Genomic DNA, 142,779 nt, shown 5'->3' on the forward strand with positions numbered 1-142,779 from the left:
AAGTCTATTACACAGAAAAATGTTTTCCACCCAGCAAGAAGGATATTTTCCTGAAGACCAAACAAAATAAATAACATGGGAGGAGGTGACCTCCCTTCCCTACTGCAGCAACCTCAGGTTGCCTGTATCAGACATCACCCATCTCCCTCCCTCCTTGGCTTGCCAAGGGCCCCCTGCCTGCCATTCTCCAACATCCCTGTTGAACCTGCACAGGGTCACAGAAAGATCTGCTGTTCTAAGGCAGGCACTCAGCAATCCCAATGCACTTTGCTGCTTAATGTCCTGAGGGCCATGGTGTCCTTCAGATGGTCAAAATTAGAGAAAACCTCCTCTCTGATATCAGGATGCCTGTTCACCCAACTTGCAGCCCAAAACTTTTCTAAACAGAGTTAAATAATCATTGCTATACAACTCAAAAAGCAGAACCTCCTTCCAGGAGGAGACCATGGCCAGAAGCTATCATGGCCAAGAATCCTCCTTCTCCAGGGATGTATAACACACAGGGCAAATACCTGGCACTAAGCTGCTTCCCACTTTGTTAAACTGGAAAGATTTGCCAGATGGCTAAAAAAGAGAATAAAATTAGTAGGCAAAGAGACACACAGATGCTCTTGCCCTTTGGAAGAAGCAATCTGGCACCAGCGGCTTCACATCAGCAGGGGCACCCAACGCAGTAGGTGGTGAGTGACTCTGAGGAAATGTTTGTTTAGATAAATAACCTTGCTTAGAGATGACAATGTTTGATGGTCTCTAATCCCCTTCAAAGATAAAGAGCAAAACAATGAATGGCCTTAAATCCTCTGATATCTCTCACTAACTGCAGGCCTAAAATCATGCTCCCAAACAAGGAGAAAAGGAGTGGGGACAGTTTCAGTTTAGGTCATACAAAATATAAAAAATACCTCCTACATGAAGGAAAAATATGTCTTTCTAAAATGTATGTCTTTCAAAACCTATTAAAAAGACCTCCTAATTATATCTCCTCAAACCAGCATTCAAAACTCCACTGCTGAGATAAAAGACCCTGCAGACGCCTCTCACACATGGTGTTTCAGCCGTCTCCAAGAGTTAGCTGGTTTGCTTCCACCTCACTGCTCTGTCAGCCCAACCTGTGCAATTTGGCCACCACAACGTATGTTTAACGAGCTGGAAAGCCTGCTCTGCATTTTAAAGACTTTATCATGTGGCCAGGTGATGATCAGGAACCCAAAACAGAGTGAGAAAAGATCCCAATGATTTTACCACTGACCAAGATCTAGAATGCACCTGGGGTTTAATCATTTTTCCCTGTACAAATTTCCTCTTAAATCAAGATGATGAAACCAAACTAAAAAAAAATAATTATTTTTCCAGGGGCAGGAGACCTTAAAGACCACCCAGTTCCAAACCCCTACCATGGGCAGGGACACCTTCTATTAGACCAGGTCACTCCAAGCCCCATCCAACCTGGCCTTGAGCTCTTCCAGGGATGGGGCACCCACAGGTCATCCAGGAAACCTGGGCCAGTGTCTCACCAGCCTCACAGGGTAGAATGTGTTCCTAATACCTCATTTAAATCTCATCCCTTCCAATTTAAAGCCATTACCGGAGAAAACAAAACAAAAAAGACACAACAGTTCTAGAGGAAACAAACAACAACAAAAATGAGGGGGTGCTCCCACCTTACTGCTGAAGAAGGCCTTGGCATGGAGGCAGCCGGCGCTGAGGCGCAGGACCCACAGCCCGGCCACCACCTCCCAGGGGAGGAGCAGGAGCCCTGACAGCCGCTCCAGCTCCCGGTTCAGCCGCTCCCGGTGTTGCTTGGAGGGGTTGGAGCTGCCGCCTTTCGCCGGCACTGGCTGCACCCTGACGGGCAGAGCCACGTTACTGGGGTCTGGTCTGACTGATTTGAGCTTTCCCCCACCCCTTTTTAAATATGTTCTGACCACCATCACTGTTGGGCCAGCCTCAGTGGGTCCACCTCCTTCAGCCAAAGTGCCGAGCAACCAAGCTCAGGGCTTTGGCACAAGAAGCTTTTTCAAATATTTGTTCAGTCAAGAGGGAAACGGAGTGATGCTGTTTCAGGTCAAAACAAACCAGCAGCACTATACAAAGGAAACTGGCTTTTAATATGTAACCAAATGCAGGGAATGAATTTCAGGAGATCATCTTTTCTCCTTGGCATCATCCGTTTGCCAACTGCAATACAATGAAATCACATAGCGGAAAATGAGACACTGCCACAAAAATAGACATTTTATGCACATACATAGTGTAATAAAGGGGTAAGACAAAAGTAACTGAACACCAGGGGTCTGTCAGTAGAGCCTGGTGGTGGTCAGGGCCCTTTCCAAAGCCCACCTCTTGCAGGACCAGAAGCCCCAGCAGTTTCCAGCTGGGGCTATGCACTGTTTTGCAGTCTTATAGGTGCCAAAAAGCTTGTGAATTGAGTCCATATTGCTAATTTTTCAATCCACTGATTTGTCAGGCTCCATATTGTGGTAAGTCAGCTCCTTGCCCCAATCCTAGGTGCTTCTCCAGGTCACTTCAGAGGGGTCTGGTGCATTTCAATCATCGCTCTGCTTCCTGCAGCCAGGAGCTCAAGCCTTTCCAAGCCCCATCTTCCCCTGAGAGCAGCTCTGGGGGTCCTGGCATAGCAGGAAGCCAGGCACAAAGGAAAAGACCCCAGGACATGAGGCCACCCTAGGACACATGCAGGCTCACCACTGGACTAGCCCTACACTAATTAATTACTTGATTTTACTCCCTTGACAAACAGCTCATGCCTAATACTGGTACAGAGGCAAAACGGATGCTCAGGGCAACAGTGGCAAGGGGGGCAAAATGTGGAGATCCCCAACCACTCTCTGGCCAGGCTGGCTTGCCACATCTGGTCTTAAATCAAAACCCTTCCTTCCCTCCTACCTTTTTCTGTGGGTTTTCCTTGATGGATCTGGGAGAATTTGCCCTGTGGTGGGAAAAAAAAAAACATTACTTCACATCTTAAGTTATAAAAAATACAAAAGGGAATTCAACAAAGCAATTGTGCTGGTCTCCAGCACAAAAATTCAAAGGTCACAAAGTTGATCCAAAGCAGAAAATCAGGCAGCAGTCTCTGCATACCTTCCTGCCTTTCCTTCTGCTTTGGGAAAACCACACCATCCTGAGCAGCTCTGAGTAAGCAGAAGAGTGAAAGTAATGACAAGATAGTGACAAACCCAAGCAGAGTTCGTCTGGCCCTTCCCCTCCTGTTTTAAGGAAAAGTCACAGCCCTGTACCCACTTCTCCCAAACTCCACAAGAAAGCTCCTGACGGGCTCAAAATCCCAAGCTACCTCTGGTCTCACCAACTCCACAGCCCACAGAGGCCCTTTATATGCTGCCAAGCTTCTCAAAGTGAATCCTTTTTTCTAAAGGAATTGGATTACCATGGGCTTGGGAGGAGAGGAGAGCACAGAGGGGCTCAGGCAGGCTGGGATGATGGAGGGGACTGAACAGTGACCTGACAAGGGTGGTCCACACAGACAGGTAATGAGAAGCCCACACTGTGTGTGAAACAGCAATTCAGTGCTGTGGCATGCCTAATGCCAGAGGGTCCATCTACCAGAGGGCATGGGCCAGCAAGCAGTGTCATTTCTTGGACCCCAAGACTCTGATGAACCTCCCCACTGGCCTTGCTGCATCTTCCTGAAAGACCACATGGAAAAAAAAAATAAATTAAAAATCACTGAACTCTTCATCCCAGGCTGACAGAAAGCTTTGCTAGGGTACCTCATTTCAAGCACTGGAAGACAAAATCCTAAGTAACTGGGAAGTGTGGGGCACCATTCACAGGTATGGGTGGGCCAGAGGGCTCAAAATTGCTGGTGACTTTTCAACATGACTTCTAGTTCACAGTGAGGCTTCAAGCCAGGCTGCCCACAACCAACCCTGTGCCTGCATCCCCACAGCACCCTCCTTGTTCCATCCCTGCAAACTGGATGACCCCACAGGTCCTGCAAGCCTTGAGCTTGACCTCACAGGAACAGAGCAGCCCATGAAGGATGCTGGTGGGATGCCAGGGCCCTGGACAGAGAAGGATGATACTCCTGCACTCACTTTCTCAGGGAGAACTGCTTAGCACCTCAAAATAGAGCCTGGTGAGGAATGTGATGCTCCAGGGTGGCTGTCACTGGGGCAAGGCAAAGCACCCAGCTGCTGGGGAAGGGATAGTTCAGAGGCATCCCTAAGAAAGATGCTCTCATGTCCAAAAAGGTTATTTCTGTATTGACACTCAGGCAGCAACAAGTGATCCACCTGCTGGGTACTGGGATCCATGTCAGACCCCAAGAGGAATCTGCTGTGGTGCACCAGACCTGCCCCACCACATCTCCAAGGAGTTGCCCCAGTCTGCAGGAACCACTTGTCCTGTTCCCCATCCCAGGATAAACTGGGTTTTAGGGGAAGTACTGGGGGCTGTTGAGGGAAGTCACCACCCCCTGGCAGCTGGCTGGCTCCTAGGAGTGCTGATGCCTTTGTGGGGAGAGAGGTGTTCTCATTGTGGAGGCCCCCAATTCTGGAGAACAAGGACTCATACAAGCCCTGTGAGGGGCAAGGAGCAGGTTGGGAGGGCAGTAACCACAGCCCAGGCCCTGAGGGGCTCTCAGGGCTGTCTGCCAGCAGACTTTGTGACTCCAGGTGTGCTCCTGCATCTTCCAGCTGTTTTGGAGCTGTGGCCATCCAAGCTTCCAATGGACAACCTCCAGAAGCATTCTGAGCTAAAGCATCATCTGGGTTTGCCTGGACTGGGACGATGTGCCATTGAGTCACCAGTGTGTTTGATGGTAACTCAAGTGGGCTGCTTGAACCCACCAGCTCACAACCAGGTTGGTCATGAGGAACAGCATTACCTACAGGAACAGAGGTAGGTGGTTCTGTTGGAACCACTTCGTCCAGGTTTGCCAGCTGAAGTGCTACAGAGGGCTTGTTCCTGGAGCCAGGGACATCCAGAGTGCTCCCTGTCACCAGCCTGACTGGGTTAAATGGGGCCTGCTGTTCTGGTTGAGCAGAATTGACCTCAGATGTAACAGACACCAGAGACACCGTAGCATCCTGGCCTTGTGCACCAGGTGCCTGGGGCTCTGGTGGGGCTTGAAACACTGAGTTAGTTGCCCAGCAGTGCTGGAAATGAGCCACAGCACTGTTGTACTCGTTGCAGGGTGACACACTGCAGTGCAGGAAGGCCATGCTCTTCCCAAAATCCTCCCTGAGGAGCACTTGCTCCATAGAGGAGGTCACCTCAGTGCCAGCCTCCTGAGCTGGAAGCTCCTCCTCTGCACTCAAGCTGAGCAGAGCCTTTTCCCATTGCTGCAGCTCTGCATTGTTCACATTGAGGCTCTGGAGGGTCTGGCAGATGCTTCCACTCAATTTGCTCTTCTCAAAGAGGGTTTCCACAACAACCAGGAGGGATTCAGTGTCCTCGTTTGCATCCCTGACTTCCTCTTTCTGGCTCCATTTTTCAGGCTCAGTGATGAGATCTGGCAAGTAGAACTGAGGCACATTGTCAGCATGGGAGATGTATATGGATGCATCCTGCTTCTTCATGGCCCCAAGAAGAGAATTGGGATCTACTGAGTGCTGCTTCCAGTGGGAGTTTGCTTGTGTCTGCAACTCCTTAGCCTGGAAGGATTCTAGGAACTCAGGAACTTCATTTCCATACAGAACTGCTTCCCCTGTGGCTAAGCTAAATGGCAACTGCAGCCTTCTCTTCTGTAGATGTTCCTCCCCTTCTTCATTCCTTCAGGGGAAAAATGAAACAAAACACAAACAAACAAACAAACAAAACAACAAAAAAACAAACAAAAAAGAACAAAACAAACAAACAAACAAAAAGATGGAAACAGTATGAGCACCTTCTCCAAAGTAGGCCAATCCACTCTCGCAAAAGGCAGATGGGAGCTCACAGCCCCTCCCTGGCTTTTCTAAAGGAATATGTGCTGGATGGGGCTGGCTCTGATGCTGCTGGTGGGAGATGGGGGCTCTGGGGAGCCTGTGGGAGAAGGAGGCACTTTCTCAGAGCCATTTTGCTCACATCCCCTACCACAGGAGGGCAACACGGTGCCAGCCATGCCACCCACCCTCTCTTTCCCCCGCACCCCCAGCAGGTGACAGCAGCCCGAGAGGCGGCGATACTCACGACAGGGCTCGCTGCTGGGCAATGATGCAGTCGGGCTCCCCCCCTCGGTAGACCAGCCGGGCCCTGGCCTGCACCCACACCCAGCTGCCCTGCTTGGTCAGCAGCCGGAACACTGTCAGTCCGCTCTCCCCAGTCTTCATCACTAGGGCAAGAGGGGGGAAGAAAGGACATGGTTACCCCACGGTGAGCAGACAAACTGCACTTGCAAGGTGTCACGACATTGAGCAACCCCTTGTGCCCACGCTGCGGGCCAGCAGGCAATGCCATGTATGGGGGCTGTCTCCATACCACCTCCCTGAGCACGGGATCACCCAGGAGGAGAGAGCATTTATCACAGCCACTCCAAACCCTGGGACATTTGGCCCACCCAGGAGCACTGCCAGAACTGAACTGGTGCTGGGGAGCTGCAAGGGTCCCCACAAATGCACCCACCCCCATGTCCCCCCGAGTGCTCACTTCTCACGTGGTTCTCTGCACAGTGCATCATGTCAGCTGCATGCACAAACTGGTACCCAGAGCCTCTCCTGCACAGCTCTGTCTCTGTGTAGCCCAGGACAACCTTCCCCCTGGAAACATCAGAGAAAACAGTGACAGGGAGGCAGGGAGGGAGGAAGGGAGGAAGGGAGGGAGGGAGTGCCCCAGTTGCACCTCACTGGCCAGACATAGAACCCTAGTCGCAGACTGGTTTGGATTAAAAAGGACCTTAAAGATCTAATTCCAACCCGCCTGCATGGGTAGGGACACCTCCCACTTGAATAGAGTGCTCCAAGCCCCATTCAACCTGCCCTTCAACATAATCTTCTCTACAGTACCCAGAGCCTCCCACTTTGGCTGGTGCAACTCTATCCTGGGCCAAGCTGCATCCCCTCTTCCAGACTTCCCATCAGCCAGCATTAGTCAGATATGTAGGATAGTCTGTGTGCTGCCCCTGCCAGACCACTGCTCCCCCTTTCAGGATGGTGGACACATGACATGGGAAGGCTCTTACAACAAATGCCCCAATGTCCAACTATCCTCACAGTTCAAGATGTTCAAAACCAAAGAGGTAGGAATCAAGACCTACCTCCTTCTCCAGCTGTATGGGAGCCAGCAGTTTCATAGAATACAATCATGGAACTGCTTTAGTTGGAAAAAACCTTTAACATCATCAGGTTCAACAATTAACCCATCATTGACAAGGCCACCACTAAGCCATGTCCCTCAGCATCACATCTACATGGCTTTTAAACCCTTCCAGGGATAGTAACTCCAACCACTGCCCTGGGCAGCCTGTGCCAGGGCCTGACAACCCTTTCATAAAGAAATTGTTCCTAATATCCAATCCAAACCTCCCCTGGCACAACTTGAGGCTGTTTCCTCTTGTTCTATCAGTGTTCAGCAGTGGATGAACAAGAGCATCATATAACTTGCCACAGGAGTTGGGTTAGAAATGTCCTGCTCCCATGGCCTCTAGCTTTCTGTCCAGCACCTGAAACCGTGGATTTTGCCTTGGAGAAGGGTGAGAGATGCGAGATGCCCTACCAGGAATCACAGGCTGTAGGAGTGAAGTCCAGCTTGTGCTTTGTCTGGAACATTAACGTCTTGGTCCGAAGCTCCAGGATGGAGAGTGGTTGGATGGGGGTTGCAATAGCGAAAAGAGCAAGCGGGGACCTGTCTGATGCCTTCTGCTGCTGCCCATGAAGGAATTTCAAGCGCCCACGGAAATTCAAGGCCTTGGAAGGGATTAGAAAATGTGACTGTGAAGCAAGGAGTGTGGTGGGAAACAGCTGTGCTCCCCCATCCCTATGAGACATAAGTGGTCCCTAAGGAAGATGCTGGGGGCAGAGGAGTGTCCCAGGGCAGGGCTGTATTACCAGAAATCCTGAGGAGGTGTCCAGCAAGCAGCGGAAGCGGCAGGTGAAGCTCCTCTCCATGAAGGAGACCTCCTCAGGGAGAAGGTACTCATGGCTGGGCACGGCACTGCATCCTGGCTGCTCACCAGGAAGGTCTGGGAAACCAATAGGAAAAACAAAGTGTTCCAAGCTGCACACTACAAACTCACGGCCTTGCAGACCAGTTCCTGATGCAGACTTTGCTGCTGAAGTGGACCCATGATCTTTACAAGCTGGGTAAGACCTTGCCATGGGAGATTACCAGTTCACAATAGTTCCTGGTCATCGCTTGCCTCCCGGATGGAAGCAAGGCACCAAGTCACTTGCATTGAAATAAAAAGGATTTCCAACAGTGAAAAGCAAAAAGGCTTGTGAAGAAATGTCCCCATCCCTCCAACACACCATTGCTGTTGGCTGCTGTGACACTTGGCTATGCCAAGCCCTGGGATGGCTGTGGGTCCCAGGGAGAGTCTGCAGGATGCTCCTCAGCATGGGAGAGTGCCTGGTGGCTATAAATGGCTATAAATGCTATAAAGGCTATAAAGGCCTGGTGGCTATAAATGGAGAGTTTTCCAGCATGGGATGGCCACGCAGGGGTGGCTGGCTGCTCCCTGAGGATGGATGCTGGGGACTCACCCTTGGCAGAGTGTTGAGTGCCACCCAACACCGGGACCCCACGCAGCTGGTGGCAGAAGGCAGCTCTGTCATCTGCGTGGATCAGCTCATACACGTTCTGGTGAATGAGATCCGACTGGAATGACACAAGGGGAGGAGACCGTCTGCTCCTGCTCAGCCTGACACAGGTGTCCAGAGGACATAGCTTTCTTTCATGGGCACTAGGAGTGCCAAGACTGAGTAAAGAAACAGGGAAACACAACCAACTTTGGATGCAGCATGGAGAGCAAGGATCAGGGACTTCCTGCATTTAGGGGAGGCAGCTCAGGAAAGAGGCAAAGGGGGCAGAGAGCTCTCCTGCCTGGGGAAAGCCTCAAAATGGCTCTGAGGTATCTGGGAGCCATAGAAATTACTGTGTCCAACTAACCTTGGCCACTCAGGACTGTCAATCCCACTCATTTCTCCAATGTGCCCAGGCCATAGCTAAGCAAAGCCTTCCACCCCATTCCTCACATTGTCAATGCTGAGGATTCTCCTGGTGTCACCCAGCACTTTTACAGATGTTTCACACTGGCTCTGCTTCCTGATCCTTAATGCAGTTCCAGTAGAACTCAATAACTGTCTCCCAGTACTTTAACAGACTACAGGAAAGCCCCTGGGGTGAGATATTGGGAAGAAATTGAGCACAGAAATTTGCTGCCTGAGGCCAGACACTGGCCCAGGTTGCCCAGAGAAGCTGCGGCTTCCTCATCCTTGGAAGTTTCAAGGCCAAGTTGGATGGGGCTTGGAGCAACCTGGTCTGGTGACAGGTGTCCCTGCCCATGCAGGGGGGTTGCAACTGGATGATCTTTGAAGTCCCTCCCAATCCAAACCAGTGTGGGATTCCATTAATGGGAATTAATGGGAAATGCTGAAACTCCACGGCCCTCTCTCTCCACGGCAGACCCTGCTCTTTGGGAAGCTTTGCCCCCAGTCTCCTGGGGTGAGGGATGCAGCATGTGACTGGCATGTCATAACTTCTAATATCTTCTCAGGACCAGAAAGGCCAGTGGTTGTCAGAGGAGAATTTGTCTGTAAGGAACAAACTGCTGACCTGCAACACCACAGAAGATCTCTCTTGTGCTGCCATCGCCAGCCCTCTGCACAGAAACAGATTTGTTTCTTCCACATGTTCAATGTAAAAAAATTCAGGTTGATCAAAGCATTTCCAACAAATGTTTTCCCCAGACTTATGCAGGGTGCTTTGTTGTTTAAAAAAAAGGTTTTGTAGGTTTTTGGGTTTTGTTTTTTTTATATTCCAAAACCTTGGGAATCTATATCCCAGTGCAAAACACCTTCTTCCATGGGCCACCAGGAAAGACAGACATGCTGATGCTGGGCTGTAAGGATGTCCACATAGCAGAAACAATAATAAGCCCTGCCACCACCTCTCCCTTAACACAGTCCCCTTCTTCTAGAGCCATGTCTCAGACCAGCCTTGCCCATCCTGGTCCTCTCTGCTGGGATGTGACCTTGCCAAGCTCATGGGCAGCTCAAGCCACTGACTGCCATGTCCTTGCTCACAGAAATATGTCAGAGCTGAGTCTCCTGCTTAACCAGACATACAGGTACTTTGAGAAGATCACTCCCTGCTTCTGACAGCTCTTTTGACTTGGGCCATCAGCCCATGAGGATCTTTCTACAGTGAGCTGGGAAAGGGTGCAAAGAGAGGATCAAGACAATGACATGGCAGTCTCTGCAGGCACACCAGGAACCCACACAACAAAACGGGTTTGGCAGCCTCACAGCCCTCCTGTTGACTTAACCCTTGGGCCAAAGGAGCTGGGCAACAGGGGAATTGGAGGTAACAGGGTGGATGTGGGGAAGAGACCTGCTTTTCCTTGGCATCTCATGTAACCCACAGTACTTCAGGGCACTGACATTGGTTGCCAGTGAGATACCCTCAGCCTGCATGAAAAACCTCACACCCCTCCTACACACCAAGACAAGAGGATGCAGAGCCTGCCATTGCTCAGCTTGCATCTGATCCTACTGGAGTCACAGCAAGCTCATTGGCTTGCCCAGCCCCCAAGAACATGATTCATTTCAAAACACAAATCCATCACAAACGACCCAAGAGAGCTGGGAAGGGAGAAGAAATGAAAGCAGCATGGCTGCCAGCACCTCCTTCCCAGGCCTGGACTGCACCCATCTGCTCACAGCCAGGAAAAAAGTGGTACCCACCTGATGAAAGCCCAGGTAGTCCTGCACAGTTGGGGAGATGTAGAAGATGAAGCCATCTCCAGTCACGGTGATGACAAATCCATTGAGTGCCTGAAAGCATAAATTGAACCCAGTTACTCTCCTTATTTTTAATCCAGCTGGTGGAAGATGAACATCTCCAGGTTTTCATTCAGCATTCAGGGATGGGAAGGGACCTTTTTGTGGGTTCTTCCTTGACAAAGAAGACCACAAGAGGCTTTTAATCCTAGCTAGGTGGGAGGGGTTCCTCACTGTCAGCATGACCAATGATTCAAGGGAGTCACTGCAGGGCATCTTCTGCATAAGGAGGGACAAGCCAAGGAGAGGTTTCTGTAGTACCTGGAGTTAGTTGCCTCCTCTCCAGCTGAGCTGAGCTGAGCTGAGCTTAGCTAGGCTCTTCTGGGACTCTTCTGCTGGCAGACCTGATTTCTTCTAACAAACCTACCTACAACTTCAACAAAAAAGCAGGAACAGGCAGGGAGGAGGGAAGAAGTGCCTTGAGACATACAGGAGCCTAGTGACTCTAGGGGGAGCCTGGCTTCAGTTCAAGCATAAGGAAGCCTTCAGAGAGGGTAACCAAACTGCAGGCAGTCAGTGACCTGACATGTGTTCACTCTTTCATTTTAAGGATGACCTCCAAAGACACTTTAGGCCCTGCTCTTCACACTGGGTTTTACAGTTAGGGGGTTACACAAGCTTATATCTGCATTTCTGTATGTCTTTTCCTCAGAATTTCTTCAATCACCTCCCAAAACCTGCCTTTTGATACTTTGCACCTGGGGGTACAGGGACACAACAGAGCTCCAAAGGTGCATGAACAATGCATCACAAAGAACACAAAATAACACCAAATTCAGCCACAGCTATCACACACAGGTGGGAATGCAGCTAAAACCCAACACCCACCTTGGAAGCAAAAGAGGTGGAAAAATCTGGAAACCAAGATCCCAGATTTTTGAAGGTTCCAACATTCCACACAGGTAGGGCACCCCCTGGTTCTTATAGTTGTGCAAACTGTTTGACACATCTTCAAGGAGGTGACAACATCCTGTTCCCATCTGTCTCTCATCACACAACCTCTTCTCATCTAATTTTGCTCTTTTCCCTGGCAAACATCTCAAGAGACCCCATTGCTCTTGAGATGTTTGTCAGGAGCAAATACCGTTGCCTGTCAAATCTATACTGACACTGAACTATGACACTACACTGGGAAAACCAGTCTCCTCTTGGTGATGTTGTAGATGGCAGAAGATAAGGCTTTAAACACAAAACCCCCAAATCTCTTTGAAAATAAATAAATAAATAAAAGTATCTTTGTAATCTGCTGCTTGGCACTGGGACAAGTCCAGTCCCAGCAGCAGAACCCATTCCCTTTCCTTTGTGCCACTTGAGAAGCCCTGAGTCAGAACCTTCTACAAATTACAGTAACTGACAAAGAAAACCCATCAGGCAGCTCAGTTGGGGGATTTCTGTCACATTAACACCTCATAAGCTCTCCAGATGCCTTCAGTCACTCCAGGCTGGCAGTGCTCCATGGCTCAACAAATTGTTATCATAGGGCACAGTTCATCCCCCTGGAGAGTGCTTGGAGCAGGCTCATCAGGGGACAGGGGCAATCACAGATTCCCTCCTGGCTATTGTTTAATTCCATCTCTTTCTCTGTGATTATCACACTTGCAGAGACCCGAGACCACTCTTGGGAGCAAAACCCACACAGGGACACCTTATATAGCCCAGAGCTCCCAGGAGTCAGGACCTCATCAAATTCCTCTTTGTTCACACCCTCCTGCCTGGCCCTAACAGGAGGCATGGGTATAAGGCTGTGCAGCAGCAGGGATGAAGGCACCAAAGTCAGACTTCTAGAAGCATTCTATAAGCCAAGCATTCATTTGCAAGTGTTTGGAGAGGTGGAGAAAGAGAAGAGGACTGAAGGCCCAGGAAGCACAGACACATGCAGTGTGCTACAAATTGAACCTGGACTTCTCCTGTCCCAGGCAGGCTGTGAATTCATCTCAAGGCATTGCTGCAATGCCCCAGGAAGAGCAAATTGTTCTTGATGTTTTATCCTGCAGCTACCACCACTGTCCTCTTGGCACACACTAGAATGCATGAACTAGACAAGAAATAGAGCTCACCACCTCAGAGACTGATCAGAGATCAGACCCTACACTGCTATACAAAAAGGGCCTCAAGTTGTACCAGGGGAGGTCCCACAGATAGGACCCCAAACCTGCTGTATGGTTCAGCAGACAGGGCCCAGATGTCATGTCCAGTGGATGGTGGGAGCCAAGGGAAGACCTCAAAGGACTGAGCTGAGCACAATACCTGGAGCAGAAGTTCCCCCTCAGGAAACAGCTCCTTGTCAACCTTCAGGTCCATCTGTCCCTCCCCTCCTGGGGCTCTGGGCTGATCCACCACACCATCACCAATATCTCTTGCTGCAGCTGCAAGGGAGAGGACGAGAAATCAGCATGGCAGGGGCAAGCCAGGAGCATCTCCCTTCTCCTCCCCACCTCAGTGCTACCTGATGCACACAGACCCAGATCAGATGAAGATAAGACCAGTGGGGTCTGGAGCAAAGACCCTTTACAGAGCCATCCCTAACTTGCCAAATGCTTCCTCCATGCCCCTGCTTGTTCCCACTTCTGGGAAATCTTGCTTCTGCCAGGGTCTGGGTTAGACATGTAAAGGACAGAGTGAAGGTGAGTATTTTTGGGCTTCCCAGGCTAGAAAACATCACTCAACACAACGAGAAGTCTCCATGTTACAGCCTGGTAGAGCTGGAGTTGGCTTTAAGCCACCCCAGGACCACAACAGACAGGGGCAAACCTTCCCAACCTATCTGAGATGCCACCAAAGCAGCCTTTGGTTGCTCAGAAGCAGATCAGAGGGCTGGTGGCCACAGTGCTCCTGGTGAGGCACCTGAGCAGCTCTCTGCTCCCAGGACTTGCTGCTGTGACCTCCCAAGGCTGATTCATGTGCTTCCTCACCAGATGCCTGCCAGGCAACACCCATGGGTGCAGCAGATGTGAAACATCCTGTCCTGGTTATCAGACATGAAGCATCATGGGACACACAGAAAACCAGGTGTTCAGCAAACAAGGACAGAAGTTGCCAGGGACATCCCCAGAATGGTAATTCATCTGCTGGGGAATAATCCTGGAAAAACTCAGTCCAAGCTCAACTTCAAACTAAAGGACAATTTTTAAGGGAGCTTTTTTGCCAATTTAACTTGGGTCACAAAAATCTCATGCAATGCCTCAGGTGTGGGGCCAAGTAGCTGGAAAGTACCCCATGAAAAAGGACTTGGGGGTGCTAGCTAAGAGCAGCTGGATACGAGCCAGCATGTACTCAGGTGGCCAAGATGGCCAACAGCATCCTGGCTTGTATCAGCACTGGTGTGGCCAGCAGGACCAGGGCAGGGATTGTCAACCTGTGCTCAGCACTGGTGAAGCTGAACCATGAATCCTGGGGTCAGTTTTGGGACCCTCATGACAAAAAGGACATTGAGGGGATGGAGCTTGTCCAGAGAAGGGAAATAGGGCTGGGTCTCGAGCAGAAGTCTTGTGAGGAGTGGCTGAGGGAACTGGGGATGTTCAGCCCAGAGAAAAGGAGGCTGAGGGGAGACTTATCCTTCTCTACAACTCCCTGGAAAGGAGTTAGAAGCAATTGGGGGTGTGTCACTCTCTTCTCCCAAGTAATTGGCAATAGGACAAGAGGAAATGGCCTCAAGGAGGTTTAGATTGGATATTAAGAAAAAGGGAAGTGGCACAGGCTGCCCAGGGCAGTGATGAAGTCACCATCCCTGGAGGGATTGAAATTGTAGATGTGGTGCTGAGGGACATGGCTTGGTGGTGGCCTTGGCAGTGCAGGGTCAACAGTTGGATTTGATGATCTGAAAGGTCTTTTCCAACCAAAAATAATTATTTTATGAGATGCTCAGGCAGCAGTCGCATGTTCTGCCCTTTCCATCCCATGCCCTCACTCACTGGAGGAAAGCCCAGCTTGTGGGCAGCTTCCACAGGACATGCTTTCCCCTCCCTGACATTTCTGTGGGTCAGTTTAGCCCACACCATAAATCAGCATTGCCTCCTCCTCCCTTCCCTCTCCCCCCCCCCCCCCCCCCATATAAACTCACACCCCCATTTCTGCTGGGGATAGCCAGGAAATCAGTTGCTGTGCTCAATTTGCTCATCAATCAAGGAAAAACACATCCCCAGGAGTTTCCAATAGAAAGTGTGAGCCTGTCACCACGCAAAAAGCTTCTTTGCATGTTTGCCAAGCCACCCCAAGGAAAAACACCCTAAGATCATCTGGACCAGGGGCATGGCTTCAATTTACACGTGATGGAGCAAATAGTTTCAAAATGAAATATCAATTCTTCTTTAAATTTTTCTTTTCAAGGGCTGACTCCTAATCAAAACACTGAAATGAGGCAAGCTGGCAGGGAAACAGAAAAATCAAGTTCTTCCAAAACAAAGCTCCAAAAGGGCAGAGTCTTCTGAGAGGATGCACACCCCAAGAACACATGGTTTCCAGCTCTTTTCCAGTGTCCACCAGCACTGTCTGCAGGGAGAGCTGCTGCTGTGGGCTGAATCCAACACAAAACACCTATTTGCTCATTTTGTACTTTCCAGCAGAATTCTTTTTTCCACATCTCCCACTGATCATAGCAAAGGGTTTTTCATTTCCACAAAGATGCTCACTTGCCCTACTCTCAAACAGTGAGTTTTCCACAAACCTGAGGTAGCAAATCCCACAGAATCCATCTCCTACAGGCTACACTAGGATGACCTGGCTCGGTGAGAAGGCCTGGAGCACAGAAAGAGGGTAAGAACCCCAAGGAGGTAGAGTCTGCACATGCTTTGCCACCACTGGGCCCACTCCAGAAGAAAACAGGAGACCCTTCAAAAGGAAGCTAGGAGAGATGTCAAAAAAGATCAGTAACATTTTCATCATTCACGAATGAGGGTGTGTCCTGTACAGCCCCAAGAGCATCCCCTCTGTGTTGGTTTCATTGCCTCTACAAGGAGGTGTCTAAGCCTTGCAACATGGAGGAAGAACCTCAAGGATGAAAATGGGAAAAAAAAAAAAAAAAAAAGAAGGAAAAAAAAAAAAGGAGCAAAAGCAATCTAATGTCCTCACCTTTTGCTCATCACACTCACAAATTAAAACACAGCGACACAGCCACAGAGGCTGACATGTCCCTTGCCTCTGGCATAGTTTTGTCACTGAAAAAAAGTTATTGGTAAAGAATCCTGGTGTCAGCTCTGTTGTCATGGACTGAGTGACACTGGTGGGAGAAAACAGACTTCAACCACAGCAAGTATTTCTCTTTGAACACACTCCCGAGAAGCCTGACCTCAAGAAACCAAGACCTTCCAGCCCTTCTAGCAACACCTCAGCTCTTTAACAAAGGCATCGTGCCAAGCAGAGCAGGTTCATGCTAGCCAAGCAAAATATGTCAAAGCCACAGATTATAAATCTACTAGAAAAACTAGGAGGAGCACAGAAATGCCCAGGGGAGTGTTGGCAGCTCCAAAGTGCACCCCAACCTCTCCAATCTCCTACAAACACTCCTACATGATCCTGCAGGATCTTGCCCAGGGAGGGATTTTAGCTTGACTCCTTTCACTGCCTCAGTTAATTCAGGTCCAGACCCCTGTAGCCCGGGCCCATGGGAGCAGCAAACAAGGAAATAAACAAAAAAAGCTAAATTAATGCTGTCTGCTGTGGTGAAAGTCTGGTGAAAACTGGTGCCAGCTGACCTGCACCAAAGCATTGCAAAGTTGCATGGTAGCAGAGGAGGGAAGTGACCCAGTGAGAACCAGACCAATCCTCTGCTCGATCCACGTCAGCCCAAGCAGGTTTCCCAGGCACAGATGGCAGATAAGGATCTTGGATATAAGCTTCCTAACTGCACCAGTGCAGGGACAGCCTTCTGAGGCTGCTGGTGGGAGGCACAGACCTGGGAGGATTTATCCTGTACTCCTCCATGGGGAGGGGAATAGAGACCCACCAGGACTCAGCTCCCATGGTGGCAGGACCATGCCACCCAGCACATTCCCATGGGATCCATCTGGTCAAACACTTGCCTGCAAATGGCAGGAATGGGCTCTGCTGGGGAGCTAACAGGATGTCATGGTGGCTGAAAGGTGGCACAGCAGTCAGGAGCACTGGGACCTGGCACAGATGAGCTCTTGCTCAACACAGGCCAAGCAGAAGATCCCCTCATGCTGCCTGGAAAGTCCTGGGTGCGCAGGGGAAAGTCTGCATCATGCAAGACCTTTTGCACTTGATGATCCTAAATGTCTTTTCCTACCAAAACCATTCTGTGCTGGTCAGACAATGCCACGCTCTCCTGCTGGAGGAGACAAGTCTGCACGAAGCAGAAAGCAGATGGCAACAAAACTGAACCAGAAAGCAGGTCACAAGGCTTTCACCACCTCCACCCTGAAACACCTGATGTGATACACCATGAGTGGGCTGCTGTCACTTGCAGGTGACATGAGTCCTCATCAGACTCGACCTCTGAGCCCTGCCTGATGAATTGGTAGGATGATGTGAAGTCAAATAATATGAACTTCAGAGCATGCATGGGCAAAGCAAGGGGATAGGGGGGAGGAGGGGTGGACATCTCAGGTGCAGTGGCCAAATGGGAGTAATTGGCCTGGCAGAACAGGTCTTCAAGGGGGGACAAAGCTGCCACAAAACATGAACCCATTCAATGAGAATTGCTTTTCCAAAGCAGCTCTCACCTTGGGAAACACATGCTGAGAGCATCCATTGGGAACAACTCCTGCTTGGAGGCAGGGGTCTCAGATGGAGAGTTTGGCACAGAGGTTCATCCCCAGCTGGAGAAAGCCCTGGAAGGACCCCAAGGGACTGGGCACAGGGAAAAAGCTAAGGCAGCCAAGTTTATTCATTCTGGAAGGGGAGAAGACACAAGAGAAGCCTCTAAGTATAGAAAGATGCTGATGGCTTCCTGCCCTCCACACGCTCTGGCTCTGCCTTCACCAGGGCCCATCACCCATTCCCTCAAGCCTAAGGCACTGGAGATGAAACTTGTCTCTGTTTGTATGCCTTGACCACTAAGAAGTCCCCGTGTGCATTGACACCAAAGACCCTGACACCAAGAGTAGAAGCAAAAAAGCATCAATGACAGCCATGGTCATCCTCCTACTGCAGCTGCTGCCCTGTACCAGGGTTTGCACAGCAGCAGGGATGCAGAGAGGCAAATGCAAGGAGATTGGATTTCCCAGTATATCAGCTCAACCCTCCATCCAGTAAAAAATTAACTGGGGTCTCTGGGTGTGAGGCATCACCCTTAATCTTGTAGGAACACTCATTAGAGAGTCTAATAGACTCACCACAGCTGTGCCTGGCAGGGCTGGGGTGGCAAGAGCAGCAGTAAACCACCCTCTCCCCTCCTTCCCTTGCAAGGATGAAAGCAGAGAAAAATGAGCTGATGAGATGCCAAAGCAAACAAGGGCCTCAGGAGCAGCCTCATCTAAACCATCAGAGCAGCCGTGAGCAGCACCTCCTACCCCTGCCTTCCCTGGAGACACAAGGCAGCCCCCAAATCCTGGGGGTCGCCAGTTGAAATTAATTACAAAATTAGGTGCTATTAGATGAGGGAAACATGGCAGTTCAGCAGACACATGATGTTCTACCTATTGAGTGAGACATAGGAAGGGGTTTGGGTATATAGGAGTGGTGGGATCGCTGCTGATGAAAGGTAGAGAGAGGAGCTTTGCAGGAGGTCTCAGGTGTTGGACAGGCACCCAAGTGGCTCCTGGGCACCCACAGTGCCATTTCTAGGTCAGACAGCCCCTCAGAAAGCCATGGGCCAAGGTCCTCTACCCTCCACCCCAGCATCATCTGAATCCCTCTCTTGCTTGGTCTCCACATCCATGACTCAGTTTCCATGACCAAACAGGGAAAGTGAGACCAACTAAAGATTTTGCTTTTCCAAGACACCCAGCACCCATAACTGACTGAGGAGGGATAGATTTGGGTGTGCAACATTCAAGAATGAAGGGGGATTCCTTTCCAGAGGGAACATGGATAAAATATATGTCATGATAGCAAAAGCCCCAAGGGGTAGGTGTCCCACCTGCGTAGCCCCTCTCAACAACCATTGCAAGCTTCTCCACATTTCTGGAGCCTTTCCTCCCTGGTTTTCCAGGGCATTTTCAGGCCAGTATCTCAGCTAAAGATCCAACACTGACACATCGACAAACAAGGGTCTGATAGCACCATTCATCATCATCTTAGGAGACACAACTCTCTATCCCAAGGAAAGGGGTGGATGTGAGGCATACAGTGGGGATTAACCACAGGAATTTCTCACTTTTTGCAACACACTCACCCATCAGGTAGCTTTTCACCTTCAGGTAACCAACAGCCAGCCGAAGGATGGAGAGTTTGTCCAGCCTGGTGCACACATCTTCAGGGAAGGGCAGCAAGGCAGTCAGCTTGCTCAGCTCCTGGTTGAGCCTGTCTCTATGCCTCTTGGAGGGGTTGGACTTCACACCCTCAGGGGGTGGTGGTTTGGGGCTGGAAGAAGCAAGTAAGAGTTTTATCAAACTGTGCCTGTCCAACAGACTCTTTCTTAACCCAGTGTTGGCTTTACTGCAGCCACAACAATGAAACATCAGGTGGGCAAGGTAAGGTCACACAGCAGCAAAGGCAAGCTCCAAAAAGAACTTCCACTAGTTTGTTTCCTTCCAATCTTCTGACCCTTTCAGATGGGCATTTCCAACCTAAACCAACATCTAACGCCAAACCTGAGCTCTAAGACCAACCTTCAGTGTGCAGAAGTAGGTTAGAGCAGAAGAGCAGCTCTTGGCTTCCTTTTATCAATGGAACTTGTCTCCATCAGCTATGGTTACTTCACAAGCCACAGCTGAAGTCTCAACCACAGCAGTAAGAGGTTAGTGACTTGAATGAGTCTTAGCTGTCACCTTGTCTCCTTTGGTTTTTAATGCTGATTTAAATGTTCTAGGTTGAAGAAAAACCCTTCAGGGCCTCCCCTCTTTATCTGGTTCAATTGCATTCCCTAACATGCCACCCATATTGTTTTGATGTAATTTATCTAAACACAAACTGTCTCTCTGCAGGCATCCTTGTTCCATAAAGCAGCTTTGGATAACAGGATCTGCCAGTATTTAGCAGCAATTTAAGCTCTCCCCTCTACTATTGCTCTCAAATCTATCTGGCAGAACTACTTCTGTGTGTGACAAGAAAGGAAATGGGTATTAAATGAGATACAGTGAGGTGCCTGGGGAATTTTCGTAGCAGAGGGCTCCAAAGAGTCTTCTAAGCATTGATGGAAGAGGGTAGCATTTCTCCAGAAAAGTTCAACCATGCTGTTTTATAATATAAGCATAAAGAAGGGATATACCCTGCTTCTCAGAGAGGGTGGGTACAACTCATCACCAAACTTGTCCAAGCAAGCTGAGCAAAGCACACTGTGCTTTTCTATATTCCATTAGCCAGTGGCCTAACAAACACTTTGAAATCAGTCACTCATCAGGGCTGAAACAGATGAAAAGGTTTCCAGAGACAGAGTCAAGGGGAAAAAAAATTTTAAAAGTAACAAAATTAATCTGAATTTCTTCAGATACCCTTTAAAGAAAAATCCTTTGGCCACTCACCATCCAAATTCATCCCAGAGAGAAAAGGAAATTGGAAATGAGAAAAAAGAGCTGCCCTTCATGGGAGAGGCAAAATACAGAGGTGTAACAGGGTCTCCTGGATAACTTGGCCGAGCATTGAAAAAGTTCTGGCTGAGACACAAGGGGTGACAGAGCCAGCAGCAAAGTAGCACAGGGGTAATGGAGGTAACCCAAACATCTGTTCCTGCATGGTCCCCACCCACAGGACATGCAGGGTGCTTTAGAAGAGGGACAATGGAAGGATGGCAAAGAGTTAAACTGCTCCAGTGGTGCTGAGCATCTCTTTTGGCAGTCCCTTCCCATGGGCAGATGCTGCTCCTGCCAGGCACTTACAAAGTCTGCATCCCCACCTTAGGGCAGAGCTCTGGCAGCCTCCACCATCCAGGGGCACCCTGCAAGGCTGTCCCAGAGAGCTGCTGCCCAAGCACAACCCTGGAGGTCAGCAAAGCTGCTCAACACCTACAGAAACAAGCAAAGAGAAGGCATCTTTAAAGAGGTCTGAGCCCCCAAGTCTATTTGCAAGAGCCCTCACGTGGCCAAGTCTTATGGCTCTGGTAGGATGCAAAGTTCAGCTCAGCCATGCTGTGGAGCTGATGGTGAAGCTGCCAGCAGAAAGCTCCTGCCCCCCGAGCAGACAGTCCAGAGCAGGGTAATATCAAGAGCTCTGCCCCCCAGTTTGCAGCGCAAAGGCTGAGCTGCTGCTGCAGGGTTGGTTTTCCCCAGCTGCCTTTTGAACAGAGGAACCCGCAGGAACATTTTAATTTCTGTCAAGTATCAACAGTTGCTTTTACCAAACTCCCTAACCCCATGCTTACACCCCCTCGGCCTGCTTACACATCCTGCTTCCCCACAGCCCTGCTCTGCCTGGCCTCTCCCAGCAGGACCCTGCTCCAAGATCTGTCCAGCCACAGAGTGGAACATCTCCCTTATGAGGAAAGGCTGAGGGAGCTGGGTCTCTTTAGTTTGGAGAAAAGGAGACTGAGGGGTGACCTCATCAATGTTTTCAAATATGTAAGGAGCGAGTGTCAGGGAGATGGAGTTAGGCTTTTCTCAGTGATTACCAGTGATAGGACAAGGGGTAATGGGTGTAAATTGGAGCATAGGAGGTTCAAGTTGAATATTCGAAAAAATTTTTTTACTGTAAGGGTGACAGAGCCCTGGAACAGGCTGCCCAGGGAGGTTGTGGAGTCTCCTTCACTGGAGACATTCAAAACCCGCTTGGACACGTTCCTGCGCGATGTACTCTAGGTGGCCCTGCTCTGGCAGGGGGGGTTGGACTAGATGATCTTTCGAGGTCCCTTCCAACCCCTAGGATTCTATGATTCTATGATTCCTGAGGTTGGCCCTCCAGTACCAGAGATGCAGGTCCCCTGTGCTCCAAGGAAACTCCTTCTCCAGCACCCTGAGCCACAGGAATCCAACCCAAAGCCTCAGTGTGGCCACACCAGCCCCATCATGGAGCTAGAATTGCCACTCCAAGGTGAGCGGAAAAAAGGTATGAGGAAAAGCAGATGTGCTTCACATCTTCACACTTTAAGACTCCCTAATAAACACCCAAGAGAGGCTCTGGTTCACCTTCTCACAATACATTTATGATGTTGATGTTCCCTCCTCCATCCCACATTTGGGCTCAGCTCATCTGCCTCCCCCCAGTGGCTCCCCAAAATAGATATACCTTTATTTCCTCTCCCCCTGGTAACCTGAGGTCAATGTGCTGATGTGACTTCAGAGTAGGTAGTGAGGAATGGGGAAATACCAGCAGCACATCAGGAGCAACATTATGCAACAACTATTAAGCAGCATGCTAATGAATTGACAAGGAAAGGGCTCTCTTGGTGAACAGTAATTGCTGTATGTTGATTTAAGCAGGCACTGGAAAATGAGCCAGCCTGCAACTCAAACCAGAGCACAGCTGATCATCCCAAAGCCCCCAACAAACTTCCTCACAGGAACACTGGGAAGCAGGACAATCACCACTGGGATTTTTATTTTTTCCTCCAGCATGCCAGAGCCTACAAAGCACTAGCTCCAATCAGCCCTAATTAAAATACGGAACAGCCCAAGCGTGCTGCCTCCCTATCTCTTCTGCTTCTTCAATGCCTGCACCAGATTAGCTTAACACAGTTCCCAGCAACAAGTTTGCCTCTTGTGTATCTGTTTTCTGCCACCCACCCTGTCCCACACACCCACCCCACCTACTGCCCTCTTCCTAGAGGCTACCAAAGGAGCAGAGGGTTAAAGAAAGACACCCCAACTGTTCCTGCATGGTCCCCATCTATGGCACATAGAATCGTTTTGGTTGGAAACAACCCTTTAATATCACCAGGTCCAACAGTTAATCCAGCAGTGCCAAGTCCCCCACTGAACCGTGTCCCTCAGCATCATGTGCAGGGTGCTTCACAGGGTGAAGCACTTTAGAAGAGGGGTGATGGAGGGATGACAAAGAGTTAAAGTGCTCTGGTGATGCCGGGCAGCTCCATCCTCAATGGGCAGACGCTGCACCCAGGAACTCCCAGGGCCAGAGGCTTCCCAGTTCTCCCTCCTGCCAGATGCCACAGCAAAACAGGTTCCAGGTGCTCATGGCTGACACATCCTCTCGCTCTCTGCCAGGCAGTTCAGAAGCTCCCTTGAGCCCTGGGCAAGCCAAGAGGCAGGGCCAGGAAAACCACCAGCCTCTGGCACATCCACTGACCAAGGGAAAGGCATTGCACTTAGCACAGCCGCATCACTAGCCACCAGAGAATCCGCACGGGTGGGCGCTGTAGGGAACAACCTTTCCCCACTCACAGAGAAAGTGAAGTTGGGTCTCGATGTTTAAAATGTTTCGGCTCCCTGCCTGAGGACTCTCTCCATCCCCACCGCAGGGCAGAGCTCTGGCAGCCTCCACCAGCCAGGGGCACCCCGCAAGGCTGCCCCAGAGAGCTGATACCGGGGGTGACCCCCTCTTAGCAGCACACGCCACCAACCCCTCCTCCCCGGCACCCACCTCTTCGGCACCGGCTTTTTCCTCTTCCTCCCCGCGTACATCCCGGCACAGACCCCAGCAGAGATCCCGACCCGGCCCTGCCGAGCACCGTGCGGCCGCGCCCGGGGGCGGGGATGAGGGCGGACGGCGGAAAGGCGGCTCCGGACCCTTCTCCGCCCCTCGGACCGGCCCCTGCCAGGCATCGGCCGAGGGTTGGCGGTGTCACATCTGAAGCCCTCCTGCAGGGAGGAGAGGAGAAGACTGGGAGGGTGACCCGAACCGACCCAACACAATATTCCATCCCATACGTGTCACGTTCAGTATAAAGCTGAAGGATAGCAAGGGCCGAGCTCTCTTCATCCATGGATGGGGTCCTGGGAGGATTCTCTTCAGTCTTCTACCTTTGATCCCAATCAAGTCGTGGGATCCACCATGTCTGTGGATCACCTCTTTTTTTCTGCAAAAGATGATGGCGTTCAGACCAATTTCCATGCTCCTTTCCTACTGCAATGCCTTCAGATTAAACTTCACTGGCAGGCTCATGGTGATGGTCTCCATGCATCCTGCTTGGTAGCCACATTACCCCTCCCGTGGCACTCTCTGCAGCCTCTCCCTGAGCAGCCAGGCCAGTGTTGCTCAGAAGATGCAGTCCTGCCTTAGAGTTGCAGCCAGAGAGCCAACAGAGAACTGGAGGCACCTGGATTACTGCTCATCATCATCATCAAGATGTTTTGTCATGCAGTCACCAGTGAAAAACAAAAAAAATGAGCAGCAAAGTGAGATGAAATCCTTCATTGTCCCACCCCATAGACTCAACTTCCCCCTTTTCATAACCCTGCAGGCACCCCTGCATGCCATGACTCCAGAGCTTTGCCAGAGAAGTCTCCCCACCTTCCAGAGCCTGATGTCCCTGCTGGTCCCCATCCAGGAGCAGACAGGTTGTTGCCTTTCGCATTGCGTTATCTGTGTTAATGGTGCCCAAAACTTTTGCTCTTCCACCCAGTGGCCAATTTCAGCTGCTTTTGTGAAAACAAGGATGGCAGAGGCAGGCAACCATGAACACAATGCACAGAGTGTTCAGAGACAGAAAAGTTACATCCATCCAGCTATGGTCTGGTTTTTTGTTGTTGTTTTGTTTTGTTTTGTTTTACCATAAATCATTTGTCTTAAAAATCAAGCCTGTTTACATCCTAATGGGAGGAAACCACAATCAACAACCATGTGCTTCCCTGGCTGTACAGTATTTTGGTGCCAAACAGCAGTTTCCAGTACCCATCGGGCAGTTTGATGTCTTGGTGCTGTAGGAACAGATCATTCCCCTGTGTGTATAGAGGAACATGGAGCAATGGTCCTCAAGAGCCAGCCCATCCCCTTCCCTGGTCACCCTATCAGCATCCTGACAGCCAGACAGCCTCCACTGCCAAGGGGCAAAGCAGGAGCAGCTAATGGTGTTAAAAATGTCCCAGGTCAGCAGAGCTGATGTCAGTTTGATGGGAAGAATGTTAATACACTTCTTGGTGACCTTCCTAGACCATACATAGAGACCTGGCAATTTAGCCCTTCTTTTTAGTAAGAAAGGCAAAGATCCAACTCAGTCTGGTGTTCCCATCAAGTTCCCATCCTTTTCTGAAGGAGGTTCTTTTCCTGCAAACAGAAGAACCCCCAGACAAGGAAGTGTGGTCCTGCATACAGAGATGACACCTGGTATGGGGTACAGCCAGCCCTTCCCACCCTGACCTCTCCTTGAGCCTTTGTCTTCCTTCCCATTTGTTTCAGTGAGGCAGTTCCAAGATTTCAGAGCTCAGTCAAGAGTGTTAGAAAGCCAGAGTTTTGGGTTCACTGGGAGGTTTCTCTGCCGGTTTCCACTCCTTCACCAGCAATGTAGTTCAGCCATGTCCCTGCTGAAGGAGGCCCAGGGAGCTCTGCCACAAGCAGAGAAGCAACAGGCAGATGCCCATCTCTTTGAAGGACTGGACTCCTCATGTGGTGGAGCAGCCTCAGGCTGGGAGCTGCTGCTGGCATCACAGAAAGTGATAAATGCACAGGGGGATGGGTGGACCTTCACATCCTCGTCTTTGAGAACAAAGAGAATCCAGACAGGGATGGTATCACTCAAAGGTGTCAGTATGGAAGATATCACACTGTCCTCAGCTAGCAATGGCGAGCAAACACATCCCAGATCAAAGGCCCAAAGCTTAGGATAGGAAGTGCTGCTGGAACTGGAAACTGCTCATAAAAAAAAAAAAAGGGTATAGAGTACAAGCCTCGCAAGGAGGGGCTGAGGGAACTGGGGGTGTTCTGCCTGGAGAAAAGGAGGAGGCTGTGGGGAGACTTTCTCACTGTGCACAACTACCTGAATGGAGGCTGGCCCAAGGGGAGGTCAGCCTCATCTCCCATGTGAAGAAGTGACAGGGCAAGAGGAAATGGCCTCAAGCTGTGCTGGGGGAGGTTTAGATTGGGCATGAGGAACAATTGCTTCCCTGAAGGACGGTCAAGCATTGACAGAGGCTATTCAGGGCAGTGGTGGAGTCACCACCCCTGGAGAGACTTAAAAGCTGTGAAAATGTGGTGCTGAGGGACATGGTGTAGCGGTGGCCTTGGCAGCGTTGAGTTAATGGTGGGACTTAAAGGTCTGAAAGGTCTTTTCCAACCAAAACTATTCCATGATTCTCGTCTACAATGCTATGAAATCACTGGCTGTCATACAGCTGGAGAAGGAAATAGTTTCCCAGCTCTTTGGCTTTGCACATCTTGGATGGCGTGGACATCAGGACTTTTATTGGAAGAGCCTGCCCATGGCAGGTACCCAGCTTGGAAGGGGAACTGGCAGTGGTCTGGCAGATCCAGAGCCAGCATAGGGGCTGCATCCGTCCCGCCAGGTTACGAGGTGGCTGATGGAAAGCGACCCGATGGACACAACCCAGCCCGTGCCTGGTCACATCCTGCCGCAGGAGCCGAACCGGGGCTCAGCAGTCCATCCGCAGAGCTGCGCCTTGATTCCGCACAGCTCAGCAGGGGGACATCCCGCTCCTCCCGACTCCTGAGGGAGCCCCAGCGGCTGTCGCGGAGGAGGAGCCACGGGGGAGGGACATCGCCGCAGCCGGGCCATTGTCCCACCCACCCCCGCCTCATCCTCCTCCCAGTTCCTGAGGGAACACCTGCCATGGCAGGGACTTTGAACCCGAGTCCGACGGGTTCGGAAGCTCCAGGGCCGCCATTCCGCAACCCCCTCTTCCTGCCCCCTGCCCGCGGGACACACGAGAGGCAGAGGGGGCGTGGCCAATGCCGTGGGCGTGACCAAGGCCACGTCCAGGCGGTCATGGGCGAGACCAAGGGCTCGGTCAGGCTGCCGTGGGCGTGGCCATGGGCACGGCCACGGCCAAGGGCGTGGGGCGGGGCTCCCCCCGCTCCCTTCTCTCCCCACCCCTCTCCCCGCGCCTCCCTGACGTCATCTCTACGCGCCCATCGTTCCGTCGCGGCGGGGCGGGCCGCGTCTCCTCGGCGCCGCCATGTCCTTGTGTCTGGCCAAGCTGGGCCGGGCCGCGGCCGCCGCTCGGGGCCGCCTGGGGGGAGCCGTCCTGCCGGCGGTGAGAAGCGGGGCCGGGGAAGGCGCGGGGACATCCCTGCGCACAGGCGGGGTTCGCTTGGCTGCAGCGGCCGCCCCTCAGCGCGGTCGGGCGGGCTCACCTTGAGGTGCCCGGAGCGCTGCGGCCTCCCCGCGGGGCTGGTGGGGGGGTGGGAGCTCCTGCGGGGTGTGGTGGCGGCGCCGCCTCTGTTAGAAGTCGGGTTGGGGTCCTGAGGCGGCCTCTGCTCGCTTCTAGCGATGTTGCTGTGTGTGCCCGGCGGAGCCGTGTTTCTGGAAGTGTTGAAGGGGAAAAGCTGGGCTAGGGGGCTCATTAGAAGGGGACAGTCCCAGTGGGCGAATGTAAGGGTCTGGGGGGGAGTGGGGAGCCGAGACTTAAGGGTGAGGCACAGGTAACTATTTGAGACCAGGCTGCAGTGACCCAATGACCTTTGCCTTGTGAATGAGATCTCTGGTGGTGCAAGAAGAAAAACAGGGATCAAAAATAAAATTTCGGGTGTGTAAGCAAGGTCACTGCATCCCTCCAGACAAGGCCTTCTGAGTTTTTACCGAGGTGGCTTTGCTGACCAGGACTCGGTAAGATACTGCCCTCAGCTTTACAGACCAGATGTGCATTTCTTCCCACCTTGGTCCAGGAACTATTGTGCAGAAAAGAAGCTGTGATTCTCCTGAGAGACTGGGAGAAGGTTTAATGTTAATACCTGCCCAACAGCAGACAAAGAGAAATCCAAACAAAAGTCTACTCCTGGGTTTCCCTTGGGAGCACACGGCAGGTGGTGTGTCTGTGGCTTTCAGGGAGTCTGGGAAATTGGGGTCATTGTGTAGGTTCAGGGCAGAGTTCTAGCAGAGTAGTTCTGTTTCAAGCTTTGTTACGCTGAAAATTGTGTCATGGCTCTTTGTTCTTGGTCTTGCATTTCATAAGCAGCTTCTTAGCCTCCAGTACTGCTTTTTATGCTGAGCTGAGATGGCAGTGCCAGCTGTGCTGTGTGACAGTTCTTTGTGTTAGATGTGCTGGTGTGTGTCCTGCAGGTGTGGAAGGTCTCAAAACACTTGAGCATGCCTAGTTCAGCTAAGAAAACTAAAACCTACTGATTTTGTTGTTGTGTTTTCTTCCAGGCAAGAATTCATCTCAGCTCCAAGCAGAATTTGGAGTATGGCTGGCTGGCTTATATTCTGGGAGACCGAGCTTCCAAAAGGTTCACTGAGTACAGCAAAGTCTTTACAGTGGAGGGAAACTTATCCTCTGGGAAGGGCAAACTTGCACAGCAGCTAGCAGAAAAACTAGGTACATGTGATTCTCCCTAATTCTGCAATTGCTACTGGAATTTAAGAGTGTGGTTGTTGTTCTTGTGTAAAGAAAGTTCACCTAAACAGCAGGTCTTGACAAAAAAAATACTAGTTAGGCAATATTGCAGTTAATGTGAAGGATGTATAGAATCATTTAGGTTGGAAAAGACCCTTAAGATTGAGTCCAACCATAAACCATAGTAACATACATGATAAACTAGAATTTAAACCTCTTACTTCCTATAGACCAAACAGCTCTATAGATAAGGGGAGAATAAAATGTTGGTAAGGTTTGAGATGATGATGGGATGCTTGTCAGATCTGCAGGAACCTTCTGCAGGTGTGGTTTCTGTGGAATGAAATCTCACTTCCAATCAAGTTGGTTTGTGCACTGAGCTTCCAGCTCTGGTGGAGGAGTTGCTGAGCACCTTGAGAGGAAAGATTTCCTGCAGAGCAATATTTATATTGATATTGATATTGATATTTATATTTATATTTATATATATAAAGTGCCTATCACCATATTGATAAGCATTCTTTGGAACCACTCTGACAGCAGAGGTAAGAACAGGAGTCAGCCTGTTAATACCTCAGCACTTCTGTTTCCAGTCAATTTAAAAAAAAAATAAAAAGCCACAAGACTTTGCTGCCAGTCTGCTTGTCTGGTGTTTAATGCTGCTACTCCATCAGGGTTGGGTGACTGGAGTGATTAGAGGACTAGGGGCAAGAGGGTTCTGCTTAAAATGATAGGCCAGCTCTTGTGGAGGTGGCAATGCTTCAAATTGGGTTTTAAAATAGTTCCATATTTAAATGAGCTGTATAGATATTTACTGGAATAAACAAAATTCACTTTGTTGATTGATGTTCTGTTGTGGGGTTTTTTTTTTTGTTAGGAATGAAGTATTTCCCAGAAGCAGACATCCATTACCTGGATAGAATCACGGGAGATGGGACGCTGCTGCCTGAGAAATTTAATGGTTTCTGTAACCTGGAGAGGTTTTACAACGACCCCAAGTGCCCTGATGGACATTCCTATCGACTGCAGGCTTGGCTCTTTGGGAACCGTGTTTTACAGTATGCTGATGCCTTGGAACACCTGCTGGCCACAGGTTTGATTTCACAGTATAACAACATACTTCTAAATTAATTTGAGTTTTAAGTTGTGAGTCAGCTGCTCTGAAGTACTTTGGTAGTGTCTGTACTTGGAATGAAAGGCTCTTATGTTGTTTTTTTTATATTTCCCACTCTAGTGAGTACAGGTCAGTAATTCATTCAGTAAAACACTGGATATTTTGTGTTAGAGCACATCTTAAGAGCAAGTACATGCCAGTTACCCCTTTCACTATGTTCCATTTGGCACTTCCTGGTGTTTGTTTTCAGAAAGACATTTTAAACACACTAAGCTGTGAGCTGTGCAGCCTTTTTAAAGCTCTCCCTAGATTTAGTTCCTGGTGGTATCTTTTGTTCAGTCTTTTTTATGTCATTAAATACTGGTTTGTGGTGGTATTGTTATAAAAAAAAAAGCAAAATGTGAATGCCAGGAGGTCACAAATATAAGTGTACTCCTTAAATTTAGTAGTACTTGCTGCTCTGGTGATTTGGGTCAGACAGGCATTGGTATCCAGTACGTTGGTGCAAGCTAAAAGTTTTCTCTTCTGTTTTATTTACAATTTCTCCAAAAGCAATCAGGAAAGTGATTGTAAGGGCAGTGTTGTTAATTTAAAGTGCTGCTGGCAGGAGAAAGAGTCTGCTGAGCCTTGCTGACAGGGACCAACTTTGCATTGCAGGCCAAGGTGTGGTGATCGAGCGCTCTCCCTACAGCGACTTCGTGTTCCTGGAGGCAATGTTCAAACAAGGCTACATCCACAAACGGTGTAAGTTACCTGCATGCAGAGGGAGGTTATTTTGCCTTCATCCCAGCCAGAAGTGTGGCAGTTCAGTTTTTAAAAGAGGAACAAAAAAGCCTGGTTGGAAGATGGGCTTTTTTCAGGGTTGTTCGTGCTTTTCTGTTCTGTGCCACAAGGACCAACCTCAAAGCCATGAGACTTCCAGTTTTATTTCAAGACTTTGGTTTTGCTTATATGTGTGTGTATTCTGTGTTGCTTGCTTGTGTCCCATCAGCCAGAGACTCTTGGAGTTCTCTGGAAATGCGGATGAACTCTGAACTTCCTACAGGCAGACCTTGATCTTACAGCATTAGGTGCAAAATAAATAACGAGTCAGCAGAGTTTGGTCTGCTTGCCTTAAATGGCCAATTCCCTTTGAATCCCCAAAACCACAAATGTTGCTGTTATCTTAATGTTGCTGTTATTAGCCCAGGAAGCTACAGGTCACTCAACCTTAGCTGGGTGGAGTGTGATGGATCAGATCCTCATGAAAGCCATTTCCAAACATACGAGAATGTGAAGGTGATTGAGAATGGTCATCATAGTTCTATGGAAAGATATGGTGGTTGGCTCCTTACAGGAGGAGAGCAGTGGATATTATTAAACCAGGCCTTCGCTCCTGTCTCTCAGACCCTACTCACTGACAAACTGATGGAGTGTGATTTATATTTGGCAGTCACCAAATCCACAGCGTTGTGCTCAGCTCTGGTCTACCAGAGCTCTGAACTTCCTAATCAGAATATAGCAAAGGGTCGAGAAGGTCACTGAGAAACTAGAGGTTTCTCAGTGGTGAAACTAGAGGTTTCCCCCCATGGTGAGAAACAGTGTTTCTTGCCAAACCTTAGTGAAGCACATGACTTTTGTTCCATTTTGACCTTTGCTGCATTATCATCCAAGGACAGGGCTCTTTGTTTTATGTAGGAGGCTGTGGCTGAGCAGACAGCTGGGGCAATGGGCACCTTGGGTGACCTGAGAGCTGCAGTCCCTCCCTGATGTTTTGAGGGACTTTCTTTAAATGGTCAAGGAACACCCTCCAGATTACTGTAAAAGTTTGAAATAAATCCCCTGTTGATTCAACTGATGTAAGATTCTGATACCTCAGTGTATATAGCAGCTGAGATAATTGTGTCTTACGTTGTTTTCCTGGAAGATTGTTTATCCAAAAAACTTCCTGAATCCTATTTGAGGGAAAACCTACCCTAAGCTTTCTCTACCAGCCAAAAAGAGACTACAAATGCAAAAGTGAGGGATGATAGAATGTGTTTAGCAAACACAGGAAAAACCCCACAAATGGTTGTAGGCTCATGGCCTGATAAGTTATAATTTTAATGAACTTGTCCTCATTTGGGATGTGTATGTGTTCAGCTGAGCTGCCTTTAGCTCTTCTGTGGTTTTGTTTTTATACAGGTGTTGATCACTACAAAGAGATCAAAGAGATCAGCATTTCTGAATTCCTGCCACCTCACTTGGTCATTTACATAGATGTACCTGTTGCAGATGTGCAGAGGAGGATTCAGGAGAAAGGCAAGGTAATTTTATCTCTTGTTGCTGTTACTGCCCATTAACATCTGTTGTAACCATGCCCTTTCATGTGATTCCTGTCTATGATTTGATGCCAAATTCTGTTTCAGGCAGCTTCTTGTCTTCCTAAGTGTAAGAAGTGTGTTGGTGATGGCTGTGTGAAAAAAACAAAAAAAACTTTTTCTGACTGCATCAGCATGTTTTATTTCTGTAATGAAATTATTTTTATCAAGTTCATCTGCTTTTAAAAGTCAGCTTTTGCAGCTGCCATTTCAGGAGTCTTGGCCAGGTAACAAGCTTCTTGTAGTGTGCACTAAGATGATCTGTGCTTCCCAAGTGCCAGAAGCCCCAGCTGCTTGTCACCATCTCCAGCTTCCACAGCAGACATCTTCAGACTGGTGTTGATGTTAGTGTGGGTCACTTGTGATTAGCAAACTCATTTAATTTTTTGAAGTGAAGGAAAGCACTGCTTGGTACATTGGTGTTAACACAGAAACCACCAATTTTAAACTTCAAGCTAATTTTGTATAGGTGTTTCATGACAAAAGAATCCAGAGAGCTTTCTGGCTAATGTGATACAAAGTTGATAAGAATGTTTCACTACTATGACTTCAGTCAAGCCTGAGGTCATGATATGCAACTTGGTCTTTGATAGTTGTGGAACATCCTCCCTTTTGCTCCCCAAATCCTTTGAGTGTGGCATAATTTCTCTCCAAGATGTCTTTTTTCTTTAAGTCATGGTGTTGAATGAAGACTACTGGTAAAAGAAAATTAACTTCTGTTCTGTATGTCTTAAAATGACCCCACTTATTATATTGGATTCCTGGGTTATTGAAAGAGTCTTGAATCAGAAATACTGTGGAGTGCTTTTGTGTCATTTAAAAAACTGTTCCTGGTTTGGTATGTGTTGTTTCCATCCTCTTGTAATATTTGGATATGTGCTTATGGCTGTTCTTAGGTATTTTATGAGGATTAAATTATGTTTGCTTTGTACTTTGTTCAAAGGTTACAGGAATTTGTAGCTAAATGAACTATTTTGGGAGGAATATAAGACTGTTGTCTGAGAATGCAGAGAGGCAACAAGAAAATGCAAGGAAAAACATGGGATGCACCCATGGGTGCTGAGGGAACTGGTGGATGTCATTGCTAGGCTGCTCTGCATCATCTTTGGTAAGTTGTGTGGAGCAGGAGAGGTGCCTGAGGACTGGAGGGAAGCAAATGTCTTCAAGAAAGGCAAGAAAGAGGATCTGGATAACTACAGACCTGTCAGCCTCACCTCCATCCCTGGAAAGGTGATGGAACAACTCATTCTTGATGATGTTTCCAGGCACATCAAGGAGAAGAGGCTTCTCAGGAGCAGTCAACATGGCTTGACTAAGGGGAAGTCATGTCTGACCAACCTGAGAGCCTTCTGTGAGGATGTAACCAGGTGGATGGATGATGGCAGGGCAGTAGACAGAGTTTATCCTGATTCCAGGAAGGCATTTGACACCATCTCCCACAGCATCCTTGGAGCTAAACTGAAGAAGTGTGGCCTGGCTGATCAGGTAGTGAGGTGGATCAGGAGCTGGTTGAAAGGTAGAAGCCAGAGAGTTGTAATCAGTGAGATGAAGTCCAGTTGGAAGTCTGTTTCAGGTGAAGTCCCTCAATGGTCAGTACTGGGGCCAGTACTATTCAATATATTTATTGATGACCTGGATAGGGGAACAGAGTGCACTGTCAGTAAGTTTGATGATACAAAACTGGGAGGAGTGGCTGACACCCCAGAAGGGTGTGCTGCCATTCAGAGGGACTCAGACAGACTGGAGAGTTGGGCAGGGAGAAATCTAAGGTATTACAACAAGGGCAAGTGCAAAGTCTTTCATCTGGGAAAGAACAACCCCAGGTACCAGTATAGGTTGGAGACTGAGCTGCTGGAGAGCAGCACAGAGGACCTGGGGGTGCTGGTTGATGGAAGGATGCCCATGAGCCACCAATGAGCCCTTGTGGCCAAGAAGGCCAATGGCATCCTGGGGTGCATTAGAAGGGGGGTGGCTAGTAGGTCAAGAGAGGTTCTCTTCCCCCTCTGCTCTGCCCTGCTGAGGCCACATCTGGAATATTGTGTCCAGTTCTGGGGCCCTCAGTTCCAGATGGACAGGGAACTGCTTGAGAGGGTCCAGCACAGAGATGATTAAGGAAGTGGAACATCTCCTTTATGAGGAGAGGCTGAGGGAGCTGGGGTTCTCCAGCTTGGAGAAGAGGAGAATGAGGGGTGACCTCATCAATGTTTATAAATATGTAAAGGGTGAATGCCAGGAGGATGGAGCCAGGCTTTTCTCAGGGGTCACTAACAACAGGACAAGGGGCACTGGTTATAAACTGGAGCATAGGTGGTTCTGTATAAATATAAGGAAGAATTTTTTCACTGTGAGGGTGGCAGAGCACTGGCACAGGCTGCCCAGAGAGGTTGTGGAATCTCCTTCCCTGAAGACATTCAAACCCACCTGGATGTGTTCCTGTGTGACCTGTAGGGGACCCTGCTCTGGCAGGGGGGTTGGACTTGATGATCTTTAGAGGTCCCTTCTAACCTCAAACTTTCTGTGATTCTGATTTAACTGTGGAAAGCCAGATAGCTTATAAAAAAAGCTTTGATTTATTAGAAAAAAATAATCTCAGGTCTCTTAAATATGGTGTTACCCATTTCTCTCCAAGCCTGTCTGTTATAGTCTGCCAGGGTGAGCTCCTGGCATTTTGTTTTGCTGTTTCCTGCTCATCTAAGAGGGAGGCTGATGATTGCAAAGGGAAGTGACTTTGAAGCTGCAAATGGAAGGCAGCCCTTGCTGCTCTGGGAGCTGCCTGGCTTGAATTGCTCAGTCTCTGGTCTACTGACTCTCTCCTGCCCTCCAGCACTTTGGGCTGTGACTGAATGTGCCTCTGTGCTGTAATGTACAAGATATTCTTGAGTGGGAAAACCGTAACTTTTTTTGCCTTAGCAGCTTCAGTGGCAGAATTATAAACTTCTTAATGTACTGTGGGAACCTGGGAGTTCTTTGCCCTTATGACCATAAAGGTCAGTGGTGTTTTTGAGACCTTCTGGCAAATTGCTGGTGTGACTTGTAGCTGCCCTGGGACTGTGGCACTGCTGAACACTGGTCCTTGCCTGGGGATTATATTTTTGGAATTTCTGCTTTCTTGGCAGATGGAGTGTTTGATTCAGTGTGCTGCTGTTGTGGGATGCTGGAAAAAGAAAAGCCCTCCAAGTGGGCCCAGCAAGCAGAGATGTAGACCTTTCCAACATAATGGGCATCTTGGGTGGGTGTTTCAAGCTGGAAATGTAATTTGAGGCTTGAGCTGAAGGAACACATGGTACATTATAGAAACTTCTGGCAACTTGCAAATCATAGAATCACAGTATGGTTTGGGTTGGAAGGGACCTTAACAATCATTTAGTTCCAACTCCCCTGCACAGGCAGGGACATCTTCCACCAGACCAGGATGCTCCAAGCCCCATCCAACCTGGGCTTGGACACTCCAGGGATGGAGCAGCCAGAGCTCCTCTGGGCAACCTGGGCCACTACCCTCATAGTGAAGAACTTCTTCCTAAGATCTCAGTCTCCCCTTTTGTCTTAAACACATTTCCTTTGTCCTATTATTCCATGCTCTTGGATGAAGTCCCTCCCCAGGTGTCCTGTAGCCTTCACCTACCAGGAGGTGCTCTAAGGTCTCCCCAGAGCCTTCTCTTCTCCTTGAAGTCTCTCTAAGAGCTCCATTGTCCTTCCTGTGTTGGGGCTGGGGGCTTTGGAACTGGAGCTGGTACTGTAGGGGAGTTTCATGAGAGCGGAGTAGAGTGACAGAGTCCTCTCCTTAGACCTGCTGGCCATGCTGCTGGTGATGCAGCCCAGGACACGGTTGGCTTTCTGGGCTGCAGGTGCATGTTGCCAGCTCATGCTGAGCTTCTCATCAACCAGCATCCCCAAGTTCTCCTCAGGGCTGTTCTCAATCCATTCCCCACCCAGCCTATACTTGTGCTTTGGATTGCCCTGCCTGAAGTTCAGGACCTTCCATTTGGCCTTGTTGGAACTTCATGAGGTTGACAGTGGCCCACTACTTGTGCCTGTCAAGGTGTGGTATCAAAGTACCCCATGCAGGAGTTTAACAGCAGGTATTGTATCAATAGAATTTCAAAGGAAAGTGATGGAATGGATGGTTGGAGTGAAAGGTTGCACATGGACGTGTGTGAGACAGTGGGAACAGGGGCACATTGTCCCTCTCATTGAAAAAGCAGACTTGGACAATCTGTTTTCTGCATGATTATATTTAACTTCTTTGAATGTGCAGGTAGCTAGGATTTAACAGACCACAGAAAACTAATCTTTTAGAGGCTTTTGATGTGTGGTTCTCTCAGTCAATGTGAATTTGGGGGCAATGAGGTGATTCTTGTAACATACTGAAATAAATTGGAAGAAAGTTTCTCGTTTATGTTCTCCTGTCTAACCTGCCTTTCTCTTCCCTTCTACATTCACTAACATAGCAGAAGAATCTTATTATATGATTGTTAAAAGCATGGACATAAAGTGCAGGGCAAAGCAACAATGCTGACTGACTAGACTGACTTGTTTCTCAGGACATTCTAGATATTTCATGTCACATAAGAACTAACCACTTCAGCTGTTTTAATTCTTGAAACTTTTGTTAACATTTACATGTTTTTCTTAGATGTTTGCAAGTACAAAAGTGATCTCCTGGAAGATGGTGTAGTAGCACCTTCTGCTTACTTAGGTTGGAACCTGCTCTGGTGGGAGAAGAAAGCAAACTCCTTTCACAGCCTTGTTTTCTGCTTTTTTTGTTTTGTTTTTAGCCATATGAGAAAAAGGTGTCTCCTCAGTATCTCCAGAACATTGAGGATGCTTACAAGAAAACCTTTCTACCACAGATCAGGTTAGCAAACCAAAATGCTCTTGTCTGTTAAGGCTTTGAGTAAAAATGTGTGCAAATCTGAAAAATCTGTACCAGTATAGGTAAATAAAGTTCTGTAGAGAGAAATCTTACTGCTGTGTGGTACAATATCATGTCCTGCTGATGAGATGTTGCATCAATGGTATAACAACTGTGCATATGGAATATTGGTAGCTGCAAAATGAAGTCTTTCGAGGTGTGATATTTACAAAGCAATGTTTATTTGACTCAACAGACTCAGTGGGTGAAGTGTTTTAAAATTGTGAATTCATTGGATTTTGTTAATTGATCTACCCAGTAGGTTGCAAAGCTAAGGAGCCCTGATCAGCAGTGTGTTTTTTCACCCTGCTGACTTCGGGCATTGCAACTTAGTTGTCATGGAGCTGGAGCCAAGGAGGCATAAACTATCATAGTTAAAAGAGCATGTCAGGAGCAAAGCCAGGAATCTGGTCTGTTTGTTCTGCAAAAACAAGTTCTGTCTCCTTTCTGGCAATATTCTGTATGTGGTTGGTGTTGACACCTTTGCTTCTCTTTCTCTCATTTTGTAGCAGTTCTTGGAGTGTTTTCTTGGAACGATGTCCAAAGCACTGTAGCTGTGTGTCTGTGTGACCCAAGTGTGATGCAATATAAGTTTTTCTCAGACCTTTTTGGAAAGTTTAGAATTTTTCTCACCTTAAAAACACTTCAGCTGATTTTTTGATAGTGGTGTGGAGGGGGAGGAGAAAGGCTTTCAGATTCCGTTTCTCTGCCTTATGAGGCACGCACGTGAGAACCTTCTACAGTTGAGAAGGATCTGGTGGACTTTTTGCTGCTGGCAAATAAGGACTGCACTGCTCCCTGCTCTAAGAAACTAAGGGTGTTCTTCTCTGTGCTCCCCTGGCTTTCTCTAGATGATTATGTGTGTGCTATAAATTTGAGATAAAACTATTACAGCTTGCCAGCAATCACAGTTCTTATAAAGAGCTCTATTGAAAATCAGAATATCCTAAAAACCTAAAAGCACATGAATATTAAGGTCTTGGTCCCTTGTAAATAGATTTCTGGGAGGGAAACTGAAAGGTTACAGTGCCAGGCCTATTTTATATCAAAACAATCTGTATTCGTGCAAGGGTCAGTGTGTGCATGATGCTGTTCATTGAGTTACATTTAAGTCATAGTAGATCTCCAGGTAGCCTGCTTGTTTCCTCCTGCTGTTTGGCTCATCTCCCAGGGTCAGCAATTAAACTGAATAAATTCATATTGAGCTTGTCATTCATAGAGTTTTGTTGGTGTGATGTTTGGTCAGCTGCCTCCCAGTGTGTCCCCTACAGGTTAGTGGCCACCGTGTGGCTCTTGGAAGGAAACAGGAGCTAAGGATGGAAGAGGAAGAGTAGGAAGCCTTGGGACTGTCATGCCCCTGAGGGCAGAATTGTTCAGAATTTACTGGTGAGGAGAAAAATGCTGCTTGTGCTTTGGATCAAATCGAGCCCCAGAAACACACCATGGTGTGTTTAGTAAGGCTGAATTCTGGAGCTGGTCCTGCTGTGATTTCAACTCTGTCCCCTTTGTCAGCCCATGGTCAGTACACTCGTTAAGCAAACACTCTCGGGTTGGCAGCCTCATCAGCTGCTGGGCTTACAATAGCTTGTCAGATCAATCTGTGTGCTTGGATCTGAAGAAAACTGTCCTTGATGTGGGGGAGTCGTGAATGTGTGAAGCTTCTGCTTTGAGCATCTCTGGACCTCAGAGTGGCTTGGATATTGGATAAATACATAGAAGCTTCAGCTGGCATTAACTGTTTGCTGGCTTGCCAGTGAATTCATGCCTGGCTGTTAGTCTAGGCAAACTAAGAAGTATTTGATTCCCTGACTCTTGAGGGTAACCAAAACCTGATTCAGACAGGCTAAAAAGAGTTGTTACAAACTGGTATTCAAACTCCTGCATACTCATGTTTGAGATAACATTTGTTCCTTCTGTTGAAATGCAGCAGGAAAACTGTCTAATTTGTTACTTAGCAAAATTCCTTTTACCTTGTTCCATTTAATTGGAGCAATATGATGCTGCTTGAAGTGGTGTGTTTTAGAGTAGATATTTGGCTAGCTTAAAACTGCTGTGTTCTTTCTAGTCTAACATGTTTATTTATGAATGTCTTTTGCTAGTGATTTGTGAGCAGTGCTGTGGCAGGTACTACTTCATAATTTGAAGCAGACAGCTTTTGGTTTTGATTTTTTTTTTCCTGGACCAAAGCCCTAAGGTTGCTAATGTTCTTTTCCATAGCCAATACTGCTTTCATGGAGCAGCTGTTTTCTCCTAATGAAAGTCCCCATAATCTTCAGAGTATCAAGTGATTTCATCTGCATTGTTAATGCAATTGCCAGGATGAGACTTTAGTGAAGTCTGACCTCTCCCTTTGACTACCAGCAGTAAATACTGAAGATGTGTGTGCCCTGTACTGTCACAGCAGCTCCCTTTGAAAGGAGGCCATTTATTTTCTTTCTTGATTGAAGAGTCATGTGAGACAAAAGTCTTTAAGGAGTTCCCCTACCAGGGCCACCAGTTGAATGACTGACTGTAAGAGTTCGGGGGTTTGTAGGAATAAAAGGCATTTTATAAATGAACTTCTTTACCAGAGCTCTTTTGACTGACCACTGTTAATGTAGACCTAGGCCTAGTTTGAACTGCTGCATTTATCAGTTTGATAAGGTGGCTGCTCAGAGCAATTTTGATTGCCAGCATTCATCAGGATTAAATTCACAAGTGGTTGTGTTAAGCAAAAAGTACACAAATTCTTCTTCATGCCCTTCAGCTTTTCTGTCTGCTGTTTCATCCACCATGCTCACTGGGCTTCCATTTTATTTTCTCTCCCCCTTTTTGTTAGCTAAAGGGTTTTCCAGTGCATGCACAAGAGTTTGGGGAGCAGCTGTTACTCGGGTGTATGTAGTCATGAAACATGTTCAAATAGGAACTCTTGTCGTGGTCCAGCTCTGCAAGTGACTTTTCTATGAAGGCTGCTGTATGAGTAAGAAAATCATATAACCAAGAAGCTATTACCTGTTTTTTTATAATTTTAATTTTCTATTACAGGTTCTGCTACCTGTGTTATTTTGGTTGAGTTAACTTCATAGCAAATAATGATTAAAGAATGTTTTCTTTCCCTAAAAATTACCCACAAATATTATTGTACTTGTAAAAAGGAAGCTCTACAGAAGTTTTGGATTAGACTGGTTGAAAATTTCACTTGGCTTCAGATAGATTGGGCAGTTGTAATTGGGACAAGTATCGACACTAGTGAAGTGGTAACAAGTTCATAGGTGGGTTTTTAAAAATGATTTTTTAAAATGTAAACAATGTAGATACCACAGGCCTTTTGCCCTTTAAAAACCAATTTTCTACCAGGAAAGAAGCAACAGCTCTAATAGAAATTCTACCGAAAGAACCCTGTAAGCATTCTAAAAATTGTAATGATTCTGGTTCTGTGCCTTTTAACTTCATTTCTGCTTCTTTTTGGAGCAGGAAGAAAAGTGGGTAGAGCACTTGTATCAGGGCAATTATTTTTTTTTCCTTGCAGTGAGACCAGTGAAGTTCTGCAGTACTCAGCAACTGAGGCAGAGGATGTGGAGAAGGTAAGAGTTTGCTGCATTTATTGCTTTGGTTTTCTTTTTGTTTGTTTTTTAACTTCCAAGACTGAAATGTGAAGAGAACACATTTTTCTAGATAAACTTGTCAACTAATTAATGAATATAGTGTTTGTTGCTATGACAAGTATCTGGGCTGAGTCTGTACTGAGTATTTTGATGAATGAGTGTTTTGTCAGGAGAGTGAAGTCCCATTCTCATTCCAGGGTAGCCAGCTGACTGAGCAAGCAGAGCTTCCTATAGACTATTACTAATCATTTTCCTGGTACCTTCTGTCTGATGTACCTTCTGCCAGGTTTTTCAAAATGTAGTTTGTTTTCCTAAGCAAATCTTGTAAGGGAGGGTGGAAACAGCATTCCCTGAGACCCAGATGGGTTGTGCACCGACTGTCCAGTCAGCAGCCCTGTTGTAAGTGGCTGGTGGGGTGGTGGAAGGCTCTGCATAGCTTGGTTTGGGAATCAATGACACGACCACAAGGTAAGTTGTGACAGAATTAACATGAGATTACTTCTTCCTACTCCACTGTGGGTTTTTTTTGGAGTAGGTGTAATATATTTGCTTTATTGCAGCAAAAATTGTTGCTCATGGAGCGGGTTATTAGTGAACCTTTTGGTTCCCAATTGTTAACTTTTCTTTGCAGCTGATTTTCCCTGCTGAAAAGAGCAATGAGCTTTTTGTAATTCTGGACAGGTTTGTAGTGGGGCAGTTTCAGTTCTAGGGATGAAAGCTACACAGTGAATACCTCAAAGCTCACTTTAATTTGGTATAGTAGTATAGATCTTGGCTGCACTAAAAATACCTTTTCAGATATGATGTGTCTTGCTGATTTTAACGTTTTTATCCTCTGGAGTCCACTTAGTCCTCTCCTTTCCTCTCTTAGTGATGAAAAGCAGTGTGTGGCTGGTCATATTGATTTTTGCTTTAGAAAATAGGTCCAGACCTTTGCAGAGCAGCATGCGATTTATTCTGAAGTCAGCTGGAAACAGAGAAGTAGCAGGGTGATTACTTGGTTTGAGATTAAAAACTTAACTACTTAAGGAAAGGGGAGAAGTTAAGGGAAGTGACACAGGCTTCCCAAATCAGATGCAAAAGGAAGACAAGTTTGTTTCAGTGTACCAGCACCCCTCCAGCCACCCACACTGTGTGTGATGTTTGTCAGGTAGCAGCTGTCCCTCTCACTGAGATGCTGTCCCTCATCCATCGTGACATGGAACATGTCTTAGAGCCTTTCCTAGCTAAGCCTCCAAGATAGTGCTTAACTCAAAAACCTTAGGCCCATCAACCTTGGAAATAATAGCAGAGGTTTCATGATGCTTATAGCTTTTGTGGAGTTCTTAAAAAAACCCAAAAAGCATACTTGAACATTTCTGAATGTTGCAGGAGACTGCCTGTTAGTACTCTTACTGGCTGATGGACTGGGTTTGGCTGGGATCGAGTTAATTTTCTTTGCAAGAGTGCATATAGTGCTGTGGTTTAGATTTGACCAAAAGTATTGATAGTGCACCAGTCTTTTAGCTATTTCTGAGCAGTGTTTTGCTATCTCTCTGTTTCTTACTTTCCCCCTGCCTCTAGGCTGGGGATGTGCAGAGGTTTGGAAAGGGACACAGCAAGGACTTATGATCCAAACTGACCAGAGGTATATTCCTCACCATGTAATGTCATGGTCAGCTATAAAACTGGGCAGGTTTTTTGTTTTTGTTTTGTTTTTTTAAATAAATAATTGCCGAGAGCAAGAGACTGGAAAACCCCTGGATCCTTGAGTTTTGTTCCCACTGTTAGAATTGAGGTTGAATCTGTCTGAGCTGAAGTCTGCAGTCATATCTCCTCTCTTAAATATGACTTTTTCTGGAGGAACAAAGTGTGTATTTTCATTGGTGTTGTGCACCTTATCAGCCTGCGCCTTGTGTTCCCATGCAAAAGCCTTGTGAAGCAGATAATATTGGTAAGGACTTTCATGGTCCTAAAAATTTAACCCCCATTAGCTGTGTTGCTTGTGCATTTTTTAGTTCACTTTATGAGAATATAGTTGTGTTATTTTGGGTCCTACCCTCTTGTGGCTGGATTTCTGGAGGCTCATGCAGAGGCTAGCAACACTAATCACTGCATTTGTTGAGGCAGTTTGAGTTTATACTCACAAAAAAGGATGGTGGCTTCAATGTGACAGCAGATAAATAGCATTTAATCGTCAAACTGCGCTTCAAAGCAACTGCTTACATTTGGAGTAGTGCAAAATTTCTGAAATCTGTGAAACTGAGGAGGGTTTGGAAGCTTCAAAATAACCAAAGGCCTTTCCCTTTGTTCTCAGATTGGCTCTATTTAAGCAGACCTGTGACCTTCACCAGCTGACAATTTTGACACAAATCATTCTGTATCATTTTCAGAAATGGAAAAAAAAATACTGAGGAGGGTAAACCTTCACATTTTGTCTTAGGCCTGAAATTACTGTTGCCAAGTAGCTCTTGAATGCTGGAATTTTCAGTCTTGTGAGTGCCTAGTGAATAAAAGCACAGTGTCATTGTGAGTGATTGTAGTTAGTTTTTTCCAGATAACATAAAAGAAAGGTAGGTTTTGAGAACCCTAATGTTTCAAGAATGTAGCCACAGGCTTTTGGAAGAAGCAACAAGAGAAAGTGGGGTGGATGGAGGTGGGGTGTGTTTGTGTTATTTGCTTGTTTTCTCCCCATTCTCTCTGAGCATATCCTGAAGTGGTCAGAGTAAAGCAGTTTGTTTCCTCCCTAATTGTTTTTTGTTGGTATTTTTTTTTGTTTTGTTTTGTTTTTGTAGTAAAACCCACTGCTGGAGATTTTATTTTAATCCTTTAAATCAGGGTTTAAAGGCAATCTAAAGCTCTTATTGCTCAAGTAGGTAGTCTGCCAAGCTCAGCAATCTTGTGGGGTTATCAGTATGGACTGAGGCAGTTCCTAATTTGGTTGGACAAATCTGGACTAAAGGATTATTGTTTTGAATTCAAGGTACACAACAGTATGATTTTCATTTTAGTTGTTAGCTGTAGAGATGGCTGCTCTTTCCACTTCAAAGAATAACAATGGTTTTTTTCCCCTTCAGTTTACCTTTGGAATGAAATAGTTGACATTTGGAAATAAGGGTTAGCAGGAGGGATTTGGCTTTGGCTTGTAGGGTGTTCGTTTACACAGATGTAGCCTGGTGATAGCAATGTTTTAACTGTTGGCTAGCTTAAGTTCACAGATGATTTGCTAATGTGACTTAATTTTTTTATGACCTTGTAATTTAATTTAATTTAATTTTGACTTTTGATTCACTCTCATAGCAGATATACACAACTTAGAAATGATCTCCCAGCTCCACCAGCATCAGCACTCACCAGATCACCATGAAACAAGCTTAAAAATTGTAAGCTGTTTGTGTTGGGTTAGTTGCAATGATTAGGGAAAGAGGTCTCATTACTGAAACAGTTTTTTCTAAATCCTGCTATGCTCTGCAATATATTAAGACTTGATCTCTCCTGGATGTTACTACAAGTTGTGCTACGAGCAGGTTAAATCATTCATTTGCTGCTAAATTCTTGGGGCGTGCCAGGGTATTCCTCATAAATTAAGAAAATGTTCTTGTAGCCTGGTTGGGAGGCTGATACCATTGTCAGCAAGCTGTGGGAGCTGTGTCCTCTGGTACAATGATAGGAGTGTGCAAAAACTAATTTGGATCCAGAATTATTTTTCTCTACAACATATTCTTAGCCCTTTTGACTGACTCCTGTTAGTTGTGATACCAGCCATAGTGGGGAGTTTCCAAAGCTTTTTTATTGGGGAGTTATTTTACAGCAATTTGATTGGAAGAATTTTGAAAACTCTTCTGAGTGTTTGTGGTGCAGTTTTTCTGTTGTGTTTTTTGAAGATTGAAACATCTTTCCATCAACAGGAGGATATGTCCTTGGCTTTTTTCTGTATGGGAAAAGTAGGTTCCCTGAGTTCTCAGCTACAGTATCTGCCTTGCCCTGTTTGCCTCTTTGTAAGACATTAAAAATGGTTGAAGAACATCTAAATTTGCATAAAGCTTTGATGTCAAGTCAACCTTATTTTTTGAGTCTTTATCAGCAGCATTAGTCTTAAATATAAATGTCTTGAGAAAAATAAGTGTGGGATCATATCTGTAAGTCATTATTTCATAACATGAAAACATAGTAATAGTAATTGAATGGACCTTTATAGTTGAAATTATTTTGTAATAGCACTTTGTTATTGCCTTTTATGTGGTAATAGATGGGGTTTAGCATTTGCTGTGATCACAGGGTATAATTATAGTGGATTTAATGTACAGTAAAGAACAGAAGCATTTTTCACTTATTGTTCTATCACTCACTTTACTAATGGCATCTGCTTACCTGTCAGTACATCATCAGGATTTGGGTACTGACCTCATAGCTTTATCTTTTTCTTCTGGAAAAGGCCTCTGAAAAGTGATATTTGGAGCTCCAGCATTCACACCTTCTCAAGTTGCTTCAGGGTACTCTCACCACCTCATCCTGCACCTTAAGTGCATCCTTCTGACACTGGTTCAGTTTTCCTTCAGATCTAATCAGTTGTGTGTGATAACCTCAGGCTTGTGTTAAGCAATTACCCAGTGGACCAGCAAAGTTCTGTTTTCTGGTGGGATCAGGCTGTAGATGAATCTCAAATCTGGGAATGATACGTTTGGGCATAGTGGGGAAATGATTTGCTGAGCTGGTGTTTTTGTTTGAATGGTTCTGGGTGCTGAGCTGTGAGTTTTACCTTTCCTTTCTGCTGGGGGTCTGTGCATGCATGGGTGGCTCTTGGTGACTGAAATTGTGAGGCTTTGGGCTTCCATCAGTGCAGCTGTTTCAGGTATATTTGAGTTTCCCAGCTTGAAACACTCCTTGGTTTCTGCCACATGAAACATGCACAGCAACACCAAGAAACAATTACACCTCTGCCTCAGTTGGTATGCCCTGGAGTCTTTCTGAAAAACAAATGTGCTTCCTATATAGCACGATGGGTTTGGGTTGAAAAAAAGGGGGTTAAATTCTCTTCTTCCCAAGAAAACACCTTCCAAAGGGAACCTCTTCTCCAAGTAAATAATGATAGGACTAGAGGGAATGCCCTGAAGTTGCACAAGGGGAGGTTTAGACTGACACTAGGAAGAACTTTTCTACTGAAGGAGTAGTCAGGCATTGGAATGGGCTGCCCAGGGAGGAAGTGGAGACACCATCCCTAGAGGTATCCAGAAAATGTGTAGATCTGGCACTTCAGGACATGCTCTAGGGGGCATGGTGTGTTTTTCTGGGTAGGTGATTAAACTGGGTGATCTTAGAGGTTTTTTCCAACCATGACAATTCTCTGACATTTAGACTTATTTCTGTTTCCTCTTCACTCTACCTTAAATGTGGGGTTGTACCTTCTTTGCTTCCTTTCAACTCCAACAGCATATTGAGGAAGAATGTCTTGTGTCAGGTAAGAATTTGGAAACAAGGCACTTCTCAGCCATTTTATTCCCTGCCATCCTCTGTTTGCCAAGGCTGAAAACAGCAGGAACCTAGGAGCTGGCCCCTGTGTGTCTGCCCAGAGCTTACAGCAGGACCACAACCTCCAGAAAGGTGGCTGGGAGGTGCATGAGCTCTCAACATCTGCAGTGTTAGTACAGCGTTAGCAGTGGAGCCTTTCTGCTGGATGACTTGTTTAATAATGTTTTTGATTATTGATCTGGGGGGTGTGTTCATTGCTTTTTGGATATTCTGATCAGATCACCTCTTAGTGTGATTTTTATGTTCTGATTCCAGATAATTGAAGACATTGAATACCTGAAGTTTGACAAGGGGCCATGGCTGGAGCAGGATGATGTTTCTTTCCATCAGTTGAGACTTTAGTAAGTATGATGACTTCAGTCACTGAACATTGCTTGGCATCAGATCTCAGGGAAAATGGTTAAAACTTTGAATTTATAAAGGTATGTTTATATTTGCACTCTGACTTGTTTATTTGGTTGTTTGTTTTTTGGTTTTTTTAATCTGAAGTCAGTGGTGATGCCAGGCTTTTGATGCTTGGCACTATAACATGGTGTGGCATTTTGCTGCTGCTGCTCATCGATTAGAGACTCCAGAAAAATAGATCCCATTCCAATAATGAAGCATAAGAACTCTCCATGCATTTCCTAAGTGCTGAAACCCTTAGGATTTTTTTTTTTTCTTTGAGCTTTCCTGTTCCTGGGTGATCGCAAAGCCTTTAATTTTAAAACAGCATTTGTGCACTTGGCATGGTGATGTCTCTGCTGCCCTGGCAGCATGACATCCTTCAACAAAGCTTGTTGACAGAGCAACCTTTTAGCAAACTATGTATCTGGTGTTGTTTAGATTGGCTTAGTTTGTTTTTTTCCTATTTCTAAATCATTACTAATTTCTTATGCTGTCAGCTTTTTACATACCTTTCCATCAGTCAAGAAGCTGGCTGAACAGAGTTTAGGGGAGAAAAAGGAATAAAGCAAATTTGGGTGACAGCTCAGTAATTCTTCTTCCTCCTAACCCTGACTCCCAGTAAACAGTCCTAATTCATGGAATAAAGTATTGCAGTTCAGCTGTTCATTCTCCACATTAACAAGGGAGATTGTAAATTACAGCAGTTTGAGTGTTGTGGAGTTTTGGTTTGGTTTGGTTTCCATTTGGATATTTTTTGGTGAAAGATCCTTGTCTGTCTAGTTGGATGTGAAGAGATCAGACTCAGCTAGGGGAAAGTGCCTTGCTGAATAGGATCAAGGTTTGGTCATCATTCTTTGCAAGTCACTCCATAATTATCTGTCCTCCAGTTCAGCTGTGGAGTGCTACTGGTGAGGCTGCCAGTATCTCCAGAGCAGAGCAGAAAGGAGGGGTGGCCCTCTGAACTCCAGGGCCAAAACCATGGATGTGTTTGTAGAGAAGTGAGATCAGAGCTACACTTCTACCCCTTGGTTACAAACAGAGTGCCACTCTGAAGTCATGCTGATGAACAAAATATTCTTTGGATAATCCTGTATAAAGAGCACATCTACACTTGAAAGACTACTAATAGAGGTAACCTTGCACTCAAGTGAGAAGGGTTTTCTGTTTTATTAGAACTTCATCTTTAGAAAGGTAGCAGATAGCAAGTGTAATATTGTTACTACATTTTTAAAACAACAGTAAGAATGATATTCTTTTCATAGTAATTTCTGTTTATCTCACAGGCTTGTAGAAACACAGGGATTTTAAAAATTCCATTGTCTGCCTCTGAATTTCTGTCTGTTGTGACAGGCATTGGGAGCAGTAAGTTAAGCTTTGTTGCAGGCTTCTGAATACTCTTTTCCTTTTACTTCTTAGTGCTGTTACTTCAAATTCTTCCTGACATTAGAGGTGTAATGTTTTTTATGAAGGAGTGATGATAGACAGCACCCAACACTGCTCTTATTCAGTCTAAGAGAAACAGGTTGTGATTCAGGTGCTCTTTTAAGTTTGCAAGAGGTTTCTTTGAATAGTAATTAAACAATAGCACCTGGTGACTTAGACCCTGCAAAGCTATCAAAATCAGGTTTCCTTTTATAGAGAAAATACTGTTTGCTTTTTTTATAGCTTCACACTAGTATGGGTATTAAGAAAGGATTATTAATTGCAGAGTGTAGGAGGAGTTAAAGGAAAGCATTCAGTTAAAGAGCAGTGTATTAAGATACTGTATGAAAATTCTGCTTCACAGCTGTAGAGGAGAGTAAATTGCATTGTTAAGCACTCAATTTTTCATTGAGTCCTGTGGGAGAGTGAGAGGTTTCCTCTATAGGGCTCTAGTAATTGTAGATAATAAGTTATTTCTTTTCCTGGCAGCATGTGGCTGTTTTAATATCTTAAATGTGCTTATGCTTGGACTTCTGCTGTTTTCCCCTTGCCTTCAGAATGCCATTGTCAAGATAGCGTTTTTATTTGAATGTCTGATGAATGTGTCAGGGTTTGCTTTGAGTCTTCATTTGGTGCTGGGGTATTGGACTAAATGTGTAGCAACAGATCCTGGACCAGTTCTGTGCCCATGCCTTGCTCAGCTGACTGTGGAAATAGTGGGCAGTATGCTGGGCAGCTCAGGTAGAGCACCTTTACCTTTACCTTAACTTTACCTTTAACTTTACCTTTAGCTTTAATTTTACCTTTTCTTATAAAAATGTGTGGGTTGGGAGATAATCTTTAACTCCAGAAGTGCAGACATGCATGAGTCCCTTGTCACAGCTTGCACAAGCTTTGCTTGTGAAAACATGTCAGGCCCAGTGCTGGAGAAGGCAATGGTTCAGGACTGACCAAACACTGCAAGGAGACTGCTGCATGTCCTCTGTGCTGGAATTGTATCTCAGTACCTTAAATGCCAAACTCAGCTGCTAGTTCATGATCATTAAAGCTGATGTTTTTCTCACTTTTTCCAATGCCCAAGTAGAAAAGAGTTTGTGGTCCCCCAGCCTTCTGCAGATTTGCATGTGTCCCATGCCTACATTAATTTTTCCTTTTCAAAAGAGCTCTTAAGCACGTTCCTAGTGGGCTGCCTGTTTTATGTGCTGGCACATGCTGCCCTCTCGTGGGTGTTTCTGGAAGGCTGCAGCAGGTATTTGTCTTTCCATCTGCAATTGCTTCCTTTGCTGCCCCCCCAGCCCTTTGGGCAGCCCACTCGTCCCGATTTGGGCAGTTTCAGATCTGATGCTGCCTGGGAGACTGAGTGACAGTGCAGTGGGAGGCAGGGAATTGCTGTCCTAATCCTGCAGGGATTTAGGGGTCTATCACACAGAAAACCCAGCTGGGCCTCTAACTACTTTGGTGTAATGCAAATAAGTAAGCTAATAAAAACATTGAGCCCACACCCATATAAAATCAGTTGCCTAATGATATCTTTTATCTCCCTGTCTTGCCCTAGCATACTCTCTCCTTTGCCCTAATAGAGAATTGTGTGGTTGTGAGACTGAGGCAAGTCTTGGTAAAAGGTTAAAAATGTATATGTTTGTATATGCAAGCTGGAGGGATCTCACAGAGGGATGTCCTTCCTCACCAAGCACTTTCTCCAGAAGAAACCATTCTGGCATTTTGAAGTGTCTTGAGTTCATCTGTACTCTCTCAAGCATGTTTTTCTGTGTCCTTCCCAGTGAAATTGTTTCACTCTCTGCATGACTTGCAAAATAAATAATGTTTTGGAATGAAGGGCTGGATTTTGTGTAACATTGCCTCTGCTACTTTGCCAGCTGGTGGAGCAGCTTACTGCTTTTGGCTTTTGTCATTAGACAGGTCCACAGTTAACATGTGACATCCTGACAGCTTAGTCAAAATTTGCTGTAGCACAGCATATTTTGTATGGGCAAATTTTCAGCTTTTAAGTCACCGCTTATTTAATAATAATAAAAAAGGGATAGGTATTGGAATTTGGTGTACCTTAATGAAAAGGGAATCTTTTTCCATTTGGAAACAACCTCTCATGAAATAGTCTGCCACTCTCATCTTTTTCTCTTCATTAATAACTACTAGTGTGCCACAAACCCCATGTAGGAAATTCTCCAGTATTGCATTTGGTAGCTCATCAGATGTGTCTCTTTTGAGGTTATTATTGAAGGACCTTGTATGTGCTTTAACTAGTAATTTCTAAATTTTCTTAACATTTGTTAAGCTTCTTGGAGCTTTTGCTCACCCCAGATCTCAGCCCAATTTCCTTGCTATACATTTTGCTCTGGTTAAACAAAACATTGCAACAAGGAAGCACGGGAGTGAATGAGGGAAGAGAGACCCTTCAGCACTGTTTCACTTAACAAAGGGAAGCAGTGTCCATCTTTATCTGTCTTGTCTGGTTTCAAATAGCAGGACTTGAAGTGCTTACAAGAGGTATATTAGACTTGGTTTTGAAACTTGTTGTCATGGAAACTCCAAAAATCTCATAAACCATTCATTGTAAAACTTCTGACACTTTTAAAAACTGCTTCCTTCAGCACCTGACTTCTCTCTTGCTTAATTTGAAACAGTTCTTTGTAATTTCCTCTTTGCAGTGGCTTTTTATACATTTGAAGAACTGCTGTTACACCTTTTGCACACCTGCCTTTCTTGGAAAGCTCTTTTTTCCTCCTTGGTGTTCATGATGTTTGTTCACCAAGGAGTGGCCGTGGTTCATGTTGGACGTGGCCTTCTGCTTATTTAAGGAAACCTGTCCCTGTAACTTGGCCCTGGTGAGACTGCACCTAAAATCTTGGGATCAGTTTTGAGTCCCCATGACAAGGAGAACATGGAAGAGCATGTTCAGAGAAGGGCAGTGAAGCTGAGCAAAGGTCTGGAGCACAGGTCTTAAAAGCAGCCTGGAGAAAAGGAGACTGAGACCCTCAGTTGTCTCTCTTCAACTCCCTGAAAACAGGTTGGAGTGAGGGGTGGTCAGTCTCCCAAGGAACAAGTGACAGAACAAGAGAAAATGGTCTCAAGTTGCAGCTGAGGAGGTTTAGATTGGATGTTGGGAACAATTTTTTAATGAAAGTGGTGTCAGGCCCTGGCACAGGCTGCCCAGCGTAGTGATGGGTCACCATCCTTGGAGTTAATCTACAAGTTCAAAGGACTTGTAGATGTGGCACTTCAGAACACAGTTTAATTGGCATGGTGGTGTTTGGGTGATGGTTGGATGTGATGATCTTAGAGACCCTTTCCAGCCTTCATGATTCCATGATTGTAATCTGCCTTACCAGGTGGTGGAGTCTGAGACCCTTTGGCAGAAGGAGGTCTGTATGTCATTGCCCTACCTTTGCTAAATTCTGGAAAAAATGGGCAAGAAATGACAGGCAAGGGTAAAAATGACAGGCATGGAAAGACACGTGAGGGAAACACAGCCTCTGGTTGTCCTTTGTGCCTATTGAATGAGTACAGGAGCAGAGAAGGTCAGTAAGGTAGGAGCTGGATGCAGGAACCATCTCTTCCACCCAGCTCTGTGTGCCCATGGCATGAGTCAGGAGCATTTCTCCTTTCCCCTTCTCTCACAAGCATGGCCAAAACCATGAGCATATCACATGCTCACGGGCTCAGCACTCCCATGTGTTGTACTCTGCCCAGAGACAAGGTAGCCAACCTCAGGAGGCAGGGTTTGAGGAGCCCTGGCTAAGGTCATAAGGGTGTGAAGAACAGAAGAATGAATGCCACCCACTCACTCAGATGCAAACCTGAAGCACAGTAGCTGATCCATGAGAAGCTGGCTTCAAGGTGTGTGAGAAAATCTTTCGTTTTCCAGTGGGATTCACCTGCTGTTTCAAGTTACTTCCATGTTTAAGCTCAGAATTTAACTTGATATGCTGCTGTGTTGCTGGATCTAAGCCTCTTAGGCCAGTGAATGCTCTTAGGTAGGAACTGTGGATTTCTAATACTGTGTGTTGTCATTTCAGTTTTTGTGGCTGTGCCAATGTCACCGGTTGAGAAACCATGGCTTAGGCTATGCTAACTAGGTTTTTTGTTTGATTGACTGGTTGTTTTGGGTTTTTTCCCCAACAGTCTACTTCCTTCACCCTACCTTGCAACTTCAGAAAGTCATATTCAATTCATTTCAATTAATTTGCTAATGTATTATTGTTGCAGGCAATCTTGGACCTTTGTTTATATGTAGGTGGGGAAAAAAAGGCACTAAGTTGCTTGGGTGTCACGACTTTTCTGCAGGTTCCATGGAAAATTTGTAAGCTCCTTCTTGTAAACTGCTTGTAATGGAAGCAGGACTTCATCCTCTGGGAAGAGGCAGGAATGTGTTGGTCTTGATTCCTCAGGGCCTGCTCATGCCTGTCTTGCTGGAGATGGTATGAAGTACATGTGTAGTATGTGTTTATGAAGAAAAGGTGAGCTACCCATTGCTGCAGTGTACTTAGGAGTGTGATTCCTGTGTAGCAGCAATGGGAAGAACCCTTGCTAATAGGATTATGGATGGTTGCAACCATGGTGAGCTAAAATCTAATTTTCTTAAGAGTGTTAGGATCACACAGTCACTTACGTACTCTCAGGTGAGTTTGAAATGTCACAGAACCTTATGGGCAGGTAAAATATGCTTTGAGAAGCTAAGAATGATAAAAGCTGCTTCAAGAAAATATGATTAAGTACCAGAAAAATAATAAATCCTGATAATTTTGTGCTGGGGAAGAGAGAAAAAAATAAGGAAACATAAAAGGTGCTTTTAAATGCTTCATGCTGAGCAGTGAATTAGTTCTGGCAAGTGAATATGGTTTTGTGGTTTAAAAACATTGTTGTGGCAGGTATCTATGTGGTGCTTTTAGTATTCAAAGCAGTTTCTTCATGTACAGAGCAGAGTTGAAGCTGGAGCAGCCATCTTTGGTAGCATTAGGTTTGCGTTTTTTTTGTTGGGCAATGGTTTGTTTTGGAGGCAGTGGTTGTGAGAGCAAAGAAGTGTGAAGAGCAGCAGGTTTTTTGTCTTGGCCACTAACTGAAATAAGCTGTGCCTGGGAGTTGTCCTCTACAATTGCCATTTGGCTGAGATTCACTGAAGGAATAGATTAACCATAAACTGGTTGACTATTAGACTTAATTTGTGCTTGTGAAGTTATACTTCATATATGCCTGAATATATTTTATCTGCTTTCTCCTGCAGACTAGTAAGGTCCAAAACATCTGCTGCTACTTGGCAGGGAGCAGACTCTCTCTCATTTCTGAGGGAAGAAAAGACTGATACTGTTTATCCACCGATAGATGAGAGGATCTTCCACAACCTCTGCTGTTAAGCCTGAGCTCAGCAGGGTCTTTAAACATTGCCTGCACGTGGTCCTCTTCAAATCAAAATTCTCAGTTTGCTGTCTCTGCACAATGAAAATGCAGATTAAAGCTCACAGTGCCAGTACCAATTACAAGTGTGGCTGCAGGATGGATTGTACTTAGGGAATGCAGAGGTGCTTTCTGCCGGAGTCTGTTTATTTTAGTTTCAGGTTAATTAGCAGTGGGTGTTTGAGCTGATTCCTTCCCAGCAGAACCCCAAGAGAGGAGACTTGGCAGGTGCCGAGGTCCTCTTCCTCAAGTATGTTGGGATTCAGAAAGAAAACCAGTTGCATCATCGAGTCCCTGTTTTGGGCAAGCTCTCCATCCCAGCTCCATTATTCCAAGCTGTCCTGGAGTGGGAAGGCTTAGGAGTGGCCCACAGGAGGGGCTGGTGTTAGCATGTTATGAGAAGAGCTCATGCTTTGTTGTTGAGGAGGCAAAGCAGGGCTTGTTTTCCTGTCTTCCAGCATGTAAAGTACAAATGTAATGTATGTGAAGATAGATGCCATAGTAGTTTATTAGAAGCATTTTCAGTGTTCATCCTGGTCTTTAAATGGGCACCTTCTCCCATTACAGCTTTTACTAGATTACTGAATTTTCATACCGATTTGTCTGTAGTAGGATAATTTACAGTGCATGTTAGGATGTGTTAGTAATTTACTTGTTGAGAAACTGTTCATTGCTGTGAGATAAAGTTCCAAAATTTGTGATATGGGGAAAAAAATGAATTCCTTAAAGATAGTTAACTTCACTTAGGGCATATGCTTTATGCGTGTGTGAATACTCATAATGAAATGCAGTTCATTGAAAACAACACAATTTACAGAGTTTCAAGTGTTGAACTTAAATTTGGTCGCCACCCCTTGCAGATGGGTGTACTTTTCCCCCAACACATGTAGGTGGCACTGTTGGACTGTGTACAACACCCGCATAGTGAAGGTGGCTTTCTAGCAGTTTCTCAGACATTTTTAATTTGGGTTGTTGGGAAGCACTGGTGCTGTGCCAAGTGGATTTTTGGTGGATCCCGATGCTAGAGGCATTGCCTGCTTCCAAGCCCTGTGATTGCTTCAGTGTCAGTTCTTTTAGGCTGGGAGTTTAAGGAAGAGCAGCAACCTTACTTTAAATCCTTGTGAGGGTTTAGTTGTGAAAGCTAATTGAACAGGATGTGAGTAAATGAAGCTGGTATAGCAAGATAGTGGGTGGGATTCAGTAACACCACCGGGTTTACCTTGCTAGTAGAAGAAAGCAAAAGCTCTGAGTGCCTTGTGGAGAAGGCTCCCAGGAATGACACAGCATCTCCAGGGAGGAGAAACCTGGGGGCGGGAGTGGAGAAGCAGGGAGAAGTTGGAACAGGAACAAGCTGGAAGCAAGGGAAAGGAACACAGTGAGTGAGCTGTGTGAGGAGAAGAATTATATATACATCATAACTGGAGAACAGCCCAAACCTGTGGAAGTATTATTTAACAGTAAAGCAGTTCTTTAACACTGGGACAAATTTGGAATTGTTGTTGCTGCCTTTTGGACAGGGTGTAGACTAACTGCTCCTTTTCCTTTTCTTTCATTCTGTCTTTCCCCTCAGTGTTCAGGACAAAAGTGGAGTGCTGGATCCTCAAGCCATCCCTCGTTTCATTCCAGAAATCACAATCGGAGGCATTGAGTATGATAAAATCTATTATGAGTATCGATCGGTGAGTAATACAGTTCTGTGATACCCAGGCAACCATCCCTACACAGATGCAAGTGTGTCCATGACTGTCCTGGGCACAGCCTGCACGTCCATCTTATGCACAGGAACACACATTTCTAAGAGTACCTTCTGGATTTTGCCCAGATCCCCACCTTTTTTGAGGCCTTGCTTGCCCACAAGAGGAATAATGAAGCAAATGGTTTGTTTTGTAAGCTGATTTTCTTTTTTGATCTTTAGATGTAGACTAAAGGATAAGTGGGTTTAATTTGGCTTTTGTTTCTCCTCTCCTGATTAGTATCTGACCTCTGAAATCTAAAATAATCCTTTGAGTCAAACAAGACTTCTATAAAGAAGACAGCTTATAAAACACAGAGGGAGGGAGTGTTTTTTCTGGAGTAGGCTGAGGAGGTATGAATGTTACATTGCCTTTCAAAACTGTTGTTGCTTTAAATACTGTTTCTGTACGTGGGCACATATCCAAAGCCTGTTGTGGCCCAGCACTCTTGCACCTCATGCAGGCTCCCACACAAGGTTTTAATTAGCTGCTTGCCTCTCTGATTCTGAAGACAACAGCTTCCAGTTCCCTTAGCACTTTGCCCTATTGCTTATGGTTATTTAGCTGGTATGGGGTCCTCTGGCACCATGCAGTGTTCTTCTAAGGCCCAGGTATTGTAAACTCTCATTAGAGAAGTTGTGGAACTGATGACAATTAATACTGATTAGAAAAATGAGATTTGCAGGTGATGTATTTTCAAGTTTGGTTGTCACAGTCTTCCCTGCCACTGTGTGTTTTTTCAACGTATCACTAAAGACAAGTAAAGAAGATCTATATAAATTGCTATCAACCATGATCTGCCTAGTCAAAACACTATCATTTTTCTGTTCTTGTTAGTAGATGATCTCTGCTGAAATTAAGATGTAAGATACAGGTTTGTGGACTACCATTGTGTTTTGCTGTGGAATAGTGGGCTCACAAGTCCCTGTGACTATTCAACGTAATTTGTGCCTCCTCAGCTAACTGTGCAGTGGAGAGACTCTTGGCTGCACGCTATTCTACCTCATTTGAGATGTAGCCTTTCCAGCTTGGAAAAGGGGTTAAAGCTAAAGGTTAAAGCAGCAGAAAGCATCTTGATACCCCTTGAAGTTATCTAATGGGTTTGAAAACTCCCTGGTACATTTGAGAAGTTTCTAGCAGAATTTTGTGCTTCTTGGTATCACATTAAGTCCAAAACTTTAAAGTTTTTTGGAGTCTTTCATTCCAAGAGATGTCTGTGCTTGTGCAGCACATATTTCAGTAGGATCTGCTGCGTGCCTTGTCGCCAGCATGCAACATCCATCTGTACTGTGGGTGCCTTTCTTCCCAAACATGATAGGTTTTTTGGCTGGAATGTCACTTTGCAGTGGAGCTGGGAATTACTGAGGCTGCCTGACACACAGCTAGATCTGACCTCAGTGCTGTGTACTAAGAACCAGGGGTAATACTTCTGAAAGCCTTTTTTTTTTCCTCAACTGTACAACAGCACATTCCTCTTTATGTTGGCAAGAAACTGAGAACACCCTGGCTCATCAAATAGCTGACTTCCAGGAGAAATTATGGCTTGCCTTGCAGATGTAGCAAAGGGATGCTTAGGAATAGGAATATGCAGACCTGGGAAGGAAAGCTGGGCTCTTGGATTGCTCTGCTCGATGCCAGTTGACAGCAGAAGCTGAGCACTGTCAGTGCAAAAAAGTCCATTGCCAAAGTATTATCTCCCTTCTGCAGACATGCTTTCAGGCCCTGATTCAGGAAAGTATGTGGAAAAGTGATAACGTCCTTTGGAAGAAGGAGGAGTTGTACATTTCATGAAACATTCTGTCAAATTTAAGCAACACCAAGCTACTCGTTTTCTCTCTTCTGAACGCTTAAATGCTTGCAATCCTTCGGGGATGGGGAGAGTCTGTAGGGATGGTGCACAATGCAAAAAGATGCTGTGTTTTCCTACTTCCCATAAGCTACTGGGAAGGGAAGCACAAAGCTGGCCCCACCCATTGCTTTATGTTCTAGGAATTAAGTTCTTGGTGTTGCAAATTTGAAGATCTTATGTTTTCCCCTTCAGCTTTGTTTACCAAATGAAAGTGTGAACTGCTTTGTAAGGCAAGGCTTATGGTCAGAGGCCATCCAGCATGAAAGCAGCCACTGCAGGCAGAAAAAACAGCTAACTTTGAGACAAGTCTTGGTTCTGAGGTTGCTGCCTCAAAGGAGAGGGAACTGTAAACCTTTGCCATTCCTGAGTGTGCGCAGGGATGGCTGCAGCTGTGCTGCCACCGTTGCACTTGAAGACAGATAAAGATTTTAGGCTCACATGACTTTTAAGTAAAGACTTAATTATGGGATAATTACAGAACTTGAACTTTTCCTTGTGGGAAATACGTACTTTTAAAGTTTGTGTAATGAAGTTTACCACATAAATACAATGATTTGCGTAGGGGATTTTTTCCTCAGCAGTTCCATAACCAGTCATAAGTCCTTGATCATACCAATAGGCAGCTAACTGCTGTGCTTTTCAGAGTTACTTGCACACAATTCATGCTGTCTAATGATGGTGGCTTTCAGGGATTTGCAAATTCCAGGCAGAAGCTGTTTTTTGTTCAAAATATTCATTAGTGAGAAGCAACTGAGAAGGAGGTGGAGGAGGAAATGCTCTTCAGAGTCCAAGAATTCAGTACATGTGCCTTTCCACAAAATAATGAGGTAGCCACATACAGCTCTGAATACTAGAATCTTGTTTTTTATGTATATCCTCTAAATTTCTTTTGTAAGTGTTCTTTTCACATATGAGGAAGTGACTTTCTGCATCCTTCTCTTACCAGAAAGTCATCTGGTGGGGTTCAGTCATTCCACAAAGGCATTCATAAACTTCTGAAAATGCTTGTCTGGCAAGGGAAAAGTAACCTTTTAGCCAGGTTCTGCAGATAAGCATGTTCATCCTTAAGTGAAGCAACATTTTAGGAACTGTCAGACTAGTAAAGACTTGACTATATTTTTCTCCCTCCCTTAACAACTGTTGTATCTCCCTTCTTTATTCCAACCGTGCACAATCCCCACGGATAATGCTCCACACTCTGTGTACCCTGAGAAGCTGGAGCACTTAGACAGATGTGTTTGCAGAGAAGATGAAAACAAATGGTTCTGTTTAATGAAATCTGTGTACTTAAATAATGTACTTACATACTTCACACCCCTGAATGCTGTTGGCAAGTCCTGCTGAATCTCCTAGGGGTGGTGAAAAAAGGCTTTTTTATGTGCATGCTCTTTCTTTACATAAAATGCAGCTGTCACATTCAAGTCATCACCTACATCTTTACCTTCAAAAATAAAGTTGGATAACTTTAAATAGACTTTGCAATCTTACGATTCACTGCAGATCATAAGGAAGTGATCAATAGTTCATTTATACAAACTTAGTGCTTAAAAATACAAAAAAAATACAAATACAAAAAAGTAGGTTTCCTTATCACAAGGTGTACCACAGCCTGGAGTCCAGTGTTTGCTGGCAGTCTCTTAGGCATTGTAGTGGAGAATTCCTTCACTAAAACAGGTGAAAGTAAAATGGCTTAAACCTGGTTTCCTTTCTTGTGCCATCAGCTTACCTCAATGTCTGTGACTCAAGTCTTAAGAAATCACAAAGGAGAAATGGGCTATTTTCCCTAGTATGTGGCTAAAAACTGTTGCTTGCATCTCACACTCTAGGATTTATTTATATTTTGTCCCTATCCTTTCTTGGGGAAAGGAGCAAGGTTGTGCAGTGGGAGGAGTGTCCTCTCCTTTCTATAGTTTGCTGGGATTCTTTAAGTGTATGTGCTGCTGTGGATATTAAAGAAAATGACCAAACACTTGTGCACATAGATTCTTCTTCAGACAAGACAGCCCTAAGTACCTAGAAGTTCCTTTTGTACTAAAGCAAATCCTGTATCAAAACGTATCTTTTGTTAGCCTAACTTGCACAATTGGAAAAAAGGCAGGCAGGGATGTGTACCTTACCCTTGAAGCAGACAGTGTGTGATGAATTCTTTGAAGAATTTATTCCATGCTCTTGAACTACCTTCAAAGACGCTTCTTATCCCAATATGACTTCCATCTCCAGTGAGTGCCTGTGGGTAAGGCTTCCTTAGATCAGTTTTAGTTATCACCTTTCAATCTGAAGTGTCCTTTTGGTCTTGTCTTGAAATAGTGAGTCACAGACTTCCTTTCTTTATCTTAGTGCTTTTCCCCACATAATACTAGCTGTTTGCTGATCCTGGCACACTTCAGGCTCCATCCCTTGGCTCCTTCCTTGATGGTTCTCATTGTCCTCCTTTGAACCATCTAATTATGTGATGTCATTTTCTGCTGTGAGCTAAACTGTGCATGTGTGCCATGCTCACCACGTGAGGAAAGTAGGGGCTGATTTGGCAGAAGTATTGACTTGGCTTTGTCCATCCTTGTCAGTCAGCTCCATATTAAGCAGAGACAAATCGAGTGTCTCAGATTTTTCTGCCTAACATTTAACTCATCAAGAAAGCAAATAAATATGTCACTGAAAGATAACAGAAGGGTCTTGCTTTCTTTTCCCCCACTTCTTCTCTATTGCTTCTGGAATGCTGACCGTGAGGCAAGGAAAACTTGATCTAGTCAAAGACCTTGTTGCTGCTACAAGGTGCAGCCTGGCTTCTGTAACTGTGTCTTTTTTGGTTTTGTTTTTTGTTTGTTCGGTTTGGTTGGTTTTTTGTTTAATTTTTATTCCTAATTATTCTTAGGCTAGGTTGCAAAACTTAACTGCTTTCTGGGGGCTTCTGGGGAAAGGAAAGTTGTGACTGGGGTGGGATGGTTGCCTTTCTACAGCAGCTGCACCAACTCAATTGCCTTGTGAAGCTGCATCTTTGAATCCTGTTCCTCATCTTCCCCACTGCTGCCTGAGGACCTGGGAGTGTGCAGCAGGTAGTTCCTTCCCTGCAGTCTCAGGCATCAGCAGTGAAGAAGCAGCAACAGATTGGAGACAAGGAGGAGAACCCCATGCTTTTCTCACAGGCTCTTTATTTCTCCCTTTTTTGTAATGATTCAACCTCAGGAGTGGGAAATCCTCAAGTGTGGGATGCCTACCTTGGTAGTTGCAGGGAAACAGATGTAACGCAGCCAGCTTTTGAGTGATGGGAAGATGAGCCTGCAACATTAGTCAACTGTCAGCCTCACAACCCAAAAAACCCCAAGAGTATTGTAAGAACATGTGTTTAAAATGTGAAGATCATAACTAGCCCCAAAGGGAGAATATTAGGAGAAGATTTCCTCCAAGTTTCACGTGGCTCAGGTTGCATGTGAAGTGCAGACCCTTGTTGGCAGCTGTTTGCAAGGTGCTGAAGATGTCCTTTAAGGTGCCCTTAAAGTACCCTGCACTACAAAAGGAATGCTTGAGCTTTCAGGAAGTCCAGGTCCACATACCTGACAGAGAGTGTTTGCATCAAAATGGCACATTGAGCTTTAACGTGGTAATGCTGCATGGTGAGGTCCCCAACATCTTGGCCTTCAGATGCACATTTTGGGTTACAAGAAAAGCTACAGGATTCAAAAAAAAAACCCCTTTGACCAATCCTACTTTTATGCCCAGAGGTTATGACCCATGTGTACCTATAGAGTACAACTGCTGCAATAAACCTTATCTGAGCCATGAACTATACTCCATAGTACTCTTGCCTTTGCAGAAGTAAGGAGGTCAGAATATCTTTGTGTTCCATTTTTGTGATTGTTACCACAGCAGCTGTCTTGGATACAAACTTCTGTTTCCTTTCTTCTGCCATTTTTCTTGGCTTGATGAAGTTTTAATTTATTTTTTTTTTTTTTTAGGATCAAGGTCTCCCTAATTCTTATTTTAATGAAGGTGTTTGACAGCTGTAATGCCCAACCCTGTCTGCTCTTGAGTCCAGGAAGGAATAAAACCAGACACACAATTAAATAGGAAAGGCTTAATTTAAGTGTTTTTTCTACTTTATCTCTGCAAAAATATTTCTAAAGTAACCAGATGTTGCCCTGCTAAATGTTGGTAAAACCAGAAGGGCCAGAAGAGCAAGTAAAACCTAGAATTCACAAAGCTGTTTAGGAAGAGTACCTGGTGGGAATAGGCATGTGATCTGCTTATCTCCCAGTCTCCACTCTTGCCAATCTTGCATTTACAGAGAGACCATGATATGCTTGCTCAGCCCCTCTTCTGTTTTAGAAATGTGTATCTTCTCTACCCTGTTTCTCTTGGAAAATATCATGGGTATTTGGCCTGGATATCTATCCCAGTTATGGGAAGGGAAGAGATGTGAAAGATTCCAGGACTATCTCAAATCTTGGTCATCTGTTTCATTTGAGATTGACAAACCATGTTTTCCCAGTCACTGAGTACATATGTAAATCAAAAAGTAAATCCCACTGGCATTAAAATGATCCATTTCAAACTTTACTCTGTCACTGATGCTAGGAAAGAAAGTACTGATCTTCTGTGGAAGCATACCCTCCCTCTACCAAAGCCCTCTCAATCCCACACCTATGTAAGAATGTGGTCCCCAGGATAAGTCACCTATTAAAAAACCTAAACAGACCAAAAATCAACAAAAAAGTAATATCTGGGAAGAAAAGATCTTTTGTTACAGATTAAGTGAAGGAGTGAAGGAAAGTTGCAAGTGAACTGTTCCCACTCCACTCTTCTACATCTCCTAGGAAACTTTAAAAAAATTAAAAAAAAATAATCCAACCCTCAGAGGATCATTTCATTTTGGTATCTTACACTGAAAATCATGCTGTAGATCAGGAAAAGGCTTTTGTGATTCTGTAGTGTTACTTGGATCTGTTTCTGGCTTTCCCTTCTTCACTCCAGCTTCTTAGGGGTAACATCTCTGGGGTACTGAACTGTGAAACAGGGTCAGTCTGAGGTGTTTAACTACAGGTGTGATGGTTCAGTTTTGGTTGGGATGGCATTAGGATGCTGTTTTCCTTGTTTCCTGATAGTATTTTCATGCTGTTAAGTGCCTTTGATCTCTTTCATGTAGAACTGGCATTTCTCAGAGCTGCTGCTACTTCAGGTAACGTAAGGAAAGCTGTTGAATGAAGCTTTTGGCATTTTACCTGTCCAGTTAGAAAAGCAAGTCTACAGTTAAACACTTTATTTGGCTTGGATATAGTTACTTGGCTTTTTATGTGGTAGGTTTGCACTCTGTAGTGGATAACTCATTTCCAACATATTCAATGTTGAGAAAAAACTAAAGTTAGATATTTGACCACTATGCAGAGTTGTCAGTAGGGCAAACAGGCACTTTGGAAAAGAGCTGCAACAAATTATTTAGCATTACCCTGTTGCTTATTTATTCTTGGCTGTCCTGCAAAAGCAAAACTAGAGAAATAAGATTATTTACAGTGTTTGTAGTTGTTTGAATTGCAAGGCACATTAATTTTTGCAAAACCACCTTCCCCCTTAAGCTCAATTACATTGTTTGAAATAAAAAATACTTCAGCTTTAAGTAATATGCTGTGTCCTTCTTATGAACACTTCTCTTTCCAAAGGATTTCTACTGTCTTGCTGTATTTTTGGTGAGTTGAGTAGGGCAACGTTCAGTAAAGCCTTTGGTTACTGTTGATGAATATAATGAATGTTAGCAGTGTTAAGAATTTTGTTTGTGTAAAAATGTCCTGAGTTGTGCTGTAAACATACATCTATACCAATTGTTCAGAAACAAAACCAAAGACACCTTGGTATGTGTTGGGGGCTAGTATACCACCTTCCCTCTGCAATGTAGGAACCAACCCTTCCAGAATACAGCCCATAAATGAAGCTACATAGTACAGAGTCATAGAATTGCTAAGCTTGGAAGAGACCTTTAAGATCATCAAGTCCAACTATCAGCACAGTACCACCATATTTTAGGTAGATTTTAGCTGTGTGCCAACAGCAAACATGGACAGCAAACTTCTAGAAGTCAGGATTTGTACTGGAAAAAACAAGAATCTTTGCTAATAGCAGTGATGGAAGGTGCTATTATTATGCTTGTTATAAACAGCCACTAAATGAAAAGGTTTGGATATTGATGAATGAGCCCATGCTTGCAGAGTAATGACTCTGTTTTTAAGTGCTCTTTGATCAGTGCTGTTCAAAACATGCTATTTATAGATCTCATTTAGCTGTGAAGCCCAGCCGTTAGTAGAAAGCAGCACAGCAATGGCAAGAAAATGGTAATTCTTTTTGCTCCCAAAATGTTGGGAAACAATACAGACTACCAGACTGATGGATGTAGACCTTTTCTGATTGTTAAAGCTCTCCAGAGCTCTACCTGTACGTGTCTGGTTTGAAATGGTTTTGAGGAGCTCTGGAGTGCAGGCACAGTGTACAGCAAACAGCTGGCTGGAGCTGTCTGTTCCTGCTCTGCAGCCTCTACCTCTTTATAGGGCTTTTCATCATGTTTATAGTTTTGACAGACACTTCTGCAGCAGAGTTCTTAATTTAACTGATGAGATGATCTTGTTTTCATCTTTTTACTGATGCTCTTTTAAAGTTGAGCAGTTTGATTCTTTTGAGCTGGCTCTACCTTTGGGTACAGCTCATTTCATTAGTTTCATGCTCTATGTGAAGGATTTTATAGCATTCTTCCCGAGATTGTCCTTGCTGCCAACTTTTAAGCTCTGCACAGTGTAATGCAGCAGACTAAGACTTGATTCTGCCTCATCCATTTCCACTGAGTGGAAAAATCTGTTACTGAGCAGTGATGTTGCAGGAGCTTGCACTTAGCTCCTGCTGCACATGAGTTGCTGGGCATGTCATCTCCAGTCCCATTTGCCTGGCCATTGCTGTTTCAGTTGTAAGTTCATGAAGGCAAAGACTTAATTCTTGGGTTGCAAAGTCTTTGTCTAGGTGGCTGTTGTGATAGCAACACAGCTTTGCTTACTTTTCCTGGCAGTGATGGTCATCTGCTTTCTCTGCCACTTGATGCTGGACAAACCTGTTGGTGGCTCCATTGGTTTCTTTGAGCTAATGCTGGTGAAGGACCTAAGAAGTTTTGAAGGAATATATTTGACCCTGTATGCTTACTACTTTTACTTGCCTGTGGAAATGTGTTATTAGTAATTAATCATACATCATAGAATGTGATGATAGAATGTGGCCATTAAATCACACCTTTTCTTTGGTCTTACTCAAGTGTGATTTGAAGGTAACACGCTTGGAGTGTTCCTGTGAATGTGGCAGCTACTTGCAAATGATGTGATATTGATGATTTTCATTACATTTCTGTCTGGTAAACTGTAATGCACAAATCTTGTGGAAAAGCAAGTCTTTTCCAAGTACTTGTCCAGTTTCCCATGGAGACCCACTAAACTTTTTGTGTCATCAGTATCGTTCCAGGAAGGACTCCCTCAAGCCATTGGCTTTGTTTGAAGGCAAAATCTTGTACTGGAAGAGACAGTGAATATTCTGTCCCTTTCTCTGTTTTCCCAGCTACTGGCAAGTTGCATAGAGCTTTGTACTATCTCCCTTATGCCATCTCTTTTCTAGGCAGGATGGTTGACCTCTCCTGGCTGTAGCACCAGCAGCCTCAGGGCTGTCTGCTTGTTCCCATCCCTGCCCTGCTGCTCTGGGCACAGCAGGCTGGGAACTTCAGATGGGTGCAGTTTGAAGCACCAACTTAACCATTTGTTGTCACAAAAAAAAGCTTATCCTACAACCTGTCCTGCATCTCTGCAGATCTCTCTGGTATTCCTACCACTCTTCATTGTAGTGGTCTGCTATCATAGAATCACAGACTGGTTTGGGTTGGAAGGGACCCGTAAAATCCATCTAGTCCAAGCCCCTGGACAGGGAGCATCTGACAGGGGACATCTTTCAACTGGATCAGGTTGCTCAGAGCCCTGTCCAACCTTACCTTGAATGTTTCCCAGGGTAGGGCATCTACCACCTTTCTGGGCAACCTAGGCCAGTGCTTTGCCACCCTCACAGTCAAGAATTCCTAATATCTAGTTTAAATCCTCACTGCTTTCAGTTTGGACCCATTATCCCTTGTCCTGTCACTACAGGCCCTGCTAGAAAGTTTGCCCCATCTTTCTTATAGGCCCCATTTAAATATTGGAAGGCCTCCCTGGAGCCTTCTCTTCTCAGGGCTGAATGACCCCAGCTCTCTCAGCCTGACTCCATAGCAGAGGTGCTCCATCGCTTGGACCATTCTGCCTTGGACAGATATTTGTCTTTTGGTATGTGTTTGAGCTTGCAGAAGCACTGAAAACTATCCCAGCCAGAAGGAGTGCATAGTTTCTCACTGGGCTGGGGTGGGGGAAAGTTTATAGAATTTAGGGAATGATCCAAGCAAGCTACAAAGCTGGCTTGGACTGTGCAGGCAGGAGATGAGAGGATGGGTGCTGTAGGACCTCTTCTTGGCTTCCTGCTATTCAGTCCTTTCAGCCATGCTGTGGCATGTCACTGCAGCACTTTTTATTTGTCCATTTTGATCCAGGCTACTCATGATGCTGAGCAAACACTTCTGGCAGGAGATGGGTATGTGGGGAGCTGGAGGGGAGTCAGAAGATGCAAGAACAGAAGTGACTCCTGTTCCAGTGTTTTTCCAAATTCTCAGTAAGGGCTAGAAGATCACCAGCTTCCTTCCCTCTGGGACACACCTACATTGTTGCTGATTGTGCACCATTTCTACTATGGACACAGCTGTAAAAAGTGAGCTTTTAAAAACCTGTTCTTAATAACTTGTCTGTGTCACCTGTACTTGATGCAGATTGTGAGCAGAACATAAATTCACATCACTCTGCTCGCAGTGTAAAATAGGATTTGTTTACTGTGCTTTCCTTTTCCTCTTTTTTTTTTTTTTTTTTTTTTTGAGTGGGGCAGCTTGGAGAGCCTGGCTGTAACTCCCCAAGTTCTCCTGCCATTGCCAAGGCCCACTGTGAACGATGGTGTATGGATGAATGCTTATTCTAAAATTCCCTTTGATGTATTGCATGTCTTAAACCAAAGGCACAGAGGGAATTTGTTTTCCACAATGAATTTGAATTCTGTTAGGATGGATATGGCATCTTTTAAAGAGGGCAGATTTACCCAGAAACAAAACTGTAAACTCCTGTATTTTCCCAGAGAGCTCCTGTTGCTTTAATAATCTACTTATCTGGGAATCTCTTGAAGTATCAAAGGGCCAATTATGCACTGCCTGGAGAGGACCAGGGAGAGCTGTTTTTGTGCTTGAATTAATAGATACAGGCTGGTCACAGCAGGTCTGATGTCCTCCCTAGCTCACCACTGTAAATTTGCAGGGCAGATACAGCAATAATTTATTTTCATCTCACATCTCTGCTCAGCAGGAGTAACTCATAACAGGACTGTGTGGTTTCTTCTGATATTTAGACAAGACACTAAAGACAACTTTAAATGAAAAACCTTATGAAAAACTGATAAAAAATGGTTTGTCACAAGGCAGGGTGGGGGATGTAATGAAGGAGGTATAAGTCTTCTGTTGGCTTGATGTTTTAGGGAAAGAAGAGTCTTACTTTCTGATCTTCAGGTAAAAAAAAAGGAACCCCTCCACCTTCCTCAAAACAACATGCTTTGTCCTAGATTAAATAGCTGGTTTTGTGTCTTGAATATAGATTTCATCAAGGCTGGGTCTTCTCACTGCAGGGGCAGCTCTCAAACAGGATACTCTTACAGCTTTTTAAAAGGAAAAATCATCAGGACAAGTCAAAGGTTTTTTATGAACCAGCACTTGTTTGAAGATGAGCAGATGATCTGTGCTTAATTATTTGTAAAGGCTGCCAGCAGATAGCTTATTTTAAAGGAAGAGTTTTATTAGAACAACTGTGCCTGCTTCAGACTTTCTCACATTTTTCAGTTTTCTTTTTCATGGTGGCTTGCTTCTTGATTCCAGTATTGCATCTCAAAGATGAACACCGTTCTGTCTCTTTTTTTGCATTCCTGAAGATGGGAAGAGTGGTTCTGGAGATAGACCCTGCTTTTGGAGCTGGGACTTAACCATCTCTGGGATCTCAGGTCATGGTTGGTACTTTCTAAGGGGGACTGTGTTAATTAACACCTGAGACTCTGGTTGAAATGTTTCTACACATTTCCTCTGTAGGATTACTCAGTTTGGAGTCACTGCCAGAGCAGCAACTTTGTGCACTGCTCCTGTCACTTGGCAGGTTTTTTTCTGGTGACTTGGTTACCTAATAGGTACAGAGCCTGGCTTGTGTTCATTCAGTCTGAAACTGCAGTAAAAAATCCATGATGGGGGATGTGTTTGGCTGGTTAGATGGGCTGTCACAAGGGGGGTTGTGTGCTTCAGTCTCCTGTATCTTCTCGTATGTTTGTAGGTGACAGATCCCTGTTTCTAGGTCTAAATGCAACTCTGTAAACTGCCGACTTTAGGCTTTTACTCTGTTTCCCCTCTTTCACCTCCTATTTGCTTCCCTGGGGTGGGTGCACTGTCTAGCTTTCCAAGTACTTCTGGTATGCCCATCCCAGCACTCCAGTCCATCCAGCATTTCCTTCTGCCATACATTTCTGGCTTCTCTAGACTCAAACCACTCCTTGTGTTGTGATCTTCTTGTGACCTGTACAACCAGCCCAACCTCCTGAGATGCTGTCAGAAGGAAAGATTATCTACTTACATCCCCAGTCCTCTTCCACCTCCATGTGCAACAGCCTCTATGGAGGGCTGACTTTGTGCAGCAGCTCTGTGGTTTATTCCTCAAGCTCTGGTTTGGGGACCATGGCTGAAGAAAGGTCAGTCAGGTCAACCTGTGCATGCCAGCTACTAAGGTGGAAGCAGCTCCCAACAGTGTTAGGAGTCTGTGCAGAGCAGTTGCAGCCTGAAATATTAGTGAGGTTCAGAGGCAGCAAGTGAAATATAATGCTTTGATCCTAGGGTACCACTGAAATTTGGGTAGGGAGTTGAAAAAACTTCCGTTTTTCCAGAAAATAGTGGTTTCTGGCTTTGCTTTATGAAGATACTGCTTTTGCTTTAATGAAGTTAAATTCAGCTCTTGAAGGCTAAATATGCAATCTCATTTGAATGGTTTAATTTAATGTAGTTATTAACTCAGTATTTCATGCATGAAATATTACATGTAATTAGTAATGTGTGCCTATTTTGGCATGAGATTCTACTGACTGGTTCAATTCCTCCACTCCATGCTGCAGCTAGAGGCGTCACTTCTTACTAAAGCTTAATGGGAACATGGGTGTGTAGGGGAGAAGAGTAGGATGAATTCCAATGGAATATGCTGTTGTGCTGTTGAGATTATTGGCATAATTTTTATATATGTTAGGGCATGATGTCTTTTGTAGGTCCCTCCTTCAGTGGCACAGCTCACTTTTTTCAAAGGGATTGATTTTTCTGTAAGTTTTAATCATTATATTGTAAAAACACATTTCATGTCATGCTTCTGCAGATACCATGAGACACTTCATAAAGAATCTAGAAATCTCCATGAGAGTGAAGAAAGAAACATTTCTGACTGAACTTTCTGCTTTCTCTAGCTTCCTGGTCGCAATTTTAGGCCAGGCTACAATGCTGATGTTGGTGACAAGTGGATCTGGCTGAAGTGAGATCTTCTCCCTTTGGAGCCCTGGCCACAATGGACCACAGAACTTGAAGAAGAAGCTGAGTTCACTATGCCTGCTCTGCCTGAATTGTGTAGCACGGAGGGAATGCTGGTTAAATAATCTTTCAGCTACAGCATCAGAGAGTGGACTCATAGAAAGGAAAAATCACTTCTGGTTTGTTCTTCCCTGGTGAATTCAGTCTTTGGATATTGGATAGTCAAGTGTGTGGTGGTGAAGTGGTTTGGTATTACAGGAGCAGTCTTTGAGATCAATGCTGAACTTCCTCTTCATCAAGACTGTGGCATAATATTATACGGGATTGTTGTTGGTTTGCTGAATCAAGAGAAATTAAACCTGTATCCTTGTGGCTCTCAAAGTTAATTTCTTGCTCTGCCGTGCATGGTGTTTTATTATTTTCATTAGAAGAGTGAACTTGGTAAAAGCACTTACATTGTGTCCTGAAAAACTTTACAGGACATAAGTGTCAAAGCAGGCAAGCAAAAAAAATTCCTTGAGAGATGGAAGTCTCAATTTAAACAGCAAAATAACTGTGCTTAAAAGTATAAAAAAATAGGCAAAGTAAATGCCAGCAGTTGCACTCACAGCATCTTCCTCTGAATGGGGACTGTAGAGCAAAATGTTTGTTGGGTATAAAAGACATACATTATTATTTTTGCAAGTCCCTGAAAGCCTAAGTTGGATTTCTTTTTAAAGAAATGATTCATTTGGTATTAGTTAGTCACAGAAACAAGGCATCTTGGCACAGGCTCAAACAATGCTGTCCAGATTTAGTCTGCAGTAATTCTGCATTTCCAGCAAGGGGCTAACTGCTTCAGTCACTGAGGAAAAGTGCTGCCAGGCATTCCAGGATTCAGGGCATTTGAACTGAGCAGCCAAGTCTTGCCCATGCCTCTGCCTGTATCAAAATCAGTATGAAAAAATACTTTTAATCAGAGCCTTGGGGGCCTGCCTAGATATTGATACAAATGAGCTGTGGGAAAGCAATGTGGCTCTTCTCACTGATCACTTTGCTCTTTGTTTCCATGTTTTGTGCTTTCAGAGCTTGATTCCTGGCTGCAGAAGGACTGACTCTGCTCTGGTGCCTCCTGTGCCACCCCAGGCTTAATGCCCCTGGTGGCTTCACAGTGATGAGTGACTGCTGGGCTGCAAGGCCAGCACTGTGCCTCAGCGGCACAGTGGTCAGTCCTGTGAGGCACTGCAGGTTGTGTTTTTTTTTACCAGCTGTAAGATCTTTTGTGTGTTTTCACCTTCCAGAGGTTGGTTACTGGGGCAGCAGACCTATCAGTGTCACTGCTCAGCCATGTGATTTTTTTCTCCCATTATTTCCCAAGGAAGGTGAATCTTAGTGTTTGCCTGCATAAGGACCCGCTAGTGCTGTTGTCTTCTTATGCAGTGAGATCCTGAATAATTAGTATTAACTTTTCTTTACCTGTCCAGAATAGCAGCAGTGAGTAATGAGTGTGCAGATGAAAAGAACATCTGCTGTGGCTTTAGCTTCTCTTTGGAGAAGTCTGGATCTGTTTTTACAGGTGTCCTCCATCTCAGCATTGCCATGTTCTCCAGGTGGTATAATTCACTTGGCAAGGGGAGTACAACCTGATGTTGGATCTCCTAGAAAGGCTTTTTGTGCTGTGTGTCATGGTGTGGAAGCTGTTTTGTGTAGCTCTGCCATCGTGAAGTACAGTGGGGTGCAGAGCATTTCAGAGAACCTTTTGCTGCCTGCTCCAGCAGCACACTCAGAGCTTTGGATGTAAGGGATTTTATTTCCACTCAAGAAAAGCAGCGTTGGCTGTATGGTGAACAGTGTGGTGTGAGGAAATGAATTTCAATGCAGGTTTAAACTCTGCTTTAAAAGTAGAACTGTTTATAAACTAAATCTGTGAAGGAAATAACTTTCTCTCCACTTCGTGTAGGAAGGAGCGTTAGCTGTGTTTTTCTCCTTCCCTCCTTTCCACTCCAATGCCTAAAAAAAACATCTCTTAGCAAACCAGCTGTAAAGATGTTGGCTTTTGAAGACTAAGCTATGCCAGTTGGATGAATCTATCTCCAGTTCTTTATTAGATGGGAGAAGATAAAATGGCTCAAGTCATATCTGTGCTTTTGGATAGGGGTGCATGTGATACTTTCTGCAGTCTGTTCTTGTATCCTGAGTTCCCCTTACCTATGTTAATGCACGGAGAAGTTTGCCTCTTGTTTGTCATGTCCTATGCTTGGTTCTGCCTGTTTTACAAAGGCAGATCCACTGGAAACAGTGGTGGTTGATTTTTATCCATCATCCATGTTTATGGGCAGAACCACCAGCTTTCCCATGTCTGCAATTGGTCTGTCCAGTGACTAACTTCTCCTTGGGTTTACTTTTTGGTTGGACAAGAGGTAAAAAGAGGAGGCAGAAGTGGGTCCTGCCACCAAAGCCAATGCTTGACATGCAGCTTCAGATGAGGTTTTGAAAATGGCCTCTCCCCTCAGGAGCTGGTGGTTTCATTCCAACACCTGGCCCACTAAAAACTGGGTTTGCCGCATTTCAGATTTGGTCTCTCAACCATCCCCCTCTGCCCTTTGCTGTGGTTGACTAATGAGTGTTGGTACTTTCCCAGTGTGTCCATTAATAGCTTCCTTGTTAGCTGGGGGACAGCTGAAGCCATCCAGGGTGTGACAAGCTCAGTTTCTCTGCTGAAGGTGTTTGAGCCTCCTCATGCTTTTCACCTTAGCTTGAGATATTGACTCCTGTTCTGACTCTACCCACCTTTTGTTCTTCAGCAGTGGCTTTTGGCCCAGGGCTACAGTTAAGAGATCCAGCAAGTTTCTTCTTCCCCTTCCTCCTTCAAGGTGTAAACTTTCATGTTTTAATAGCAGTGAGGTTTGGATGTTGATTGTGCTGCTTCAGTTCTGGGAAAGCAAACTGCTGCAGTGAGAGAGGATACACAATTGCTGTGCCCCCACCACGGGGGAAGATTGAAATTAATCCCTCTTGGGGAAGATCTTGCTGAGCAAGTATAATTTAGGTGCCCAACAAATTCCAGCTGGCTTTGGATGCTGTTTACAAAAGACTATGCAAAATGAATCATCTGTGGAAAAGCTAATGGAAGGAAGCAGAGCAGAGGGGTGAGGTGGGATGGCACACTGGCACTTAACAGGCTGATCTCCAGAAATGTACCTGCTCAGGTTTAGTGTAAGCTGAGAGCATTTATATCGAAACCTCAAAAGCTGTCTGTTTTCAAGGGGATCTTGGAGGAAAAGGAGGTCTGATAGTTGATGAAAAGAATTGACTTTTCCTGTGTTTGACTTGCATGTGATCTTGGGCAAGCTTCTTGGAGGTGTGTGGCCCTGGAACAATCCATCTATGTGGGTCAAAACTGTGTTCATCTGACAGTGTTGCTTCCCACGACTCTGGTTAGCTCATATACAGAATGAGTGTTCTATAAAATGCTGGTTAAAAGATGGGGTAGTTTCCAAATTGTCTTCCCTGCTTTCCTTGGGGCTGAAGGGAGCCAGGTCTTGATTTTCCTGCCAGGAAGGTGCAGCTCTGCAGTCTCAGCTTGTCATTCTGCTGCACTGTTGAAGAAGTGCCATGTCTCAGTCTTGCTGCTGTGATGAAGAAAGCCTTAGCCACCTCACGATAGTGCTTTGCTCCAGTTTTGGTGTTGTGGGCTGAAGGTAATCTCCATGCTAGAGGAAGGAGTTCATCCTAGAGAGCTTTCCTAAGGAAGGGAAATGATTTCCTGCTGCAGTCACTCAGTAAGAAGCACTTAATTTACTTTGACCCTTTTACCCCTGATAAGAGGGCAGCATCCTGTACATAGCTGCTGTTCAGACAGCGTCATTGCCTGAGCATTGCAGGTTTCAGGGTGGCATGGAGCTTGCAGGTTCCCAGTTTTCAGTCTTTGCCAAATACATAACTTGAAGGGAGATCAAAACAGGCACATTGCCTGCAGGTGCTGTCTCATTCCTCTGCAGGTGCTGGAGCCCAGCCTGGCTGCTTCTATCTGATGGGACCACTCCTGGCTGTTTGATTCCTTCCCATCTTCTCCACCCTCCTAAACAAAAACTCCAGGAACAGGTGATACCTAGATCTTGCCTGCCTGAGAACTTCTCAGTTACCTTAGTGGGTACCCAGCATCTTCAAAGATAGCTGGGCAATGAAATTTGTGGCAGCTGCTGTGGGTTCCCTCTGAGGGGCAGACACCACACCTCATTCCTCCACCTGCTCCTGGATCAGCAGTTCATGGAGCATGGCCTGGAGACACAATCCCAGACAGTGATGCTGCGTGGGGGGTGAAGGCTGCATCCCTCACTGGCATGTGGGCTGCTGTGCCAGCAGCAGAGGGTTCTGAGCCATCTGCTGTGTCTCTGCACACAGGTGTAAGGTAGAGAAATGTGAGTGTGTGGCCAAGGGGGGATCCCTGGTGGATCTGGCTGAGTGTGGGATTACAGGCATGCCAAATGGGAGCATCCTGCTCCCAGTTGTGGAAGGTTGGGCTCAAAGTTATGTCAGGTTTTGGTTTCTTTGGGTTCCTTGGGTTGCAGATACAGGTATTCTTTTGAACCAGCTCTTCAGGGGGACAGGGTTGTGCTACATCATGGTGCCACTCTGTTTTTCCACAACTGGGATGTAAGTTGTGATTTACTGAGCTGCTGATGTCCAGGTTTGCTCTTTTCTGGTTCCTCTTCTTGTTTACAGGAAGGTTGCTCCAAGCAGATTGCTGCTTTATGAAGAAGTTTATTTCTTACCTATAAAGTTTACCATAGAGCTTATTGTGTAAACAGAGTTGATGGTGCAAAAAAATTAAACAGAAGAGTGATAGGATAAAGTAGGAATGACCTGTCCAGCCCTGGCATGGCCTGTGTTGGCCCCAGGCTGTGCCCACTGCTGGTGTCTAACATTGGATGTTTTGGGAGACAAGGTTTAGTTTTTTCATCCTGTAAGAGGTGGAAGTGTTGAGCAACTGGGGGGAGCCACCACTGGTCAGGGTGGGAATTGTCATTATGCCAGAGACTGCATTTGCAGCTTTCAGGTTCTGGATTCTGCCTGCTTACCAAAGACTGAAGAAGGCAAAAAGGAGGACCATGATGAAATCCTTTGCCACTTTTGTCTTAAAATTCTGATTCCTGTTCCTCTTAGTGGTGAAATGGCCCTGGAAGATCAGGCTGGTGTGGACAGGGGCTGTACCTTCAGCAAGAGTGGGGAAACTAAGGCCACCAAAGTCTGAGAGGTCTCACAGTCCCTGCTGTCTTCTCCCTAGAGTGCTTGTTCTGAGCACAGGTGAGAGAATCTGCAGCTGGGCAGAGCAGAGGGGAGAACTTGAACTGGAGTGAGGCGTCAAAGGGGGTGCTCCCATGGCTGCTTCCTGAGCACAGTCTGGCTTGTGCTAGGTTGTAAGCTGAGGGTAGAGACCAAGTGCCAAGGCAGATGAGGGAGATGATGCCCTTTCTGGCAGGGCATTGAGCTCAAGCATTGCTTTCAGTATATTAGTTCAAGAGATGGGATCTTGCTGCACCCAGCAATTCCCTGTGAAGATCCATGAAAGGTTATTGCTGTGTTGAGACAGATCAGTGCCATGTTGCTCTCCAGGGGGTGATAAAGGGCAGCAGGGTCGAAAATTCTCCAGGTTGGTGTGTATAGCTTCCTTACATGTGCTGGTATCTCATCAGCTCTCTGATCACCTGCACATACCACTCTGAAAATCAGAGTAACTCCCAAATCCTCCCCCACCAGCTTCAGACCCTGCTGCCAGTCACATGGATAACCCTGAGTTTCCTTCTGCAAAGTGTGACCAGGTTGCTGAGTCCTGGAGCTGCTCCTGTGTAACCTGCTGATTTCCTGTGGGATGCTGAAATCTGGCAGGGGCTTTAGTGGGAGGCAAAGGGGGCAGGCAGGGCTGGCAGGCTCTGCCCACTCAGACTCCCTCTCCAGGTGTCCGTGCACCATGCTGGTGAAATCAGTGCTGTGTACTCTTTCCAGGACAGGTTTTGGCAGCTCTTTGTGATGCATCTGGCTGACTGCATCTCCCAGAGAGGAGCTGAGCAGGGGGGCTGCTTCCCAGCTTCCTTCCCAGCAGGACTGGTTTTCTTGGGGATGGGAAGATGGAGGAGGAGGGTGAGGTGACATGCCTGGAATTGCAGCTGACATAGAGCATTTTCTCTGCCTGACAGATCCCATACTTTAGTGGCATAGCTGCCCCTCTTCTCCTCCTGGTGGTTGCCACCCCATGGAGTTGGTAGCCATTGCTGGAGTCCCTGTGGGTCTGGTTTTCCCCTTGGTGTCTGTCTGCATGTAGCATTTTGGCAAGGAGGAGTGTTTAACTGGACAGCATATCCCTTCCCTTGAAGAGCTTTAATATTAAATATGCTCCACTGGCAGGAGCTTTTTATGAGCTGAGCAGGCAGGGAAGGAAAAATTACTTTGATACCAAACAAACCTTTTCCCCATGTGCTCAGATCTGGGTTACAACTCTGCTGGGTCACAAGTGGTCACCTCACACTGGTGTTTCCTGGCACAGCTCCGAGTACACAAACCCTGTTCCCATCTTCTTTAATTTTTGCCCCCTGTGCTGTTGTATATTTCAGTGCTGGGGACATCCTGACCAGAAGAAGATTTTTGGCCAGTGCAGAAGAGCTGGGTGAGCAACTCCACCTCATACATAGCCTTACATAGTGTACAGGTCTTCTGGTTTCCAGTAGGATGCACAGGGCTTTCCCAGCACATCCCATTAGGTGGCAATGCAGCCTGTTCTGTGCAGCATCAGAGGATGGTGGCAGCAAAAAAGGGGGGAGATTGAGCTTCAGAGTGTGGCTGCACATGCTGTGGGGTGGGTGGGGTGGGCAGCCAAGGCTCTGAGCATATATGAAGGGCACTTAAGCTCTGGTGTATAACTCTGCTTTGGCTACCAACACTAAGAACAACCCTGGGATTTCCAGCGTGGTGGCTGTGGTGATCTTTGGGCCAGCCCTGTCCCATGTGTGACCTCTCAGGTTTTCTTTGCAAGCACTTTGGTTTCTGTGTTCCACCAGCCTGATGTTCCCTGGTGCCTTACTCATCATCATTGTCGAAGGCAAGAGGAGAAGGTTCCCAAGTGGCATCAGGGCAAGAGGGGCAAAGACGATCTTCTCTAGGGTGATCAGGGAGCAGGGCAACTTCTTCACCTGGCCACTAGCCCACTTGCACTTGCCTGCCTCACAGACCCTGCCCCACATGAAGCTGCAGACAGGATAAGGCTTCTGCTCTCCAGGGGCCTTTCCTGGGCCTGCAGAGGATGTCGGGAGACACCTGCAATGCCCTTGGCCAGGGCACTCAAACTCTTGCTTAAGAAGCGGGGTGAGTAAAGAGCTGACCTGGCCAAGTGCTGACAGGCATGCCGGACTGTGGCCAGGGGACTTCCCAGGACCACTGCTGGGCCAGACAGCAGCATTACTCACTGACCACAAAGAGCATCACCTGGGTAAGTGCCCTGTGCATTGGTGGCAAGGAGATGCCAGAATTTCAACCAGGAGTTTAGATCAAACCACAGGGCTGGAGATTCCATGGGTGTCCCCCCAGGGGAAGTGTGAGGGACTGGAAGATCTGGAGTGGGTTGGGGATGCATTTGATTGCTAAAGCCACCACCCAGCTTTGAAGGCTGTACATGGTGGCTGCCCCTACGCTCTGTCACCCCTTATCCTGGGTTCTGGTGGGTCGTGCACCCCATTAGCTGCCTCTCCCTTGTTTAACTAGAACATTATCTAGAGATCAGAAAGCACTTGGGTCCAGGTCTCAAACAGAGCAGTGTTTCAGGGCAGCCAGGCCAAGGGGAGTTAAGTAATATTAAAGCGTGATATTTCATTGCTGTGTAATTAATTTCAGCTGCTTTCGAGCTGCAACAAATTACCCTCAAAGACCGTTTTTGTACCGGGGAGAACTTTGAACTGCGTTACCAACCCTTTTGTTGTCTGGGAGGGGAGCAGCCCAGCCAGAGCAGAGAGGCTGCTCCTTCTGGTTGTGGCTGCAGCTCTGTGTGTGGTTTGAGATGCGATAGTGTGGCCCAAACCAGCCCCATTCCCAGTGACTGCGGGTGTGCCAGCCCCCAGTGTAAACAAAGACAGAGGTTGTTAGCTGCGACTGTAATTAACCCCTAAAAGGGAGAGCCCGAGGCATGGGAAACTACCGCAGTGTCCCAGGAGAGCCTTCGGCTCCACCCTGGGTGTCTTTGCTCGGATAAATCCTGATGCACCCCTGAGATATTGGGCTTGTGGGTGGGAAGGGCTCATTTCTCAGTCTGCCACAGTGGAGGGATGTGTGCCCCACACTGTGTGTCACCTCCAAGCCCCTGTGACCACCTGGCAGGCTTATGGTGCTTGCTGCCATCTTCACAGGTTGCTGTGTGCAAGTCGATTCCCCTCCCTGGAAGCGTTAAGGCCAGGCTGGATGGGGCTTGGAACAAACTGGCTTAGCGGGAGGTGTGCCCATGGCTGGGGGTTGGAACTGGGGGATCTTTAATGTCCCTTCTGACTCAAACCATTCTGGAATTCTATGATAATCCAAAGCTGTGAAACTTAGCCCAGCATGTGGCAGTTGAAAATTCATGCTGAGCTTCTTTTTCTTGCAGTTGTGCACATTAGAAGGTGGCTGGCTGGTTCAGCAGAGACCTGGTGAGCTGGTTGTTTGCTGGAGCCACTGTTGTCCTTTGGGGATAACGAGTGGCTCAAAGTACAGCTCTGCCTTCCCCAGCAGGACATTTTCTGCTGCAGCTCCCCAAATACATTGCAGGATTGTTTGCATTTACTTGACATTCGTATCTTTCCTCTCTTGCCAGTAGGGACCATGGTGATGGTACAGCCCAGTTTGGGGAATGTGGCACATGCTCCTGCCAAACAACTGATGGCTCATGGCTGAGACACTGCCAGATTCCCAGGCAAAGGGTCTGCCTGGGACTGGTGGTGCTGAGCCCTTCATGGAGGAGCCCTGGAGAAGCTGCTCTGGAAGAGCTAGAGGACTCCAGCAGCTTGTCTGGGGTGCCTCAGCCAGGGGTGGCTTAATTGTTTTTGATAAATTCATGAGATCATAAAACCAAATGAGGAAGGGAAGCACTCACGCAAAGCCCTTGCTGTGGATGGGATGCAAAACAGGCGTGCTGGGAACTGGCCTGAGTGGATTAAGCTCAGCATCCAGAAGAACTGGAGAGGTAGGGAGAGCCCCTTGCCATGGCCAAAACAAGAATGCAATCAGAAGACACGCAGAGCAATCCTCCCAGCTCTGCAGCATTGGCTGGAGGGGTGCTGTACCCCCAGCAGCCTCCTGTGGGAGCTGAGTGCTGGGGAGCTGCAGCACAGGTCCCACACATGGGGTTCGTGTGGTCCCTGTGGCAGCCTTAGGGCTTGGTCTCTCACCTGTCCCTGAGTAAGCCAAGTCACCGTTGTCTCTGATCAGAGGTTTGCAGTATGCTCCTGCGTCCTTCAGGAAAGGCTCAATGTCCTCTTGGGTGCCCTTAGAAGATGAGGGAAGAGTTGTGGTTGGTTTTGACCTCCCTGCAAATCCATATACCCACCAAGGAGGATGAGAGGAGTTGTAAGAGATGCTCTGCTACTTCAGATGGAGAGGGGATGCAACTCCCTGATTTAAATGTGTTAAAGAGTGAGAGGCAGACCTGCCCAAATACCTGGGGACATTGCCACCATCCTTAGTCTCGCTTCTTTTCTTCACCCAGCAGCAAGTGCTCTCTGTACTGGAATGGGTCAGACCCAGTGTGGGTCCCTGTAGTGAAATAAGGCAACCAGGTGCCACTAATTACCAGGCAGTGGGCATGAGCTTGTGTTAAGCCCACCTGTGCCTGATTAGGGCGGGCCCCAACTGTGCAGGGTTAGGGGGCCAATAAAAGGTGAGGCTTGAAGCACAGGCTCAGCTCAGTCCTGAGCAAGCCAGTGGAGAGGTCAGTTGAATCTGGAGCAGTAGCGCCGAGGCAGGCTGACCAGTCCTGAGGGCAACAGACTCAGAGCACTATTTGTGCACTTCTGCTGGAACCCCTGTTGGACCTCAGAGCGCCGTGCCCTAAGAGAGGTTGGTCTTGCAACAGGTCCCTGGCAGCCATATTTACACCGTTGGCTACCACCTCCAGTGGGGTTTTGGTCCCTTTGTGTGCTGTAGGAGTCATAAAGAACTTGATCTGTGGAGCTGGAGGGGAATTTCCGGGGCAGTATCATGCTTGGGACACACACCCACTGTGTGCTGGTGGGGACATAACGGGTAAGTGCTGAATTACCAAAAATTTCCAGACTGGTTTGGGTTGGAAGGAACCTTAAAGATCCTGTTTCAATCCTTAAAGAACCAGTTTCAATCTCCCTGCCATGGGCAGGGACACCTCCCACCAGACCAGGTTGCTCCAAGCCCCATGCAACCTGACCTTCAACACTTCCAGGGATGGGGCAGCCACAGCTTCTCTGGGCAACCTGGGCCAGTGTCTCACCACCCTCACAGCAAAGAATTTCTTCCTAATGTCTCAATCTTCCCTCTTCCAGTCTGAATCCATTCCCCTAAGTTCTATCACTATGCCCTTGTACAAGTCCCTCCCCAGCTTTCCTGTAGCCCTTTCAGGTAATGTAAGGTCCTCTAAGGTCCCCATGGAGCCTTCTTTTCTCCAGGCTGAACAACCCCAACTCTCTCAGCCTGGCTCCGTAGCAGGGGTGGTCTAGTCCTCAAATCATCTTTGTGGCCTCCTGTGGACTTCCTCCAACAGGCATAGCTGGGTCTGTCTAACAGGACTGACCTAATGCCTTGCTCTGCTGCAAAAGCCAGCTCTTGGCTTTTGCCCAGACTTTAAATCAGGCTGAGAAGACAGATTTAAAAAAAGGGGGGGGGGGGAACTCTCACCTCTAGTTTTGCCGATGCCATTGGAACAGTGAGTGCAGGAGCCAAGGCAAGGCTTGTACCCTGTGCATGAAGGTGTGAAGCAACAACATGTCACCTAGTACCCCTTAGTTACATGAACCCACCTCCTTGGGTGAAAGAGGGGGGCAGATGCATCCCACTGGGACGAGGGAAGGGGCAGGGCAGTGCCTTGCTGGCTGGAGGAGTCATGTCAGTGCTGTGAGCAGTTGCCATTCTGGCCCAGCCATGGTGGAGCTGCCTTTCCTGGAGCAAGGTTTGGTTTGCAGCCTGCTGGGGTGGCTGCAGAGTGGGGCTGATAACCTTCAGATTGGCCAAGTATAGTAAGTTAATGATTAGATTTATCATAAAGCAATCTAATGAGAACCAATACAGGCAAAGCGCTCTCCATTCAGTGACGCACATCCAAAGCTTAATAGAAGCTGACAGCCTGACCCTGTTACCGTGCTCTGGCCAAATAAAATCACCCTGATAGTTCCCTGGAGAAGGCAGCCACGGCTTTCATATGTCTTTTCAAAACATTTATCTGACCAGCTTTTAAAAAAAAAAAAAACAACCCTGCAGTGATTCAGAGCTGTTTTATGTGACCTCCCCTGGCTCTTGCTTCCCCAGTTCCTCAGCAGTGCAGGGCAACCAAGGTGATAACGCTGGAAAAGCCTCCGCTGGGCCTGGGGCTGCAGGGCAGTATCCCCTGTCCTTTCCAGACTGTGCTTTGGGTACCTGGAGGAAACTCTTAACTTACTGTAAGTACTAAGAGGGCAGCTTCAATAATTGAGGGGCTTTTATTGGCAAATGATTTTTTATTTTTTTTTTCAGGTAACATTTTATTGCACCAGCTCTTCCAGGGCCAAGCCTCTGTTCTAAACCTCTCCCTCTGCAGTTTAAAAGGGAAACAACACGTGTTTTATTATGTGTTCCCAGGGCAAACTTCTGTCCCTCTTGCCAACTGTACTTTTATTAAAAAATCTGGACATGCCTCAGGATCACAGAAATCGTTGTGCCTTAAGCAAAAGGTCAGACCCTTGTTATAAAATGGGACTGGGAGAAGGAAGGGCTGGTCTTCCCAGCCCTAGTTTTATCCTGACTGTTTCTGTGTATTCACATCTTTGCATCCTTTCACATCTCCTCCAGTGCTGTTTTTGACTCTCAACCACGCTACTAAAGGGACAGACCATACCATAACCTCAGTCCACACCTGATGGTGCCATTCAGAGAGGCTGGGATGTGAGCTGGAGCTGCAGATGCCTTTACACCCATGCCCAGCCCCTGGTTTGAACACTGGCTGCAGCATTGCTCAGGTAATTGAAGAGATGAGGACACAAAATCTTCCTGATGATGGTTTGAGAATTTTGGGGGTCAGGCTGGCTATGAGGCAAACCTTCCATAAGTGACTAGAAGGAGCAAGTTCTGATGTGCAGCCTTGTGGTGGGAGTACCGGTTGCACAGTCACTAGTAAAACATTCTTCTGACTCAACCAAGGTGGCATCAGCTGGTGTGAGGAACCTCAGTGAAAGCTGCAAGAAGTCCTGCGGCCTGCATCCAGGCTCTCCTCAGAACCTGTTCCCAAAAAAAGAGGTCTCTCCTTGGGAAATCTTCTCCAGCTTGGTGCTTTATGAGCAAAATAGATGGAGTGATTTTTGATGTTTGTGTGTGGTTCACTCAGCAGGGTATGTAGTTTATTTTTTGGTATGAATAACAGAAATACCCAGGGTCAGCTCAGCAGTTGTTTGATCCCACAAGCCCCTGCCCTTGGCCACATCATATGACACTGAGTTCCTCAAGGCGAATTGTGTGAAAAGATGCTTTTTTTTTTTTTTTCATCACTTCTGAATTTACTGTCTCTTCATTTCTGATGAATGCCCTGTTGTTCACAGAGCTTGAATACAAGCTCTGTCCCTGGGACTGGGATGCCCCCAAGCACTGGGCACCAGAGGAACTCAAAGATGCATTTTCTTGAATATGCTGATTTTCAGAAGAGCCCTCCAAGGCAGGGCAATTACTCTGGCTTTGTGCAACAACCTTGACTCAGGAGAAGGCCCAAGAAGAAGATGGAGGCAGAGGCACAGAGAAGACTCAATTGAAGGGGGAAGGGAAGGCAGCCAGCTCTAACAAGAAGAGCTCTGAACCTCTCTTTGTGTTGCTGGACTTGTGTGGCAGTGACCCCATCCTTCCTCGGCCCTCATGTGAATGCCAGTGCTGCAAAAGTGCCTGGGAACCAGTGGCAGAACAAGGACTGGGGGTCAAGGGCTGGTTTTACCCTCATCCCTATCTTGGTCCTTCCCTTCTCTGCAGCCCAGGCTGCTCTCCACACTCTGCTTTCAATTGTGTTGTATCTGTTAATCCAGTTGGAAGCCCAAGTGCTCTCTGCTTATGCTCCCAAGGTCTAGCCATGCTCCTTGGGCCTACCGAGGTACTGGCACCACAGCAGAGCCCTGCAGCCTGGATGCTCTGTGAGGCTCACAACCTGTTCCAGACATCCTGATCCCATTCCTAATACCTGAAGGAGCTACAGGAAAGCTGGGGAGGTACTTTTTACAATGCCATGAAATTACAAAATAAGAGAGAATAGTTTCAAACTGAAAGAGAGGAGATTGAGATGAAATTTTAAGAAGAAATTCTTTGCTGTGAGGGTGGTGAGGCACTCACTGTCCCAGGTTTCCCTGAGAAGTTATGGCTGCCCCATCCCTGTTTGGGGTCAGGTTGGATGGGGCTTGGAACAGCCTGGTCTAGTGGGAGGTGCCCCTGCCCATGCAGGGAGGTGGGAATTGGGTGATCACTAAGATCCCTTCTAACCGACATTGTTCCGTGATTCTACAAAATCCTCTCCAGGGCCATTGCTGATGGCCTGAGCAGAAAAGGAAGCTCCATCTTCCCATGAAACAGACCCATGAAACAGAAGCAAAGAGTGATGTATCAGAGGAGTATTATTTGGGTGATGAATTTTCCATCCTTTGGACTTCAACAGGCACCTGGGCATCAGGAGGACAAAAGCTTCAGTGCAGCTGCAAGGGACAGGTCAGTGGCAGGGCTGGCTAAGGGACAATCCAGGGCACCGTGATGGTGCCCCATTTCCTCAGCCTGGGCCTGGCAGTGCCACACAGGAGCAGCGATGTCCCCACCAAACGGTGGGATGTGCTCCACAAGTTCAGCATCCTTCACGGTAGTCAGTGTCCACGTTTATGTCAGCTCCCCACAGATATGGGGACTGCAGAGTGTCCCCTCAGCGTCACTAGAGGTCACTGCCGCACTGGCTGGGCTCCGGAACCCGCTCCTCACCTGAAGGTCCAGCCAAGCTGAAGAGAAGAAGGGGCCACCCAGGAGCTTGGGGAGGGCAGATGCAGGCAGAGAGACTTCATTTGGGAGAGGACTCGGGCACTGGGGATAGCGAGCAGGGCGATGTTGATGCTGTTGAGCACTTCTGTTGCTTGTGGGTTTTGTCCCTGCCCTGCCCTCCTCTCACTGGAACTCCAGGACCCAAACCCCTTGAAACTCATGGTTCGGAAGTGAAAGAGCAGGGAGGGCAGGGAGCTGGCAACCTCTTGTGCTGCTCCCCTGTACTCGGGAGAAGGATGTGGCTCGGTGGCTGTCACATGGCTGATCTCCTTACTTAAAGAGCCGGGGCAAAGAAACAGCCTTCCTAAAAGTTCACCTTTATGGGAGAACCTGGTAAAAAGGATTGAGAGCCCTTGCTGGTCTCCCTTTGCTCAGGAAGGTGTGCTTTGTGTTTATGTAGTTATCTGCTTGTGAGGATTTCCTTTGATTTTGTGGTTGTCTTTTTTTTTTTTTTTTCCTTAGGAGCGTTCAGGTAAAACTCTTCAATACTTTTGATCTTTGGGGATTTGTTTATGTTTGCTCGATTTTTGTTTTTCATCTTGCATCTCCCTAACACTTCTTTAATCACAGCAGGAACTGCATCTTCCTTGTGATGCAGGTGTAGAGAAGAGCTGAAAGCAACTTCTTCACCCAGGGTTTGCACTCATCCCACAAGGATCCTGCCAAAATAGATCTGACCAATACGCTTCAAATGCTGGATCTGTGCTGCAGTTGACTTAAGCGTCTCCACAGCCCTCCCTGGAGCAGCCTCCTGTTCCCTGTATCTCTGGGTATCTCAGTGAGAACTGGTCAGCTTTGTGAAAAAAAGGCAAGCATGGGACAGGACCTCACTGTGGCATGTGATCCACCCCACGTACTGGGAGGACAGAGGATGAAGTGGTAACTCTTCCCTCCCTGCATGCTGCTTGCTCTGGGCAAGTTGTCTGAAGGAACCAAAATCGCTGCCAGTCTTGGAGGTGTTTCTCACCTCTGTGAAAACAAACAGGGCTGATTTGTTTCTTAATTGCTTGTCCACAGGAGCTATGAGGCTTCATCTGCTTGGTGTGGGAGCTGGGAGTTTTCCTCCATTTGATCGCATGCTCTGTTACCCCAGCTTCAAAGATCTCTTTGGTTTTCTTGCTCTCTTTTATGTCCCATCTCTTGAAGTCGCACTTCTGCATGAAGGTACAAACCCAGGACAGCTCAAGGGTTCCAAATTAAATTATTTTTGCAGTACTTACTTTTCAACTGGCCCATGTCTGCCAGCCTGCCTTGGACCTTTAGCCTTCAGGATGTCAGCTGGGAAGGATGGAGCTGAGTGTGCTTAGCTGTGACTCAGACCTGGATGGTATTCTGCACAAATTTTTGACCAGTAAAACAATGATCTGCAGTTTCACCTCATTTGGAGGTTTTCACAGACTGGATTTTGTGTTGTAAATGCAAGAAATTCCTTCCAGTGACTTGTCCCTGTGAAACGGGAATGCAAAGAGACAGTGCCCAATATATATATCTGCCAAACATCTGCAGATATGTGTATATATATATTTTTTAATAACCTTTTATTTATTGAACTGCTTGGAAGTCTGATTCACTTGCTTTGCTCAATATTTATTAGTACTTCACCTGCCTTGAACTGGGAGCTGCAAGTACTTCAATAAATGGTTTGCCTTTCCTGGAACAATGTCACCACATCAGCTAATGAGTATCCCCAGTGTGATCGCCAAAATACCACTCTTGTAAATCAAGAATGGCAAGGAGAAAAGCCCCCAGTGCCAGCAGTACATGGCTTGCTTGGAGGCCAGGTCTGAGTTCCCAATCTCCATGGGGTTCAGTGTTTGAATAAGGGATTGCTTGAATTGTTTCAGCCCTTTGTTTTTAATTCAGGGCTGTTTTGCATGTAATTCCATGCAGTGTTGCTCTACCATTCTACTTTATTTGTACTGAGCCTTGCTGGCTCAGGCACCTGCCAGAGGAGTTGCTTTGTGCAACTGTGAGAGAGTTGGGGTTGTTCAGCCTGGAGAAGAGAAGTCTCCAGGGAAATGTTAGAGCACTTTCCAGTACCTAAAGGGGCTGGGGAAAGCTGGGAAGGGACTTTTGACAAGGGCATGGAGCAATAAGGACAAGGGGGAATGGTATCAAACTGAAAGAGGGGAGATCGAGATATTAAAAAGAAATTATTTGCTGTGAGGGTGGTGAGACACTGGCCCAGGTTGCCCAGATGGCTGCCCAATCCCTGGAAGTGTTGAAGGCCAGGCTGGATGGGGCTTGGAGCAACCTGGTCTGGTGGGAGGTGTCACTCCCGCACATCCCGGGGGGATTGGAACTGGATGATCTTTAAGGTCCCTTCCAACCCAGCTCATTCCATGAATAGCAATGCCTGGTTGCAGCTGGCCATTGTGTGCAGAAAAGGCAACTCCCTGTGATTGGTAATGGAAACAGTGCCATTAAGAAGCACTTACTGCAAGTAGTCCTGAGTGCCAAACAGCTCAATGCTTCAAAACATGAGTTCTCCAATTGACAGTAGAAAAATCCCACAGGAGCTCTGAGAAACTGGAGTGCAGACTCTGATCTGAAAAGTCCCTGAGCTCCTGTAATCCTCAGTGCTGGAATCCTTAGGCTGGGCTCAGCAGCAAAGCCAGAGGAACACATTACCATTTCAGAGGTTTTCCACCTTGTGCTGCCAGTCAGCAGGTCTGGGCTTTCTGAAAGAAGTTTTTGCTGCAGTTGAAGCATCCCTGCAGTGCCCAGGTGCCGACCAGGTGTGTGTGTGGTGCCTTCAGCCTGCTCCAGCTTCCTTTGCTCATTGCAGAAAGGTCCCTCACCCCTGCCCTATCCCCCAGGCTTAAAGTGTGGAAGTGCATAAGGATCAGGTAGCACTGTCTAGAGAGCCTGGAGGAACCAGATAAAGGTGACCTGCCACCATGGCATGAGCTGTCTCCCTGGACTGGGCTCATGGAGGCCTGGGAGATTTCACCAAGTGCCTCATGGTGTGATCACAGCTATTCCTGTAAAGCCTCACATCTGCCAGCAGTGTCCTGTAAATCAGGCAGGAATCAACAAGACCTGCTGAACTTGCAGGTGATGCATTGCTGGTGGTGTTGCAGGGAGTGACAAAACAGGTGAGCAGAGTGTGGTCCCAACCCATGTTTCCTCCAAAACACCCAGGCTGGAGCAGGAAAGGTGAGTAAAAAGCCCTGGTATTTTTGTGTGAAAGTTCCAGGGTTGGGGTTGGCAGAGATGAGGACCTCCTCTTTTGCACAGTACCAAGCCATGCTTATTGTCCAGCACAGCACTTGCAACCTACCTCTAGGGCTCTTAATTTTCTGGCCTTGTATTTTCTCTGCTTCTCCATCCTCTGAGGATCACAGCACCCTGTGCTGGCATTCCCTTGCAACCAAGGGGCCCTACCTTCCTCCTGGGGGTGAGCATCCTCTGTCTGTGGGGATCTCAGGCCCTGCCCAGCTGTCCTGGGGAGCAGGCATTGTCCCTCTGCATCTGAAGTTGTAGGTTAATCTCTTCCAGCAGGGAGAAGAAAGCATTTAGCAGCTCATCAGCTAGCTAACAGCTTGGGGTACAGATGATGTGAGACCACTCCTAATTAGTTGCTTTCCTATCTTCCCCATTTGGAGATGGATAAGGAGGAAATGTGATATTCCCTGAAAATTCCTGTCTGTGGTAGGGAGAGTTGGCATTTTTGCAAAGGTGGTTTGGGGATACATCTATATTTAATTTCTAGATGTTGCTATGGAGAATCTGGATAGACGCCACCAGGAAATAGCATGAGGGACCATAGCCCCAGGGAAATGGTCCTGTGGGAATTCCTGGTGGCTTGTGCTGGGCACTGGGGTGGGCCAGGGCTGTCCACACAGATATGACACAGCAGATGGGTGTCATCTGCCCTGCTGCCCCTCTGGAGAGGGTATGGGGGGGCATGGGGGCATGGAGCAGACGAGCAGGCAGAGGAGCTGATGAGCATGGCAGCAGCACCCATGGTGGAAGTGGCACTGAGAAGGAGCTGTACCCATGGCTGTCCCCTATGCACAGGGAGCCTTTCTTTAAAAAAATAACGATCTCTGTCACTTAACAAAAATGTTTCAGGCCTTTTGGGTTCTTCCCTGTGGTTAAGTCTAATAAGAAGAGACAGCAGAGGATTTATTAGTATCTGCTTGCAGATTTCAGCTGTACCTCTGTTGTGACAGCAGATCTAATGCTGTTATTCCTGAGCAAGGAGTTCATGTGATGTGACTGCAGCCCTGCTGGCTGAGCAGCATCCCAGCCCCTTCCCAGCTGCCTTGCCAGAGTACTGAGCAGGGGGAGGGAAAATGCAGCAGCAGCAGCAGAAGAAATTGGGATGGTGGAAAATGTTATCTGAACCTTGACAGTATTGCTATGGTAACGGGGAACCTGCCAGCAAATGCTGCGGGCTGGCACTGTGGGCAGCATGGCACTCTGGGCATCTCTCTAGGCTACAGAAGGCTGGTGGGATGGGGAAGCTGTGACTTCCCCTTGGGGAGCACAAGTCCTATGAGGAGAGGGTGCAGGAACTGGGGGTGTTCAGCCTGGAGAAAAGGAGGCTGAGGGGAGACCTTCTGCTCTGTGTAACTTCCTGAAAGGAGGTTGGAGCATGGTGGGGTTGGTCTGTTCTCCCAAGGAACAAGTGATAGGATGAGAGGAAGTGGCCTAAAATTGTTCCAGAGGAGTTTTAGATTGGACATTAGAAACAACTTCTTCCCCAAAAGTGTTTTCCTGCTCTGGCACAGGCTGCCCAGGGCAAAGGTAGAGTCCCCATCCCTGGAGGGATTGAAAAGTCATGTAGATGTGGTGCTGAGGGACATGGCTTAGTGTTGGCCTTTGATAGTGCTGGATTAAGAGTTGGACTTGATGATCTGAAAGGTCTTTTCCAACCAAAATGATTCTATGATCCTGTGTGGTGTAAGAAAGGTACAGCAGGAACTGTGTCCCTTTTGACAGCACTGGTGGGATGGGAGCATGTTTGGCTGTTTCCAGGGATGGGGCTGGTACAGGCAGCAGTGTTGGCTGGGCACAACCTCACTGCCTGGAGCTGCACCCTGTGGGCTGGGGAGCAAGGTTGCACAGAATCACAGATTTAATGATGATGCACTGTAATTATAGGCAGGGTGTCTGCCCCTGGTCCTGCTGTGCTGTAGAGGGAGAAGGAGCCCCAGCAGCTACTGCCATCATTTCCATGTGCTGCTGGGGTGGGGGGGTGCTTTACAGCCACGTGAGAGGCAAGGCAGGAAAGACTAAGTAAAAATAAACCTGGTAAAAATAGGCCCACGTGTGCCTGCTTTCTCTGAGAATTGTGACACTAAGGAAAAAAAAAAAAAAAGGAAAAAAAAAAAAAGTGAAATTTACCCTCCTAGCTCATCCTCTGGAAACCTGGGCCTGTCTCTGAGTGAGGAAGATGGACAGAAGTGGGTGGTGTCAGCTGAAGTGAACAACCATTGCTGCTCATTTGGGTTGATGTTCATAGCTCTGCCTGGTGGAGGGAGTGGATCCCCAAAGCTGGAGGACCAACTTACTGCTGTTTAAGGGGCAAAGAGAGAAGGAAGACCTGGGTCAGCTCCCCACCTCCCATGCAGTGCTCTAAGGGCAGCCCCACCACTCTGGCCACTACAAAGGGTACTTCAGTTCACAGGCTCAGCTTTAGGTGCAGTTTGCTCATGTCCTGTTATAGCTCCAGGCAGCCTCAGGCTGAATGTTGAAATCCAGCAAATGCTGCTCTGTCCTGAGTACAAACAGTCATTGCCAGCCCAAATAGAACAAGGTGGAAAAAAGCTGCTATTAAACTAAAAAAAAAAAAAAAAGGAGTGGGTTTTTGGAAGTTTCTCATAGAAGGATGCCTAAATCTGGATTAAAGACGTCACAGGGCAGAGATTCCATCTCAGCCTGTGCTAATTCACAAAATATGTAAAAGCATCTCTCCCCTCAGCATTGCTTCCCTCTTTTGCAATTTCTCCTAGCTGCTGTATCCTTCCTGTCTGCCCAGCTAAGCTGCCTTCTGCTTGAGCAATGCCTCTGGGGTGACCCAACTTTTTTTTTTTTTTTTTGTACACAGAAAGAAACATAAGTGTTGATCCTTAACTGCACCAGGGGGAAAAGAAAACATTAATGTTATTAGAATGGAAACTCAACCCCACCTAGGTTTGTACCCGATCCTGCTGCATCAGGGAGCCTGGATCACGCTGCCTGAGCCTTCATCTTGGCTGTCAGAGGTGACAGCTGGTGCTGTGGCCACTGAACAAGGCTCATCTCTGCCAACTGACACCTCTAAGGTATCAAAATATCCAAGCAGAGTTCCCCTCCAAGATCCAGGCATGCTAATTGGGCCAGAAGTGCTGGTTTGTATTTTGCTTTTCCATATGCTTTTTTCCTAGGTATTTTTGTCATGCAGCCATCCTCACAGCCACAAATGGGCCAGGCAGTGAGTTGTGGGGATATCCTGAGTGTCCTCAACCACAGACCTTCCCAATTCAAGCTGTTGAGGAACTCATCCTGCCCTGGATATTATGCCTCCAACTTCTTCATAAATACTTGGGTTCTAAGTTTGGTGGATACTCATCTGTTGCATTGAATCCGGAGGAGCAGCACTGGCCTCAACGTAGTACACAGTGGAAGGTGAGGATGTGTGGAAAAGCATAAAAGAAGAGTCCCTAGGGAAATAGTGCTTCAGCCTGGGGACTGCAACTTGGGTTGTTAGGTAAAGCCCCCAGGCACCAGGATGGAGAAACACCATGGAAATAGGGGTTTGCTGGGAGCAGGGGGGGAAATTGATTGATTAATTACAGTAAGAGGAGACCCAAACCCAGAAGCAACTGTATCTTGTCCTGGCTCTTGTCCCAAGCAGTGTGTCCATGGAAGGAACCTCACAAATGGCTTTGGCTGATACTGGAGTAGAATAAATCTCCTGTTTACTTGAGCAGATCAATGCTACGTGCCAAGAGCAGCAGCAATCCCTTGAGCCCAGCACTCCACAAAGAAAATATAACAGGTGAGTGAGACCAAGCAACATGGCAACTCCCCCAAGGGTCCAGGAACCTCCTTCTCTTTCCTACAAAACCCTGGAGGACAGAGCAAGGACCAGGTGTCACAGTGCTCAAGTTTAAAAAGAGGTCCTCAAGTTGAGGTTTAGAAGAACTTTTTGATATGCTGATTTCTAGAGGACCAGATGCCACAGTTCCAGGTGGCTCTAGGGCAGGAATAATCCTTGGGCAGCATTCTAGTGGGCTCAGGAAATCAATTCCAGCTGGGGACAGAAAGTGCCAGACACCACTGGTGAATCCTTCATGAGCAAATTGGTGCCATAGCAGTCTCCTCTCAATGAGAGGTGGGATGCAGGGGTAGCTGAGAGCAGGCCAGTGAAGATGTTCTTGACTTTGTGTGTGGGCAAAGCTGGCTCCTGAGAAGGGAAAATCTCTTTTTGTTGTCTGGGTATCAGCCAAAATTAACCTTTTTCTGTCACTGCTGCAGAGTGCAGGGTTTGAGTCTTAAATTTGCATCTGGAGCCCAGACAAATTAGTAAGTGTGGAAGCCAAAAGGGGCCATCATGAAGTCTAGTCCTTTGGGGTGCCACAGCCTGCAGAATCTCATCTTTTTTATGGGTCATCCTAAGCTGGTCTGAACTGATAAGAATGCTTGATGACTATGGGGACATCATAATGTGATCAGAGAGATCCTGGGCTTCTGTCCCTATTTCTTGCTGTTGCTTCTAACTGGCATAGTCTGTAGAAAGCAGGGAAGAAGCATCACTCAGTTACACTTGCCAGGTTTCTTATGCATGACATGGCAGAATCTGAAGTTGTGGTTGCCCTTCACATGGTCTACCTGCCTGATACCTGAAAGGAGTTTATTTAACTTTACTTGAGTCTGAATTCAAGTTTCTCTTCAAATCTGCTCTCTGTGGGCTTGGTTGCATTTTAGGAGCTCAGTAAAAACAATCCTTTAAACTGAAACAGAAGAAAAATGGTCATTACAACATATTCCTTTCCAGGCTGGCACATGTTAGTAATGTTCTTAATTAATAGCCTGATGAGAAGGAAAATGAAAGGGAAATGTTAAAGCAAGATTGTGGACAGATGTAGAGGAGGAGCCCCATGAAGGAAGATGTCCCCAAAGTCTCTCCTACCACACAGCCTCCAAATTGTTCCCAGGAGAGGATTGTGGAGCCAAGGCCTGATGAGATCAGCACCCCTGCTGATGCAAGCTGTGGCAGGATGGGTTGCTTTGGTGAATGTATGTGAATGTACATGTGAATGAAGAAAGGACAGGAGCAGATAGTCATGATTTAAATGGTGAAGCTGTGCAATTGTCCTGGTGAATGTGCCAGGTTTGCCTGCCTAATGAAAGGATATTTTAGTTTCTGACAAAAAACTTATTTCCCCTGGACCGGGTGAAATGGCATTTTTGCAAAAGGAGGATGGAGAAATTAGAGCATCTGAGAAGGTTTGGGACCTGTATAAGGCAACACGTGGCCAGCTGTTGTATGATCCTGAGGCTGTGCTTTCCAAAAAGGACTTTCAGGGTCATGCTGGATGGAGACAAGGTCTGGTGAAGTCTAGATGAGTCAATTTAGAAATGGTTAATACAACATCCCTCAGTACACTCACCTTTCCATGCTGTTACAAGAGGCTTTTTGAAATCCACCAGGACAACCAGTGGTTTTGGGTCGGAAAGGTTCCCCCCATCTCCCCTCCTTCATGGGCAAATAAAGGAGGAGAAATGGAGAGAACACCCTTTGCCACCTTCTCATTCCTGGATTTTTGTTAGGATGAGTTTCCTTCTCAATGCAAAACACAGGTTTTTACGTGCTGTCTTTCTTTTGTTTGCTTGGGGAGAGCACTGGCACACACTCCAGGAAATTAGCTCTTAACTGAAAGCATTTATGTAATTGGGGAGGGAGGGGGAGGTGTGTGCACCCTGACTTTGGGGAAGTTCTGTCTACAAAAACAAACCTCGCTGACTACACTTGGTTCTGATTAAGGGAGATAAATCTGTCAGTGAGAGGCTAAATTTACCAAGAGTATAACCTCCTGCCCCTTGCCCCACCAGCAATGGTCAGGCTGCATTTGTTTCTATTGGGAAAGCTCCAGAAAGCACTGGGAGGTGAAAAACAATCCCCAGAAATGTGAAAAATGTGGAATGAAGTGGAGGCGGCAGGCAAAAGAGTTTGGGGAGAGAAGACTGAACAACCAATAGCAACACCATGGGCACAACTTGGGCTTTTTTGCTGCTTCTGTGTCTGAAATAAGCCAGGCCCAGGTGTGTGCTGAAGCCAAAGACATGCGTGCTGAAAATGCAGTGAAGGGAATTCCAGCTTCCCAGTTCCTCATGAAACTTATATACGTGGGCTAATTGCAGTTGCAGACTGAGAAAGCCATCCTAGGGCTAAAATGCAAAGGGAGAAGTAACACCAAAGCCATCTCTGTGCTGGTCTGTACAGTCAAGGTGTAGCAAGCCCTCTGCATTTACCTGCCATGAGGCAGTGGCTGTGGTAGGCTGCTTGGAGGATGTAAGGAAAATTGGAAGGATGAGGCAGCACCAACAGTCAGTGACCTACTGAGCTGCTTGGATCCCCACAAGTCTGTGGGAGCAGATTGAGATCCACCCAAGGGTGATGAGGGAGCTGGTAGAAGAGCTCCCCAAGCCTCTCTCTATCATCTACCAACAGTCCTGGCTCACCAGGGACATCCCAGATGATTGGAAGTTGGCGAATGTCACACCAATCCACAAAAAGGGCCGGAAAGAGGACCCAGGAAACTACAGGCCCGTCAGCCTGACCTCAGTGCCTGGCAGGGTCATGGAACAGATCATCCTCAGTGTAATCACACAGCACCTGCAGGATGGGCAAGGGATCAGACCCAGCCAGCATGGGTTTAGGAAGGGCAGGTCCTGTCTGACCAACCTGATCTCCTTTTATGATCAGGTGACCCGTTTGGTGGATGAGGGGAAGGCTGTGGATGTGGTCTACCTGGACTTCAGCAAGGCCTTTGACACCGTCTGCCACAGCATCCTCCTGAAAAAGCTGTCAGCCCACAGCTTGGACAGGAGCACCCTGTGCTGGGTTAGGAACTGGCTGGAGGGCTGGGCCCAGAGAGTGGTGCTGAACGGGGCTGCATCCAGTTGGCAGCCGGTCACTAGTGGTGTCCCCCAGGGATCAGTGTTGGGCCCAGTTCTGTTTAATATCTTTACTGATGATTTAGATGAGGGGATTGAGTCCACCATCAGCAAATTCGCAGATGACACTAAGCTGGGGGGAAGTGTGGACCAGCTGGAAGGCAGGAGGGCTCTGCAAGAGGGACCTGGACAGACTGGAGAGTTGGGCTGATTCCAATGGGATGAGGTTCAACAAGGCCAAGTGCCGGGTCCTGCACTTTGGCCACAACACCTTCTTTACCTCAGTTTTCAACAGAAAGACAGGTTACACTGAGGACAGATGGCTTCTGGAGCTTATAGAAGGTGACATGAATCTAAACAGCCCCCCTGTAATCCTGAAGGACACAGTCCGTGACCTACTGAGATGCTTGGATCCCCACAAGTCTATGGGACTGGATGGGATTCACCCAAGGGTGTTCAGCCTGGAGAAGAGGAGGCTGTTTCTATGAGGCTTGAGTGGCGCAGCCGGTTAGCGCGCAGTACTTATCCGAGCAATGCTGAGGCCGTGAATTCGAGCCTCACCCTAGTGGTGAAGAGCTCTGATGGCGCAACCAAGTTAGTGCGGTACTGAGACAAAGCTCCATGGGCGCAGTCAGGTTAGCGTGGTGCTCATAGAAGCAGTTAAAGCCAAGCATGCCGAGGTTGTGAGTTCCAGCGTGAGCTGAGCTTGAGTATCAGGCTTTACCTTTTATTGGCCCCCTAATCCTGCTCATGCGCAGTTGGGGCCTGCCCTGATCAGGCACAGGTGGGCTTAACACAAGCTCATGCCCACTCCCTGGCAATTAGTGGCACCTGGGTGCCTTATTTCACTACACCCAGGTGGCCAAGAAGGCCAATGGCATCCTGGCCTGGATCAGGAACAGTGTGGCCAGCAGGTCCAGGGAAGGGATTCTGCCCCTGTACTCAGCCCTGGTGAGGCCACAGCTTGAGTCCTGTGTCCAGTTTTGGGCCTCTTAGCTCAGGAAGGAGATGGAGGTCCTGGAGCAGGTCCAAAGGAGGGCAACCAGGCTGGTGAAGGGACTCGAGCACAAGTCCTGTGAGGTGAGTCTGAGGGAGCTGGGGCTATTCAGCCTGGAGAAGAGGAGGCTCAGAGGAGACCTCATCACTCTCTACAACTCCCTGAAAGGAGGTTGGAGCCAGGGGGGGTTGGTCTCTTTTCCCAGGCAGCTCTCAGCAAGACAAGAGGGCACAGTCTCAAGTTGTGCCAGGGGAGGTTTAAGTTGGATATTAGAAAGAATTTCTTTACAGAGAGGGTGATCAGGCATTGGAATGGGCTGCCCAGGGAGGTGGTGGATTCTCCATCCCTGGAGATATTTCAAAAGAGACTGGATGTAGCACTCAGTGCCATGTTCTGGGAACCACAGCAGTAGTGGATCAAGTGTTGGACTTGATGATCTCAGACGTCCCTTCCAACCCAGCCGATTCTATGATTCTATAAGATGCAAGGTGGGTCTTGCAAGTTGGCTGAGTAAGGGTCTAGGTCCCTGATGATGTTAAGGTGGGAGAGAGATAATGTTGCAGTGAGAGGTATGACAACTGCTTGTGAAGGATATTTCAGTACTGCTTACCCTGTGTCACCTGCAGGGCTGTTTCTTACAGGGACACAAGAGGTTTTGTCACATGCCACTGGCCAGAGCAAGGTGCTTTTGGATGCTTTGGCCTGCTCACTGCCACCAGATGGTCCTAGCTGTGTGTGGCTTGAGACACGAGCCAGAGATGCCCAGTTTACTGCTCAACTAGCTGTTTCTTTGTTTTTCACACCAGTTTGCTCTCTTTTCAGAGCCTCTCTAACAGCCTGATGAGGGACAGGGTGACATCCATTGCACATGGTTCCTATCCACATGATGGCCACCACCTTGACTGACATCTCCATCAGGGACAGACCTGCTGAGGATAATATCTCTAGGACATCATTGCTGGTGGCTTATGGGGTCCAATCTGCTGTGTGTGGACACTGGGAAGGACAACACTCATCCAGAGCAATCTTTCTCTACCATGCAAGAGGTGCATGAATGGTTGAGCTACTCAACCAAGCTACTCAAGCTACTCAAGTATGTAATTATTTTTGATTCATCAATAGGTCACTGACATACAGTGGCTTTGAACCAGATGGCAGGCCCGGTTGGTTTAGGGTTTTAGCTCTCTAAAGCATGGCTTTTTGTAGAAGAATTGTTGGGAGAGGGGAAAAACTTGCTCACGTGGTCATTGGCAAGTGGAGACCTCTCACTTCCAAGGTTACTCTTGGAACTATTTAAATTTCCTGATCTCTTCTGAGTCCTGGGAACCCTTCTGAGTCTTCATGTTGCCCAGAGAAGCTGTGGATCTCCCCTGACTGGAAGTGTTCAAGACCGGGTTAGGTGGGCCTTGGAGCAACCTGTTGTAGTGGAAGGTGTCCCACACCATGGTGGGGTGGTTAGAACTGGATGATCTTTAAGGTTCCTTCTGCTTCAAACCAGTCTGTGATTCTATGATATCAGAGCTGAGGAAACCATACTGACACTAAAAGGAAGGCTTGGCTCCTGAAGACCCCATCATCACTTGCCAGTCAACCTCTATGGAATGTGGCTGAGCTTGATGATAATCACACAGCACTGTGGCATCTAGAAAGCCATGATTATGTACGTTAAGCATGAGAAGCCCAAAGGAGATACCAGAAAAACAATGAACAAACAAACCAGACAATTGGGGCCAGATGCTGTAGAGCAGTAGATTGGATTCACTGAAGCTGGGTGAACTTCTGCCAGGTAAGGCTTCAGCTCTGCTGTTAGAGTATCCCCATTCTGCCTACTTTTAGTAGCTTTGGCTCTCACCAACTGTCTATGCCATCTATACAAGGATGTGTTTTTTTTAACACATTTTGCAGCTGCCAAAATAAACCCTAAGATGCAGACAAAAAAGGCATTAACAATATTGGCATGCATTCTGGCTGCTGCATTTCCTCTGACTATCCCTAGCTGGACTTTGATAAGCTTGATTTCTTTGTCTCATAACTCTACCTCCTCCTTAATGAGATTTCCACTGAAATGATCTGGGTTGGGTTCCTGGATGTGAGAGAGCAGGATATCTGCACTCGTTGACATCTTTTGAGAATTTAATCCAGGGAGAGCTGCTCCTGTCCATGGCAGAGGGTAGGGATGAGCGGGCAGGTTCAGACCCTGCCTGCAAAGGAAGGCTCAAAAGCTTGCAGGAACACAGGCTCCTCTGACTTGATGCACACTGTCCCTGGTGCCTTTGAAGCACTTCAAGTGCAAGGAAGGGACAATATTCACCCCCAGCAGCAAACCCAGGGGTGAGGTTTATGGTGACCCCGTTACACAGCAGCACCACCAAAGGGCCTCTCTTAGGCTTCAGCCAGAGGCAGTGTTGGTTGGTGCTTGTCCCCCATGTCCCTATCTAGCCCAAGTCAGAAGAGGAAGGATGGTGTGTTTCTGTCTCCAATGGTTATAATTTATCAAAGCTGAGTGTGCAGCAATATACCTGTCCACCAGTTTCCCTCAATTTTCCCTTCCACAGTTTCATCTCCTCTTTTCATGTCCCCTATCGAAGTTTCGAAACACATAAGCTTTTACTATCAATCTCCAAACAAGTTGACTCGGGCTTCTTGTTTTTGTTTGTCACGCCAAAAATCCTCTGTTCAGTTCCTCTGGTTTTGCCGTGGTAGTTTAAAAATGGCATAGATGAAACAAATTCAGCTGATGCTCCAGCTGATGCCTTGCGTGCAATGACATGGTTATTTTTCTCTTCCCGGATGAAGAGTTAGTAACAAACTGGCAGGGACACTTGTAGGCTCTATTCTAAAGGAGCCTTCTGTTTGTTTTCTCTTTGGTGCTACAGCCGTTGCTGATACACAAAAAATTGTTTAGATCTGGGCTGCTGTGAGGCCATGGGCAATGGATTACACATCTTCTCTGCACTTGTATTTGCACAGCTCAGTAGAGGATGGATCCAGAGCTCAGAGATGTTTTTTCATTTAGGACATAGTTTTCTGCAGTGTGATGAAACTCAGAGGTGGTTTTGAAGTGGGTCACAGAGAACAGATTAGAGTTAGAATTTTGAGAGGGAGTTTATCATGTTTTTTGAGAGGAAAGCCTCATTTAAAATGTAACAAGGAGGATATCCTGTCCCAGCCATGGGGTATTTTTGTAGGGACGATCTAATCTGGGTTTTAAGTCTCTGAGGTCACACTGCCTGAGACACAGGGGTGAGTCTGTGTCCTTCTGTATGTTTAGAAGAGAGAGGAGGAGGGTTTGTCTTTAAGTTAAAAAGGGGTGGGGCAATATACATGTACTTGGTTATTTCCTCAGCCTTCTTGGCAAAAACACTCATTTTCACACATGTGAAAATGATTTACAGCCTGGACTTTACACTTGAGTCTTCTCCAGATGGGTGGGTTGCAATCATCCCCTCCACCCCACCAAGTTGCCAATCTGATGGTGAAAGCCCCCTGGTTCATTGCAGGGACAAAATGCAGAGAGTTTTAAGGGATTCTTTTAGCAAAACATTGGAGAGGTGCTGTAGGGTGCTGATGCCATGGCTTTGGCACACAGGGCCTGTCTTGAGAGGATGAGGGGCCATGCTGGTGTTGCCCTCACCTACACATGGCCACAAGGTAACCCCATCCCCCCTGCCTTTCCCCAGGGATGCTGGCTTGAAAACTGCTGGGGAAAAAAAATGAATAAAAGGGCTGGAGCTCTGCCCTCTTCTGCCCCAGACTGAAGTGTGCTGCCTCTGGGGAGGGAGAAGATGGTGGTGGGTTATCCTCTCTGGTGATTCTGCTTCTTGGTTGACCTCAGAGGACACAGGGAGGTGGCTGGCTGGCTGGGTTCTCTTGGTCACTGCTGTGGAGTGGTGCTGATCCACGTAGGGCAGGGGATCAGGGACATTTCCATAGCCTCTTTGGGGCCAGCAGCCTTTCCTTGCTGAAGAGGGACACCTTCTCCAGCATGGCAAAGGTGCTGCTCCTGCCACTGTTCCTGGAGTGGCAAGAACCCATAGCCCTGCAACCCCTCACTGTGGCTGCCACTGCTGTGATTAAAAAAAAGTATGAGCTGTCAGACTGTAAGAAGAAACCCAAACCAAAACAGCCCCCACGTGAACATTTATTGCAATTATCTGACAATTTTGTAGCTGATGAAAATAAAGTAAGGCCTTGGGAAGAATGGTGAAGTTCTTCTGAATGTGTGCAGATGAACTGTATTGGAAATGGGAGTTTTTAGATAAAATTACTGATCTAGGAGCTCTACCTATGGAGAAGTGCCCTGTAGTGGGGTGATGGTGATGCTGCCAAGATGTGCTCTCACATCCACTCCCTGCAGCTTGCATGGGCTGAATGTGGGTGCTTCAGCTTGATGATTTGTCCAAACTAAAGCCTTCGGTTAAATAGTTTAACCTTCTGTTGAAATATTTCAGTTTTCCTTTCTTGGGATTGGCAGGACTGAGTATGAGGTAAAACAGGTTGTCCCTTGTTCCCATTAATTAATACAGTGCGTTAATGGTGGGGTGTGAGCGCTCCCTGGGGCTGGTCCATAATGTCCAAGACTCAAGGAGCAGCTGAGAGTTTTGTACCACTGGAGCCTGGACAAAGTCATTGCAGTTCAGTCTGATGGGGAACACCAACTCATCTCGGGTGGCCAGAGCCCGGGAATGCTTCTCCTGGAGAGGAGGTTTTGCTCTCATCTCTTGTGCCAGGGTAGAGAAGAAGCCACATCTGCCACCTTCTGCAGCTTTTGAGGTGTCTTGTGTGGTAGTCTCCCTACTGCTGCACATGAGCTGGCACTGTTCCTCTACCCAGGTCACCCCTTTTATCTTTTCAATGGAAATATTGACCTGGGTGAAAAATCTCTTGGCTTTGTCTGGTGTGTGCTGGGTGCCAGAGCAGATGGTCCCGTGTATCCCTGATCCAGCCAGGCTGGTGTTGGGATGGCATGTGGCAAGTCCCATTGGAGCAGAGGGCTGCTGGGAGCACAGCTGTGGTCCAGCTCTCCCACCATCTCAGTTTGCTGGCCTCCTTCCCTGACAAATGAGCTGCTACACTGGGGAGAAGAGTGGGGAAGAGAAATTATTGCCTGGAACCCACGCAACAGCTGTGATCTTGATGTGGGCCCCCTCAGTGCTGAGGCACTCACTCTCAGTGGGGGAGAAGGTCTTGCTTGGTAGGGGAGCTGCAGCCTCCTCCCCTTGCCCTCAGATCTGCTGGGTGTGTTGGAAGAGAGGAGGTGCTCTCCCTCAGAGCTTGGCACCATGACCAACTCTGGGCTCTACCCTGAGCTGGCTCTAAGGCTTGGCCCTGGTCTGCTCTGGTTTTACTGCTCTCTTAGTTGCTTTGGGCCTGGTAAAAGGGTGCAGAGGCAGCTTGGGTCCCCAGAACTAATTTATTGACCTAATTGGTGACAGGCATGTGCTGAGTGTAACAGGCAGGTAATTTTCCATGTCCATCTTGGACTGCATATGGATAAATTAGGGAAAAGGGAAGAATGGAAAAGAACCAGGCTGTTTTCTGCAGGAACAAATGAGTTTATTGAAAGGAAGGGGTGGGAGAAGAAACTCAGCCCTTTTCCAGCTCCACTGCAAACTGAAAAAGATATCCAGTGCCCCAAGTACCAAATGGTCTCAATTTGCTCCTGCATAAAATAGAGCTGGTTCTCAGTTGGCTGAAGCCTTGGCAGGGCCAGGAGGATGCCTTTCGTAACAGCAGCTCTTGTCAAGAACAACAACAACATTCAGCAGCATCAAAAACCTGTTGAAACTGTGCTATGCTCAGACAGAAAACACATGCAAAGAGGAAAAATCCCTCAATGAAAAAGCAGTGTAATTAGCCCTGACAAGCTCTGCAAGCCAGAGGCAGCTGAGTGGTTGAAGAGGAGGGGAGAAATAACCCAATATCACTTTATAGGCAAGTGTAAATGGGTCATTAGCTGTCTTTGAACAAATGTTCCTTGGTGGGGAAAGCAAGGGAATGGGCCCTGGCTGTAGGAAACATCTTGGAAGCTGGCAGAGCTTCCTGTGAAATAAGGTTCATGAGCTGCTGGATAAAATGACTCCCCTGCTTTCTGTCCTTGCAAGGATCGCTCCTGGGATTTTGCTTTGAGTTAGGGTTAGGGTAGCAGGCACAGGCACTTGAAGCTTCATGCCAGACTGGTTAGGTGAAGAGGGACTGCAGTCTGATTTGCCTGAAGTCAGTTCTGGGCCTTTTTCACATCATCTTTTCCATCGGTAGCTGTGTCAAGGAAGACACAGAGTCCTCTCTTCCCTGATGTTAGAACTCAGTGAAGGAAATGGAGTAGTGAGAGCTGCGGGTAACAAGAGAATGGATGGGTACAAGCCAATTGCATGCTCTCCTAGCCTCTGAATGAAAAACCATTTAAATCAATCGCACTTGATCCTGTCCAGCTGCCGAAGACACCCACATCTTCTCCCCTCTCCAGCAGAGGCTGGACAGGAGTGCCATAGCATCCAGCTACTGTTTCTGTAACCCAACAAGGAAGAACCTTTGGGCCTTTTATCTGAGACTAAACTCAATCCATGCTTTGGGTCTCAGGAGGGAGACTGACTTTACCTTCCACATTTTTAATAAATATACCCTAGGAAGTGGTGGCCTTGCTGAATTTTGCTTTTGAACTGTTCCCATTTCCCTTGATAACAAAGGCACATTCAGAAATGTTTTCTAAAGGAGGAACAAATTGAAGAGCTGGACACAGTTGCTGCAGAGCTGGTTTGATACATAACTCTGTGTGGCCATATCAATGCCACTCAAACCAACATCTGAAGCCCTTTACACTGAGACATACATTGCAGAGACATACCTAAGGTCTGCTGCATCCCCTGAGCTTCCAGCATCATGATTTTCGGGGATGTCCAGGCCTGCAGGTTTCCATCAGCCCCCAGTGTTTATTAGACATAGTTAAATCTATTGTCTTCAAGTGAATCTAATTATTTTTGAGTTTTCTTATATTCTGGGCTCCCACAAAGACCCACGGCAATTAGTTGTGCTGTTTAACTATGTGCTGAGAGGAAAAGATGTTTCCTTTTGCAGTATTAAACCCATTGTCCAATCCTGCTGCTGCAGGTCCCTCAAGCCTTGGATTGTATGGAATAATGACTATCTTTTGTTCCTCTTCATTGCTGTTTTTGGTTGAGATTGCCTTGTATATTTCTCTTTTCGTTCCCTTTCTATTCACACCTTCTCCAGACTTTCTATGCATGTTGAAGAACAGCCTCCTGGTAATATTTGGTTGATCAGCATTGCAGAGAGCACTTTTTTACTTTTTTCCCCATTACTTCTTTTTTTTTTTTTTTCTTTTTTTTTTTTTTTTTTGATACTCTCTCCTCCTTTTGTGAGGACCTTAACTTTTCAAAACTTTTGAGGCATCTTGTAAAATGTTATTTTGAAAAGATAATGCAATACATTGCACTGCTCCCTGCATCTACCACTCCACTCTCTTGCAGTTCTTCCTGTCTAACTTGGCATCGACTACTTGTAGCACCCAGGATTTCTCCCAAAGCTCTCTTCAGATGTGGCATTTGACACTTTAGATTTTTTTGCTCCAGTCTGGGCAGCACTTCCCATTTCCATGTTCGGGCTGTATGGGAGCTCTTTGGTGAATTACATCCTGGTCCTGACAGCTGATGTTCATCATCCACACCTTGGTTACAAATGGTACAGGTCTCTCGTGATCTCTTTACAATGAATATAGATTGCAATCAGGTTTTCTGTGCTGGTCTTATTTTCCTGGGTGTGTTTAACAATGAAGTGCATCATGTGCAAGTTCGTGATGTGAGTGGGGTGTTGGAGCACAGCTAGCAAAAAAAGCGGCGTTTATCCTAAGTAGTGACTCCTTGTGTTTGTTTGGATTGTTTGTTTCTGGTCTCCCTGTGGAGAGTCTGAAAGTTTCAGTTTACTTGTCCCCCAAGAAGGGTAAAACAGCTGAATTCAGAAGATCAGTATCTCCGTCTCTCTCTCTTAATAAATTTTTATTTGACTCGCAATACCCTATATCTTACTCTGCAGTATTGTCAACAGCCTTTTTCCAAACAGCTGGCTGCATCTCTCACTCTGAGACAGCCCATAGGGTGGGAGGAGGGAGACCTCCCCTTTGGCATTGTGCAGGAATACTGATGGACACTTTTATTCTCATTGCAAATTTAAAATACTTCCACTTGCATATTACAAACAGCAGATTAGTTACAGACACTGAGCATGCATTTTGCAGTGAAGACTGTACCAGTACAAACACCCTTCTGAGCCCAATCCTGAAAATACAGAACAGTTGACTTGAAAGTTTCCTGTGATCCTGCCTTACCATCCATTTGTGGTAGTCAGTGATCCACCCAAATGCATCTTTACATCTGAAAGTTCCTGGGAGATCTCCTGTGCTCCCCTGTGTCAGGCTGACACAGACAGATGTTCTACAGACTGATCTGGCCCAAAGTCTCTGCTGCAATGCAACCTAGATCAACAGGGCTTGGTACCAGTTCCCACCTGAATCTGCAATAGCCTGACAATGAAGCTCTCTTGTCAAGGGGAAAAAAAAAAAATATATATATATATATATACACAAACCTAATTTTTAGTGGATCAAGAATTTCATTCCCAAGTTTCTATATGTTTTAACAATGACGTTGAAGAAACTGAAAAACTGGCCCTGAGAGGTTCAAATCTGACACCATGGAGAGCAGTGGGAACTGAACAATACCTCTGACACTCCTGAGTTTATCCAGCCCAGGTGCAATATGTGTCCCAATTTGGCTGAGCATTGGGGTTTAGCCCCCCAGAAGGAGGAAAACACTGTGCTTGAGAAGAGGTAACTCAGAGTGTTCTGGTATGGGTACTGCCTCTGGTGTATGCACTAAGGGAAATCTTTGGGTGCAGGTATCACTGTGATGGAGAGATCCTGCTGCTGATCCTGCTGTCAATAGTACAGGGCTGGGCATTTGTAAAGGGTATGTGAGAACTGTGGCCTCAGCCAAAGCCAATGACTCAGTTAAAGTCTCCTGGAAACACCAGTGAAACTTTCCTGTGCCCACAGCAGTCAGGAGAGCAATATGGGCACAGAGGTGCAACGTGCTGGTCCCACAACCTGCAGTCTTTGAAACCTTCCTTCACCTGCATTTCTGTTGGAGTCTTTGGTGCTCAGAAACCTGATTTTTAAACACAGTTTAGCCATACCTCATATATTTCTGTTTTTTGCCCAGCACTAGGTTCTGCTGAACAGTGGGACTGGGTTACTTGTTCTTCCTGTCTCTCTTGATGAAGGCATCTCTCTTGATGATGAAGGCTTCCAGCTTTTAAACTCAATTAGAGAAAATTTATATGACTTTCTTCCATAGCCAGCCTCTAAAAAAATAGACCCTCAGAGCCAATCCTAGTGCAGGGCACAGCCTTTCATTCTCCCCACTATTTTCAGGAGGGACAAGCTGGTTTCAGAGGGCTGCACTCAACTTCTTTTACCCAGTCTGACACATCCAGGGACTGTGCTGCTGATTCAAGAGCCCTGTGGTCTGGTTTCTGCAGCATTTGTTCTCTTTTATGTGTCCTCCTTCTCACTCCAGTTTCTCAGCCTTCAGTGTGATTATCTCCATAGCTTACCAACTGGTTTTCCCATCCCTCTCCACTGACCAACAGAACATCCCAATGGAAAAACAGAAACCAAAACCAACCAAGCAAGCAACAACAACAAAAAAAACCCAACAAAAAAAAGGAATGAACCCTGAGTGCTGGGCTCAGAGCAGCCAGGGCTCCTCTGTCAGGCAGGGGACATGTCACAGTTCTGTGTAGTCCAGCAGTGTGTCTGTGTCCCTGGTGTGTGCTTCCCAGTTGCCCCAGCAACACAACACTTTTGTCAGAGGTTGTTTGTGAGGCCCTCCATCTGGAACAGAAACTGTTTGCATTGGAGAAGAATCCAGGAAGCTTCCTGCTTGCTATGCACTATGAGCACACCCAGAAGGCCCTGTCTCCTCTCCTGCCCTGCCAGGGGTGCTCGGTGCCCTTCTGATGACAGTGGCCTGGATTTTCATCCCTTCAGGCAAAACTTGAAGAGTGAACAGTCATAACAGGGCTGGTTGAACTGATAGTTGGTTTGGGTTATTGAAAATAAACAACATAAAGAGGACAGATATGTTTGCAGTGATAGCTGCTGCTTTTAAGTAGGCTCTGTTTCTCTTAGATTTCCTTTGTCTTCTGCATCTTCTTCTCTGAAGAAGATGATAAAAAGCGTCTGCAAATAGGTCTCAGTTGTTTTCATGTTCTGTCTTCAACCATGTTGCAGTCACTTGTCTCTGTTTACCTTTTCCACCAGGTATCATCTTCTCATATCTCATTCAAGGAGTCTGTAGCTTACGCTGGTGCTGGTCAAATGCTGAACCACCAATGTCTTTCTTCCAGCACATGCAGAATGAGGTGTATTCCCATTCTTTGGGTGGGAAGTTGCGTGAAACAGCTTTGGATAGTGTATTCAGATGGTACATGTGGAATGGGTTCAGGGGGATGATTGTAATCAGCTAGGAGACCCTTGGCCAGCTTCTGGATGTTTGCATTTTTGAGCCAACGTTATTCATTATCTAGAGTTGAGGCTTTGAGTTGGGTTGATCTATCATATGTACTCTAGCTGTTTCATATTGAGTGCACTTTATTTTGAAGACCACTGAGAAAAGTGTAATTTAAAACACAATGGTGATGTTTGGCTCCAAATTCTGGCCTTTCTTTTCATCTGCCCCTTCTGAGGATTGGTGCATTGATGTTTTGCTCAAGCAGGGGAGGTTTCCATAATGCAGTCCAGCTGAGCCTGCTCATACCCAACTATTCGCATGTTGCTCTTCAGGCTCTGAACTTCCAGGAACTTGTAGGTGGGAATCTGACTTGGTTGTGTTATCAGAGCCTGGTGGTGGTGAATACAGAGCATACTGCTCCAGCTGTGCCCTGCTAGCACAGGAACCTCAACTTTAATAACAGCTTTGGAGTCAATTGGAGAGCAGCTATTGTTCTTGGGGCTTTTTTCTCCAAATATATTATTTCAAGTTTTTCCCTTTCTTTCAGCTTAAGTACTTGGGAGAGAGGAATGAGGGAAGCAAGCTGCCAGTGCCTTATGCATATTTCTTGGAGCAAATACATTGGTTTATTTTGTTTTAAACAGCTTATTGCAAATGTGGAGCAGCTGTGGGGTTTGCGATGACTTTTTTTGTTTTTTTGGAAATGTGGGGTCATCTTTCTATTATTTCATAGCATGCTTGCTATAGAAAAAATTCTAATATTGAAGAGTTTCCCAGTAGTTAGTCTCAATCATGTTTCTCACTGCCTGATCTATTCAGTAAGCTGCCTGATGAGAAGGAATCTGAGGTTTTCTCAGGGCTCCCTCTTACCCTTCCCTTCTGAGGCTGAAATCAAGGCAGAGCAAAGTTCTAAGCATCAGATCTATAAAGAGACTTAGGTATTGAGTTCCAGCTCTAAATACAGCCTGTGCACAGAGACATTCAAGTACCTAGTGTCTTGTGCACTCTCCAAGATTCTCAGAATCTTTTGATATATATTTATGTATATACATGTATGTATATATACATTTATCTGTGTAGAGCTCTAAGATGACTCTTAGTTACACCCAGGTGCCCCCAGGATGTCTGATTTCATCATCCCTGTGCATCTTCTCTGAGGAACCTGGCCAGGGAGGAGTTTGGGGTTCAAGTTTATGCACTCTTCTCCCTAAAATAGGAAGATTGTTCCTCTTTGGACCATAACACCCTGTGTGAGTTTGCTGTATGGCTTTGATGTAAGGTCAAGGAGAAAGCAGAATTCATGGCATAATGTGAAGTAGGGGGGGATCCAGCTCTTCAAAGGGTAGCTGGCAAGGAGGATTTTCTCTCTGTTTTACTGGAGGTATTTGCCAAGTAGGAGGTATTATTGCTGCTTGGAATGGATGTCGGTGAGTATTAACATAGTCTGTGAAGTTGTTGCTAGTGCCCTGCGAGGCTGAAGATGTCTTAGTAATTAATTTATGGGACTTATCTCAATTAATCCTGCAAAAAAATTGAGTAGTGATTTCTTACCAAACTCAGCGAACACTGTGATGTGTTTGGCCATTCCTGCATGGGTGACACACTCACTGCTTGGTTGTACATTCTCAACTGTTGTCCCCTCTTGACAGCTGAAACCCTCTGGCAGGGCTCTTTAGTGCTGTGAGGGTGGCAGAGTTCCCTGTGTCCTTAGGGAGACCTGGGTTTTCACACAGCTCCATCACCAGGTGGGTACAAACACCCCATACCAAAGGAGCAGACCCTGAGTATTTTGAGGGAGGAAGATAATAAATCAATCTGGCATGACACTTATGCCAGGCTCAAGCCTGGCGAGTCAACCCTGACAATGTGAACAGCTCTTTGGGGTGAAATGTTGCATTTCAGCTTCAGAAATCTGCTGGCCGAGCTCTCTGCCAAAGCATGGTGTGAATGAGGTGCCCTGTATTTTCTTGATCTCCTGTTCCACCTCTCTTCTGCAAAAGGGAGATCACTGCTGGCTTTGCCCATGGTTCTGGGAGTCTTGGTGATCTGTGTGCTCTGCTGGCAGAGCTCCCCTGAGCACAGGAGATGCAGAACCCCTCTTCTTGGCCACCCAGCAGTTCTCAAAGCTCTTTCAAGAAGGAGATTGAACGTTAGGTGAAGCCATGGCTGCCACAATAGCAGTGATGTGGTGCTTAGGGATATGGTCTGGCCCTGCACTTAGTAGCGTTGGGTTAAAGGTGTTTCCCAGCCAGAAGGATTCTGTGAAGCCCTGACATAGACTCATCTCCAGATGCCTCCTGCAAGGATCCTCCGGGGACTTGGAGGTCCAGTTTCCTGTCTGGGGTTAATTCATGACTCCTTTGCCATCCCCCAGTTCTGCTGTGTGTGCCCAGGCTCTTGGTTCTGAAGTTTGGGAATGCCAGCCTTTAACTTTTGACCTCCCACACAACTCTGATTCCAACGAAAATCTGCCCTAAATCTGCTTGCTGTGACAGCTCCCCGATTCCTGGGGCACGGCTTGTCACAAGATCTGAATCTACTAATAGGAATTGGCCTGATAAAAGTGACTTTTTTTACCTCCCCACTTAGCAGCTATATGCAGCCCGGGGAATCTAGAAATTAAATTGGCTTTTTTTCAAACCTCTTCTATGCAACAGAAATGGGACCCCTGCAGTGCAGTGCAGTGTTTCCAATTATATTTTGGGGCATGTTGCTAATTTTTGGCAGACAGAGAGAAACAGGCCAGGCAAATGGCAGGTGGCAGGCTGTTTTCATATTTTACCAGAAGCATGGGGGAAGGGAGAGAGGAAAGGAGCTCAGCTCTCTGCCAAGAAATGTGACCTCGTACTGGTGTGAGCAGAACAGTTTTGGCACATGTGGGAGGATGGAGAGCTGGGCAGGGCCCATTTACATCCCCTCCTGCTGGGAACACACATGCATGCAAGAAGAACTAAAATAAACATTCTTGGGCAATGGCAGCCTCCGGGCCTGGACTTGGGCACCTCTTGGTCCTGCATAGCTCCATCAGAACTAATCAGCATCACAGGACACACTAGGGACACTGGTGTTGACTGCAGAGTCGTGCTCTACCTCTCTGCTGCTGCATGTCTCTCTCCTCTGCCTTCACCACATAGTCAGAAAAAAAAAAATAAAATTGGCTTTTGTTCATTCATTTATTCATAACACAGCTAATGGATTCAAGATGGCACCATCTCCAGAGGGTCTGGATGATTTTTCAGAGCTATTACACAATCTGCATCCACGTATATATGTATGTGGAGTGAGGGTATTAGTAACCAGAAGCTAGTAAAGAAAAGAAAAAAAAAAAAAAAGAAAAGGAAAAAAAGGAAAAAAAAAAAATATATATTCCAATGTGTATTTGCCTCACGACAGTGGCATGGTGACATGAAACTTAGGAGTCAGAAATGTGTCTGCAAAGAATATTCAGAGCTCTCCTGGGCTCACATGGACCAGAAGCAGAGTACCCGCCCTGCTCCAGTGATGATGAGGACTCTAGGGAGGAAAAGCACTGAGACTTGGAGGACGAGGAGGTTTTGGGATGCTTCATTTAGAAAACAAATAAAAAAAGCCAAATTGTGAAAGCCAGGAATTAAGTTCTGAGATTCCAGGTCAATCCAAAGCTTTTCTCAGGCTGGGTTTATATTGAAGCTTGGGGGTATGATTTTTGTTGTAGTTGTTGAATTTTGTTATGCAGCACTAAATTCACTGAAGAAAGAGAGAAGTTTTCCTTCTGAAAAGACAGAAGACTAAAGATGGGTAAAGATTTTCCTGTAAAGGAAAAACATAGGTGAAGTAGATTGCTCCCCCATATGTTGCTAAGCATTTTGGTATGGTGGAATTGCATCTTCTGCAGGGACTGGATAGGTCCAGTCCAGTAAGCTGAAGGTTTACTTCAAGCCATCTTTGCTGTTGTGTGTTTAGACATATTATCTGAGGTCTTGAGCTGAAGCAGTGTCATGTTGACTAAGAGAATTAGCTCTGGCTCTACGAAGTGGTATGGGGTGAGTACGACCAGCCTTGTTCTCCCATCTCAGCAGGAAAACCTTTTTTTCTTTCTTTTTTTTTTTTCCTTTCCTTTTTTTCTTTTTAAATTTTTTTAATTTTCTTTACCTTTTTCTTCTCTTTTTTTTCTTTTCTTTTTTCTTTTTTTTTTTCCTTTCTTTTTTTCTTCTCTTTTTTTTTTTTTTTTTTTTTTTTTTTTTTTTTTTTTTTTTTTCCTTTTTTTCTTTTTTTCTCTTTATTCTTTTTTTTTCGGGGGGGTTTTTTGTTCTTTTTTTTTGGGTTTTGGTTTGGTTTTTTTTGAGGTCTATGGGTAGTTGCTAAGGAGTGGTTTCCCAGGTGTGCATTGGCCTGTCTGCTGTGACACAACTCCCCTCCTTGCTGGTGCTGGTTTCTTCTTCCTGGCAGTGGAGGTACCCCAACCGACTCAGCAGCTCAGCTTCACATCACTCTGCCTTTTCAGATGCTGACATTTTATCCTCAGCCTCCTTCTCCTGCTGCGTCGTTTGCTGCAGGGACAAGCCCAAGATATTTTTGGCACACTGCTAGTGTTCTTTGAAAGTCTCTTCAGCTGATAGCAAGCCAGCTAGTTAGGGACTTGCAGGATCCTCAGTGACCTTATTTCAGAAGCAAATTGTCAGAGTTTCAACCTGCTAATTTGCTTTCTTGTAACCTGCCTGAAGGGCCTGGAAATTGAGGCCCTGGTCATCTTAAATCTTGGCAGTGTGCTTTCAGGAGGAGTTTCTGCCTGGGATGGAGGGATATTAGTAATGGATCATTCCACTGCTAATGGGAGTGTGGTTAATATGTCAATCCTTATGTTAAACATTTTCTGATCACATGCCTGAAATTAGATGACAAGCAATTTGCCACTAGACCTTCTGTACAGTGATGGGCTAAATGTAACCCTGGTTTTGCTGGTGTAAGTTCAGAAATTCTCTATTGACTCCACCTGAGGGAAGCTGGAGGAGAAATTGGTTTGATGGGTTTTTTTTTAATCTGTCCCCTCTCATCCATTTGCTGTAAGTGCTGAGAAGCAGTGGTGGGTTATACGGTCTGTGCATAATCCTCTGAAGGAAGTCAGTCCCATTTTATGCCAGCATCTCCCCTTAAATAGCTGAAAAACCTTGTGAAACTCCATCACCCATCTGGTCTGGCTTTGATCAGTCAGATCTGGCATTTTGTAGCCACTACAGTGCTGTGGAAAATCATGCCCATGGTGTGTTCATGAGACTTCTCACCTGCACGTGGTCTCTCATGGCACAACACTAATGATGCAGGATCTGCCCTGGGTGGGCATCTAGTCCCTCCTTTTGTCCCTGGGGAGGGCCAATTTTTAAAGTTAGTAATTCCTGGTTGCTCTTTGTGGAGTCTCCATGTTCTTCCAAGGCATCAACTAGTCCGTTGTTGTTGCCCTTCCCACTAAAGATTTTTCCTGAGTGTATAACCTGGATTTTCTTTGCTGTCACTGTGCAAAGATCAGAGTGCTTCATGATTGGCCCCAAGACAGGGTGCCTTTTACCTGGAAACAGCACTGCTTAAAGGAAGGTGCATAATCCAGACCATCTAGAAAAGGCCTTCCAGACCTGTTGAGCCTGACATATGAGAACCAAGGGGTTCCTTAGGGATGGGGTAATCTAACACCCCTCATATGCATGGACCTTGAGGTGTTATGTTGGAGTTCAGAGCAATTTAAGGTCCCTTCCAGCCCCAGGCATTCTATGATTCAGTGGTATCTTCAATCTGCTGGGATCAGAATGGTTCTGGTGGCCATCAGAGTTGTTCTTTCTACCCTCCCCTCTGCAGTAACAGAGCCTCTGACATTATCAATCTTTAATAACAATCATGGAGCACTGAGGAACCTGATCCATTGCCTGCAGTCAGTACCAACATATGAGATTGGTGTTTAAGTGTTTCAGTTTTGTCTCTAACCACATTCTTACTTTTCTCTGATTCCAGAAATGGTAACCACTTCTTTATAAAGCCCAGAGCTGCCCAGGGAGGTGGTGGATTCTCCGTCCCTGAAGGTTTTTAAGAAGAGACTGAATGTGGCACTCAGTGCCATGGTCTGGTACCACGGTGGTAGTGGATCAAGGGTTGGACTTGATCTCAGAGGTCCTTTCCAGCCCGTATGATTCTGTTTGATCCTGAGGCAGGGTTCATTGCCACACACCACTGAAGGTTTTTACTGATTTCACTCCCCTGCATTGCTGTTGTTGGTCGGGCAGTTCTGTCCCTGTGATGAGCTCTGGTGCACATCTGGCAGGAGAGCATGGAGATTGATGGACAGGATCAGGCTGCCAGGCTGTCCAGTCCTGTTTTCTGTCTCTGACAGTGATCTGGACTAGACTCTTTAAGAATATTAAAGCCAGATTGTTATTCCTTGTAAAACTTATTCTAAATCTTGAATCAAAAATGAAAAAGAGAGGCTCAGTAAGCACATAATTAAATGTGAAGTGTGTTAGCATCATAAATGGCCAACACAACTTCAAATGTGCCTTGGGTTTCATCTTTTGTTTTCCTGCTTCACTTTGACTTGCAAATATATAGACCTTACACCTTGTTGTCTTCTACAAGCTGTCCCAATACAGTCTTTTCTCTCGAGGCTGCTGGAATTCACTCAGCACTCTCAGGCATGTTTGGATCCCAAAAATATCTAAATTCATGAGCTTGTCGCCAAAACCCATGATGCTGGGCACAGTCTCTTCTTCCCAGCATCTTAATCCTTCCCTTGCCTATTTCTGGGGTGAACATACCCAGACAGAATCTTGCTTACCCCCATGACCTGAGGTCTTTTGGCACAAGGGGGATTTCTTGCATTTTTCTAGGGAGCTGCTTGTAATGCCATATAAATAAAGGCTAGGTGCTTTGAAATGACTTTTGGGAGGAATCAGACATAGTCCCAGTTCCTCCACCTGATGCAAGATACCCATAGACATGTTAGGTATTGCTGTAGAGTATCTCTCCCTCTATGCGCAAGACTTGCAAATCTTTAAACAATTTTGCAAAATAAAAATGGAAATTGGGTAAGTCATTACACACAGCCCTTTTTCTATTTTTTTTTTTTGTTGTTTTGGTTTCTCAAACTGTGATTAGAAATATGAAAGCTTCAGCTCTGTTGTCTGCAAATTGTGTGCCTATGTTTACGTTGCATTTGAACTGGAATCAAAGTTGTCCTTCGTTAGGAACCATAATGAGGTGGAGGAGTAGGGAGGGGAATATACCCCTGGAATGTGATATAAGCTAAGCACTTGCACACTAATAAATTTAGGTGTTAATGTCTTGGGTTTTTGCTGTTTGGGTTGCCATAGAGATGAGCCGCCTGAACTAATGAGGTTTGTTGTGAGAAGTTTCAGTGCACATTTGCCAAATGTTCCGTTTCTCTAGTTAACCTCTTTGCTTTTTTTTCCCATGCCATCCAGCAGATGGGTTTGGAACCAAGGTACTTCTGCCCTTCTAGGATCCCAAAAATGGGGCTTGCTGCAGGTTCTGCAGAGCTGGAAGAATAGAGGCCAGGAAACATCAGGCAGCAGCTCTGTTTTACAGTGTAACCCTCTGAGGCTATTTTGGAAACTGGCAAATGTATTTATAGTGTATATTCCACGAAGGCTGCAAATCCATGTGGGTATGAACAGAGCAAGCAAGGGGGAGTGCTTACCTTGGGAAAGAGAAGCATGTAGAGGCTGAGGTTTCTCCTCCTGCTCCAATAAAGACCTGCAGCACAGACACCCTGGTGGAACAAATGGGAAAGAACACACTGGGGCAGATCTCCAGCAGTTGCTGGATTGAGCTTGGTATGCCTCTGGTTTGCACTGCTTGCTTGTTCCTTCTGCTTGGGGCTCATCCAGGACTAAAAACAGACCTCTGTGACTTGGGTTCTACCCTGCTGGGATGCTTGTGGTGAGCTGATGCTTCTGAGTTGGATGTTTCTATGTGATGACATCTGAGGTTTAGCAGCAGGATTTTTGGAGAGCCCTTCTCAATTCTGGTGGTAAATTTATTCTAATACTGCAGAACACATCATAGCTTTTGAGTTTGGTTTTTTGAAGGCTCAAAGAGATTGTTATTCTTCTCTATACTTGCGGGCCAAAGAATACCCAGAAGGATTGGACCCAAGATGTGTGCAAGAGGCATCTTTTTTTCCCAGACCTTTCCTTCTGCTGGAGGAGACAAATGCATCCATTTCACAACTTGCACAAAGAGTTTCCATTGCTTGGCTTCACTGATGTATGGAACATCCCATTAGGAAACTGTGCAGAACACTGACCATGAGCATTTTCTTTTGATGTTCTGAAAAACTAAAACAAGTAGGTAATTTTTCTTTGAACAACGACTTCCCTGTTTCTGTTTTTGCGATAAAATCTCATTGCAGCTTTGTTTTACAAGGTAGTATTTTTACTTTAAAGGTCAGTCTCTCTCTCTCTGTTTGTAAAATCACCCCAGCTGCAAGCAGGCATAAGAGGCCCTGACTCATTCATCTCAGCTCCAAGGCATCAGCATTCCAGGGGCTGGGGAGTGTTTCAGGAGAAGTGTGCACTGATTTGGGACTGGCGTGGTGGCACGGCCAAGGCGATGGAGGCGGCAAAGGAACTTCAGCTGAGCAAGTGGCTTTTGCAGGGAAGAGGAAGCCAATGAGATGTTGTATGGGTTTCTAACACCCCTTTGAACATCCTCCAATGTTAGCTGGGAAGTATTAATTCATTTAGAGGGAATTAAGCCCATGAATCTATGTGTGGTCCTCCTGGGGATTTGGACTTAGCCTTAGATTATGTGTCTTTTTACTTAGACGTCACTGAGAACTCACTGGTGGTGAAGTTTGGGGTTTTTTTTGAGAGAACTTCCTCACTCACGTGCCAGTGTCTACTTTCTCTCATTTTAAAAAAGGAAAAATAAGCAAAATCCAAAGCTCAGAGCAAATTTTCTTTTCAAAGCTAAATATTTGGCAGCTGCCAAGAGCCTAAGCTGAAAGGTTTGTTGCCAAAATATCCTTTTCCCAAAGCCTCCTTTTGAAAGTTGGTGATTGTTTAAAAAAAAACAACAACTTTTTTCCCCCCCCTGCATTCTCATGCAGAAATTTTCTGCATAACATCTTACACTATGCTTATCACAGTGTATCTGGAAAGCTTTAATCTAACATGAAAATGTGTCTTGTTTTAAAAGCTATTTCCTTCAGTTTGAAATGCTGCTGATTTTTGTCCAGATTCAAGGCCTTTTGTTTTGTTTTGTTTGTTTTGTGGTGGGAAGCTTTTCTTTATCTCCTGGCACAGATCATTCTCACTTTCATGATAGGGCAAGTAATTCACTAATTAGATGGCAAGGTGCTGGGACAGAGCTTTGCCTGATCCTGCCCTTTGGCTGCTTTTTGTAGCATTTTGGTTTGTTATTCAGCTCTGTGCTTGGTGGCATAAAATGACTGTGGTTGGTAAAGACCTTTAAGATCATCAAATCCCAGCATTAAACCCAGCACTGCCAAGGCCACCACTAAGCCATGTCCCTCAGCACCACATCCACATGGCTTTTCAATCCCTCCAGGGATGGGGACTTCCCACCACTGCCCTGGGCAGCCTGTCCCAGGGCCTGACACCCGGCACCACCTTTTGGAAGAATTGTTCCTCATATCCAACAAAAACCTCCTCTGGTACAACTCAGTTGTACTCAAAGAAGACCATTTCCTCTTGTCCTGTTCTTGTTTCCTGGGAGAAGAGACTGATCTTCATCTTCACTCCAACCTCCTTTCAGGGAGTTGTAGAAGAGTGAGGAGGTCTCCCTCAGCCTCTTTCTCTTCTGGCTGAAACCCCCACCTCTCTCTCAGCTGCTCCCCATAAGATTTGTGCTCCAGGCCCTTCTCCAGTCCTACGTTAGCCATCTCTGGACACATCCAGCCCTCAGCATCCTTCTTGCCATGAGGGGCCCGAAACTGACCCCAGGATTTGAGGTGCAGCCTCACCAATACTGAGCGCAGGCTGATGATCCCTGCCCTGGTCCTGCTGGCCACACCAGTGCTGATACAAGCCAGGATGCTGCTGGCCTTCTTGGCCACATGCCCATAACCTGGAAAACTGTTTAGAATTGAGGCCAGAACAAACTGCATTGCATTCTCCACTTGTGCTGGATCACATGCAGCACCAGAGGCATCTTGTGGCTCAGCTGGCAAGCCATGCAAGGCAGAGAGATTTGCAAGAGGACCTTGAGCTAAAAACCTTCTGAAGGCCATGCTTTGTCAGTGCCCTGCTCGAGGGTGCTGAGGGAAATTGGGACTTGAAGATGGGTCATGCTGGGCTTCTCTCTGTGTTTCCCCCCTGTGCTGGGCTGCTGGGCCAGATCCCATGGGGGTTTTACCCAAGCAATTTTAGACCAATAGTTCTGAAATCATTTGTTTTCCCAGGATAAAGGGCTGACTAATTTTGCTAAAGGTGAGAACGAATTATATTAGAGGACACTTCTGGATGCCAACAAGTAGACTGACGATCTTTGAGGATTGTAGATGCAGCTTTGCTTTCCCTTTCCCACCTAATCTTCTGGTGCTGCCTCCTTCAGTTCAAGGCAAATGTGCATTTCCTGGGATTGTGGGGAATTTATTTTGGAGGCATAGAGGAGAGGAAATGGGGAAATGACTGATCTGTCAGGAAACTTGGCCTGAGTTATTTGACCAAAGTTTAAGAATGACTGGGAAAAAACTGTCCATGCACAAAGCAAAGACTTCACTCTGCATTGGGGGTGTGGAATTGAAGAAGAGTCCTTTCCCTCATTTCTTAACAAAATAAAAAAATGCATCAAGACATGTGTGGTAGACTAGAAGGAGAGACCTGATGTCCCTGATGATCCTGGACCATCTTAAAACTCAAGTCAGTCTCTTGAAGTCTCTTTTACACCAAAAGTAACAGCAAGCCAAGGAGTGCCAGTCCTTATAATGTTGGTCCTAAATCAAGCTGTAGACCAAGCGCTTGCTGTGGTTTTAGGAAAGGCTGTTATGAGTAGGTTAGAAGTGACCTACATGTTTAAAATACCTTTCATATAAATACATAAATAAAAATATGTAAACCAAAACCACCCAGTCATGTGAAGACCTTAGCCAACACTTCTGCAAATGCTCTGACTTTATATGTTACACAAACACCCTAATAAACTTAATTAAAGTTTAATTAGTGTAAGTAGGCTAAATGTGGTAGGTCAGCAGCACAGCATCAGCTAAAATACAGTCAGCAATAGTCAACCTTGAAAAAAAAGGGAAAATTCCTTTCTTAAAAATAATACCTTTAGGGAACTGGTTTAGGCTAGTCATCACCTCAGTGATGGGGTTTTTCTCTTCTTTCCCCAGGCATTACTGACCAATTAAGAGCAAAGCCTGTTTCCTCGCATCAGTGAAAAAATAAAAATTGGGTTTTGTCCTTCACATTTCCACTGCCACCATGCTCTGGAATTTCCTCAAAACCATTTTCTCAAGTCATGGCATATGACACAGAGAAGTATGTCTCACTTTTCTTTCCAGCAAAGTGCTAGAAGATGAGTGCTGTGATTAGACAGCCCAGCTGTGATTATTAAAAATTTGATGATCATTTATTAAAGGGCTTAAGTGAAATTCAGCAGCACATCACTGATCTGCCAGGCCATTATTATTTAGGATGTTCTTCTCAGGCTAAGAATGATGTTTTCCTTGACTTTGAAATGAAATTTGGATTTAATTTGGTTATTTCTTCATGCAGCTGACTCTACAGTGATCTATGATGGCCCTTTCTTTTTGTCCTAAAACTTTGCTGTTCACTGGGTGCTGGCAGGCAGCACAGCTGAGCCACCAAGGTCTGCTGGTGCATGCCTGGCCAGTGCAGCTGCTTCTATATGAAAATACACTCTTACTGTCCAAAAAATCTTATGGGCAGCTAGATAATGAAAGGAAGGCTGCTCCTCTGAAAGCTCATTGCTTCGGTAGGAATATTGATGCTCATAATAGGACTTCATTAGGGAGAAACCATGGCTCAGAGTAATACCAATCAAGAATATAGATCATAGAATTTCAGGCTAGAAGATACCTCAAGGATCATCTGGTTCAAACCTTCTAATATTATTGTTTATGTGAGATGTCTCAGCACCCTGTCAAGCTGAGACTTAAAACTTTCCAAAGGGGGAGGAATCCACCACTTCCCTTGGGAGACCATTCCCAATGTCTGACTGTCCTCATAGTGAAAAATTTACCTCTTGTGTCTAGTCAGTAATCCCAGTTAAGCATGCTTTCCTTCTAAGGCTTTTTTGGACTGGAGTGGGGGATACCTATTGTAGCACACCAACTCAGCCCTTTGTGCATTGGTATGGACACCACTGCTCTTCAGTTCAGCTGGTGTGGTGCAGGGCACCACTTGTGGAGGTGCTTGCTGGTGCCCCTCCTCTTGAGAGGCCACAGCTCCCTCTGCATGAGACTTTAGTTCCTTTTAAGCAGGAGACAGCTGATGCCCAGAGAGCAAGATACTAGGGAGAGGGACACTAATTTAATAGCTAAGTTCAAGGTCATACTCTAAATCAGGTCCATTAGGAGTTAGTTTTCCTCTTTTTTGGATCAGGGATTCCACTCTGGCCATGAGATGAAGTGCTGGTAAGTCACAGGATTTTGCAGACAGCTCTAGCAAAGATTGTGCTTGTTTCTTATTTTATCTGTCTTGATTTGATCATCCCTAAAAATAATCTGCAATGTAAGATCCTGCGGTGTTGAATTCCCCAGCTGAGCAAGTGGAACATGTTGAGAGGGTTTCTTGGATCAAAGTCTTAGAAGAGGAGCCAAAAGCAAAAGTCAGGCTAAAGTTCAGGAGTATCCTTCAGATATAGAAAGTAACTGCACACAAGAAGCTGTTGTTCTCATGAGGCTTTATGAGGTGCTGGAAGAGGCAACACAAGTTTCGGACTCAGCTGCAGTTAAGTTGGAGGGAATCTGAAATGCCCTCCGGGATAATTTCATGTCTGGGAAAATTGAGAGAGGAGTAGGAAGTATTTAGGGCAATGGTCTCAGACACAACAAATGAGATCCTCTGCCCCTAAAAGCCATGTGTCAGACACAGGCTAAAAATTCCAGTGACCAAAGTCTGCTCTTGTCACATGCTACGGCTTTCTTGTCGAGTCACTATCACTGAGCATAGACAGCAACCAGGAGGTCTGCAAAACACACAAGCAAGCTACTAAAAGGGAGAAATATGAAAATATGAAGTGGATTTTTTTGGTTTGGTTTGGTTTGGTTTTTTTGGTTGGTTGGTTGGTTTGGTTTGTGTTTTTTTAAGTGTAATTAGAGGAGTGTCGAATGAAGGGAAATCTCAGTCTTCAGAAGTAGTGACTTAAGAAAGCGAGTGCCTGGTGGGCCATATAAACCCTTTTAAAATGTTCTTAAACCCAAGTACAATAAACTCCTCTTATCTACTGGAGCCACTGGCAGGTGTATACAGTCATAGAGCTATTTCTCAATAGTAATGATGGACAAGTGGGAAAGTCATAAGCTGGTGTTTGGGTTGCTGAAAGGAAAATGTAGCTTGGGAGATGAAGTGGAGACACTAATTCACAGGCTTTTCCAGGAAGCCTCCTCTAGCAAGTCAAAATTTAAGCCCAGGTGAACTCCAGAATGATCCAGATCAAGCAGCAACCACTGAAGCCAAGCCCTTTTCCTATAGGATATTGTGGGGGACTTTCCTGTTTACATCTGTGCCTTGTTGAATCTTGTCACCAGAGCTCATTTGATTTTACTTCTGCAACCATCAATTGAAGAGAACATTTATGCTTTTGCCTCCAAGTGTCTGACGTGTGCACTCCTATCAGTAGTGTCCCACATGCCTATCACCAACCTTCTCCCTTAAGAAGTGCCCAGCAGTTCCATCAGAGAGGGACTCTTTACTATTCTAATTTTGTTGTGCCTGATGGTGGATCTGCCACCCTCTGCTCTGTGGGTGAAGCCACTGGTGCTAGCAAGGTCACTGTGAGTTAGGTGCCATTTGCTGTGAATAAAGCCTGGAAAAACAGGGTTGCCTCTACCCTCTGGGTGAAGGCTGTTGTGACTGCACAGTTCAATCTCCCAGAGAGTTCTGCTGCATGATCATTGCTTTCACTGCTAGATGTGAGGTCTGTGAGTGCCTGGTAGGAGCCACAGCCCTGCTGAGCACAGGCTGTCACTTAACAGGGAAGAGCAAGGGACAGAAAATTACCTTCTCACCTCTAGAAAGCTGGAGGCACTTTCAGTGGTCCAGGCTGAGCTGCTTGCCTCTGTTTCCAGTCCAGACCTCAACTCATTCCCTTTGGCCAAGGGAATATTTAAAATTTTTTTGTGTAAAACAGAGCAGTTTTGACAACAGGGATTAGTACATCCCTGTTGGCAGTGTGCCTGGAACAGGGCCAGGATGAGACATTTTCTGTGAACACAGACTGATGTTCATTTCTCACTGCTTATTACTGTCACCTGTCTCAAACCCAGACACGTGGGTGCTTTGCGCTTTTTGGGGGTTTGTTTAATGAGCTGTGCAGTCCCTGCACACTGCCAGCACAACAGAGTACCCCCTCTCTCTTTAAGATGTGCTCAAAGTAAGAGGTAAGCCTGGTGCATCCTGAGACTTTGATTGCCTTTTGAAAGTGGTTGAAATATCAAAATGTGCAGATAAACTCAATGGCATGGAAGCTGCTGGAAGAACATGGTAAAAGACTTCTTTGTCTAGCAAACAGCACAACGTTGTGACTCTTTTAATTTCTCCTACATGCTTTTCTTTCAAGGGAAATCAACTTGATATATATCTGCAAAGGACTTTGTCACAGCCCTTCCCAACAACACACATCAGTTTATTCCCTCCCAAAACACATAGGAAAGCAACCTGGTCTCTTCTTGTCCTTTGCATCCTGCTGCTCACTGCTGTCGATTTCATAATAATCTTGATGAAAATCAAAAAGTGGTTTCTTCTTGGAGGGAAGTCCCTGGAGTTCAGAGGGACTGGACCGAGGAGAAGCAAATTGAAAAAGGGAAAGCAAATAAGCAGTTTTTATTTCTGTGCATTGTCACAGGCAAGGACACAGCTAGTGCTGGTGAATGCAGGGTGAGGCCAGTGCTTTCTAGGAGCTTTGGAGCAGTTACCAAGAGAGAAACATCTCACACGTCTGTTGAAATTTCCACTGGCAGCTCTGGGGAGCCCACAGAGAGGTGTGAAATGATGCAACCTACTTGTTCCCCTTGCTGGGCTGAGCCTCTAGCTAGAAACATGGTTTTGGTCAGGCTAAGCAGATGCAAGTGAGGTTTTATAAGGTAACAGATACCCTGGTTGAAAAAGCTTCTTTTTTAAGATGCTGAAAGCAGTAAACTGCTCTGAGGAGTCTGCAGGGGATGCACAGCCTCCACTTGCAGATGGCTTGGTGGTACCCAGGGCCTTCCTAATGCAGGGTAGAGCATGAGTTCAAGTGTAGCCTGCACTCGTGCTTCACATTTTGAGCTGCTTTGGGTTCCAAATGTCCTCTTTACATCTTTAGCTCACCTGTTTTCCATCACAGTGGCTGGGATGCCATGTGAGGGAGGACCAAGCACCTCAGGGAGGCCCCAACATGACATAGTTGAAAGGAAAAATAACAGTTTGGGTTGTTTTATTTTTTTATGAATTGCAGTGTGACGTGTGTCTGGTGTCAGTGCATCTCCTTCCATGCCTTACTTTCTGCTGATTTGATCCCAGCCTTGTGTACTGCCAAAAGCAAAGACATTTGCATGATATAGCAGTTAGTCAGGTTTGTAACATACTCAGAGCCTTGCTTAGAGCAGTTACCTTCTATATGTGTCCCATACCTATTTTTTACTGTATCAATCAAAGGTTAGTGGTGGCATTATACTTTTTTTATGTGGCCATAATCTGGTTCCCAAATGGATAAACCAGGAAAACAATGGAAAACACAGTGCAGTTGGTATTATTGTTCATAAAAAAGGTTAAAAGGAATTGTTTTACAAATGAAGGGCACTTGGTATGAAGGGAAATGGTTGTTTCTAACCTGGCTGTGACAGACCTTAAAACTAAGGAACCTGCTTTGTTGTTGAAAACAGCTTAATGAGGGGCCTGAAACTGACCCCAGGATTTGAGGTGCATCCTCACCAGTGCTGAGCACAGGGGGATGATCCCTGCCGTGGTCCTGCTGGCCACACCAATGCTGATACAAGCCAGGATGCTTATGGGCTTCTTGGCCACCTGGGCAGTGCCAACCCTTGACTTTCACAGACCTTATTCTTTGAAATCCCTCCAGACAGACTAACCTAGCTTTGTCCTCTGTGCACACATTTTGCTTCCAGCCCAGCTCAGGTTCCACCTTGTGTGTAGTTTTCAGTGGTTTCATGCCCTGGATGCCATGTGTACAAGGGCCACCCACCCATCCCTAGCATCACATTGCTTTCAGCTGAGATGAGGGTGGTTTCTCTGGATGGAGCTGTAACCCCTTAAAATTCTCCCCTTCAATACAGCAACACGAAGCAAAGGCACAAGGCTCTGACAACTGGAGTGGGCTGCACCCTGCCAATCCCCTCTGAAACCTGCTTGGTTGTGGGGCAGAGCCAGAGGGAGAGAGCAAAGCAGGGCTTGGTGCTGTAGAAAACTCATCATTTTGTTCCAGTTCAGAAATGATGGGTTTCAACCAGCCAAATCCAGAAGAGGAGTATTGGTTAATGAAAATGGAAATGAAAATATATAAAAGAAAATCAGTCTACTGTTTGGAAAAAGCTGAAGTTGCCTGGAGTGCCCTGGTTTGAGGACATCTTCCCCTCCTCCACAAATGAAAACTCTGAACTACGCTTGCTGTATTTTAGTTTTGCTCCATTTTTACCCTATAAACTGTGTTAATAAGCATTTCTTTGTAGCTAGCAAGCTGCTTCCAGATGTGTTTATCCTGAATGTGCTTTCGACTCCTGTGTGCCACTTAGTCATAATGAGCTCAAAAGGGAGCTTGTGATGTACCCAGTCCAGAGGATATTACTGGGGGAGCCACTCTCTCAGATTCTGCTGGCTGCTGCAGGATGGGCTGGAGACAGCTTTGAGCTGTACAAACATCCAGGAAACCTGCCCTAGGCCATGCCCTCGTTCCTGATTTGCACCCCATAAATATAACCAAATCAATTCGGGTATTTCATTTTGCACAGAGAGAGCTTCCGTAGGGACCTTGAGAGTCTGAATGTCTTTAGTGTTCTGCATTTAAGTTCTTAGCGTTAAAGTGCATAAGTAGAGGGCTTTACATTTAATAATTTATTATTCAGTCCAAGAATTACACTAATACCTTTATCAGAATTACATATGTTGTTCAAAAGCCCAAATCATCGAGGAACAGGCAGACATTAATGGCTGCTGTTCTCCCTCCTCCTGAACAGCAGCCAATAATCAGCCAGAGAAACAGGATTTTCTCCTAAACAAATGTTTCACTTTTGTGTGTGTGTCAATATATACAACTTCTCTCTCTCTCTCTTTTTTTTTTTTTTTTTTTTTTTTTTAAAGTCTTAAGTAAAGAAAACAAGAGCTTAATTGCCTGAGGTGTGCTGAAGCATTTTGCTCCATCCCCTGACACTGATAAGTGCCAGCTCTTTTGGCCTCCCAGGAATGGGAGGATAACAGTAGGAAGAGTGAGAATTTGGGGGCAGCAAACCTGGACTGGGAGAGTAATTTTATCTTAGCTGTTGCAAGTCGTGTAACCTCTGGTCCTGATGGAGGTCTTGTGGCAAGGCAGTGAAGTGGGAGTTCTCAGTGAGATAAACTGAGATAAACTGAGCCCAGCCCAGGAGATCCCACTTGAGTCTTCCTCTAGCATGAAAAGAGGTGGTGGAGAAGCTTCTACTTGAGCTGCAGAGGATGGTTTTTGGTGACACCTAAAGAACTTCAGCCTAAAGTTTGATTCAGGAAAACATCTTGGGGACCCTCTCATGAATCTTGCACATAAAGCAAGTCCAGCTGCTGTAGCTGAGCTCAGAAGAGGTCAGTCAACCCATACAATGAGATCAGGTAAAAGGACACAGACATCAGTGTGATGAGACCCCCATATTAGCCAGGGCCCCAAGGTGCCCCAGCATGCTTTCTACTAGGAGTCTGGCCAGCAGCCTTCACCCTACAGCACACAGAGCAGAGGCAGGGACAAAAATCACTTGGAAGTGCTCACACATTTGTCAGCATTGCTGTAGCAAAAATATATTCTGAAAAGTATGGTGCACACCCCTAATTCATTTAACACAGCCCTGAGCTAAGAAGAAAACAGGAACTGCCCTTCTGAAACTCACTAATGGACCTTCTCCTCTAGTCTCCTGTTGCTGATAAAGCCCACTTCATAATCCACAAGGGAAGTCATAAAACTGGTGTCATGATCCCAGTGCTTGAGCCAAAGGCAGTTGAAAGTCAATTGAGAGGCTCCCACTGACTCAAATGTGCTGTGAAGTTGGAGTTTGTGCCATTAAACCTCTACTGGGGAGGCAAAATATGTAGGAGTAGCACTCCAAGTCCTCATTAAAACTGTTTGTTCTCTTATTTTTTTATCTCCAGCATCACTGGACATGGTACCTCTGTCAGTGCTGCCAGACCATTGAGTGCTTCTGACCCTATACACCAGGCCCTGTCTTCCTGGAGCAAAGTAAGGAACTTTGGGTTTACTCCATTTTTTTTACCCACACCAAAGTCTATTTAGTATCAGCTTCATTGTGTTATTTTGGTTTTGGTTCCACACATGCTTCTGGGGCAGGTCAGTACAGTTCCCAAGCTGCCACTTTGTTGTGCATTCAGGGCTTGTAGAATCCAAGGATCTTTCCATCATTCAGTTTGAACACCACTTCCCAGTTGAGACTGAAATGATGGGAGTGTTAGAGAATATTATTGATAAACAATAGATGTCTGGTGGAGATGTTGATTATTTTCCTGGTACAAAAGGCTGCTGCATCCTATGTGATAATTCCCCTTTCTTTTCCTCCTTGTGAGCTTTGTGTTTGTGTGATTTATTTGTGGGCTGGCAGGCGTCCACAGCCCTGGAGGAAATGGATGTCTGCTATTGTGTTTGGGGGGGCCATATAAACGTGTAATTTTCCCACTACATTAATTATAGACATTTCTCCCTCACTGGAGCAGCTCCATGTTTTCTCTGCCCTTTCAGTTTGGAGACAGAGCCACGGGTATTTATAGGGAACCCCCACTCTGACACCCTCAACTGAGCTGAGGGAAAGTCAAAGAGCAGGTTGTTCCTGGCTGCCAGCTTGGCCTGGTCACAAAGACTGCAGAGGGGAAACTCCCTGGCTTTTTTACCTGATGATGATGATGATGATGATGATGATGATAGCTCCAGAATAGCAACACAGCCAGGTTTTCACTGGCTATTCCTCCTGCTGGTATTTCCCCAAGAATAAAAGTGGGTTGCCCTAAGAAAACAACTGTCTTGTTATGGAAAAGCAATTGTAGAGCAATTTGCTTTGGAATAGCTATGCTACTTAATTACTGACTCCTGGAGACAGACTTGGCTGAACTTGGAGCAAAGAAATGAAACCCCAGGCAAAATTCAGGGTGATTGTATCAGGTTTTTTCAAGAGAAGGGTGGAGGGAGGGGTCACACTGAGATACTCCCTCCCTGCTCTGTGTTTGCTTGGCTCTACTGTGCTGACCAGACCTGGCAATACAGCCTTCAACCTGAATGGACTGGAAACTGTCCCCCTTCATTGCTCTTTTCTGTAGCTAAACCCAGGAATTCCTCAGTGGAAAATCAGCACACACAACGTACCCTTCCTGGAGGCATTTTTAAAAGGGATTTAATCAGAATCCCTGTTTAGCTGAAGCACAGATTTTGTCCCTGCAAGGCCAGGGGGGTACTTGGTTGGATCCATATCTTGTGCTTCCCATCCCACCCTGAGGTTCCCACAGAGGTTGCAGGCACCAGGCTTTGCTTTGGGGACAGAGGTGGAGCACTGTGGCAGGTGTGTGCCTGCAGCTCTGTCATGGAAACAGCCTAGCAAGGCAGTTCAGGGTTTTTTGGACTTGATGGCTGAATGGCACATGGTTGGTTTTTGTCTCCTTTGTAACATGTGCTCCTTTCATGGGCTGAGCTGTGACCTGTGTTTTCTGGGAGGTCTGGAGAGGATTTGCTGTAGCTTGTCACTTTTTCAAAGCTTTATTGATCTCCTGTAGTGCCTGAAATTGTCTCACATAACTTACATGCTGGAGCTGTGCACTGAGATACTCAGGAAGCCCCCAGAATAATGAAGTTTGGCTCATGGTGTCTCTTCCATGCTTCTAATCCAGGAAGTGTTAATGTCTCCTGAAGAAAAACCATCTTAGAAATACAAATGCACGAGATGCAGATTGGGATGAGGAGAAGCAACAGCCTGCTTTTAGTTTAGAGGCCCTGCCTGCCAACAAGAAGGCCTGCTAATGAATTATATACTTCTTTTCTTGAGCTGTACCTCCTGGAAATAAGGAACCTGGCCAAATTTATACCAGAGGGTGCTGCCTCTGTGAGTGGACCCTCCTTTAAGAGAGCAACTCTACTGAGTGTCCTGGGGATCTCTGCAGCTATACCTGTCATTGAAGGGGTCGGATCATTTCCAACAGGATGGCTGTACCAGAATTGTCCCTTGGCTTGTAATGTGGCTTCCTCATAGATGCCTAAGGGAACACAAGTAATTTTTCTCAGTCTTTGCCTGCCCGAAGTGGGCACATTCATCACACAGGTTACACTGGCAAGTACAGAGCAGGTCAGATTTATGACAGCACACAGGCTGTTCTGCCTGTGACCATCCCTGGGTTCCTACAGAGGCTTTGTAGACCTATTTCTCCAAGCTAGAGACTAAGATGCAACAGAAAAAGTGTGAGGGAGGCCAAAGCAATGGGAGATGGCTCTGGTTTCCAATTGCTGTCCTCCTTTGACACCCACAGTGCACAGATCCCCAGGAGGGCAACAAAAATTTGCCTGCCTCTTCTGCTGCTGACACACAGATCTGTACCTGAGGGAATGAGGTGGGCCATGCAGGATGCAGGGGTCAGGCAGAGCCCAGCTGCTTTTGGGTAATCAGCTCAGTGGTTGTTTGAGCAGCAGTGAACAGTCTGCTGGTGAACAGGCACCACTCATTGCTCCACCAGGAATCCCAGACTGAGGCTGAGCCATCATCTTAGTTCCTCACCAGGGGACTGAGAAGGGAGAGGGTTGTGTCCACCACAGCAAGCCCATGGGAGCAGAGAGACATGCCATAAGATTAGAGGCAAGGACATGGCACAAACCTGAGCCAGCTTGGTGGCAGGACATCAGGAAGAAGGTGAGGATTTGTGAATGGGGGACATCTTGGGATGCAGCTTTCTGGGGTGAGCTGTGTCAGCCTTCTGTCCTGGTGACCTAGCTCTGCTGGGATTCATCTCCTTGGACTCTTTAGGGATGGGGTTATGGTTCTATCCTTCCAGGGATGGTGACTCCACTATTGACCTGGGCAGCCTGTGCCAGTGCTTGATAACTTCTGCCACTACTGCCCTGTAGGGTGCCGTGTGTGTATCCAACACTGAGAGTTGGTTGTGACCCATTTGGTCATGAGAGTGGGGATGAAGGGTTGGGAGTCAAGCTGAAGGCCCATTAGGACCTCACATTTCCTCCCGTCAGGCCTGTCAGCACTGCCACTCACCTTTCCCCTAATGTCAGTGAAATTTGGACATCTCCAAGATTTATGGAGGTGCTGGGGCTCAACCTCCTTTTCATTTGGAGCAGCCAAAAGGCAACAGTATGGCAGAGAAATCACAGCACTTGCTGAAAGCACTTTGTGGCATGCCCTGCACATCAAAACATGGAACAATTTTGCATCTGAGTACTGAAAGCTGAACAGCAGGTGAGGCTAGATTAACAGTCTGGGCATGGAAGGTTCTAAAGCCATGCCTGGGGAGCTCTGAACACAAACACCATTAGCAATAACAGGATCCCTGCACTTAACTCCCTGCCCTGCTCTAAAAGCACCAGCCCTTGGCAGCAAGAATCCTACACTCCATCCACTTGGTCCAGCTCAGTGCTTAGTAGCCATGCCCAGCTCCAGGAGCTGGACCACCTGCCATCACACAGGCATTTAGTTTAAATCTCACCCATGTCCTTTTCCACTTGTCAGGTTTGGAGAATACTCACCATGAAAAACCCTTCCGTTCACACATTGCAAAGGTATGGCTTGACTCACAAGCTGTAAGTTCCACCAGTTTGGGCAGTAAGAGGGAGGTGCTGCTGTGATGCTGAAATGGCCAGCAGCTGGTGGACTTGGGTGGCTGTAAGCAAAGGAAACACCATCTGGCTGAACACTGGGCACTGCAGGAGGGTGAGGATGCAGGACAGGTATAAATATGTACCAGATCTGAGATAAAATGGAGCAGGCCAAGTGTGCTCTGCTTCCAGAGACCCAGAGAGGCTGCAGAAAGATGCATGGCAGAAATTGTAGCAGGACAGCACAGGTGGTGAAGGGATTCAGAGAAACATCCAATATTTATATACCTTCTGCAGTGAGCTCATGGCAAGTTGGGATCAGCTGGGAACTGGGTCAGTATGAAGTGGGATGAAGCAAACAACAGCTGAAGTCCTTGCTAAGGGCCTCCTGCCTAGCCTGTGCTGATGCTCTTAACCTCTTTTCTGCTGCAGCACCCTCCAGCCAGGCTCTCTGCCAGCTGGATTCACCTCCACCCCCAGCTTGGTGAGTACCTGTGGGAAGTGTGATAGTTATTGCATGGTAATGTGCTCTGGGCACTTACCAGTTTGATGACCCACATAGACATTTTCATCTTGCCCAGTTTTGGGTAAAAAAATAGGTTGCTGCATTGCTCATGTAATGCGTTTAGCAAACCCAGAGGAAGAGCCACAGCTGATGGAGGAGGAGAGGTGTTACCTCAGTGCATGCCAAAGAGGAGCCAATGTTGATGTGTCCACCATGTGTGGGAAATGCAGTGAGTCAAGAGAACTGCCACTGCTTGCCAGTATTCCCCTCTTGGTCTCCTTGCAAGCCCAGTGAGGAAGGTGGATTTGTGCACTTGGCAAGGTCTGGTGCTCAAGTGTGCAGAGAGAGAGGGGGTTAGTTTTGCATGGAGTATTGGTGTGTAAGCTCAATGAAAGGGCCTGTGGGCTTGACGTGGCTTTGGCAAGCTGTCCAGGAAGGCAAGTGGTGTTCCTGATGAGTGTTTAATTCTGCATTTTCTCAGCAAAATAAATTATCAGTCTGAAGGTCTCTGGAGGTCTGAGATCCACCAGGATTGTTCTACTGGATCTTAGAGGTGTCTGGTTGTCCTTGGGGTTCATCTGTGTATGTGACATGGTCCAGGCACGTAAACCTGCATGACAAGTTACCCTTGCAGAAACAACAGCTGCATCTGCACTTGTGAAAATATGAGATTGTTGGATGCATCCCTGCTAGGCTGCCTTGAGGGTCTTCAGCTAACAGCTCAGGGTTTGGGAGTTACCCAGGTTTGAAGCCAAATGACATCATCTTCAGTGCTATTTCAGCCTGCAGTAAAGTTATTTGTTGGCTTCAGAACATGTAAGTCCCCTGATCCCAACTGGCAAATTTGTTCATAGAGACCACAAGGTACCCTAAGCCCCCTCTTTCTACACAGATGCCTACATGTGTCTATTTCAAGATCCTGCCCTGAAAGGTACTGAGAAAACTCCAACCATTACGGTCAATGGGAAGTACTAGTGAAATGCAAGAGCAGCAGAAAACTGAGACAGAGCACAGAGTGTTGGGGAAGTGCAGGCATTGCTGCAGAGCACTGCAGGTAATCCCACCGAGGCACCACGCAGAATTTCTTGGTTTCCTCCATGGCTGGTAAACACCATGAAACCCAGAAAATACTGCACTGGCTTAACTTAGGTTCCTCTCAGGTCTGGCAATCTGTTTTTATTTTAGTTAGGGTGGGGGGCTGGAAGAACACTCACACACTGCTACAACAATGTGAAGTATTTTCCTCTTCAAGAGCCCTTCTTTGCTATCCACTGCCTTCCTTTAGAGAACAGTGCAGAAGTCAAGCAGGGTTGTGCATCATCCAGAAAGCATGCAGCACTCAGCCGCGATGTTCAAGGATTCCTGGAAGCTGGGAGCTGCCCTGGGAGAGCTCAACCAGGGGACTCTGCAGCGAGTGTGCTGCTGATCCTCACAGCTGGAGAAATGGGGCCTGGAAACAACAGTGGGGGTTTGCAGTCTGGCAACACAAACCTTCCACTCCGAGCAAGAAACGTCAAAGAGAATCAGGGAGATGACTGGAGATGGAGGCTGTGATGGGAAGCAACTGTTGTTCATAAGCAGGCTGTGACGAATCAGCCTTGCTAATCCAATTTCAGAAGATGCTTGGCTGGGTGTTTGTTGCATATTTTGCTAGCAATGCTGTCCTGGGGGCGTCCATGTTTCAGGAAGAAAGGAGATGGCTCTCCTGGGAGAAGCCTGATCCAATGCCTAGAGAACGGATTTTGTCTGTGGAGGGGGAAAAAGCCATTTGGAAACCTCTAGATCTTGGGCATGGCACTCAGTCTTACCAGATCTGCTGACTGGGGGTGACCTGACAACATACTCAACTTCCTGGGCTGCTGGGACCTGCCCTGATGTCAGAGCCACAGAGGTTTGGCCACATGGGGCCCTGGCATGTCAGTGCCAGGAAGAAAAGCAAGCAGATCCAGCCCCAACATTCCAGCTCCATCACTGCTCAGCTGGTCCAGCCTGCTCACCTTCCCCCCCACCAGATGAAGCATAAGGCTGTGGAGCTGAGGCACTGGAGAGCAGCATAGTTCAATATTTGAGCTGAGGGAAAAGGGGATCCTTTGCAGTGGATCAAGGTTTTAATTAGCAAAGGATGGTGTGATTTTTTACGGTTTGCTCGACACCAGTTCCAGCAAAGAATAAAAGTTTACTTCCATTTCCCAGCGCTCTCCTAAAGCAGCTTCCGTTCAAGCTGCCTGCGCTCTCGGCTGTGCTGTATATGGCATTTCTATTTTTAGACACCAGGGTTGCCATGACAACCAAGTGTATTTTTTTGTTAAATATAGCAGCTGTTGCAGGGAACTCTTGTCCTTCTGGATGTAAAGGCTGTGTTTTTGCCCTCTGACAGAGCTCAGGGTATAAAATGCAGATGAGAAAGGATGATTAAATAAGTGGAAGCCCAGAAGAAACCATGGGTCTGTAATTACACAGGGGGGGTTTGAATGAAGCTGTGTGTGTCTGCTGCTTCAGAAGCAGCTCTTCTGCATTAGAAATGGTGCTTTTCAGTGTGGGCTGTGGGCTCCATGAGACCACCCAACCCTTTTCCCCTTCTGGTCTTTGCCCCTTCCAAGAGACAGGCTGGTTCTGGCTTTGCTGGCTAGGACTTGTCTTGTCTTGTAAAAGACGTGTGGGTGCTGAATAGTTCTTGATATTAGAGGATCCCTGTGGGAAGGAAGGAGCCTGTTTTGGGAAAAGCAAGTTTTACCTCCTACTCACACCTAGGGAGCTTGGAGAAGAGGGCTGTGTTGCAGGGCTACAGTCTGGAGCTGCATCTTCTCTTGGGTGACAGAGACCTTACTGGAAGAAGTGGAAGTGCACAGGCACAGGTCACATTTCAGGGCTGGCCTAAGAGGGAAACATGACCCCAAAGCAGTAATGTGCCCAAGCTTTGGTGCTTGATGGGAAATAAACTGACTCTTTTTAATTTTTTTAAATTTTATTTTTTATTTATTTTTAATTTGTTTGGCTTTGTCACATCTTCACTGCATCCCCCTATGGTACAAACGCATCCCCTCAAAGGGCTGCTTTTCGTCTCCTGGGAGGACGCAGAAGAAGGGGGAGTTCTTATTCTAATGGGTTTGTTTTGTGGTGTGTTCTTTGCCTTCCTGTTTTGGTGGGAGCTTCCAAATAGAGTGAGCTTTGAGGGGCTCTTGTAAGCCTCTGTCAGCACAGCCTCTGCTTTGTGTTTCCATTTCAGTTTATGCTGAGCCTGGGTGGCTGCAGCAGTTGCTCTGTGCTCTGGGTGGGGAGCACTATCACTTGGGCCAAGGGCAATATGTAAGCTGGGAGATGGAGATCTTTTTTTAATTAACAGGTCTTTGCCTCATCAAATGGAAAAGGAAACTTAGTGAGCACTAGATGCACAGCAGGGCTTAGAGTCTTTGAAAGTTTCTTTAAAAAGTGGACGCAACAACAAATAAATAAAGAAACAGAGTTAAAACATCTTGATTTAAAAATATCTGTGGAAGTCACTGTGACCAAGACTTTGAACAGGAACAACATATCTCTGGGATTTTTATCTGTTCCCTGAGCTATTGTGAGCAGCATGTATTGCTGGGGATGTTATTGCTTTTCTGAATTTAATAGCAGAAATGTTGCTTATGCAAGCAGAACGCTGCAGGGGAAGGGCTCTCTGATGCTGCAGAGCTGCCTCAGTGGAGGTCAGGGGCTTGAGCTCACCCCACTGTCTGTCCTGGTGCCCTCCAGGTGCCTCATCCCATCTGGGGTCCTGCTCTTTAACAAGCTCTGCAAAGGGATTTTGAGGGTTGGGGAGGTTTGAAGAGTCAGGTATTTAGGAGTCAGGAGGATAGTCAGAGGCTATCAACTGCCTGCTGGAGTCTGTCCCTGTCCTCTGTGGATCTGGAGCTTGTTTCCACGTGTGCTAGAGCATCTTCCTCTAACTGAGGGCATAAACATGGGGGCATTCCTGAGGAAGTGCTGTGTGATGAGGGAAGGGAAGGCTGCCGCATCAAATCTGAAGATTTCCTTGCATCCTTCAGGGAATATATTGCAGGCCATCTCTGGCTTAGCAAAAGTAGCTTGCAGCTGGGAAGGAGGTTTGGGGCAATCATTTTAGATGCCACTTTGGTTTTAATCCGGCATGAGGTGAAGAGAGGTCTGTGGCATGGGCACAATTACCAAAAGAAGTGACTAGACACCAACCTGAAGCATGGGCTTTGTGTCTTCAGGCTTCTCCAGCTGCAGCCCTCACCTTGCAGCCCTAGCAGGTCTGTCTGGCAGGTCCTGGTAAATCTGATGTCCCTCTTCACAGTCCAGCTCTGCTTTGTTGCATCCTGTAAAATCCACATCTTTAAAGGTGGTGTCAAGCCTCCAGTAACATGGGGCAGCTTTGGTGAATGGCAGACCTAAGCAGTTAGACCTGAAGGACTTCAAGCAGAAGTCATGTCCCTCAATGTGTGCTTTGGAATGGCCTTGTCTGACAGCCAGGTGAAAGACCACTCAAGGGCTGAGGAAGAAGCTGCTGTGTGGCTTTCATGATACTTACCCCAGGGTCAGTGCCCCAGGACTCTCCATAAATGTGTATTTTCCATTGCACTTCTATGGGCTCCTTGTAGGGGGTGACCTTGGCGTGTGACTAGTCCCTGGTCTAGTGGAGATGATGCCTCTCATCCCTCACATTGAGCACTGGTGCTCCTGAGATAGAAGAGCTGCTGCTGGAGTGCAGAACAAGCCCAGGGCCATGGAAAGAGCAGGCATAGGTGAGACAGGAGGAGAAACACCAAAGCCATACAAACAGGATCCCAGCAATGTGAGGGGCCCAGGCAAAGCAGCCAGCAGGTAATGCAGGATGTTTTGTCTTTGGAGCTGCTTTCCCATCATGTCACAGGGTTAGATCATGCTGTGTGCTCACAGCTCATCCTGACAGGTTGCCCAGGAGACATCAACCAGCATCCCACCTTGGCTGTACCCACCCCTGAGGCCAGGGTGATAGGGTGCAGGTTGCATGCTCCATCCTTTCTCCTCAGTGAGCGCCCGTGCCTGGCTGGTTCTGCCCATAGGCCAACAGTCACTGATAAATCCTCTGCTGGTGCTAGAAGCAGAGTTTCCCCAGGAACGTGTATTTATTAAAACTCCTGCCTCTGCTTATATATGTGCTTCCCCATATTCAGTCATTGTCTCGGTATTTATGCTCCCCACTTTTCCCCCAGTGATTTATGGGCTTATTGTAATCTCTCGTATTTTATTGTAATTGTGTCACTTCCTCCCTCCAGGCAGCGTGGAGCAGGCAGCTGCCCTGGACGTTTTATCTTTTTAGCTCTGTGTGTGTTAGCTGGCCCATCCCTCAGCCATTTGTGAAGATTTGCAGGAGGAAGGCCCATGGCAGTCACACACATCAGCTCCAGACCATTGTCCATGAGATCAAATATTGATGAAGTTGAGGGTTTTTTCCCAGTGAGGGTGCTCCTGAGGGCAGTGAAGTTTCCCCAGCAGTGATGGGGGCTGCTGTGAAGAAAGGATTAGATTAGATTAGATTAGATTAGATTAGATGAATTTTGGTTGGAAAAGACCCTTAAGACCCCCAAGTTCAACCATTAATCCAGCACTGCCAAGGCCACCACTAAACCATGTCCCTCAGCACCACATCCACATGGCTTTTCAATCCCTCCAGGGATGGGGACTCCATCACTGCCCTGGGCAGCCTGTGCCAGGGCCTGACAATCCTTCTGGGGAAGAAATTGTTCCTCATATCCAACAGAAACCTCCCCTGGCACAACTTGAGGCCATTTCTTCTCATCCTGTTTCTTGTTCCCTGGGAGACAAGACTGACCCTCCTCTTCCCTCCAACCTCCTTTCAGGGAGTTGTAGAGAGTGTGGAGGTCTCCCCTCAGCCTCCTTCTCTCCAGGCTGAACACCCCCAGTTCCCTCACCCTCTCCTCACAGGACATGTGCTCCAGACCCTTCCCCATCTCTGTTGCCCTTCTCTGGACACTCTCCAGCCCCTCAATGTCCTTCATGTAGTGAAGGGCCCAAAACTGACCCCAGAATTTGAGGTGCAGCCTCACCAGTGCTTAGCACAGGTTGACAATCCCTGCCCTGGTCCTGCTGGCCACACCAGCAGTGCTGATACAAGCCAGGATGCCATTGGCCTCCTTGGCCACCTAGGCAAATTCTGGCTCATGTTCAGCCACTGTCGACCCACACCAATGCTTTTCACTTGTTCAGGAGATGGATAGGGTTCTCAGCTCTGCCTCTGAAACGTGAGCACATCTCTCCCTTCTTGTGGCTAGGGCCTTGTTTGCTGCTTTTTCTCAAAGCCATTTGCAAGACTTTTTATGTTTGATTTCCTAACAATTTTGAGACAGGAACAAGTTATTTATTGCATCTCTCCTTGGTTTTGCATCCTTGCACTGTGGAGCTTGTGGCCTGGGTGGAGATGGCATCTCAGCTCTGGTGAGAGGGTGCAGCTACCAGGATCATTTCTGTGAGTCCCTGCCAGGGAAGGGGAGTGAGAGTCTGGCTCAGCAACGATGTGGAAATCCCATCTGTAGGACAGTTTTTATCACCTACTCCTTCTAACAGCTTTGTGCAATGCTTCTCCTGCAGCTTTCCCCTGTCTCCCAGTGGAGATGTCTTTGCACCCTGATCCCGAGGCTGCTGCAGCTCCATCCAGCCCTGAAGTACCTCCACAAAGGTCATCTCTGTGTCTGAACAGGGAAGATTTGAGCACTCAATGTACTGAAGAGACGTCCAAGCACCTGCTCTGAGCTGGGAGAGAAGGAAGGAGTTAACTAAGTTCCCACAAACAGAGAAGTGAGAGGAGACAGGTATCTAAAAATCTACAAATGTGTCCCAAATTCCTTTGTCATTGGGCATGTACCTAACTAGGAAGGACCTCTTGAGCATGCAGGCAGGCTGATATTCCTGGATGCTGGGACTCCACTGGACTGAGCATTGCATGTCAGCTGTGTAAGTCTTGTTGCCTGGAAAGGCTCCCTTGGCTTGTACAAAATAATGTAGGGTATCATTAATGAGCAGTGTCCTGGAAGTGTGTGCATTGAATGTTTTCAACATTAGTTTGTTTGAGTTTTTTTGTTTTGTTCCAGGGAACACACGAATATCAAGGTTTTTTTTCTTTCCTCTTGAGGGCAGACAGTTCTGCTTGCTCCTTTCCAAGCTCAGTGCTCTGTCAGCACTCGGTGTATTTGCCAGGCCAGCCACAGCAGCCTCCAGCACTAGCACCCTTTTTGGGCCATTTGGAAATCCCAGTGCCCAGCAAACTGGGCCTGTTGCCAAAACCATCAGCAAAGGATGCGGGGGAGAGCATCCTCTCTATGGCATGAGGATGGGCTCAGCAGGATTCTGCCAGGCTGTGTCTTGACTTACTGCCTGCCAGCAAAAGCATTGTCTCTTGTTTCTGGCATGAACAAGTGTCTGTAGCCCATAAGAGCCCCGGGTGAGTTCAGGTTAGGCTCCTCACTTGGACTACAGGAGTTCCAGTTAGTCCTTAGTAAAAGCAAGAAGCTTCCAAGGGAAGACATTCAGAGAAGGATCTTCCAGGCTATGAGGGAGACTGGGAGTCTCCTGGCTGCTTTAGGACCTCTGTTTGTCACTGACTTCTTTCCCCTTCCCAATTCATGCAAAAGCCATGGAGAAGACCTCCCCAAAGAGCAGGATGAGGAATGAGCTCCCATCAGATTTGCCCACAAACTCTAAAAGCAGCCAAGGTTTCCACCCTCCCTGCAGGAATGTGAGCTGTGAGCAAAGACCTTGTGTCTGAACTAAAGCTGTGGCAGGACATGAGGATGCAGCAGGGTGAGTTTGCTGTAGGCTTGTTACCCTGGTTGCTTTATACCTAACCTAAAACCTCAACATACATGAAGATATTGCAAGTAGTTGTGCTGATGCCTCCAGGTTACTTAGATTTTTAATTTTTTAAAATTATTTTTCTTATTTTTTAAGTTTGATCCTTCCCAAACCCTTAGTTCAGTCCCTTCTAGGAGGAAATGCAGGAAAAATGTGTTTTGTCCTTTGCTGTGATGTCTCCATGACCCAGGCTGGGCTGCACCCCTGGCAGCTGCAGGTCTCTGCCCCTCTTGCAAGAAATGGGAGCCCAGAACAGATGAAGTGAAGATGAGGATCATCTGGTAAGCCTGTGTCTATGTCCAGGGTTTCATGGAAATTGCTTCTGGAGCTCTATTCTCTTTGATATATTCTTGGATGTGCAGAGTGTGGATTTTCACCTTCTTGAATTTCTCCCTGAGCCTTGTGTTTGTCCAAACAGGAAAGCCTGCCCTGAAATCCAGACATGACCATGCAAGACAGCCAACATTTGTCTTGCTCATGTTACAGATCTCCTCAGGAAAACAGCCCTGCCACCTCAGAAAGTGTGGGGGGCACCAGGGGGCATGGATGCCAAAAACTCTCCTCCTCCAATTCACCAGTTCTCAAAGGCAGCTGCAGCTCTGAAGGAGAAGCAGGAACAGCTGGAGCAAAAGAAAGGCCAAATGAGATTATGCCATTAGGATTATTTCATCTCCCTGTTGAATGGGAGCCCAGAGCAGTCCCTTTGTCAGTGAAATCCTCCTGTGTGGCTGTTGCACCATCTCAGGGCAGGGGCCATAAACACGTGCAAGTCCTGGAGAGTTTCACACTCTGGGAAGGACAAGATGTCCCAGAGAAATGGCCAGGGGGGATTTTTCAGCTCCATCTGTCCCCAGGAATGCTGGAGGAAGCTGTGCTGAAGCAGATGATAAGACCAGGGTGCACTGGACACACAAAAAAAAACCCTAAACAAAAAAAACTGGCAACGGATGAACACTAGGGGGGCTGGCTAAGCAGCATCTTATGTGAGTAACAGCATCTCATTCCCTGCTGAAAAATCTTTCTTTGTCCAAACCAAAACCTGTTATTTGCTGCTTGGTGATGGTGAGGAGTTGTTTTCTTTTGGTTTTGTTGTGATTTTTTTTTTAATTATGCAAGTTTGCCTCTTCAAGAAGGGGGTTTGGCATGGATGTGAGGACAGGGTGTCTCTACCCCCTTGTGTTTTCCAGAGGGCTTATTCTCATTGAATCCTACCTCCAGTGCTCTGTGCATCTTTGTTGGCTCCATCTGCAGTACACAAGTGCTTGTAAAGGGCTTGGAAGAGAAAAACATTAAGTAGAGGTAATTATTAACAGTAATAACAACTGAGATAGGGACCCTACTTCGGCTGCATTATAAAGACACTCTGAAACCACCTACCTCTAAAGTAACCTCTTTGCTTGCTCTGCTTGGTCTCTTATCCTCCTGTGTACCAATTACTCATCTCACTTCATAGTTTTCCATCTCGTCCCTGGAACTTGGATCAAGTGCCTCTTTCTTTGGTCATGATGTTCCTCATCCGTATCTTCCTCCTTCATTGCCATGTGTGCAGAAAAAAGGGGAATAATAATTCTTTTAATCCCTTATGAGCCCTATTATGCTGCTCACTGTGTCCCCTGATCCCAAAGCCACACAAAGTGGTGTCACAGGTGCATAGTTCAGCTCCTGTGGCTGTTAAGGGCTCTCAGTTAAAGGCTCTCAGTTGGGTGCATGAAGTGACAAAAAAGACCCCCTGCCCTTCTTTCCTGGGGCCTGTGATGCTTCCCAGCTTCCCTGACAGCAAAACCTCCTCTTTACAAGGCTTCAGCACGTGGTGCTCTTAACCCCATTGATACCAGTTGGGTCAGGCAGGGGTCCTGCCAAGGGTGTTCCTTCTCCTTGCCCCATGCAGAGAGGGGCTTGCAGTGCTTCCCACATCATCCTGCCAGTACCCTCACAGCAGACTCTGGAACTCATTCCCCACAGAGCAATCCTGCTCCACTTTTTGGAGGCAGGATGCCCTACCAGTCAATTGCTGGCCTGCTTGGAAACACTTGTGCTTAGCAACTCCAGCTCAACCTGCAGATGCCACAAAGCCTCTACAAAAGGCAGGAGCTAGGGAAGAAGCCCATCTATGCTTAAGCAGCGGGATGGATGTCAGCCAGGACAGATGCTGAGCACCATTTCTCCACTGGTCAATGCCAAGCTGCTTTCAGGAAGTTCACGTTGGCTGTCAAAAAGCTTGCCTCATGGGTATGCCATGCTTTTTGGTGGGCAATCTCTGGTGTGTGCCACATTCAAAAGCCACTTCACAAAAAAGTGACAAACTTCATTTCTGTTGTCCTCTGAAACCAGGGATGCTTCTTTGCTTCAGCCTTCCCACAGCCAAGAAACCTCATATCCTCATCCAGGGTGGGATCTAAACCAATACACCATTGGTTTTTTTCTGGCAGCAGTGGAGAAAAAAGAGAGCCTCCAAAATCTATAAATCTGCCATCTCTCAAATTGTGTGAAATTAAGGAAAAGGTGCAGAATAGAAATATTTTCCATGGAGGAAAGTGTATAATTTCATTTGCCCAGGAAAATGAGACACTGTCTTCACAAGTGTCTTCCACAGGCTTTAAAAAGAATTAAATAAGGGGTCAGAGGATGCAATTATGAGTGTGGTTTCTCTGGGGGAAAGTGGGTGGAAGAAGTTTCTCTCCTTCCCCATGTCACAGAGGTTTATATTTTCCCTAATACTGCAGTTGCCTCTCTTTGTAGTCATGTTGGTAATTCCTTGTTCCCCTACCACAGGCCCCTCAAAAGGGCCTATTCCATACAGAATGAAGCACTGGAACAGGCCAGATCCCAAAATCTAGCAAGGAACAGTTTATTATTGACTTTTAAACCCACATCTCACCCAATATGGGATTCTGTCCAGGGGGACAGAATGTCTTCATTTGGCTTTGCTACCAAAAAATGTTCCCACAACACAAACCTGATGTCAGCCAGAAATTGTCAATGTTTGGCAGCAGGTCCACAGTCCTGGTGAAGGGCAGAATATGAACCCAGTGTTCTCTGTCCACATGGGCTGGCTTTGCTGTCATCCCCTCCTGTATCCTCGGCACGCACAGGAGCCCAATACAGGCATGGAGGTCATGCTATGCCCCAGCTCCAGCTGTCTGCAAGGATCTCCATCCAGTATGGTCACTGGAACCTCTGGGCAGTGTGGGACATGTGCAAAGCCCAGACCTACCTCCCCGTATCCCTGTGCTGGAAAAAAGAAGATGGGGATGGCAAGGTGAGACAAGACTCCCCAAGAACCTTTGATATGCTACAGCCTCTAACCTCACCCTGTCTATTAAGACAGAAAATAACACTTTTTACTCTTCCCTTACAAAAATAGGGGGCATAAATCAACAGCAATCCTGTCATCTGGGATCCCATCAGTATCTGTGGGGCAGGAGGAAATGTGGACACAAGTGGTGCTGGGTGATAGAGATGGATGGGTGCCACTTCCCAGCGAGCATGTGCCATAGCAGCTAATAAAAGCAGCAGGTTTTGGCAGCAATGGTTGAATTTTAAAGATACCATCTGCTGCCACCAGCCAGCAGCCCAGCCACTTGGCCAGAGCAGGGCCAGCCCTAAAACAGGAGCAGACAGGGACTGCCTCAACAGGACACATCTGCTGGGCAAACCCCAAAACTGCCTCATGGTGAGGGGGCTGCTCTGCAATTATCCTTTACCTATTGACCAGGGCCACTTGACAGAAATTTCTCTGGTGCCTTCACTCAGTTCTGACATGGAAATCAGGTCTATTAAGCAGCTTTGGGCTGCAGCCAGTGCACTATCCATTATGGCAAACTTTCATCCAATTGTTTTTATTATTATTATACCTCCCACCTCTGCCATAAATGAGATTGGAAACTTTTTCTGGGTCTCTTGTTGGAGCAGAGGGGGTTTGAATCACTGCCCAGACCAGCACCACTGTGATAAAATTCTGCCTAGGTGGAGGAACCCAAAGAACTCCATCCTGGGACAGAAATAGATTGGGGTGACAATGGGCAGCTGCAGGTTCCTCCTAGGCAGTGGCAGGACCAGGGAACATGAGCCGCTGAGCAAGGAGAGATGCAGCTTCTCAAGCCAGGGGTTTGCAAGCTGATGCTGCAAAGTCTTAGCCTGGGATGTAACTCAGTGATGAGAACTAGTTTATCCCAAAGCGTGAATGGATGGAAGGAAAAGCAATCTGAGTTCTTGACACTCCCTCAGGATGCTTCTTACCTCATTTTGCATTTTTCAGTGGTTGGTTCAACTTTATAAATGAGTTATTTTAAAACTTAGTGGCAAATTTCTGTGAGCTGTGCTATGAGTGGCAGTGAGGGTCCTGCCTCTCTAGGAGCCCACAACAGCCCACCCATGAAACAGCAGCAGAAAGTCTCAGATGCAAGGGGAGGTTGGCCAACTCCAGTCACCTTCCCAGCTGGATGTGGTCCCTTCCCAGGTCCTCAGCTGCATAGCAAGATGCTGCCTCTCCAGTGTGGGCTCTGCAATGCCCTGATGCTACCTGCATCCTTGAAAAGACATGCCCATGTGTTCCCTCTCTCATCCACTGCTATCCATGTTTTGTTGTCCTGAAGCCACTCCATCCCTGGTGGCATGCCCACTGGCACTGCCAGCCCTCATGATTTTTACATTCAGGATCCAAAACTCTGTCATCTCATTTGAAGGGAAGGGAGGGAAATGCCAGTGAATGCTGCAATGAGGTAGTGCTAAACAGAGCTCTGATAGTTCATTTAAACTAATTAAATTACCAGACCTAAGGAATGTGGAAGGGGTCATTTGGAGTCCTGCCCTCCCTTTCTCCCAGGCATGTGTGCAGGGGGACAGGTAGTCCCCCAGCTGCTGGCCACAGACCTTCCTGCATCCTCCTCGGCAGATGCTGATGCTGTCTCACATCAGGAGCAGAAGGTGCAAGGCCAGTCCAATGCACTCTGGTAATTCCCTTGTCTCTAAGCACCATTTCCCCTGACTTCTACAAAACAAGCATGTGTAGCATTACAGGGTTTCAGCATCTGAGTTGCCTGACGGCTTTTAAAAGGGAGTAACATCCATCCTGCTGACACGGCAATAAAACCGGTGCATCTGGAAGAGAGGAGTCAGCAGCAGATGTGCCCCTGCAAACTGCTCACTGAGATGAATGCTCATCCCAGATACTACTAATCCCTTTTCTCTTGCTCCTAGGCCTCCTTAATTGTGCTCCCTGTGATTAAATAACTCTTTGAAGATATCACTCAAAGTGAGTTCTTCCACACGGGAATGTTGCTTACCGGGTTCGTAGCCTTTGGCTGGGTGTATGGGGCTTGTTTTGCAAGAGACCTGAGGAGAGCAGTGGCTGGGGGGCTCTGGTGACCCAAAAGTGCTCTGGGGAGAAGCATCCACTATAAGGTCAGGACCAGCCAGCTGGTGGGCTTGATGCAGATTCACCTGGATGCCCCACATGAACCCAGGGATGATGAATTCCCAGGGAGCTGCTGTTTCCCTGGCGGTGCTTCCTCTCCCAGCCATCTGGGAAGAGCAAAGTTCATGGGTCTGAGGAGAAGAGGGGTGCCATGGCTGGAGTAACATATTAAATCAGGCTATACTTCTGTGGGCTCTGGTTTCCAGTCTCCCCAGGCTTCCTTGCAGTCATAGTACCCACAGCCTGTTTTTTCAGAGGATGCTGAAGCCTTGTTCAGGTCTCCAAGAGTAGTGGCCTTGCCAAAATGCAGATCAGGAGGGAATTTATTTTATAGATACCTCCACCCAGGAGAAACGAGACTCAGGCAGTACTTGAAGGGGCCTACAGGGAAGCTAGAGAGGGACTTCTCACAGGGACATGTAGCAATAGGACAGGTGGGGAATGATTTCAAACTGGAAGAGGGGGGACTTAGGTGAGATCTTAGGAAGAAATTCTTTGCTGTGCAGATGGTGAGCCCCTTGCCCATGTTGCCCAGAGAAACTGTGGCTGCCCCATCCTTGGAAGTGTTGAAGGGCAGGTTGGATGGTCTAGTGGGAGCAACTTGGTCTAGTGGGAGGTGTCCCTGCCCATGGCAGAGGGATTGGAACTGGATGACTTGTAAGGTCCCTTCCAACCCAAACCAGTCTGGGATTCTGTGATTTTCTGCATCCCTAAGGTGGCAGGCAGCTGGCATCAGTGATGCTCCATCTTCTGCACCCCATGATGCTGCTGCACTCCCAAGTGCTCCCAGGGTGAGATCCCAGGGCAGGATCCCATCCCCGAAGTGGCACAGCCCTCTCTGTCACCTCCCAGCCTGGGGGAGGGGGGCAGGGCCCAGGAGATAGAGGCAAGTGATTGCTTGAATATTCATGGCTTGGCAGGCAAGTTACAGCAGGCCCTCCTTACAAACTGCTACCCAAACTGCTTACATCCATAAATGAGGGAAATAAATAAACAGATGCTTGTTAATTGAGTTAATTACCCACCAGCAAACAGGAGACGGGGAGCACATAAATAAAAAATTGTTTTAAGAAGCAACTCGTAGTAATTCTTTTCCATATGAAAACCACGCTGGTCTCTTCTTGTCTCCGACAGACACCACAAAGTCAAGAAATGGATTTTCATTACACAGGAAGGAGAGATCAGAGGCTGAAAATTAGAGCTGTGGCCCAAAATAAGGCCTAAATTTATAACCTCTTCCCAAAACCTCTTTGAAACCCGGGCTGGGCCAGCATGTGACAGTCAACTCCATGCCAGGAGTTATTGCAAAGAACCATCCTTGAGCAAGAGAAATCCAGCAGTTGAGGTAATCCTTCTTGTTTTCCAGTGAAGAGCAAGCACGGAGGAGAAGGAGGCAGGGTTAGGGATATCTGAAAGATGGTTTGGGGTTTGTTTTTTTTTATTGTTTGTTTGTTTTTCTTTTTTTCAGAAGACACTTGAGCAAAAGGGAAATGGGAAAATTGAAGACCTGTCTCGTTCACTGCTATCCAGTTGTGTCCAAACTGAGAGCTCAGGATGACTCTGACATGTTCCTGATGGGGCTGATGCTCAGGGCAAACACCCACAGCTCAGCATGGAGCCAGGAGATGGGTATGGATAAATAAGAAGTACATTCAAGGCTGAGGCTTCTGGACAAACCCTTTATCTTTTGTCCCAGGGTGTGTGCAGAGGGTCCTGTGCAGACCCCCAAGCGAGCCTGGGAGCAGGGATCTGCCCCACCACATTGGATGGACAGTTCTGTCCCCAGCCTCTGGCATTTTGCATGGCCTTTCCTGGTAGCCCATAACCTCTCATGGGGAATTTTATTGGAGTCTGTCTGAATGAAACACAGACAGCAGTGTAGTCTGTTGACCAGAGCTGTGGAAGCTATCATCTCACTTGGTCATGACAACACCAAAAGAATCCCAACTCTGCAAAAATGACCAAGCTCCACAGGCTGCAAAAATTTTAGTTTTAAATTAACCTTTTTTTCCATTTTCAAGACATGATTACCCCTCTATGGGTGCTGCCAGCTCAGCGATGCACATGGCAATAATTGCCTTATGGACACCAGCCAAGACAAGTACCTGCCCTTTTCCGGCCTCTTTCTTCCACATCTTTGCTTGGTTCCTGGTCTGACAGAGAGGCTGTGTGGAAAAACCAGCGTGGGTTCCCTCTGGACTGCCTGAGGTTGGTCTCCAGTGCCGTTACCTTCGTGTCATGCAGCCCCAACCTTTAACAAGTTGCCCCAGGGCAGGCAGGTTATGAAAGAAGCCCCATTAGCCTGCCCCTGGCTGTCTCCCTGACGTCAATGTGACGCAGTGTAATCAGGGGAGAATGTGGAGCAGGGTACAAAAACGCTGGGGAGTGCAGGTTTTTGGGTGCAACTGGAAAAAAAAAAAAAAAAAAAATTGAAGGGGTGGAGCAAGTGGCAATAAAAGATGAAAGGAGATTATCATCCAGAGTTGGCAGCTGGAGTGAATTTCCTCTCCCAACTGCAGCCTCTGCAGGTGTGGGTGATGTACTCCCTGATGTACTCAGGTCCTGTGGATCCAGTCCTCACCATGAGCACCAAGGGGGCTGAAGTACAGGCCAGTGATGCACCAAATCTCAGGCTT

General features: G+C 46.6%; 2 protein-coding genes across 2 annotated transcripts; one reads left to right on the plus strand and one right to left on the minus strand.

Moving 5' to 3' along the window:
* Positions 1 to 3,348: 3,348 nt before the first annotated feature.
* Positions 3,349 to 23,649, minus strand: LOC103525536 (aryl hydrocarbon receptor). Its single transcript, XM_008490496.2, is given in 11 exon segments — positions 3,349 to 4,190; positions 4,193 to 5,754; positions 6,154 to 6,295; positions 6,610 to 6,719; positions 7,675 to 7,865; positions 8,007 to 8,140; positions 8,661 to 8,775; positions 10,863 to 10,952; positions 13,206 to 13,324; positions 19,252 to 19,439; positions 23,547 to 23,649. Coding segments are annotated over 11 exon segments (2,736 nt in total). The 5' UTR covers positions 23,588 to 23,649; the 3' UTR covers positions 3,349 to 4,146.
* A 3,333-nt stretch (positions 23,650 to 26,982) lies between these two features.
* NDUFA10 (NADH:ubiquinone oxidoreductase subunit A10) lies at positions 26,983 to 68,728 on the plus strand. Its single transcript, XM_030454245.1, has 10 exons — positions 26,983 to 27,112; positions 28,225 to 28,393; positions 29,289 to 29,504; positions 30,183 to 30,269; positions 31,689 to 31,810; positions 36,640 to 36,719; positions 40,285 to 40,339; positions 46,124 to 46,209; positions 54,660 to 54,768; positions 68,282 to 68,728. Exons 1-10 carry the CDS (start codon positions 27,035 to 27,037, stop codon positions 68,348 to 68,350), a joined length of 1,071 nt encoding a protein of 356 aa, XP_030310105.1. The 5' UTR covers positions 26,983 to 27,034; the 3' UTR covers positions 68,351 to 68,728.
* Positions 68,729 to 142,779: the final 74,051 nt, after the last annotated feature.

Source organism: Calypte anna, chromosome 7 (genome assembly GCF_003957555.1).
Source record: "Calypte anna isolate BGI_N300 chromosome 7, bCalAnn1_v1.p, whole genome shotgun sequence".
Taxonomy (NCBI): domain Eukaryota; kingdom Metazoa; phylum Chordata; class Aves; order Apodiformes; family Trochilidae; genus Calypte; species Calypte anna.

Coding starts and splice junctions, on each gene's coding strand:
- NDUFA10 (XM_030454245.1), top strand. CDS start 27,035: ATGTCCTTGTGTCTGGCCAAGCTGGGCCGGGCCGCGGCCGCCGCTCGG. Junction 27,113..28,224: donor GGGGAGCCGTCCTGCCGGCG/GTGAGAAGCGGG, acceptor GTTTTCTTCCAG/GCAAGAATTCATCTCAGCTC. Junction 46,210..54,659: donor TTCCATCAGTTGAGACTTTA/GTAAGTATGATG, acceptor CTTTCCCCTCAG/TGTTCAGGACAAAAGTGGAG.